The 103,347-nt window shown below is 41.6% G+C and overlaps 2 protein-coding genes and 1 long non-coding RNA gene across 4 annotated transcripts; 2 read left to right on the forward strand and 1 right to left on the reverse strand.

The window, feature by feature from the left end:
* Nucleotides 1-8,550: 8,550 nt before the first annotated feature.
* LOC121557036 (zinc finger protein 883) lies at nucleotides 8,551-12,731 on the forward strand. Of its 2 annotated transcripts, XM_041870924.1 has the most exons (4): nucleotides 8,551-8,642; nucleotides 8,746-8,822; nucleotides 9,999-10,146; nucleotides 10,394-12,731. In XM_041870924.1, the coding sequence occupies exons 2-4, from the start codon at nucleotides 8,814-8,816 to the stop codon at nucleotides 11,902-11,904; spliced, it is 1,668 nt and encodes a 555-aa protein (XP_041726858.1). In that variant the 5' UTR covers nucleotides 8,551-8,642; nucleotides 8,746-8,813; the 3' UTR covers nucleotides 11,905-12,731. The 2 variants fall into 2 exon arrangements, with proteins under 2 accessions (XP_041726858.1, XP_045069031.1); XM_045213096.1 differs by having other exon boundaries at nucleotides 8,593-8,822.
* Nucleotides 12,732-14,956: 2,225 nt separating this feature from the next.
* LOC121557041 (E3 ubiquitin-protein ligase RBBP6) lies at nucleotides 14,957-66,239 on the reverse strand. Its single transcript, XM_045213100.1, has 18 exons — nucleotides 65,118-66,239; nucleotides 60,869-60,968; nucleotides 60,624-60,660; nucleotides 52,803-52,844; nucleotides 52,169-52,257; nucleotides 47,287-47,383; nucleotides 44,785-44,921; nucleotides 43,619-43,728; nucleotides 43,349-43,411; nucleotides 30,080-30,183; nucleotides 29,440-29,906; nucleotides 29,275-29,341; nucleotides 27,854-27,969; nucleotides 25,564-25,692; nucleotides 25,344-25,481; nucleotides 23,603-23,698; nucleotides 20,978-23,437; nucleotides 14,957-16,937 (listed from the first exon to the last, which is right to left on the reverse strand). The coding sequence occupies exons 1-18, from the start codon at nucleotides 65,281-65,283 to the stop codon at nucleotides 15,938-15,940; spliced, it is 5,418 nt and encodes a 1,805-aa protein (XP_045069035.1). The 5' UTR covers nucleotides 65,284-66,239; the 3' UTR covers nucleotides 14,957-15,937.
* LOC121557038 lies at nucleotides 58,745-59,924 on the forward strand. The gene is made up of 2 exons (XR_005998278.2): nucleotides 58,745-58,817; nucleotides 58,969-59,924. It is a non-coding gene; the product is annotated as an uncharacterized LOC121557038 (long non-coding RNA).
* Nucleotides 66,240-103,347: the final 37,108 nt, after the last annotated feature.

Below are 103,347 nucleotides of genomic sequence, written 5' to 3' on the forward strand. Positions count from 1 at the left end.
ATCCTAACCCTAATAACAGTCTTTTTCCCCCTAAAATTGGTGCTGGAACTATTGGTTCCCTTAGAATCAAATGCGATATATTTATGACTTTAATAACTATCAATGTTGAAAGAGTTAAATTGCTTCTCACTGTTGTTTTAATAGACTGAAGTGTTAATGTCCTTAGTTACTTCATCTAGTTTCCCCAAAGCTTTGAACTCTTTGCTTGTACTTCCATCTATCACCACTAGTGTCAAATGACGTAAATGTAACTTACATTCACTCTCTCTTCCTACTCTAAACCCTAACTTTCAAACTTTTGATTATAAAAAATACACCTATAATTACCTTGATCTTTCTACTCTAAAATGTCCTTCACCACTGTTCTCTCTCTTACTACTAACTTTGAAACTTAGCTTACTGTCTTAGAGTTCCTTCAACCTAGTTCTCCTAACTTATTTTAATCTAATCTTTTCTCATAACCTTTAAAAACCTTTTCCACTGATTTATTCACAAAATCCCTTTACCACCACATTTTTAGAATATGTGATTGGGAAAGTCCCCACCTGCTTCTGACTTCTTCACACACAGACTTGGCAAACAACTAAACACCTTTTAGCCTAGCCTGAAATCTCTTGGTGTAAGAATGTAACCCAGAATAACAGTCACCCCTTTTAACTTTATTTTTCAGACAGATTGTCTAATAGGCAGTCTAATAGATTATCATCCTTCCTATGATATTATCTTTTTAAGCAAATATGATTCCCAAAAACCCTATTCTTTTAAAATCTTCTACCAGACAGCCGTCTAGTGTACATCTTATTGTACAGTTCAATTTACACCATGCATCTCTTCCCAACACTGCAATAGGTATATTGTTCTAATATTAGTATGTCTATTTTAATTTGCCTTTGATTTTTATAGAAGAGCTCAATTGGTTCCTTAAGAGTAATTTGCTGTTTTACTACCTCAAATCCCTATCCTAATTAGTTAATTTTACATAGTGATATGTTTAACCTCTTTAAGCTGAACACAGATAAGTTTTTCCACTATTCCCCATTATTTCTCATAGTCCTCTGTTTTTACTTCAATTGTTGGATATTTTTGTTCTTCTCCCTAATCGGTGCTATCAGCTGACACCCCCCTTCGTATCTTCTAGGCACCTCTAGAATCCTTTCTCCGGACCCCTGTAGGGGTTCACCGGAGAACAGGTGATCTTCACTTGCTCCTTTATCTTCCTCAGAAATGTCCTCACCGACAACGATGAGACAGCCTATAGGGAGGAGGTCAGAGATCTGGCCATGTGGTGCCAGGACAACAACCTCTCCCTCAACGTGACCAAGACAAAGGAGATGATTGTGGACTACAGGAAAAAAAAGAGGACTGAGCACGCCCCCATTCTCATCAACAGGGCTGTAGTGGAACAGGTTGAGAGCTTCAAGTTCCTTGGTGTCCACATCACCAACGAACTATCATGGTCCAAACACACCAAGACAGTCGTGAAGAGGGCACGACAAAGCCTATTCCCCCTCAGGAGACTAAAAAGATTTGGCATGGGTCCTCAGATCCTCAAAAAATTCTACAGCTGCACCATCGAGAGCATCCTGACTGGTTGCATCACCGCCTGGTATGGCAACTGCTTGGCCTCTGACCGCAAGGCACTACAGAGGGTAGTGCGTACGGCCCAGTACATCACTGGGGCAAAGCTTCCTGCCATCCAGGACCTCTATACCAGGCGGTGTCAGAGGAAGGCCCTCAAAATTGTCAAAGACTCCAGCCACCCTAGTCATAGACTGTTCTCTCTGCTACCGCACGCCAAGCGGTAGCAGAGAGAAGACTCCAGCCACCCTAGTCATAGACTGTTCTCTCTGCTACCGCACGCCAAGCGGTACCGGAGTGCCAAGTCTAGGTCCAAAAGACTTCTCAACAGCTTCTACCCCCAAGCCATAAGACTCCTGAACAGCTAATCATGGCTACCCGGACTATTTGCACTGCCCCCCCACCCCATCCTTTTTACGCTGCTGCTACTCTGTTAAGTATTTATGCATAGTCACTTTAATCTACCCACATGTACATATTACCTCAACTACCTCAACTAGCCGGTGCCCCCGCACATTGACTCTGCAACGGTACCCCCCCTGTATATATAGCCTCCCTACTGTCACTTTATTTTACTTCTGCTCTTTTTTTTTCTCAACACTTTTTTGTTGTTGTTTTATTTTAATTTTGTATTAAAAATAAATGCACTGTTGGTTAAGGGCTGTAAGTAAGCATTTCACTGTAATGTCTGCACCTGTTGTATTCGGCGCATGTGACCAATAAAATTTGATTTGATTTGATTTGTTGTTTCCTCCTGGCGCATTTCCTTAACAGGTAAAGTGACCAACCTGTCCATAATTATAACACTCTTCTGAAAGTTGCTGGAAGTGTAGCTGGAATCTTCCTCCTCCTTCTAAGCCTTCTCGTCCTCTTCCTCTCCAATTCTGTGTCTGTCCAGGAACTGGCTGTGGATATGAATAACTGGTACCCCCCTTGGTAGCTGGTACAATTGCGTTTGATATTGTTCAGTTGAAGCTGTAGTAGTGATTGTTGATTTGGTTCACTCTGATTCTTCATAACCAAAGCTTCTCTTCTCCTTCTTCTTCTCCAATTCTTGGGATCCTTTTCTCAGCAGTTTCTCCTCTTCTGTATCTTCAGCTGTGTTACTTCTTCTAAACTATTTGCTTTATCCAGGCATGATAAACATCGGTCTATATCTCTATTTCTTCTTTGCTAGTCATTGTAGGATAACCTCCTTTTGAATACACAGCACCTTTAGTCCCCTCTTTATCGCTGATTCGTTCATCTCCATCTCTGATGCAACAATCACCCTGCTGGATGATCACTGGAAGCTAAGGATAAACATCCCTAAGCTCTACTTCCTTTAGCCTTATCTCTATAGCTTTGTTTATCTTATCGCTGGAATCTTTTATCAGTTTTTGTTTGAGAATGAAGGGCAACTTTTGTTTCACTTGCCGGATAACCTCGCAATACTTTAGTTAAAGGATTACCATTTTGCACTATATCAACCGGTGTAATGACTTTCATAGTCCTGATATCTTTTTCCCCATTGTAACAACCCTTTTATATTCCTTTATTGTGAATTATCTTATTTTAGACTATATAGCCTATGGCTTCCCCCCTTTAATTATTAATATAACTAAACAACTCCAAAAAAAAAAATATATATATATATATATATATATTTTGTTTTTGTTTTTCCAAATCAAATCAACTAAAATATGAATATTAAAAAATTCAATTAAATGTTTTATTCAAAAACCATTTCTTATTAAAATAAAAAATCAATTAAAAAATCAATTAAAAATTATGAATAATTAAATATATATTTTTTATTTCTATATGCTATCCTACAATTTATCAATTAGTGGCTATCTTACCACAACCCATCAAATGCAAGTAGTAAACTTCAGACTATAATCCTAAAAACAAAGCCCTCTAATCCTACAACACTACAAGTCCCATAAATTCCATTGTTTAATATGCACCCAAGTATCTTAATTGCACAGAATAATGTCAGTACCTGATTTCCAACCGAACTGTAATCCAGCCCAGTGATGCACAGAGACTCCCAAATGCAAATTTTATTCAAATGATAAGTCCGTTGCCAAGCCTCTGCGAAATTGTCATAACATCACATATCCTGTAGGGGAAGATTTTGTGAACTAGCCTGATATCTGATCCGATCCTCTGCCGCGTCACGTGATGTCACGTCAGCACTTCCTGTATCTCCTCTCTCCTCTCGCTTATCGTTCCTCTCATATGACAGAAGAACAAAGACACAGAATAACATTTTAGTAGTTAATGCAATCACTGAGTATTTTCAACCATTCAATATTCGTTCGTTCTACATTCGCTCTAAGAATTAACTCAGGAATAATTATCGATCGCTCAAAAACATTTTATTTAATTTTAATCGTCTTCTAATTCAATTTATTATAATCCGTCAACATCTCTCTCATTTATAAATTCAATAGGTCACAAAACAAGTTTCATCTTTAACCAACCGCCGCTTTACAACTAGAATACTCGTGCCCAAATCTCTCTTTGTCTGTGGGTTTCTCTGTCTTCCTACAGCGCCCCAACAGAAATATGAGCCATTAGCAAAAACGTGTTGTAGTTTAGTACCGTCACACGCATGCGCATTACATTCAGAAATACAATTTCACCGTGGACGGGCGATTTTCTACTCTCTCCCCAAACCTAAACAGTTAACAGTCCTGCTGTACCTCCAGTTTTCCCCTCATAGTCAAACAACATTTAACAGCGCTCACAAAACATATAACCTGAATTACACACACACAGACAAGTTTAAGAGGCTTATCTCATCGCAATGAGACCTCTAAGGATATCCGTTAGCATGTAGAACGCAACACAATTAGCATTTTAGCATTTAGCATTTAGCCTTAGCCTTTGCGTACAATGTAGCCTGAAACACAACCCAGCATTTAGCATTAGCATTAGCATTAGCATTTAGCCAACCTGTGGCTTGCACCACGCCACAGACATCCTGCATTGTGCCTAATTTATTGTCCATTTATCCCCGTCTAACTTTATGCTGCCGTGAGTAATGAATATCATATTGAGCGGTTACCCCCAACAAATACCCCGTCGACTACAAGAGGAGAATAACATACAATACAATCGTCCATATCATGGTTCCCAGAACCAACCTGACAACCCCTAGCACGTTCCCAGGATTTGTGGCCCACTCCTAAGGAGTCGCCCCCGCTGGGGGTCTTTCCGAGATTCACCATGCCCTATTATGTATACGTATTCCTGCCTTTATCGTACACCTGCCAATATCTGTCTTAATTCCTACCGTTTTGTGCTCTAAAATTCCAATTACCTACCGTTTACCAATCAACCAAATTTAGAATAATTATTTCAGACTCTTAGTCAACAGCAATCACACCACACCAGCCCAAAATTCACACGGTACATACTATCCCATTCCCCTCAATGAGCAATCGAAACAACTAATGCCCAAATTGTGAGAAATCTCACCTTAGCCGGCTTGAGCAATAGTCAACTCGCGACTCAGGAAGGGAACAAAGAACGATGCAGTCAGTACCCGTACTGGCCACCATTTGTCGTGTCGCGTCGGCTGCAGGTGGTTATTGCTGTCAAACAAAGAGTCCGCTTAGGCTGTACCTTGATTAGAAGTCTTTATTCATTATCACAAGCTTACAGCATAAGTTTACAGACTTGCGATGTCTGGAGAGCAGTGTCCTCGAATTCTAATGGCTGCTCTGCCCTTTCTTTGTCTAGCCCCTACTTATAAACAATGCAAAAAGATGGGTGCTCCCTCTTCTGGCCAATCACCAGTCACCCCTGTCTACAACACACTTCCTGTCTGTTGTATGTGGCGTTACACTAAAACATTCCCTCTTGATACTAAAATCAACGTCCTCTCCGGTTCCACTTAAAACATTAACAACGTCATAATCTTCATATACGATACCAACAAAGCTGATTATGCAGTAGTAGTTTTACTTGAATATCAACATCAAAATATGTCCAGCTGGTTACACATCATGAGTCATGACAAATATGCACTTTTCCTGAGATGTATCTATCAGTGGAGTTTATAATGTTTACTTTCTCTTGTGTGATCTTTTGTATGCTTGAAAAAACTTAATTGGGCTGGTTTCCCAGACACAGATTAAGCCTGGACTAAACATCTCTTTCAATCTCTATTGATAATGCTTTTGAGTAGGAGTAATCTGTCTCTTGGAAACCGGCCCATTATGTCATTGTTCAACATTGGGATTGTTCTTCTCCTGTGTCTTTCTTTGCTTTCTGTTTTTATTCTGTTTAGTTTGAATGGATGGTTGTTGAGTAGGACTGTCACCTAACTGAGGATGCATTCCAAAATAGCACCCTATTCCCTATATAGTGCACTACTTATGACTATAGCCCCATGGACCCTGGTCTAAAGTAGTGCACTATATAGGGAATAGGCGGCAGGTATCTTAGTGGGTAAGAGCGTTGTGCCAGTAACCGAAAGGTCGCTGGTTCTAATCTCAGAGCCGACTAGGTGGAAAATCTGTCTGTGCCCTTGAGCAAGGCACTTAACCCTAATTGCTCCTGTAAGTCGCTCTGGATAAGAGTGTCTGCTAAATGACTAAAATGTAAATGTAAATAGTGAATTAAAAGTTACCCAAACTATCTGCACTGACTCTGTCTTGCACTGACCCTACACACACTCACTAGACTATATATATACACTCACTAGACTATATATATATACACTCACTAGACTATATATATATACACGTCATATGCTCACACACACTGCACTGTCACTCCCACACAAATATTAATTATTTAATAGAAGAAAAAAATGCACAGACTATTATGTGACTAAAATGACCGTGGCTAAGCTATTATGTGTTATGATGGAAGTTAAGTTAGAGGTTAGTATGAACTGTTCAATAAGACAAAATGAACTAAAATAGGTATGAAATGACTGTGACTTAAACTAGACTAAAATTGTCTCAGCGTTTTAGTCGACTGATAACAACTAAAACTAAGAAGTATGAAAATGACTAAGACTAAAAGGTATTTTAGTCATAAAGACTCAAACTAAATCTAAAATAGGTGACACAATGAACACTGCCCTTGTCCTATCTCTGTAGACCTACATTGTGTACAGAGATACACTTTGAGACCCCAAAATATAAACGCAACACGCAACAATTTCAAAGATTTTACTGAGTTACAGTTCATATAAGGAAATAAATCAATTGAAATGTATAAATTAGGCCCTAATCTATGGATTTCACATGACTGGGAATATAGATATGCATCTGAACAGTTCATACTAACCTTTAACTTAACTTCCATCATACTCATAATAGCTTCTACTCCCCTCACAGATACCTTAAAAAAAAGGTAGGTAGGGCCGTGGATCAGAAAACCAGTCAGTATCTGGTGTGACCACCATTTGCCTCATGCAGTGTGACATATCTCCTTCGCATAGAGTTGATCAGACTGTTGATTGTGGCCTGTGGAATGTTGTCCCACTCCTCTTCAATGGCTGTGCAAACTTGCTGGATATTGGCGGGAACTGGAACACGCTGTCGTTCCAGAGCATCCCAAACATGCTCAATGGGTGACATATCTGGTGAGTATGCAGGCCATGGAAGAACTGGGCCATTTTCAGCTTCCAGGAATTGTGGACAGATCCTTGCAACATGGGGCCGTGATTTATCTTGCTGAAACATGAGGTGATGGCGGCGGATGAATGGCACGACAATGGGCCTCAGGATCTCGTCACGGTATCTCTGTGCATTAAAATTGCCATCGATAAAATGCAATTGTGTTCATTTTCCGTAGCTTATGCCTGCCCATACCATAACCCCACCACCACCATGGGGCACTCTGTTCACAACATTGACATCAGCAAACTGCTCGCACACACAATGCCATACACTCTGTCTGCCATCTGCCCAGTAGGGTTGAAACCGGGATTCATCCGTGAAGAGCACACTTCTCCAGTGTGCCAGTGGCCATCGAAGGTGAGCATTTGCCCGCTGAAGTCGGGTCAAGACCCTGGTGAGGACGACGAGCACACAGATGAGCTTCCCTGAGATGTTTTTTTTGTACAGAAATTCTTCAGTTGTGCAAACCCACAGTTTCAGTCAATTGATAATAAATTAATTAGGCCCTAATCTATGAATTGCACAAGACTGGGCAGGGGCATAGGCCCACCCACTGGTGAGCTAGGCCCAGCCAATCAGAATGAGCTTTCCCCACAAAATGGCTTTATTACAGACAGAAATACTCCTCAACACCACCCCTCAGACGATCCCACAGGTAAAGAAAACGGATGTGGAGGTCCTGGGCTGGCGTGGTTATAAGTGGTCTGAGGTTGTGAGGCCGGTTGGACATGCTGCCAAATTCTTTAAAAAGACGTTGGAGGCGGCTTATGGTAGAGAAATTAACATTCAATTCTCTGGCAACAGCTCTGGTGGACATTCCTGCAGTCAGCCTGCCAATTGTAAGCTCCCTGAAAACTTGAGCCATCTGTGGCATTGTGTTCTGTGACTAAACTGCACATTTTAGAGTGGTCTTTTATTGGCCCCAGTACAAGGTGCACCTGTGTTGATTAATCAGCTTTTTTTTATATGCCACACCTGGATGGATTATCTTGGCAAAGGAGAAATGCTCACTAACAGGGATGTAAACAAATTTCTGCACAAAATCTGAGAGAAATAAGCTTTTGTGCGTATATTTAAAATCTGCGATTTTTTATTTCAGCTCCTGAAACATGGGACCAACACTACATGTTGCATTAATATTTGTGATCAGTGTAATAAAGTACTTTTTTTTTTATGCATCAAATTATCTATAATTTCCCCCCTATGCGTTTGCAATGCAATGCACAGTTTTACTGCACTAGAGTGCTTCAAAAATCGATCAACTTCGCTTGTCATTGCAGGACGACTCTTATTTTGAAAAAAAAGATCCGCCTTTTGGCAACCATTTTGTGAGCTGCTGCAGACAGATTGGTCATGTGAAGGAAATGTTTTTTCAGTCCAATGGATGTGAAGTCGGAGTCTGTCTTTTCTCTCGTGACTTTAGGCAGAGATATAACGGTCTGCTACCTCCCTAATCTACAATTCAACAGACTAGGGATAAACATCTCATCTGGTTCACTTCGCTTGAATTTATAGGTCATTTTCTATACTGTTTTCACAGGTTCCGGTTTCTGAGAGATATTATTGAACTAATATTTATACCACAAACTCTGCAAACGAGTGTCCACAATGAATCAGGTGAGTTAGATGCATGTAAAATATATATTTAAAAAAAAAAACGCGTCGGCGGGTAACACGTTTCCCGGAGCTTCACCAGGTTGTGACACACTTTATTTAATTTAGAGCACAGTTTAATTTATTGTTTAAATAATTTCGCTTTACTAAGTATTGTTGACATAGTTTCATATCTCGTTGCCCTCCCGAACGGTAATAATGGCCGTGAATTGCTGAATGGGATGATTGCTAAAGTAGGCCGCAGCAAAGCCTCGGATTTTCCTGAACGAGCTACTAACTGGAGAGCCGGGCATATTTGTCTGCTCCTTTGACACAGTTTCGGTTAACTTGGTCGGCAGAATGTCCGAATCAAGGTTCTTCATCTCTTTTTTTTCTTCTCTTCATAACAGTGAAAGAAGCGTTATAATCGCTGTAAACGCGATTTGACCTAAGAGGGCCGCATTCAACTAACGAACTATCGTCAGCAAGCTAGCACAGCCGCTAATTGAGGTAAACGGTCATATTTCTGTTATTTAAGACCTCAGTCTAGTCAACAACCTGACTTCTATTCCAGAATACATAATCTGACTCTTCACTATTCCACAAATCGCTGAAATGGCCGTTAAAAGAGACACTCGCTCTAAAAGTGACCCTCCCAAAGGAGCCCCCAAGTAAAGCCCCAGGCTTGCCTGGGCGAGCAACCCCGCCAAGCAACACGCCAGGTCGGGAGGAGGACAGCGATGGCCAGTACGCCGCCCTTTAGTTTGAGGAAGTTCAGGATCAAAAGAGACGTCATTTATATGATCAACTTACATTTTTACATTTTAGTCATTTAGCAGAAGCTCTTATCTTACAGGAGCAATTAGGGTTAAGTGCCTTGCTCAAGGGCACATCGACAGATTTTTCACCTAGTCGGCTCGGGGATTAGAACCAGCGACCTTTCGGTTACTGGCACAACGCTTTTAACCGCTAAACTACCTGCCGCCCCACTCTCCGAGAGAATGCCAAGAGTGTGCAAAGCTGTCAAGGCAAAGGGTGGCTATTTGAAGAATCTCAAATATAAAATATATTTTGATTTGTTTAACACTTTTTTGAGGGGTTACTACATGATTCCATATGTGTTATTTCATTTTTATTGTGGTGTTTTACTCTCAATGTACCAATATGACAACACCCCCTACTCTCTCTTTGGGTTAACAGGAAACATCTGTCTCATCCTCCCTCCAACCCTCCTCCCCCTTACCCCTCCCAGAGTCCCTGGGTCGTACCTCTCCCGGTAGCCCCTTACTGCTGGGTCTGAAGAGGGTGTCTGTGCGGCTGGTCGACTGCAGGAAATCACTGGAGATAAGTGGGTTTATGCTCTTACAGACATTTATTTTGGGACACTACGGATACATGAGAGAATTAATTACCACTAAATACAATCTGTTTAAATAGAATCGTTACAAGCACTCCTACACCCTTGGATACATTGACATTGAAGATTTAATAGGATTTTACATTGAAGATTGAAATGCTTAAATTCGGTTACAAGAGTGTGAAAATCTGGCTTCGATATGGAGAAGGAACCATAACTGTCTGTCTTTGCTTCACAGGGGACAGTCCTAACCGTCACTCTCTCAGTAGAAGCTTGTCATCTTGGAAGGCTAAACAACATCTTGATGCTGAGGAGGCAGAGAAAAGTCTCCCCAGATCAGAACACCTCAAGAAACAACAGCAGAGACCCACAAGGAAGAAATCTCACTGCTGCTCTGACTGTGGTAAGAGTTACACCTCTTCAGCAGACCTTAGAAGACACCAGAGAATTCATACTGGAGAGAAACCTTATAGCTGTGATCAATGTGGGAAGAGATTCATTCAGAGAGTAAATCTGAAGGCACATCAGATCATACACTCAGTAGAAAAACCTCACTGCTGCTCCCAGTGCGGAGCTAGCCTCTGCTCTGCCAGTGCACTGGAAGGACACATGCGGATCCACACTGGAGAAAAACCGTACCAGTGCTCAGAATGTGGGCAGAGATTTACATACTCCAGTGGGTTACGGATACATGAGAGAATAAAACACACTGGTGAAAAACCCCACTGCTGCTCTGACTGCGGGAAGAGATTTGTTACTTCACAAAGCTTAAAAGCTCACCAGCGGACTCACAGTGAAGAGAGACCGTTCCACTGCTCTGAGTGTGGGAAGAGTTTCAAACAAGCCTCAACACTCTTTGAACACAAACGAATACACACAGGAGAGAAGCCTCACCACTGTGAGCAGTGCGGGGGAAGCTTTTCCTCTGCTAAGTCACTCAGAAGACATCAGAGGATTCACACAGAGGAGAAACCTTACCAATGCACTGACTGTGGGAAAAGCTTCCGACAGTCGTCTACTTTAAGATGTCACCAGCTTAGACATACCGGAGAGAAGCCCCACCAATGTACTGAGTGTGGGAAGAGGTTTTCTGTTAAGAGTGGACTCTGGCAACATAACATAGTGCACACTGGAGAGAAACGCTACCAATGCCCCAAGTGTGGCAAGAAGCTAGGATCATCTCATTCTCTAGAGCAGCATAAGCGAACACACACTGGACAGAAACCCTTCCACTGTTCCCACTGTAAGTTGAGCTTTGGCACTAGTTCAGCCCTGTACAAACACCAGAGAATTCACACAGGAGAGAAACCACACAGCTGCAATGTTTGCCAGAGGAGTTTTGGACGGTCAGATCACCTGACAAATCATATGCAAATTCACACAGGAGAAAAGCCATACCACTGCTCTAAGTGTGAGCGGAGTTTCACTAACAACAGATCTCTGAAAGAACATGAGGTCAGACACACAGAAGATAAACCTCACTGCTGCTCCCAGTGCGGTGCTAGTCTGTCCTCTGCCAGGGCACTGGAAAGTCATATGCGGATTCACACTGGAGAGAAACCGTATGAATGCTCTGAATGTGGGCAGAAGTTTGCACATAGAGCCAGTCTTGGGACACACCGAAGAATACACACAGGAGAGAAACCCTATCACTGCTCTGACTGCAAGAAGAGCTTTTCAAGACTTGACTCTTTAAAGGAACACAAGTTCACACATTCAGAGACGAAGATGTACCTATGCTCTGTGTGAGTTGAGCTGCACAACGCAAGGCGCATTGAAGAAACACCAGCTTATACACACCGGAGAGAAGCCTTACCATTGCTCCCACTGTGACAAGAGCTTCCTTCGGCAATATTCTCTCAATGAACACGAGCGTCTTCACAAGGGAGAGAAACAGTACTCTTGCTCAGACTGTGGGAACAACTTTGCCGCAACGACAACCTTGCGAATTCACCAGCGAAGACACACAGGAGAGAGGCCATACCACTGCCCTTTCCCTGACTGTGGGAAAAGTTTTGCCCAGCCCTTCGCCTTTTAAAGTACACAAGAGAAGGCACACAGGAGAGAAGCCACACCACTGTGATCAGTGTGGGAAGAGTTTGTCACGTCAGGTGACTTGCGAACTCACTCCAAAAACAATCATTACAGCTGCGCGAGTGTGGACTCAGTTTTTTAAGATCAGATTCCTTAAGGAATCACCAGAGAATCCACACATTAAAGAGGCCGTACAGCTGTTCAGTGTGAAAATAGATTTACTCAGGCCTGGGGGTTGACGTACAACAGGAGGATTCACACCGGAGAGAAACTTCACAGCTGTGATGAATGTGGGAAGAGATTCACTAAGTCAGGAACCCTGGCTTCACACAAGAGAAATACACACCTGAGAGAAACCGTACCACTGCGCTGACTGTAGGAACTGCTTTACCACCTCAAGTGAACTGATTATACAGCAGAGAACACACACAGGAGCATTTCAAAAGTGGGAACATTACCGATTCCAGGTTTTTTTTGGTGTTGTGGAAATAATATACAGTGGGGAGAACAAGTATTTGATACACTGCAGGTTTTCCTACTTACAAAGCATGTAGAGGTCTGTAATTTTTATCATAGGTACACTTCAACTGTGAAAGACGGAATCTAAAACAAAAATCCAGAAAATCACATTGTATGATTAAGTAATTAATTTGCATTTTATTTCATGACATAAGTATTTGATCACCTACCAACCAGTAAGAATTCCGGCTCTCACAGACCTGTTAGTTTTTCTTTAAGAAGCCCTCCTGTTCTCCACTCATTACCTGTATTAACTGCACCTGTTTGAACTCGTTACCTGTATAAAAGACACCTGTCCACACACTCAATCAAACAGACTCCAACCTCTCCACAATGGCAATTTTTTTTGGATATGGGGGTAAAATATTGCATTTCAAAAGTGGGAACATTACCGATTCCAGGTTTTTTTTTGGTGTTGTGAAAATATTGTGTGGACAGGTGTCTTTTATACAGGTAACGAGTTCAAACAGGTGCAGCCCATTCTTACATAATCAATGGTTGGAGTTTGTCAGAATTTGTGGGGGGTTTTGTTTGATTTTGAGATCTGTACAAACGATTACTAACATGCCAGTGATTACAGCTAGAGATGTATCAGCCGTTATTAATGCGAGGAGGGAGAGGACTAATTATCCTTCTATATCATCTCATTCCAGTTTAGAGTCCATAAATAATGTTGATTGAGGAATGGGGAATGTTAAGTTGGAACTGTATAACGTGGAATTTAAGGTATATTTAATCATATTGTTTAGTCTTTAATGTCAGGTCATATTGTTTAGTCTTTAATGTCAGGTCATATTGTTTAGTCTTTAATGTCAGGTCATATTGTGGCTACCTTAGCTGTTGTGTTTACTTGCATGTTACTGAACAGTGACGCTACTATATTGACATGCATATGGGTATTAAGACAGGAATGTCATCACCAAAAAATAGAAGTGTTTAAAATATCCAGAAAAGCTAGCTAGCTATCACATTTAATTGTGCAAAAATATGATAGCTAACGTTAACTAGCGCTAACCGCTAGCTAGCCAGCCAGCCAGTCAGTTGCACTGGCAGGTTGAAAAAAGATATAGCTAGCAATGTGTTTCACTCCATCCTATAAAACATTCCAGTTTAGAGTCCATTAATAATGTTGATTGGGGGAATGTTAAGTTGGAACGTGGAATTTAAAGGTTTTACGGGATTGAAGATGTGGGAAACTAGACTACCTCAGTCGATCAGACGGCGCCCCCCCAAGTGACCAGAGAAAAGCTTGGGGTTCCTCTTGAATGAACATGGATGAAGAAGACTGACGTTATTTTTATTGCGATATATTCATCTGACCATATTATAATATCCATGTAACTTAGAAAAGGGGTTGTGTATCATTGTATTTGTGCGGATGATGTCATGAAATGTATTTCTATGTATGTTTTTCTTGGTAGCATGTCTAAGATGATGGGTATATTTGAAAATTGTGTATACAAGGGGGTCTTTTTTATTTTTTTATGGGGAGGGTCTATGTGGGATTTTTCCTTATATATCAGTAAGGTTTTGGACTACATATATTTTTTAGCGTGAATATATAGTAGTTAATCATGTATCTATTTTTTACTCAGACGGAGTCCACAGCCGGTTTGAGAGTGCATGAGATAGATGACTGAGAATTTATACCTTTGTTGATTAAATATATTGAGAATCTGGTTGGATTCAGGTATAGAAGGTAGAGAGGGGGTAATTCTCAGTTATCTAGCATAGTTTAGACTCTAGTCATATATATATGAGGCGAAGCATGTGACTTTTGTTAGAACGAACCATGGTACCGAATATTATACATTTGTATTAACTTTCCACATAGTTGTCTAAGTATATTCTTGCATCCTTAATTACTTGATACCCGAGAAACTCATCATAACAATGTTAAAATGAATAACCAGTGAGCCGATCATTATGGATCGGGTGACTAAACTAAAAATGGACTGATGGTGTTTCACAGAAACCTTTGATTTTGCATTAAATGATGCAGGGGTTGAGAGACGTGTTCAACTTCAATGAATTCCCCGATCAAAAGGTTCTGAACATAAGATAGGAGGGGATTACAAGTGTTACCAGTTTCGAAAATAAACCAGTTACATCTGAAAAAAAATAAACATGCCAAAGTCATTAAAAACACATGGTTCACACTGTCGGACAGGAAGAACGGTGGGATTCTGATAAACATTAGACTTTCGTTTTAATTAAACTATAAATGAAAAGACAACAGTCAAGAGAGTTTAAGGGGGAAAAAACATTTTAATTTAAAACAAAGTTTAACAGTAACTTCCAGTAGTCACTATTCAGTTAGCCTGACCTCAGATCAGTTCATATGAACATGATGAGATTAACCTCCTATTCAACTATTCAGTTAGCCTGACCTCAGATCAGTTCATATGAACATGATGAGATTAACCTCCTTATTCATCAGGGAACTGTCCTAAACGGCACCCTGTTCCCTATATACAGTGCACTACGTTTGACCAGAGTCCTATGAGCCGAGGCCCTATAAGACTAGGGTCCCTTATGACTCAAGGCTCTGGTCAGAAGTTGTGCACTATATAGGGAACAGGGTGCCATTTGGAGAGTTTCAGACACCTTTTATAGCCCATTGATCAAAAGGGGTAATAGAAAATACTGCAGTGTCATCTCTGTACAAAAAAAAAAACACATTCACAGAGAACCTGCATCATAGACACAGGAAAAAAAATTGCATCACATTAAACAGAAAACAGAGGAGAATCTTTATTTTACAGTTCTCACCTTGGGGGTCACAAATACGTCAAATACTTTACAAATATCTGAGATGAGCTCCACTTATTCCAGTGATTCCATTATACATCAACTATATCCAGCTCAGCTTAAGTATTTAAAAAGAATGTGACATAAAGTATCCCCCCCAAGAAGGACAAGTCCAGTTGTAACTTTTAGCTAAATGCTAAAAGAGCTAGCATAAGCTAGCAAACTCAAGGTTGTAAGCAACAGCTAGATGCTAACGGAGCTAGCGTGACTTAGCAGTCTCAGTTGTAGCCGTTAGCTAAATGCTAACGGAGCTAGCGTGACCTAGCAGTCTCAGTTGTAGCCGTTAGCTAGATGCTAACGGAGCTAGCGTGAACTAGCAGTCTCAGTTGTAGCCTTTAGCTAGATGCTAACGGAGCTAGCGTGAACTAGAAAACTCAGGTTGAAAACTAACCATTAGCTATCCTGAGCTAGCAGGGTCTCAGATGGTGGCAGACTCCTGCTCAGTCTTCTCCCCTGCCTCTCCCCCTCCTCCCCCTCCTCCTCCCCCTTCTCCTCCCTCCTTCTCTTTATTCTTCCTGTGTTTCTTCTTCTTGTTCTTGTGTTTGTGCTCCTTCCTTCCTGTGGCGGGAGGCTCAGCGTCGGCAGAATGCTTCTTGTGCTTCTTGTGTTTTTTGTGTTTCTTGTGTTTCTTCTTCTTCTTCTCCGTTGCCGTGGAGCCGCTGTGGTTGCTAGGGGAGCCGCCGGGGCTCTGGGAGGCGGGGCTCTGGGTGTTGTGGGAGGGGCTACGGCTCAGGCCACTGCCCCTCTCTCCGTCTGACCCCTCCCCTTCGCTGTAGTCGGGGACGAAGGCCGCCTCGTCCGTCTCTCTGCCGAGGTCAGAACACAGACGCTGGCGCCTTGGCTCTGGCCCCGCCCCTCGACTCTCGTCCCTCCCTCCCCTTCCTCTTCCCTCCTCCTTCACCCCTCTGGAGTCAGTCTTAGCTGGTTTACTAAAGTTCACCTGCCCCTCTTTGAGCCCTCTGGCTTCCTCCCTCCTCCTCTTCCCCTCCTCCTTCCCTCTCTTCCCCTCCTCCTTCCCTCTCTTCCCCTCCTCCTTCGCTCTCTTCCCCTCTGGATTGGCTGTTTTCGAGCTACTACCCTGCACCTCCCTGCCTTGGCCTCTAGGTGGCACTGGTGAGGCTTCCCTCAGAGCGTCTCTGGGCCCGGAGGAGGAAACCGCCAACGCCCCGTTCTCCCTGGACCCAGAGCGCTGCTGCTCCTCCTCTTCCTCCTCCTCCTCTCTCTCCCACTTGGACCGGGGTGGAGGCTGGATGAGGACGCCTCCGGTCCCACGCTCCCTCTCCCTGCCTGGGCTGGGGAACTGGACGGGACTGGGTCTCCTCTGGGTCTGGAGGTCCCGGGGTACAGACACAGCACCCTGGCTCTGGCCCGGCTCAGACCTCTCCTCTACAGCCCTGCTGCTAATGGAACACACAGATCTAGGATCAGGGGTTAGAGAGAACCTCCACTAAGAACCATAATAACCATGTTATATACACAGATCTAGGATCAGGGGTTAGCGACATCAACAGGGAAACCATTATAACCATGTTATATACACAGATCTAGGATCAGGGGTTAGCGACATCAACAGGGAAACCATTATAACCATGTTATATACACAAATCTAGGATCAGGGGTTAGCGACATCAACTGGGAAACCATTATAACCATGTTATATACACAAATCTAGGATCAGGGGTTAGCGACATCAACAGGGAAACCATTATAACCAATGTTCCCTCTAATTTATTTCCGGCACTGAGCCAATTTCAGGTCTGCTGAGCGCAAACTTGAACGTTGTAAAAAATACTGTGCAACTTCCGGCGCGCGTTTCCTGTGAAGGCTGTTCCCACTTTAAGCTCCAGTTTTAACAGTGGCCAAGTAGGCTACTGTGGCTATTTGATCAGTGAATGGCACAGATCCATATATGGCAATGGCTATTTGCATTTAGGCCTACTGCAGCTCTGATTGGTTATGTCGCACCGGTCTGTGCAGAGTAGTAGGGGTCTGAGTCGTGCCTGTCAATGCGATAGAATCCTTCTCCAACGCGCTCTGCCTACAACAAAATCTCTTGCATTGTTAGTTTTGCACACTAAAAGTCTTGCACAGTTTGTTTTTTGTTTTCGGTATGTTACATTGAAAGTGGCTTGTATTGCGTTGATTCGATCACAATTCCCACAGTAGGAGGGAAACGTTGATATTGTTTAACTAAAAAGAGAAATTTCTAGAAAGTTGAGTGAAGTTCAATATCCTGCTTCTCTGACACGGGCTGATATTTCTTCTGCGCGGCAGTCCGAGAGGCGCACTGAGGGAACATTGATTATAACCATGTTATATACACAGATCTAGGATCAGGGGTTAGCGACATCAACAGGGAAACCATTATAACCATGTTATATACACAGATCTAGGATCAGGGGTTAGCGACATCAACAGGGAAACCATTATAACCATGTTATATACACAGATCTAGGATCAGGGGTTAGCGACATCAACAGGGAAACCATTATAACCATGTTATATACACAGATCTAGGATCAGGGAGTGGAGAGAGAGACATCAACTAGGCATATTTACAGAGACGGGGCTACGTCCCTAATGGCACCCTATTCACTATATAGGGTACTAGTTTAGACCAGGGCACTATATAGGGTACTAGTTTAGACCAGGGTACTATATAGGGTACTAGTTTAGACCAGGGCACTATATAGGGTACTAGTTTAGACCAGGGCACTATATAGGGTACTAGTTTAGACCAGGGCACTATATAGGGTACTAGTTTAGACCAGGGCACTATATAGGGTACTAGTTTAGACCAGGGCACTATATAGGGTACTAGTTTAGACCAGGGCACTATATAGGGTACTAGTTTAGACCAGGGCACTATATAGGGTACTAGGTTAGACCAGGGCACTATATAGGGTACTAGTTTAGACCAGGGCACTATATAGGGTACTAGTTTAGACCAGGGCACTATATAGGGTACTAGTTTAGACCAGGGCACTATATAGGGTACTAGTTTTGACCAGGGCACTATATAGGGTACTAGTTTTGACCAGGGCACTATATAGGATACTAGTTTTGACCAGGGCACTATATAGGGTACTAGTTTAGACCAGGGCACTATATAGGGTACTAGTTTAGACCAGGGCACTATATAGGGTACTAGTTTAGACCAGGGCACTATATAGGGTACTAGTTTAGACCAGGGCACTATATAGGGTACTAGTTTTGACCAGGGCACTATATAGGGTACTAGTTTAGACCAGGGCACTATATAGGGTACTAGTTTAGACCAGGGCACTATATAGGGTACTAGTTTAGACCAGGGCACTATATAGGGTACTAGTTTAGACCAGGGCACTATATAGGGTACTAGTTTAGACCAGGGCACTATATAGGGTACTAGTTTAGACCAGGGCACTATATAGGGTACTAGTTTAGACCAGGGCACTATATAGGGTACTAGTTTAGACCAGGGCACTATATAGGGTACTAGTTTAGACCAGGGCACTATATAGGGTACTAGTTTTGACCAGGGCACTATATAGGGTACTAGTTTAGACCAGGGCACTATATAGGGTACTAGTTTAGTTTTGACCAGGATACTATATAGGGTACTAGTTTTGACCAGGGCACTATATAGGGTACTAGTTTAGACCAGGGCACTATATAGGGTACTAGTTTAGACCAGGGCACTATATAGGGTACTAGTTTAGACCAGGGCACTATATAGGGTACTAGTTTAGACCAGGGCACTATATAGGGTACTAGTTTTGACCAGGGCACTATATAGGGTACTAGTTTTGACCAGGGCACTATATAGGGTACTAGTTTTGACCAGGGCACTATATAGGGTACTAGTTTTGACCAGGGCACTATATAGGGTACTAGTTTTGACCAGGGCACTATATAGGGTACTAGTTTAGACCAGGGCACTATATAGGGTACTAGTTTAGACCAGGGCACTATATAGGGTACTAGTTTTGACCAGGGCACTATATACGGTACTAGTTTTGACCAGGGCACTATATAGGGTACTAGTTTTGACCAGGGCACTATATAGGGTACTAGTTTTGACCAGGGCACTATATAGGGTACTAGTTTTGACCAGGGCACTATATAGGTTACTAGTTTAGACCAGGGCACTATATAGGGTACTAGTTTTGACCAGGGCACTATATAGGGTACTAGTTTAGACCAGGGCACTATATAGGGTACTAGTTTAGACCAGGGCACTAAATAGGGTACTAGTTTTGACCAGGGCACTATATAGGGTACTAGTTTTGACCAGGGCACTATATAGGGTACTAGTTTAGACCAGGGCACTATATAGGGTACTAGTTTTGACCAGGGCACTATATAGGGTACTAGTTTTGACCAGGGCACTATATAGGGTGCTAGTTTAGACCAGGGCACTATATAGGGTGCTAGTTTAGACCAGGGCACTATATAGGGTACTAGTTTTGACCAGGGCACGATATAGGGTACTAGTTTTGACCAGGGCACGATATAAGGTACTAGTTTTGACCAGGGCACTATATAGGGTACTAGTTTTGACCAGGGCACTATATAGGGTACTAGTTTTAACCAGGGCACTATATAGGGTACTAGTTTTGACCAGGGCACTATATAGGGTACTAGTTTAGACCAGGGCACTATATAGGGTACTAGTTTAGACCAGGGCACTATATAGGGTACTAGTTTTGACCAGGGCACTATATAGGGTACTAGTTTTGACCAGGGCACTATATAGGGTACTAGTTTAGACCAGGGCACTATATAGGGTACTAGTTTAGACCAGGGCACTATATAGGGTACTAGTTTAGACCAGGGCACTATATAGGGTACTAGTTTAGACCAGGGCACTATATAGGGTACTAGTTTAGACCAGGGCACTATATAGGGTACTAGTTTAGACCAGGGCACTATATAGGGTACTAGTTTTGACCAGGGCACTATATAGGGTACTAGTTTTGACCAGGGCACTATATAGGGTACTAGTTTTGACCAGGGCACTATATAGGGTACTAGTTTTGACCAGGGCACTATATACGGTACTAGTTTTGACCAGGGCACTATATACGGTACTAGTTTTGACCAGGGCACTATATAGGGTACTAGTTTTGACCAGGGCACTATATAGGGTACTAGTTTTGACCAGGGCACTATATAGGGTACTAGTTTTGACCAGGGCACTATATAGGTTACTAGTTTAGACCAGGGCACTATATAGGGTACTAGTTTTGACCAGGGCACTATATAGGGTACTAGTTTAGACCAGGGCACTATATAGGGTACTAGTTTTGACCAGGGCACTAAATAGGGTACTAGTTTTGACCAGGGCACTATTTAGGGAATAAGGTCAGTCATTTCACGACTAACAGTCTGGTCTGAAACCACAATGATGATTGATCAGTAGTAACACTGGTTAATAAAGAAGCGTTGAAGGTCAGAGGTTGAAAGGGTAACTCACCCAGTTGAAGTGATAGAGTGGTCTGATGAGTGGTGGACCGTGGGCTCAGAACCAGCGTCAGCCAGTATCTTTCTACTGATCTTTCTGATCTTCCCAGAACCAGAACCCTCCTTCACCACCGCCGCTGCTGCCCTGTCTTCAGCTCCGGTCTCTCTCTGGGTCCCTGGCGCTCTCTCTCCTGTAGAGGCAGGTCTGTCTACGGAGGACGAGGACGTGGTCTTCTCTCCTTTCTGTTCCCTGGATGATGAGGACTTCTCTGTCTTGGCTGATGCTGGTCTCTCTCTCTCCTTGGAGCTCTCAGCCGGTCTCTCTCTCTCGGTGGGCGGTGTCCTCTCCCTGGCGACGTCAGGTTTCTTAGCGATGGCCGAGCGCTCCGCGATGGTCATGCGGTCCAGAGAGACTGACCTTCCTCCTCCTCCTCCTCCTCTCTCCGGCAAACGTTCCCCTGACGACGGCCTCTCTGACCTAACAGACCTGACCTCTGACCTCTCGCCAGATGACCTCCGCTCCACTCTCTCCGTCCCTCCTCCTCCTCCTCCTCTCTCAGGACTAGCAGGTCTCTCTCCAGTAGTACCAGTGGTAGTAGTGGTGAGATTAGTAGCAGGTCTCTCCTCCGTCCGGACCGTACTACTGCTCCTCCCCAGGTCTCTGTTCAGTTTGATTCTCCTCTGGGGGAAGGGTTTCACCTGCAGACCCATGAGAGGCCAGATAGACCCCCTGTCGCTCTCTCTTCTGCCTGCCTCAGAGCTCCCCGGTGTGGGCAGCAGCCCGTCGCCTCTCCCCTCTCTCCCTGGGTCCATGGAGGAGCCAGGCCCGGGGATGGAGATGGAGATAGGATGGAAACGGTCCAGCCTCCCTGTCTGTGAGGTACCAGGGATGGGGAGCAGGCCCTCTCCTCTACCCGTCTCTCTGCATGCCAGGTTCAGGAGGAGGGGAGGCTTGGCTGGAAGTCCTCTCTGGGGGTACAGACCCTCGGCACGTCGGAGCTTAGCTGGGGGGCCCCCCATCCCCCTGTCCATCCCCCTCTCCCTCTCCCTCTCCTCCACTCTCCTCCTCTTCTCTGCTGGGGAGGGGGGTGCAGGCTGGAGGGGGCGACCAGGGGGTCGTACCCCGACACTCTGAATGGGATCTCTCCTCCCCCCTCGGGCGTCGCCCAGGTGTTTAGGGAGGTCGTGGGGGTGAGGGGGGAGGGTGCGGGGCGGGGGCAGTTTAGCCACACCTCCTCTAACAGTGGTGGTGCTCCGCCCCTTCTCTCTCTTGATTGGCTCGTCTGGTTTGACCTTAGATGCTTTGGTTGGTTTAGTGGCTGAAGACTCTTTGTTCTTAGAGGCTGTGATCGTCGCCTCTCCTCCTGTCTTTCTCTTAACCTTCCCCTCCGTCTTCACTTTCCCCTTCCCCCCCTTCTCCTTCCTGCTCTTCTCTGGTTGGCCCTTGCTGGACGAGGTGGGAGGGGTTTTACCAGACAGCAGCGCTGCCTTGTTGGTCGAGACCTTAGTGGAGGTGGGTGGGGCTTTGCTAGGGGTCAGGGTGTGGAGGTCATCCATTGGCTCGTCCCTGACGGGTGTGGCGTCGCCCCTGTCCAGTGATTGGTTGGCTGAATCCAGCTCCTCCCCGTTCTTCTTCTTCTTCAGTTTCTTCGCTTTCAGAGTTTTATTTCCGCCCTCTGACGTTTTGGTTCCCCCCCCCAGCGTGCGCTCTTTACTAGCGCCTCCCTTTGTGCGCTCCTTGTTTCCATCCCCCCTGACGGAGGCGGAGGGTAGAGAGGGGGGGGCGTAGTGAGTCCTGTGGGGTCCTGGAGGCCCCCCTCTCTCACCCCTCCTCACCCGCCCCTGGGGGGAGTAGTCTCTGGGTGGAGGGGTGAGGCGGTCCCTCTCTCTGCTGCCCCGGCCACCACGGTGGTGCGCTGAGGCATGCTGGGTACTGTAGTCTTTGTAGTACTTGTTGTACCAGTCTCTGTACTCCCTCTCCCACTGTCTGTAGCTGTCTCTCTCCCAGCGCTCCCTGCCCCCAGGAGACAGGTCAGGATCGCCTTTAGGGTCGTAGGGGGGGGGCTCCCGAGGGGGGGGCTTATGGTGACCTCTGACCCCTCCTGGACTCCTGCTCCTCCTGTAGCCCCCCGGGGAGCGAGACCGGGGCCGATACCCCCCTCCTCCTTCAGCTCCGTCTCCTCCCTCCCAGCCCCCACCACCACCACCTCGGTAAGGCGGAGGGGAGCGTGGAGAGCCGGAGCGGCGGTAGCCGTAGGAACGGGAGCGTGAGCGGGAGCGCGGCGAGCGGCCGTAGGAGCGGCTGCGTCCTCCCCGGCCTCCGTTGCGTCTGGAGAAGGGGGAGCGTCCGTAAGACCTGGAGCGAGAGCGGGAGCGGCTGGTGGTGTAGGAGTAAGACCTGGAGCGAGAGCGGGGAGAACGGGATCGGGAGTAGGGGGAACGACTGAACGGAGAACGGCTGTAGGAACGAGACCTGGGGAGGAGGAGGGGGGTGGGGGGGAAACAGTTGATATGTCTGATTGCCATTCCTACGCAATTCATATCATTCTAAAACCTGTCCTAGATATCAGAGAATATATCTGTACAAATAAGTTGAAGTAGTTTAACCTGCTGTGTCTCGTCATTCTATCCGTGTTACCTGGAGTAGGATCGTCTCAGTCTCTTGGGGGCAGGTCTGTATTCCATCAGCTCTTTGGCAAAGTCTTTAGTGAACTCATCCAGCTTGGACGTTACCCTGGTAACACACAGAGAGACAGGACTGGTCACATGCCATAATAATAAGAAGGTCTGGCCAGGTCGGGCTACTTAGCCTGCGTAACATTCTGTGCCATGCGACGGCGGGCTAGTTTGGCACATTGTCTGCGTTTTTTCCACAGGCAGCAATTCAGATGTAGGGATCTGAAAAAGATCAGATTTGGGCGGTCTGTGTAAACGCAGCCATTGTTTACTATCCCCGTATGAAAGCACCAGCCTCAGGCTAGCAGGCTAGCAGCATGTCAATGAATGAATCAGGCTAGCAGGCTAGCAGCATGTCAATGAATGAATCAGGCTAGCAGCATGTCAATGAATGAATCAGGCTAGCAGGCTAGCAGCATGTCAATGAATGAATCAGGCTAGCAGGCTAGCAGCATGTCAATGAATGAATCAGGCTAGCAGGCTAGCAGCATGTCTATGAATGAATCAGGCTAGCAGCATGTCTATGAATGAATCAGGCTAGCAGGCTAGCAGCATGTCAATGAATGAATGAGGCTAGCAGGCTAGCAGCATGTCAATGAATGAATCAGGCTAGCAGAATAGCAGCATGTCTATGAATGAATCAGGCTAGCAGCATGTCTATGAATGAATCAGGCTAGCAGGCTAGCAGCATGTCAATGAATGAATGAGGCTAGCAGGCTAGCAGCATGTCAATGAATGAATCAGGCTAGCAGGCTAGCAGCATGTCAATGAATGAATCAGGCTAGCAGCATGTCAATGAATGAATCAGGCTAGCAGCATGTCAATGAATGAATCAGGCTAGCAGGCTAGCAGCATGTCAATGAATGAATCAGGCTAGCAGCATGTCTATGAATGAATCAGGCTAGCAGGCTAGCAGCATGTCAATGAATGAATGAGGCTAGCAGGCTAGCAGCATGTCAATGAATGAATCAGGCTAGCAGGCTAGCAGCATGTCAATGAATGAATCAGGCTAGCAGCATGTCAATGAATGAATCAGGCTAGCAGGATGTCTATGAATGAATCAGGCTAGCAGCATGTCTATCAATGAATCAGGCTAGCAGGATGTCTATGAATGAATCAGGCTAGCAGCATTTCAATACATGAATCGGGCTAGCAGCATGTCAATGAATGAATCAAGCTAGCAGCATGTTAATAAATGAATCAGGCTAGCAGGATGTCTATGAATGAATCAAGCTAGCAGCATGTCAATGAATGAATCAAGCTAGCAGCATGTCAATGAACGAATCAGGCTAGCAGGCTAGCAGCATGTCAATGAATGAATCAGGCTAGCAGCATGTCTATGAATGAATCAGGCTAGCAGCATGTCAATAAATGAATCAGGCTAGCAGGCTAGCAGCATGTCAATGGATGAATCAGGCTAGGAGGCTAGCAGCATGTCTATGAATGAATCAGGCTAGCAGCATGTCAATAAATGAATCAGGCTAGCAGCATGTCAATGAATGAATCAAGTTAGCAGCATGTCAATGAATGAATCAGGCTAGCAGGCTAACAGCATGTCAATGAATGAATCAGGCTAGCAGCATGTCAATGAATGAATCAGGTTAACAGCATGTCTATGAATGAATCAGGCTAGCAGGCTACCAGCATGTCTATGAATGAATCAAGTTAGCAGCATGTTAATGAATGAATCAGGTGTAACTCACTGGTCCTGTCTGAGTCTCCTCTGTCTGTAGAAGTCCTCCTTGGAGAGGGGTGGTCCGGGGGGTAGGAGGGGCGGGGGGCCCAGCGAGTGAGGCTGGGTGTTGGGGGGGCACCCAGGGGGCATTAACCCCCGGAGGCATCTGGCCGGGTGGGTAGAGGGGCTGGGAGGGGGGGTAGTTAACAGGGGGAGGGGGGCCGGTGGAGTAGGGAGGGGGGTAGGACTGGGGCGGGACGGAGTGGGGTGGTGGGTGGTAGAGGTTAGGGCCGGGGTAGAGGGGAGGGCCTGGGCCCGGGGCGGAAGGAGGGGGGTGGCGAGGGGGGGGAACGTGGTCAGAAAGAGGTCTGTAGGGTCTGGGCAGAGTGAGAGACAGAGAGGAGGGGTTACAATTTAGACTTTAGTCATTTAGTAGCTCTTTATGCAAAGTGATATAAAAACAACAGCATAGTGCTGTTTTGATCAGTTGACCACTACAGTGGGGGAAAAAAGTATTTAGTCAGCCACCAATTGTGCAAGTTCTCCCACTTAAAAAGATGAGAGAGGCCTGTAATTTTCATCATAGGTACACGTCAACTATGACAGACAAAATGAGGGAAAAAAATCCAGAAAATCACATTGTAGGATTTTTTATGAATTTATTTGCAAATTATGGTGGAAAATAAGTATTTGGTCAATAACAAAAGTTTCTCAATACTTTGTTATATACCCTTTGTTGGCAATGACACAGGTCAAACGTTTTCTGTAAGTCTTCACAAGGTTTTCACACACTGTTGCTGGTATTTTGGCCCATTCCTCCATGCAGATCTCCTCTAGAGCAGTGATGTTTTGGGGCTGTCGCTGGGCAACACAGACTTTCAACTCCCTCCAAAGATTTTCTATGGGGTTGAGATCTGGAGACTGGCTAGGCCACTCCAGGACCTTGAAATGCTTCTTACGAAGCCACTCCTTCGTTGCCCGGGCGGTGTGTTTGGGATCATTGTCATGCTGAAAGACCCAGCCACGTTTCATCTTCAATGCCCTTGCTGATGGAAGGAGGTTTTCACTCAAAATCTCACGATACATGGCCCCATTCATTCTTTCCTTTACACGGATCAGTCGTCCTGGTCCCTTTGCAGAAAAACAGCCCCAAAAGCATGATGTTTCCACCCCCATGCTTCACAGTAGGTATGGTGTTCTTTGGATGAAACTCAGCATTCTTTGTCCTCCAAACACGACGAGTTGAGTCTTTACCAAAAAGTTCTATTTTGGTTTCATCTGACCATATGACATTCTCCCAATCCTCTTCTGGATCATCCAAATGCACTCTAGCAAACTTCAGACGGGCCTGGACATGTACTGGCTTAAGCAGGAGGACACGTCTGGCACTGCAGGATTTGAGTCCCTGGTGGCGTAGTGTGTTACTGATGGTAGGCTTTGTTACTTTGGTCCCAGCTCTCTGCAGGTCATTCACTATGTCCCCCCGTGTGGTTCTGCGGGGTGAGATCTTGCGTGGGATCCCAGATCGAGGGAGATTATCAGTGGTCTTGTATGTTTTCCATTTTCTAATAATTGCTCCCACAGTTGATTTCTTCAAACCAAGCTGCTTACCTATTGCAGATTCAGTCTTCCCAGCCTGGTGCAGGTCTACAATTTTGTTTCTGGTGTCCTTTGACAGCTCTTTGGTCTTGGCCATAGTGGAGTTTGGAGTGTGACTGTTTGAGGTTGTGGACAGGTGTCTTTTATACTGATAACAAGTTCAAACAGGTGCCATTAATACAGGTAACGAGTGGAGGACAGAGGAGCCTCTTAAAGAAGAAGTTACAGGTCTGTGAGAGCCAGAAATCCTGCTTGTTTGTAGGTGACCAAATACTTATTTTCCACCATAATTTGCAAATAAATTCAGTAAAAATCCTACAATGTGATTTTCTGGAGAAAAAAAATCTAAATTTGTCTGTCATAGTTGACGTGTACCTATGATGAAAATTACAGGCCCCTCATCTTTTTAAGTGGGAGAACTTGCACAATTGGTGGCTGACTAAATACTTTTTTCCCCCACTGTATATGTTATAGTCCTGTATTCTACAGTAGTCCTGTTTTGATCAGTTGACCACTACATGTTATAGTCCTGTATTCTACAGTAGTCCTGTTTTGATCAGTTGACCACTACATGTTATAGTCCTGTATTCTACAGTAGTCCTGTTTTGATCAGTTGACCACTACATGTTATAGTCCTGTATTCTACAGTAGTCCTGTTTTGATCAGTTGACCACTACATGTTATAGTCCTGTATTCTACAGTAGTCCTGTTTTGATCAGTTGACCACTACATGTTATAGTCCTGTATTCTACAGTAGTCCTGTTTTGATCAGTTGACCACTACATGTTATAGTCCTGTATTCTACAGTAGTCCTGTTTTGATCAGTTGACCACTACATGTTATAGTCCTGTATTCTACAGTAGTCCTGTTTTGATCAGTTGACCACTACATGTTATAGTCCTGTATTCTACAGTAGTCCTGTTTTGATCAGTGTGCTACCTGTCCCAGGGTGGTCTGGGTCCTCCTCTGTGGGAATGGGAGGGCTGCGGAGGTGGACCTGATGGGTGGGAGGGCCTTAGGGGCGGAGGGTGACCAATCAGAGGCATGTGGTAGCCCTGAGGAACCAAATCAGAGAGAGGGCTCAGGAAAATATACAGGGACATTTTAGGAAATGCAAATGAGATACAGGTTTTAAAAAATGGGAACGAAACATATTATAGTGCGTCTTAGAATCTACAGAGGCTATGACAGGTGATGACAGGTCATAAGAGCCTTATGTAGCCTCTAAGACAACTAAACTCAGCACAAAAAAAAAGAAACGTCCTCTCACTGTCAACTGCATTTATTTTCAGCAAACTTTAACGTGTAAATATTTTGTATGAACATAACAAGATTCAACAACTGAGACATAAACTGAACAAGTTCCACAGACATGTGACTAACAGAAATGGAATAATGTGTCCCTGAACAAAGGGGGTTACAGTCAGTATCTGGTGTGGCCACCAGCTGCATTAAGTACTGCTGTGCATCTCCTCCTCATGGACTGCACCAGATTGGCCAGTTCTTGCTGTGAGATGTTACCCCACTCTTCCACCAAGGCACCTGCAAGGCTCTTCGCTGGCCATGGCAGAACACTGACATTCCTGTCTTGCAGGAAATCACGCACAGAACGAGCAGTATGGCTGGTGGCATTGTCATGCTGGAGGGTCATGTCAGGATGAGCCTGCAGGAAGGGTACCACATGAGGGAGGAGGATGTCTTCCCTGTAACGCACAGCGTTGAGATCGCCTGCAATGACAGCAAGCTCAGTCCGATGATGCTGTGACACACCACTGAGCACTGATGGAGGGATTGTGCGTTCCTGGTGTAACTCGGGCAGTTGTTGTTGCCATCCTGTACCTGTCCCGCAGGTGTGATGTTCGGATGTACCGATCCTGTGCAGGTGTTGTTACACGTGGTCTGCCACTGCGAGGACGATCAGCTGTCCGTCCTGTCTCCCTGTAGCTCTGTCTTAGGCGTCTCACAGTACGGACATTGCAATTTATTGCCCTGGCCACATCTGCAGTCCTCATGCCTCCTTGCAGCATGCCTAAGGCACGTTCACGCAGATGAGCAGGGACACTGGGCATCTTTCTTTTGGTGTTTTTCAGAGTCAGTAGAAAGGCCTCTTTAGTGTCCTAAGTTTTCATAACTGTGACCTTAATTGCCTACCGTCTGTAAGCTGTTAGTGTCTTAACGACCGTTCCACAGGTGCATGTTCATTAATTGTTTATGGTTCATTGAACAAGCATGGGAAACAGTGTTTAAACCCTTTACAATGAAGATCTTTGAAGTTATTTGGATTAATTATCTTTGAAAGACAGGGTCCTGAAAAAAGGGACGTTTCTTTTTTTGCTGAGTTTAGTAGCAGGGTGTCTTACCTGAGGTCCGCTGTCGGCTGATCTGATTGGTGGCTCGGACATCATGTAAGGCCCCGCTTCCATCTCACTACAAAAAAAAAACACCAATGAATCAGTCAGTTAATCAATCAGTCACCAACAGTTGAGATGTGTGTCTGTGTGGCGTCCGTAGTCACGGCAACTCACCCCGGCGGCGGTGGCTCGTTCTGTTTGGCCAAGTGCTGTGGCTCCGCCCGGTGTGGTTCAGGGGCGGGGTCAGGAGTGATTGACACCTCAGGTGGTCCAATCGGTGGGGTCTGAATGGGCGGGGCTTGTGTCAGGGTGACAGAAGGAGGGGTGAGGGAGACTGGGGGTCGAGAGGTGTTAACCAATAGCGGGTCCTGCTGGCGAGCGTTGGCCAATAGCGGGTCCTGCTGGCGAACGTTGGCCAATAGCGGGTCCTGCTGGCGAGCGTTGGCCAATAGCGGGTCCTGCTGGCGAGCGTTGGCCAAAAGCGGGTCCTGCTGGCGAGCGTTGGCCAATAGCGGGTCCTGCTGTCTCGAGCCGAGGGTTCTGAATGGCTGAGGCCGTGCTGGGGGTGGGGCAGACTGGTGCAGGGTTTTGTTTCGTGGCTGTTTGGTGTAACCAGACTCATTCTTAAAGTTATTCACTGCCTGAGAGAGAGAGAGAGAGAGAGAGCGGCAGAGAGAGGGAGGGGGGAGAGAGAGAGAGAGAGAGAGAGACATTTTTAATGAATAAATAAAGCAATAGTGTGTATTATTTAGTGACTGACTGACTGTGTGCGATTGTGTGTGTGTGTGTGTGGTTTGTCTCTGTAAGTGTGTACCTGTCGTAGGAACTTGTTAGCGATGAGAGCGTCAGGTGAGACGTCAGACTGTTTGCAGGTAAAACAGGTGTGTTCCTCTGAGTCCAGCAGATTGGTCCTGATACCTAGAGGTTAAAGGTCATACACAGAGGTTAGAGGTCAGGGGTGAAATAACTTGAGACAAACAGGGCTCCCGTTAGCTTTCATAAATCTGCATCTTCAAAACACAGACAATCAAATAATCTGCATTTTAAACCATTTCACCTGCATTTTATACTGAAAGGCATCAATGTTTTGTTGCTTCAGTAGAGTGGGACTGCTGCTACTGTCTATTATCTATCCTGTTGTCTAGTCACTTTACCCCTACCTACAGTATACTGCTGCTACTGTCTATTATCTATCCTGTTGTCTAGTCACTTTACCCCTACCTACAGTATACTGCTGCTACTGTCTATTATCTATCCTGTTGTCTAGTCCCGTTACCACTACCTACAGTATACTGCTGCTACTGTCTATTATCTATCCTGTTGTCTAGTCACTTTACCCCTACCTACAGTATACTGCTGCTACTGTCTATTATCTATCCTGTTGTCTAGTCACTTTACCCCTACCTACAGTATACTGCTGCTACTGTCTATTATCTATCCTGTTGTCTAGTCACTTTACCCCTACCTACAGTATACTGCTGCTACTGTCTATTATCTATCCTGTTGTCTAGTCACTTTACCCCTACCTACAGTATACTGCTGCTACTGTCTATTATCTATCCTGTTGTCTAGTCACTTTACCCCTACCTACAGTATACTGCTGCTACTGTCTATTATCTATCCTGTTGTCTAGTCACTTTACCCCTACCTACAGTATACTGCTGCTACTGTCTATTATCTATCCTGTTGCCTAGTCACTTTACCCCTACCTACAGTATACTGCTGCTACTGTCTATTATCTATCCTGTTGTCTAGTCACTTTACCCCTACCTACAGTATACTGCTGCTACTGTCTATTATCTATCCTGTTGTCTAGTCCCTTTACCCCTACCTACAGTATACTGCTGCTACTGTCTATTATCTATCCTGTTGCCTAGTCCCTTTACCCCTACCTACAGTATACTGCTGCTACTGTCTATTATCTATCCTGTTGTCTAGTCACTTTACCCCTACCTACAGTATACTGCTGCTACTGTCTATTATCTATCCTGTTGCCTAGTCCCTTTACCCCTACCTACAGTATACTGCTGCTACTGTCTATTATCTATCCTGTTGTCTAGTCACTTTACCCCTACCTACAGTATACTGCTGCTACTGTCTATTATCTATCCTGTTGTCTAGTCACTTTACCCCTACCTACAGTATACTGCTGCTACTGTCTATTATCTATCCTGTTGTCTAGTCACTTTACCCCTACCTACAGTATACTGCTGCTACTGTCTATTATCTATCCTGTTGCCTAGTCACTTTACCCCTACCTACAGTATACTGCTGCTACTGTCTATTAACTGTCTATTATCTATCCTGTTGTCTAGTCACTTTACCCCTACCTACAGTATACTGCTGCTACTGTCTATTATCTATCCTGTTGTCTAGTCACTTTACCCCTACCTACAGTATACTGCTGCTACTGTCTATTATCTATCCTGTTGTCTAGTCACTTTACCCCTACCTACAGTATACTGCTGCTACTGTCTATTATCTATCCTGTTGTCTAGTCCCTTTACCCCTACCTACAGTATACTGCTGCTACTGTCTATTATCTATCCTGTTGTCTAGTCACTTTACCCCTACCTACAGTATACTGCTGCTACTGTCTATTATCTATCCTGTTGTCTAGTCACTTTACCCCTACCTACAGTATACTGCTGCTACTGTCTATTATCTATCCTGTTGTCTAGTCACTTTACCCCTACCTACAGTATACTGCTGCTACTGTCTATTATCTATCCTGTTGTCTAGTCCCTTTACCCCTACCTACAGTATACTGCTGCTACTGTCTATTATCTATCCTGTTGTCTAGTCCCTTTACCCCTACCTACAGTATACTGCTGCTACTGTCTATTATCTATCCTGTTGTCTAGTCACTTTACCCCTACCTACAGTATACTGCTGCTACTGTCTATTATCTATCCTGTTGTCTAGTCCCTTTACCCCTACCTACAGTATACTGCTGCTACTGTCTATTATCTATCCTGTTGTCTAGTCACTTTACCCCTACCTACAGTATACTGCTGCTACTGTCTATTATCTATCCTGTTGTCTAGTCACTTTACCCCTACCTACAGTATACTGCTGCTACTGTCTATTAACTGTCTATTATCTATCCTGTTGCCTAGTCACTTTACCCCTACCTACAGTATACTGCTGCTACTGTCTATTATCTATCCTGTTGTCTAGTCACTTTACCCCTACCTACAGTATACTGCTGCTACTGTCTATTATCTATCCTGTTGCCTAGTCCCTTTACCCCTACCTACAGTATACTGCTGCTACTGTCTATTATCTATCCTGTTGTCTAGTCACTTTACCCCTACCTACAGTATACTGCTGCTACTGTCTATTATCTATCCTGTTGTCTAGTCACTTTACCCCTACCTACAGTATACTGCTGCTACTGTCTATTATCTATCCTGTTGCCTAGTCCCTTTACCCCTACCTACAGTATACTGCTGCTACTGTCTATTATCTATCCTGTTGTCTAGTCACTTTACCCCTACCTACAGTATACTGCTGCTACTGTCTATTAACTGTCTATTATCTATCCTGTTGCCTAGTCACTTTACCCCTACCTACAGTATACTGCTGCTACTGTCTATTATCTATCCTGTTGTCTAGTCCCTTTACCCCTACCTACAGTATACTGCTGCTACTGTCTATTATCTATCCTGTTGTCTAGTCACTTTACCCCTACCTACAGTATACTGCTGCTACTGTCTATTATCTATCCTGTTGTCTAGTCACTTTACCCCTACCTACAGTATACTGCTGCTACTGTCTATTATCTATCCTGTTGCCTAGTCCCTTTACCCCTACCTACAGTATACTGCTGCTACTGTCTATTATCTATCCTGTTGTCTAGTCACTTTACCCCTACCTACAGTATACTGCTGCTACTGTCTATTATCTATCCTGTTGTCTAGTCACTTTACCCCTACCTACAGTATACTGCTGCTACTGTCTATTATCTATCCTGTTGTCTAGTCACTTTACCCCTACCTACAGTATACTGCTGCTACTGTCTATTATCTATCCTGTTGTCTAGTCACTTTACCCCTACCTACAGTATACTGCTGCTACTGTCTATTATCTATCCTGTTGTCTAGTCACTTTACCCCTACCTACAGTATACTGCTGCTACTGTCTATTATCTATCCTGTTGCCTAGTCACTTTACCCCTACCTACAGTATACTGCTGCTACTGTCTATTATCTATCCTGTTGTCTAGTCACTTTACCCCTACCTACAGTATACTGCTGCTACTGTCTATTATCTATCCTGTTGCCTAGTCACTTTACCCCTACCTACAGTATACTGCTGCTACTGTCTATTATCTATCCTGTTGTCTAGTCACTTTACCCCTACCTACAGTATACTGCTGCTACTGTCTATTATCTATCCTGTTGTCTAGTCACTTTACCCCTACCTACAGTATACTGCTGCTACTGTCTATTATCTATCCTGTTGCCTAGTCACTTTACCCCTACCTACAGTATACTGCTGCTACTGTTTAACTGTCTATTATCTATCCTGTTGTCTAGTCACTTTACCCCTACCTACAGTATACTGCTGCTACTGTCTATTATCTATCCTGTTGTCTAGTCACTTTACCCCTACCTACAGTATACTGCTGCTACTGTCTATTATCTATCCTGTTGTCTAGTCACTTTACCCCTACCTACAGTATACTGCTGCTACTGTCTATTATCTATCCTGTTGTCTAGTCACTTTACCCCTACCTACAGTATACTGCTGCTACTGTCTATTATCTATCCTGTTGTCTAGTCACTTTACCCCTACCTACAGTATACTGCTGCTACTGTCTATTATCTATCCTGTTGTCTAGTCACTTTACCCCTACCTACAGTATACTGCTGCTACTGTCTATTATCTATCCTGTTGTCTAGTCACTTTACCCCTACCTACAGTATACTGCTGCTACTGTCTATTATCTATCCTGTTGTCTAGTCCCTTTACCCCTACCTACAGTATACTGCTGCTACTGTCTATTATCTATCCTGTTGTCTAGTCACTTTACCCCTACCTACAGTATACTGCTGCTACTGTCTATTATCTATCCTGTTGTCTAGTCACTTTACCCCTACCTACAGTATACTGCTGCTACTGTCTATTATCTATCCTGTTGTCTAGTCACTTTACCCCCTACCTACAGTATACTGCTGCTACTGTCTATTATCTATCCTGTTGTCTAGTCACTTTACCCCTACCTACAGTATACTGCTGCTACTGTCTATTATCTATCCTGTTGTCTAGTCACTTTACCCCTACCTACAGTATACTGCTGCTACTGTCTATTATCTATCCTGTTGCCTAGTCACTTTACCCCTACCTACAGTATACTGCTGCTACTGTCTATTATCTATCCTGTTGTCTAGTCACTTTACCCCTACCTACAGTATACTGCTGCTACTGTCTATTATCTATCCTGTTGTCTAGTCACTTTACCCCTACCTACAGTATACTGCTGCTACTGTCTATTATCTATCCTGTTGCCTAGTCACTTTACCCCTACCTACAGTATACTGCTGCTACTGTCTATTATCTATCCTGTTGTCTAGTCACTTTACCCCCTACCTACAGTATACTGCTGCTTACTGTCTATTATCTATCCTGTTGTCTAGTCACTTTACCCCTACCTACAGTATACTGCTGCTACTGTCTATTATCTATCCTGTTGTCTAGTCACTTTACCCCTACCTACAGTATACTGCTGCTACTGTCTATTATCTATCCTGTTGCCTAGTCACTTTACCCCTACCTACAGTATACTGCTGCTACTGTCTATTATCTATCCTGTTGTCTAGTCACTTTACCCCTACCTACAGTATACTGCTGCTACTGTCTATTATCTATCCTGTTGTCTAGTCACTTTACCCCTACCTACAGTATACTGCTGCTACTGTCTATTATCTATCCTGTTGTCTAGTCACTTTACCCCTACCTACAGTATACTGCTGCTACTGTCTATTATCTATCCTGTTGTCTAGTCCCTTTACCCCTACCTACAGTATACTGCTGCTACTGTCTATTATCTATCCTGTTGTCTAGTCACTTTACCCCTACCTACAGTATACTGCTGCTACTGTCTATTATCTATCCTGTTGTCTAGTCACTTTACCCCTACCTACAGTATACTGCTGCTACTGTCTATTATCTATCCTGTTGTCTAGTCACTTTACCCCTACCTACAGTATACTGCTGCTACTGTCTATTATCTATCCTGTTGTCTAGTCACTTTACCCCTACCTACAGTATACTGCTGCTACTGTCTATTATCTATCCTGTTGTCTAGTCACTTTACCCCTACCTACAGTATACTGCTGCTGACTGTCTATTATCTATCCTGTTGTCTAGTCACTTTACCCCTACCTACAGTATACTGCTGCTACTGTCTATTATCTATCCTGTTGTCTAGTCACTTTACCCCTACCTACAGTATACTGCTGCTAACTGTCTATTATCTATCCTGTTGCCTAGTCACTTTACCCCTACCTACAGTATACTGCTGCTACTGTCTATTATCTATCCTGTTGTCTAGTCACTTTACCCCTACCTACAGTATACTGCTGCTACTGTCTATTATCTATCCTGTTGTCTAGTCACTTTACCCCTACCTACAGTATACTGCTGCTACTGTCTATTATCTATCCTGTTGTCTAGTCACTTTACCCCTACCTACAGTATACTGCTGCTACTGTCTATTATCTATCCTGTTGCCTAGTCACTTTACCCCCTACCTACAGTATACTGCTGCTACTGTCTATTATCTATCCTGTTGTCTAGTCACTTTACCCCTACCTACAGTATACTGCTGCTACTGTCTATTATCTATCCTGTTGTCTAGTCACTTTACCCCTACCTACAGTATACTGCTGCTACTGTCTATTATCTATCCTGTTGTCTAGTCACTTTACCCCTACCTACAGTATACTGCTGCTACTGTCTATTATCTATCCTGTTGTCTAGTCACTTTACCCCTACCTACAGTATACTGCTGCTACTGTCTATTATCTATCCTGTTGTCTAGTCACTTTACCCCTACCTACAGTATACTGCTGCTACTGTCTATTATCTATCCTGTTGCCTAGTCACTTTACCCCTACCTACAGTATACTGCTGCTACTGTCTATTATCTATCCTGTTGTCTAGTCACTTTACCCCTACCTACAGTATACTGCTGCTACTGTCTATTATCTATCCTGTTGCCTAGTCACTTTACCCCTACCTACAGTATACTGCTGCTACTGTCTATTATCTATCCTGTTGCCTAGTCACTTTACCCCTACCTACAGTATACTGCTGCTACTGTCTATTATCTATCCTGTTGTCTAGTCACTTTACCCCTACCTACAGTATACTGCTGCTACTGTCTATTATCTATCCTGTTGCCTAGTCACTTTACCCCTACCTACAGTATACTGCTGCTACTGTCTATTATCTATCCTGTTGTCTAGTCACTTTACCCCTACCTACAGTATACTGCTGCTACTGTCTATTATCTATCCTGTTGTCTAGTCCCTTTACCCCTACCTACAGTATACTGCTGCTACTGTCTATTATCTATCCTGTTGTCTAGTCACTTTACCCCTACCTACAGTATACTGCTGCTACTGTCTATTATCTATCCTGTTGTCTAGTCACTTTACCCCTACCTACAGTATACTGCTGCTACTGTCTATTATCTATCCTGTTGCCTAGTCACTTTACCCCTACCTACAGTATACTGCTGCTACTGTCTATTATCTATCCTGTTGTCTAGTCACTTTACCCCTACCTACAGTATACTGCTGCTACTGTCTATTATCTATCCTGTTGCCTAGTCACTTTACCCCTACCTACAGTATACTGCTGCTACTGTCTATTATCTATCCTGTTGTCTAGTCACTTTACCCCTACCTACAGTATACTGCTGCTACTGTCTATTATCTATCCTGTTGTCTAGTCACTTTACCCCTACCTACAGTATACTGCTGCTACTGTCTATTATCTATCCTGTTGTCTAGTCACTTTACCCCTACCTACAGTATACTGCTGCTACTGTCTATTATCTATCCTGTTGCCTAGTCACTTTACCCCCTACCTACAGTATACTGCTGCTACTGTCTATTATCTATCCTGTTGTCTAGTCACTTTACCCCTACCTACAGTATACTGCTGCTAACTGTCTATTATCTATCCTGTTGTCTAGTCACTTTACCCCTACCTACAGTATACTGCTGCTACTGTCTATTATCTATCCTGTTGTCTAGTCACTTTACCCCTACCTACAGTATACTGCTGCTTAACTGTCTATTATCTATCCTGTTGTCTAGTCACTTTACCCCTACCTACAGTATACTGCTGCTACTGTCTATTATCTATCCTGTTGTCTAGTCACTTTACCCCCTACCTACAGTATACTGCTGCTACTGTCTATTATCTATCCTGTTGCCTAGTCACTTTACCCCTACCTACAGTATACTGCTGCTACTGTCTATTATCTATCCTGTTGTCTAGTCACTTTACCCCTACCTACAGTATACTGCTGCTACTGTCTATTATCTATCCTGTTGCCTAGTCACTTTACCCCTACCTACAGTATACTGCTGCTACTGTCTATTATCTATCCTGTTGTCTAGTCACTTTACCCCTACCTACAGTATACTGCTGCTACTGTCTATTATCTATCCTGTTGTCTAGTCACTTTACCCCTACCTACAGTATACTGCTGCTACTGTCTATTATCTATCCTGTTGTCTAGTCACTTTACCCCTACCTACAGTATACTGCTGCTACTGTCTATTATCTATCCTGTTGTCTAGTCACTTTACCCCTACCTACAGTATACTGCTGCTACTGTCTATTATCTATCCTGTTGTCTAGTCACTTTACCCCTACCTACAGTATACTGCTGCTACTGTCTATTATCTATCCTGTTGTCTAGTCACTTTACCCCCTACCTACAGTATACTGCTGCTACTGTCTATTATCTATCCTGTTGTCTAGTCACTTTACCCCTACCTACAGTATACTGCTGCTACTGTCTATTATCTATCCTGTTGTCTAGTCACTTTACCCCTACCTACAGTATACTGCTGCTACTGTCTATTATCTATCCTGTTGTCTAGTCACTTTACCCCTACCTACAGTATACTGCTGCTACTGTCTATTATCTATCCTGTTGTCTAGTCACTTTACCCCTACCTACAGTATACTGCTGCTACTGTCTATTATCTATCCTGTTGCCTAGTCACTTTACCCCTACCTACAGTATACTGCTGCTACTGTCTATTATCTATCCTGTTGTCTAGTCACTTTACCCCTACCTACAGTATACTGCTGCTACTGTCTATTATCTATCCTGTTGTCTAGTCACTTTACCCCTACCTACAGTATACTGCTGCTACTGTCTATTATCTATCCTGTTGTCTAGTCACTTTACCCCTACCTACAGTATACTGCTGCTACTGTCTATTATCTATCCTGTTGCCTAGTCACTTTACCCCTACCTACAGTATACTGCTGCTACTGTCTATTATCTATCCTGTTGCCTAGTCACTTTACCCCTACCTACAGTATACTGCTGCTACTGTCTATTATCTATCCTGTTGCCTAGTCACTTTACCCCTACCTACAGTATACTGCTGCTACTGTCTATTATCTATCCTGTTGCCTAGTCACTTTACCCCTACCTACAGTATACTGCTGCTACTGTCTATTATCTATCCTGTTGTCTAGTCACTTTACCCCTACCTACAGTATACTGCTGTTACTGTCTATTATCTATCCTGTTGCCTAGTCACTTTACCCCTACCTACAGTATACTGCTGCTACTGTCTATTATCTATCCTGTTGCCTAGTCACTTTACCCCTACCTACAGTATACTGCTGCTACTGTCTATTATCTATCCTGTTGTCTAGTCCCTTTACCCCTACCTACAGTATACTGCTGCTACTGTCTATTATCTATCCTGTTGTCTAGTCACTTTACCCCTACCTACAGTATACTGCTGTTACTGTCTATTATCTATCCTGTTGCCTAGTCCCTTTACCCCTACCTACAGTATACTGCTGCTACTGTCTATTATATATCCTGTTGTCTAGTCACTTTACCCCTACCTACAGTATACTGCTGCTACTGTCTATTATCTATCCTGTTGTCTAGTCACTTTACCCCTACCTACAGTATACTGCTGCTACTGTCTATTATCTATCCTGTTGTCTAGTCACTTTACCCCTACCTACAGTATACTGCTGCTACTGTCTATTATCTATCCTGTTGCCTAGTCACTTTACCCCTACCTACAGTATACTGCTGCTACTGTCTATTATCTATCCTGTTGTCTAGTCACTTTACCCCTACCTACAGTATACTGCTGCTACTGTCTATTATCTATCCTGTTGCCTAGTCACTTTACCCCTACCTACAGTATACTGCTGCTACTGTCTATTATCTATCCTGTTGTCTAGTCACTTTACCCCTACCTACAGTATACTGCTGCTACTGTCTATTATCTATCCTGTTGTCTAGTCACTTTACCCCTACCTACAGTATACTGCTGCTACTGTCTATTATCTATCCTGTTGTCTAGTCCCTTTACCCCTACCTACAGTATACTGCTGCTACTGTCTATTATCTATCCTGTTGCCTAGTCACTTTACCCTACCTACAGTATACTGCTGCTACTGTCTATTATCTATCCTGTTGTCTAGTCACTTTACCCCTACCTACAGTATACTGCTGCTACTGTCTATTATCTATCCTGTTGTCTAGTCACTTTACCCCTACCTACAGTATACTGCTGCTACTGTCTATTATCTATCCTGTTGTCTAGTCACTTTACCCCTACCTACAGTATACTGCTGCTACTGTCTATTATCTATCCTGTTGTCTAGTCACTTTACCCCTACCTACAGTATACTGCTGCTACTGTCTATTATCTATCCTGTTGTCTAGTCACTTTACCCCTACCTACAGTATACTGCTGCTACTGTCTATTATCTATCCTGTTGCCTAGTCACTTTACCCCTACCTACAGTATACTGCTGCTACTGTCTATTATCTATCCTGTTGTCTAGTCACTTTACCCCTACCTACAGTATACTGCTGCTACTGTCTATTATCTATCCTGTTGTCTAGTCACTTTACCCCTACCTACAGTATACTGCTGCTACTGTCTATTATCTATCCTGTTGTCTAGTCACTTTACCCCTACCTACAGTATACTGCTGCTACTGTCTATTATCTATCCTGTTGTCTAGTCACTTTACCCCTACCTACAGTATACTGCTGCTACTGTCTATTATCTATCCTGTTGCCTAGTCACTTTACCCCTACCTACAGTATACTGCTGCTACTGTCTATTATCTATCCTGTTGTCTAGTCACTTTACCCCTACCTACAGTATACTGCTGCTACTGTCTATTATCTATCCTGTTGTCTAGTCACTTTACCCCTACCTACAGTATACTGCTGCTACTGTCTATTATCTATCCTGTTGTCTAGTCACTTTACCCCTACCTACAGTATACTGCTGCTACTGTCTATTATCTATCCTGTTGTCTAGTCACTTTACCCCTACCTACAGTATACTGCTGCTACTGTCTATTATCTATCCTGTTGTCTAGTCACTTTACCCCTACCTACAGTATACTGCTGCTACTGTCTATTAACTGTCTATTATCTATCCTGTTGCCTAGTCACTTTACCCCTACCTACAGTATACTGCTGCTACTGTCTATTATCTATCCTGTTGCCTAGTCACTTTACCCCTACCTACAGTATACTGCTGCTACTGTCTATTATCTATCCTGTTGTCTAGTCACTTTACCCCTACCTACAGTATACTGCTGCTACTGTCTATTATCTATCCTGTTGCCTAGTCACTTTACCCCTACCTACAGTATACTGCTGCTACTGTCTATTATCTATCCTGTTGCCTTGTGACTTTACCCCTACCTACAGTATACTGCTGCTACTGTCTATTATCTATCCTGTTGTCTAGTCACTTTACCCCTACCTACAGTATACTGCTGCTACTGTCTATTATCTATCCTGTTGCCTAGTCACTTTACCCCTACCTATAGTATACTGCTGCTACTGTCTATTATCTATCCTGTTGCCTAGTCACTTTACCCCTACCTACAGTATACTGCTGCTACTGTCTATTATCTATCCTGTTGCCTAGTCACTTTACCCCTACCTACAGTATACTGCTGCTACTGTCTATTATCTATCCTGTTGCCTAGTCACTTTACCCCTCCTATATGTACATAGCTACCTCAATTACCTGGTAGCCCTGCACATCGACTCGGTACTGGTACTTCCTGTATATAACCATGTTATTACCTGGTACTTCCTGTATATAGCCATGTTATTACCTGGTACTTCCTGTATATAGCCATGTTATTACCTGGTACTTCCTGTATATAGCCATGTTATTACCTGGTACTTCCTGTATATAGCCATGTTATTACCTGGTACCCCTACACATCGACTCGGTACTGGTACTTCCTGTATATAGCCATGTTATTACCTGCTACTTCCTGTATATAGCCATGTTATTACCTGGTACTTCCTGTATATAGCCATGTTATTACCTGGTACTTCCTGTATATAGCCATGTTATTACCTGGTACCCCTACACATCGACTCGGTACTGGTACTTCCTGTATATAGCCATGTTATTACCTGGTACTTCCTGTATATAGCCATGTTATTACCTGGTACTTCCTGTATATAGACATGTTATTACCTGGTACCCCTGCACATTGACTCAGTACTGGTACTTCCTGTATATAGCCATGTTATTACCTGGAACCCCTACACATTGACTCAGTACTGGTACTTCCTGTATATAGCCATGTTATTACCTGGTACCCCTACACATTGACTCAGTACTGGTACTTCCTGTATATAGCCATGTTATTACCTGGTACCCCTACACATTGACTCAGTACTGGTACTTCCTGTATATAGCCATGTTATTACCTGGTACCCCTACACATTGACTCAGTACTGGTACTTCCTGTATATAGCCATGTTATTACCTGGTACCCCTACACATTGACTCAGTACTGGTACTTCCTGTATATAGCCATGTTATTTTTACTCTGCGTTGTTGGAAAAGGACCCATCAGGAAGCATTTCACTGTTAGTCTACACCTGTTATCTACGAAGCATGTGACAAATTAAATTACATTTGCAGAAAATATATTGATCTATATACATTGTTTATAAAACCATCTTTGAGAACTAACAATCCAATAAAAGTTAGACAGTCAGGGAAAACAGAACCTTCGAAAACCTGGGTGTTCAGAGCACATGCCCATTGATTTTGTTCCAATGTTTGAGCAGAGGAACACAGCATTAGCCATTGGAAAATGCAAAGAATTGCAGGGAATTAGCTTTAAAACCGCAAAATGATCTCTCAGGTCCATGCCAAACTGTGTAGAATTGCAGGAAATTAGCTTCAAAACTGCAAAAATGTTGTATTTCAATGCATTTTTTTCCATTTTGAATTGCAGAATCTTTTGACGCCAAGATACCTACGGGCCGGATTCAATACGTCTCCGCAGAAAAACGTTAAGGTCATTTCTGATTGTGACGACAAATGCAGCGTTTACCGTGAACGCAGTCTCCGCGACCGTGGGAACGTTGCCTTTGATTGTCAATCGCGCTATGAAGCGGATCTTCAGCGCTAGGGACTGAATAGAACCCCTAAGTTAGAGTTTACACTAACGGCAGGTAGCTTAGTGGGTAAGAGCGTTGTGCCAGTAACCGAAAAGGTCGCTGGTTCTAATCCCCGAGCCGACTAGGTGAAAAATCTGTCGATGTGCCCTTAAGCAAGGCACTTAATCCAGAGCGATTTACAGGAGCAATTAGGGTTAAGAGCGTCTGCTAAATGACAAAAATTTTAAAAAATCTTCCAATGAACTGTGGGAAGGTCAAAAATAATGAATCTATTCATTTCAAAAATGTTGATTTACCTTTCAGCTGATGATATTTATGCTAACATACGATCGGGGTCCCCTGGGTCGCCAGTTTGCCAAGAAAAGTTAGAAAGCTCCTGTATTAACTCACAGTCGTCGCAGTAGGAGTTCCCACAGCAAGGTATGACCACAGCATCATTCATCAGGTCATTACCTGGAAGACATTTTAGAAGACAGAACATTCAAATGATTCAAGGAAGTGGTTTTTAAAAAGACGTCTCAACAACAAATCGCTGCTCAGATGTCATTTCTGGTCTTTTGACAACAACAAAAAATCTCCTAGTTAAATGAAACCAAACCAATAAACAAAGTGTATAATTAAATGTAATAATAATAATAATAATAATAATGAGTTAATTACAGATGGGGCAGAGCAGCTCATCAGGGATTGGATCAGCCTCATCTTCAGACGATGACGCTTCACGTGGAACAAAGGGGGGGCGCTCTTTCTTCCCCAGAGCATAGGCCTCCCTGGAATACACACATTATATTATCTACACTCTCCTTCTTCCCCCGGAGCATAGGCCTCCCTGGAATACACACATTATATTATCTACACCTCTCCTTCTTCCCCCGGAGCATAGGCCTCCCTGGAATACACACATTATATTATCTACACTCTCCTTCTTCCCCCAGAACATAGGCCTCCCTGGAATACACACATTATATTATCTACACCTCTCCTTCTTCCCCCGGAGCATAGGCCTCCCTGGAATAACACACATTATATTATCTACACTCTCCTTCTTCCCCCGGAGCATAGGCCTCCCTGGAATACACACATTATATTATCTACACTCTCCTTCTTCCCCCCAGAACATAGGCCTCCCTGGAATACACACATTATATTATCTACACTCTCCTTCTTCCCCCGGAGCATAGGCCTCCCTGGAATACACACATTATATTATCTACACTCTCCTTCTTCCCCAGAGCATAGACCTCCCTGGAATACACACATTATATTATCTACACTCTCCTTCTTCCCCCAGAACATAGGCCTCCCTGGAATACACACATTATATTATCTACACTCTCCTTCTTCCCCCAGAACATAGGCCTCCCTGGAATACACACATTATATTATCTACACTCTCCTTCTTCCCCCAGAGCATAGGCCTCCCTGGAATACACACATTATATTATCTACACTCTCCTTCTTCCCCCCAGAGCATAGGCCTCCCTGGAATACACACATTATATTATCTACACTCTCCTTCTTCCCCCCAGAGCATAGGCCTCCCTGGAATACACACATTATATTATCTACACTCTCCTTCTTCCCCCTAGAACATAGACCTCCCTGGAATACACACATTATATTATCTACACTCTCCTTCTTCCCCCCAGAACATAGACCTCCCTGGAATACACACATTATATTATCTACACTCTCCTTCTTCCCCCCAGAACATAGACCTCCCTGGAATACACACATTATATTAAGTGCGGTACATACCTGTCTATAGCAGGGATAGTGTATTCTCCAGGGCTGGTCAACATGGTGTGTGTGTGGGTGGTACCTACGCGTCTATAGCAGGGATAGCGTATTCTCCAGTGCTGGTCAACATGGCTCCTTTAGTTCCTGGTTCAGCCTTCACCATAAAGCTCTGAGGGATCCCCTTACTGGTCCTGACTGGCTTAGGAGCCTCCACACTCTTATCCTACAACACAGAGCATGTAATGTTACGTAGTGTATATGTAGGGTTATGTCATGTATGTAGTGTATATGTAGGGCTATGTAGTGTATATGTAGGGTTATGTAATGTTATGTAGTGTATATGTAGGGTTATGTAGTGTATATGTAAGGTTATGTCATGTTATGTAGTGTATATGTAAGGTTATGTCATGTTATGTAGTGTAATGTAATGTTATGTAGTGTATATGTAGGGTTATGTCATGTTATGTAGTGTATATGTAGGGCTATGTAGTGTATATGTAGTGTATATGTAGGGTTATGTAGTGTATATGTAAGGTTATGTCATGTTATGTAGTGTATATGTAGGGTTATGTAATGTTATGTAGTGTATATGTAGGGTTATGTAGTGTATATGTAAGGTTATGTCATGTTATGTAGTGTATATGTAAGGTTATGTCATGTTATGTAGTGTAATGTAATGTTATGTAGTGTATATGTAGGGTTATGTCATGTTATGTAGTGTATATGTAGGGCTATGTAGTGTATATGTAGTATATATGTAGGGTTATGTAGTGTATATGTAAGGTTATGTCATGTTATGTAGTGTATATGTAGGGTTATGTAATGTTATGTAGTGTATATGTAGGGTTATGTAGTGTATATGTAGGGTTATGTCATGTTATGTAGTGTATATGTAGGGCTATGTCATGTTATGTAGTGTATATGTAGGGTTATGTAATGTTATGTAGTGTATATGTAGGGTTATGTCATGTTATGTAGTGTATATGTAGGGTTATGTAATGTTATGTAGGGTTATGTCATGTTATGTAGTGTATATGTAGGGTTATGTAATGTATATGTAGTGTTATGTAGTGTATATGTAGTGTCGTACCATCTGCATGGGGCAGTGTTTGATGTAGTGACCGTTCTTGCCACAGGGGTAGCAGGGGTAACGTATATGTAGTGTATATGTACTGTTATGTAGTGTATATGTAGTTTTCTATCACAGATCATTAAACTGTTTTAATGTCACCATTGGCCTCATGGTGAAATCCCTGAGCGGTTTCCTTCCTCTCTCGCAACTGAGTTTGGAAGGACGCCTGTATCTTTGTAGTGACTGGGTGTATTGATACACCATCCAAAGTGTAATTAATCACTTCCATTTGCTAAAAGGGATATTAAACTTCTGCTTTATTTTGATTTGTTTACCCATCTACCAAAAGGTGCCCTTCTTTGCGAGGCATTAGAAAACCTCTGGTATTTGTGGTTTAATCTTTGTTTGAAATTCACTGAGGGACCTCACAGATAATTGTATGTTTGGGGTACAGAGATGTGGTAATCATTCAAAAATCATGTTAAACATGTTAAAATCCATGCAACTTATGTGACTTGGTAAGTACATTTTTACTTCTGAACATATTTAGGCTTGCCATAACAAAAAGGAGTTGAATCCTTACTGGTCTCAAGACATTTCAGCTTTACATTTTTAATTAATTTGTTAAAATTTCAAAAAACATAATTCCACTTCCATTATGGGGTATTGTGTGTAGGCCAGTGACAAGAAAATCTCAATGGAATCCATTTTAAATTCAGGCTGTAACACAACAACAAGTGGAACAAGTGGAGGGGTGTGAAGACTTCCTGAAGGGACTGTATGTAGTCTTATGTAGCGAATATATAACATTGAACCATCTGCATGGGGATAGTGTTTGATGTAGTGTCCGTTCTTGCCACAGCGATAGCAGGTGTAGTGTTATGTAGTGTATATGTAGTGTTATGTAGCGTATATGTAGTGTATATGTAGTGTTATGTAGCTTCGTACCATCTGCATGGGGCAGTGTTTGATGTAGTGTCCGTTCTTGCCACAGCGATAGCAGGTGTAGTGTTATGTAGTGTATATGTAGTGTATATGTAGCTTCGTACCAGCTACATGGGGCAGTGTTTGATGTAGTGTCCGTTCTTGCCACAGCGATAGCAGGTGTAGTGTATATGTAGTGTTATGTAGTGTATATGTAGTGTTATGTAGCTTCGTACCAGCTGCATGGGGCAGTGTTTGATGTAGTGTCCGTTCTTGCCACAGCGATAGCAGGTGTAGTGTTATGTAGTGTATATGTAGCTTCGTACCAGCTACATGGGGCAGTGTTTGATGTAGTGTCCGTTCTTGCCACAGCGATAGCAGGTGTAGTGTATATGTAGTGTATATGTAGTGTTATGTAGTGTATATGTAGTGTATATGTAGTGTTATGTAGCTTCGTACCAGCTGCAAGGGGCAGTGTTTGATGTAGTGTCCGTTCTTGCCACAGCGATAGCAGGTGTAGTGTATATGTAGTGTATATGTAGTGTTATGTAGTGTATATGTAGTGTATATGTAGTGTTATGTAGCTTCGTACCAGCTGCAAGGGGCAGTGTTTGATGTAGTGTCCGTTCTTGCCACAGCGATAGCAGGTGTAATGTGCAGGAGGGGGTCCGATGGCCTTCTTAGAGTAACTGAGGAGGAACACAGAAAACACACTGAAGGCAGAGTCAACCATCACCCAGTAGACTGTAATACTGGGCCGACTCAAAAACACACTGAAGGCAGAGTCAACCATCACCCAGTAGACTGTAATACTGGGCCGACTCAAAAACACACTGAAGGCAGAGTCAACCATCACCAAGTAGACTGTTATACTGGGCCGATTCAAAAACACACTGAAGGCAGAGTCAACCATCACCAAGTAGACTGTTATACTGGGCCGATTCAAAAACACACTGAAGGCAGAGTCAACCATCACCAAGTAGACTGTAATACTGGGCCGACTCAAAAACACACTGAAGGCAGAGTCAACCATCACCAAGTAGACTGTTATACTGGGCCGATTCAAAAACACACTGAAGGCAGAGTCAACCATCACCAAGTAGACTGTTATACTGGGCCGATTCAAAAACACACTGAAGGCAGAGTCAACCATCACCAAGTAGACTGTAATACTGGGCCGATTCAAAAACAACTAAAGAGCGTTGAAGCGTGCGGCTAAACGCGTCGGCTTGTTTTGGTCCCGTAGCGACCCACGTTGAAACAGCATGAGCCCAACCCGTCTTCATCACCCTCATCTGTTAGATCTGACCTCAATCCTGCCGCCGCTGAGTCCCAGTTTAAACATTATACTAAACTTTACTAAATGCGGACTCCAGTCACACGACTTGGACTCGAGTCTGACTCGAGTCACAAATTTGATGACTTGAGACTCGACAGAAAATAAAACATACTTGGAGCCTCAAGAACTCCCGGACTCTACTTTGATCTGAGATCGATGACTTGGAAATTATCTGGCCAGGGTTTTTTTTTGCAACGTTTTGTCACTCATTTTGTGGCACGGAGTCTCCGTGGGAAATATGCTACTCTTTACGCAGCCAGAGACAGTATAGCACACACAGATTGGCTAGTGAAACGCACACTCAGCCCTCTGATTGGACCAGCAAACTGTCAATCAACACAGGTGGGTGAGCTACAGTACCGCAGTGAGAAGGTTTTGGGATCGTGAGTGTATATACAGGCTAGCTATAGCTCACCATTCATATTTTATATTTAAATCTTTGCATATTCGATCTGGTCACTAACATAGGCCTACGGCATTGCGCCAACTTCTTGTTTAAAAAAAAACATCTCCTCTGTGCTTCAGAAGCAAAAAAGTTGCACGTCTTGACTGTTGACCAATGACCAGTCAGTCATCAGCAATGGCGGGCGCACATATCCAGATTAGTGACCAGAAACCACTTGTTTTTACATTTTCTCCCGCCAAAAAAACAGAGTAGCTTAACCTACAGTGGGGAAAAAAAGTATTTAGTCAGCTACCAATTGTGCAAGTTCTCCCACTTAAAAATATGAGAGAGGCCTGTAATTTTCATCATAGGTACACGTCAACTATGACAGACAAAATGAGAAAAAAAATCCAGAAAATCACATTGTAGGATTTTTAATGAATTTATTTGCAAATTATGGTGGAAAATAAGTATTTGGTCAATAACAAAAGTTTCTCAATACTTTGTTATATACCCTTTGTTGGCAATGACACAGGTCAAACGTTTTCTGTAAGTCTTCACAAGGTTTTCACACACTGTTGCTGGTATTTTGGCCCATTCCTCCATGCAGATCTCCTCTAGAGCAGTGATGTTTTGGGGCTGTCGCTGGGCAACACGGACTTTCAACTCCCTCCAAAGATTTTCTATGGGGTTGAGATCTGGAGACTGGCTAGGCCACTCCAGGACTTTGAAATGCTTCTTACGAAGCCACTCCTTCGTTGCCCGGGCGGTGTGTTTGGGATCATTGTCATGCTGAAAGACCCAGCCACGTTTCATCTTCAATGCCCTTGCTGATGGAAGGAGGTTTTCACTCAAAATCTCACGATACATGGCCCCATTCATTCTTTCCTTTACACGGATCAGTCGTCCTGGTCCCTTTGCAGAAAAAACAGCCCCAAAGCATGATGTTTCCACCCCCATGCTTCACAGTAGGTATGGTGTTCTTTGGATGCAACTCAGCATTCTTTGTCCTCCAAACACGACGAGTTGAGTTTACCAAAAAGTTATATTTTGGTTTCATCTGACCATATGACATTCTCCCAATCCTCTTCTGGATCATCCAAATGCACTCTAGCAAACTTCAGACGGGCCTGGACATGTACTGGCTTAAGCAGGGGGACACGTCTGGCACTGCAGGATTTGAGTCCCTGGCGGCGTAGTGTGTTACTGATGGTAGGCTTTGTTACTTTGGTCCCAGCTCTCTGCAGGTCATTCACTAGGTCCCCCCCGTGTGGTTCTGGGATTTTTGCTCACCGTTCTTGTGATCATTTTGACCCCACGGGGTGAGATCTTGCGTGGAGCCCCAGATCGAGGGAGATTATCAGTGGTCTTGTATGTCTTCCATTTCCTAATAATTGCTCCCACAGTTGATTTCTTCAAACCAAGCTGCTTACCTATTGCAGATTCAGTCTTCCTAGCCTGGTGCAGGTCTACAATTTTGTTTCTGGTGTCCTTTGACAGCTCTTTGGTCTTGGCCATAGTGGAGTTTGGAGTGTGACTGTTTGAGGTTGTGGACAGGTGTCTTTTATACTGATAACAAGTTCAAACAGGTGCCATTAATACAGGTAACGAGTGGAGGACAGAGGAGCCTCTTAAAGAAGAAGTTACAGATCTGTGAGAGCCAGAAATCTTGCTTGTTTGTAGGTGACCAAATACTTATTTTCCACCATAATTTGCAAATAAATTCATTATCCTTTATGGAGGTCGCGTGTCAAAATATTTCCGAACCACTGAGCTAGTGAACAGATTGCTGATTTCCTGTAAAGCTACAGGGAACGGTGCAGCGCAAACGTCCCATTATAGGGAGAGAGGACTGACAAATAAATACGCAGCTCCGGGAAATTGGTTTGGTGATCAGGAATATGAACCGTTGTACTTTGCAAGGCTCACCGGCAGTGGAGCATCAAGCAACAACAACTACTACTAGCATAAGCATACTGCTCTATTGGGAAGTCACAAATGCTTGAAATCGATAAATCGAGTTATGAAGCTTGCATTTGGAATTGAATTAATTATGACATCATCAAAATGCGCTGCAGACTAAACAATGAAAAGGGCTAGCCTGTTAGCCTCAACGAATTAGACAACGGTTCAGTGACCCGTGGGACTACGAGGTTCTAGCTGAACAAAGCATATAGTTCTGAGATATTATTGAGCATCCGTTTTCACATCCCAGATCTCAGAATGGTTTTGTAGTGAATTATTTTTTCATTACCCATTAAAAAAAGGTCCTCACCTAAAAGTACAAAGTATCAAAATCCTGAGACATGTTGTTTTTTTGTTTTTAGCAGATGGAACCTAACGGCTCTGAAACGTCAATCTGACGTGTTCAGTTTAACAAGACTTGATAGAATAACACCATTTTTTACCAAAATAGACTCCGAACATAAATCATCAAATACATTAGGAAATGTATTATGATCAGACAAATTCCTGTCATCACTGAACAACGATGTGACACGTACTTTAAGATGTCTGACAGTGTTGTTGTTGTTGTTGTTTTTGCTTGCGTGCCGTTACTGCTGGCTAGACTAGACCATACTTAGAGGGAGATGGCAAAGACGTGTTCTGATTGGTCGGTCTGTATTTGTTCAGGCTCGTGATTGGATTGCAGATTGACCCTTTATAGCGCCAAGTTCTAATGGGTTGATGCAGACGGACCCTTTTTTCCCCCACTTAAAATGTACTTTTTCAAAATGATAACTTCAGACATAATATGTCTTTAGATGGTTCTTCATATGTGACTCACTCATAATGTCTTTAGATGGTTCTTCATGTGACTCACTCATATAATATATCTTTAGATGGTTCTTCATATGTGACTCACTAATACAGTACCAGTCAAAAGTTTTAGAACACCTACTCATTCAAGGGTTTTTCTTTATTTTTACTATTTTCTACATTGTAGAATAATAGTGAAGACATCACATATCTGGTGTGACCACCATTTTCCCCATGCAGAGCGACACATCTCCTTCGCGTAGAGTTAATCGGGCAGTTGATTGTAGCGACTCCAGACTCCAAAACAGACACAGCTTGTCCACATGCTGCTCCAGAGCCAGTGCTGTTCTTCCTTCAGACAAGCAGGCCTGTTGCCCTAGCGACTCCAGACTCCACACAGACACAGCTTGTCCACATGCTACTCCAGAGCCAGTGCTGTTCTTCCTTCAGACAAGCAGGCCTGTTGCCCTAGCGACTCCAGACTCCACACAGACACAGCTTGTCCACATGCTGCTCCAGAGCCAGTGCTGTTCTTCCTTCAGACAAGATGCATCAAAACTTTGTTCATTTGCACAATGTCTCTCGTTCACATTCGATTGTAAAATGTCCAAACTTACCAAAAATGCCATTCGGTAGCTCCTACCTACACTATATATAAACAAAAGTATGTGGACACCCCTTCAAATTAGTGGATTCGGCTATTTCAGCCACACCTGTTGCTGACAGGTGTATAAAACCGAGCACACAGCCATGCAATCTCCATAGACAAAACATTGACAGTAGAGAATGGCCCGTACTGAAGAGCTCAGTGTCTTTCAACGTGGCACCGTCATAGGATGCCACCTTTCCAACAAAGTCAGTTCGTCAAATTTCTGCCCTGCTCAACTGGAAGTGCTGTTAATAGCATCAATCCCGGGATGAGAAGGACGGTGTGACGGTATGACCATCTGGATACCGCCCAACCCCAGTGTGTGTGTGTGTTCAACTCACTGTATGGGGTCGTATTCGCTGTTGGACTGTGACATCATGGCTCTGATCTTGTCATCCTCTGATGCGTTGGCCTCCGCTAGGTTGGCAGTCTGGGAGAGGAGAGGGGGATGAGGAGGAGGAGGAGAGAGAAGAAAGGGATGGAGGAGTGGAGTTAGGGAGGGAGGAGGGGAAGAGGAGGGAGGGAGGAGAAGAAGAGGAGGGAGGAGGGGAAAAGAAGGGAGGAGGAGGGAGGAGGGGAAGAGGAGGGAGGAGGAGGGAGGAGGGGAAGAGGAGGGAGGGAGGAGAAGAAGAGGAGGGAGGAGGGGAAAAGAAGGGGGAGGAGGAGGGAAAGAGGAGGGAGGAGGAGGAGAAGAAGAGGAGTGGGGAGGAGAAGAGGAGGGGGGAGGGGAAGAGGAGGGGGGAAAGAGAAGAGGAGGGAGGAGAAGAGGAGGAAGGAGGAGAAGAGAGGAGGGGAATAGTTCAAAGGTGATATAATCAATTCATACATTTTAATTCATGCCCCGAATTAATGAGTTGAAATGAAATTCACCCCAACGTGATTCCCAAAGACCCCCCCCAGACAGACAGACAGAGAGAGAGATATAGAGAGAGATATAGATATATATAGAGAGAGAGAGCGAGAGAGGGAGAGTACCTTAGAGAGCTGGGCCAGAGACACGGACGGTGAAGAGTCGGTCTGAAGGAGAAGAGCAACATAAAGACAGAACAGTCAAGGTGGAAATCACCACCCGTCTGCCTGGGAGCAGACACCGGCTCAAATCTACATTATATTGGCATCGCTTCCTCTCCCCTTAAGAGACACATCGGGACCAGAAGATACCATCCACCTGTCTTTTGAGGAGGCAGGAGAGAGGTGAGGAATCAAGGACATACAGTAGATCGATCGCCCATTCCACAGCCAGAGGAGCAGATCATATACATCCAAGTCAATTCATATAACCACTACAGTGTGGACAAGATACATCAGTGTTTGGGTTCAGACCAGAAGACCATCAGGGCGCAGGAAGACCATGGTGTAGGGTGAAGTTTCCCCTAGACGCTGATCTGGGGGTCAGGTCTGCATTTCCACTCTAATGGTTATGGTAAGGATTGGTGGCAGGGAAGCTGATCCTAGATATGTACCCAGGGGAAACTTCACCCCCCGGAACGCCTTGTAACAAACGCAGCAGAGCCAGAGCAATTCCTCACCGTCCTTCTCCTCCAATACGATGTGAGGAGGATGACCAACACAGAGATTCACACGGGAACTGATGCTTAGGGATGGGGGCGGGGTAACTAGCTAAACTAGTACTACAGCAGTAGTAGATGGGACTACAGCCTGGCTAGCTACACCTGTAGTAGTAGTTGGTATTACAGCCTGGCTAGCTACACCTGTAGTAGTAGTTGGTATTACAGCCTGGCTAGCTACACCTGTAGTAGTAGTAGGTATTACAGCCTGGCTAGCTACACCTGTAGTAGTAGCTGGTATTACAGCCTGGCTAGCTACACCTGTAGTAGTAGTTGGTATTACAGCCTGGCTAGCTACACCTGTAGTAGTAGTTGGTATTACAGCCTGGCTAGCTACACCTGTAGTAGTAGTAGGTATTACAGCCTGGCTAGCTACACCTGTAGTAGTAGCTGGTATTACAGCCTGGCTAGCTACACCTGTAGTAGTAGTTGGTATTACAGCCTGGCTAGCTACACCTGTAGTAGTAGTTGGTATTACAGCCTGGCTAGCTACACCTGTAGTAGTAGTTGGTATTACAGCCTGGCTAGCTACACCTGTAGTAGCAGTTGGTATTACAGCCTGGCTAGCTACACCTGTAGTAGTAGTTGGTATTACAGCCTGGCTAGCTACACCTGTAGTAGTAGTTGGTATTACAGCCTAGCTAGCTACACCTGTAGTAGTAGTTGGTATTACAGCCTGGCTAGCTACACCTGTAGTAGTAGTTGGTATTACAGCCTGGCTAGCTACACCTGTAGTAGTAGTTGGTATTACAGCCTGGCTAGCTACACCTGTAGTAGTAGTAGGTATTACAGCCTGGCTAGCTACACCTGTAGTAGTAGTTGGTCCTACAGCCTGGCTAGCTACACCTGTAGTAGTAGTTGGTCCTACAGCCTGGCTAGCTACACCTGTAGTAGTAGTTGGTATTACAGCCTGGCTAGCTACACCTGTAGTAGTAGTTGGTCCTACAGCCTGGCTAGCTACACCTGTAGTAGTAGTTGGTCCTACAGCCTGGCTAGCTACACCAGTAGTCGTAGTTGGTATTACAGCCTGGCTAGCTACACAGGCAGTAGTCGTAGTTGGTATTACAGCCTGGCTAGTTACACAGGCAGTAGTCGTAGTTGGTATTACAGCCTGGCTAGCTACACCTGTAGTAGTCGTAGTTGGTATTACAGCCTGGCTAGCTACACCTGTAGTAGTCGTAGTTGGTATTACAGCCTGGCTAGCTACACCTGTAGTAGTAGTTGGTATTACAGCCTGGCTAGCTACACCTGTAGTAGTAGTTGGTATTACAGCCTGGCTAGCTACACCTGTAGTAGTAGTTGGTATTACAGCCTGGCTAGCTACACCTGTAGTAGTAGTTGGTATTACAGCCTGGCTAGCTACACCTGTAGTAGTAGTTGGTATTACAGCCTGGCTAGCTACACCTGTAGTAGTAGTTGGTATTACAGCCTGGCTAGCTACACCTGTAGTAGTAGTTGGTATTACAGCCTGGCTAGCTACACCTGTAGTAGTAGTTGGTATTACAGCCTGGCTAGCTACACCTGTAGTAGTAGTTGGTATTACAGCCTGGCTAGCTACACCTGTAGTAGCAGTTGGTATTACAGCCTAGCTAGCTACACCTGTAGTAGTAGTTGGTATTACAGCCTGGCTAGCTACACCTGTAGTAGTAGTTGGTATTACAGCCTGGCTAGCTACACCTGTAGTAGTAGTTGGTATTACAGCCTGGCTAGCTACACCTGTAGTAGTAGTTGGTATTACAGCCTGGCTAGCTACACCTGTAGTAGTAGTAGGGTCTACAGCCTGGCTAGCTACACCTGTAGTAGTAGTTGGTATTACAGCCTAGCTAGCTACAACTGTAGTAGTAGTTGTTGGTATTACAGCCTGGCTAGCTACACCTGTAGTAGTAGTTGGTATTACAGCCTGGCTAGCTACACCTGTAGTAGTAGTTGGTATTACAGCCTGGCTAGCTACACCAGCAGTAGTAGTAGTAGTAGGTATTACAGCCTGCTAGCTACACCTGTAGTAGTAGTTGTTGGTATTACAGCCTGGCTAGCTACACCAGCAGTAGTTGGTATTACAGCCTGGCTAGCTACACCTGTAGTAGTAGTTGGTATTACAGCATGGCTAGCTACACCAGCAGTAGTAATTGGTATTACAGCCTGGCTAGCTACACAAGTAGTAGTCGCAGTTGGTATTACAGCCTGCTAGCTACACCTGTAGTAGTAGTTGGTATTACAGCCTGCTAGCTACACCTGTAATAGTAGTTGGTATTACAGCCTGGCTAGCTACACCTGTAGTAGTAGTTGGTATTACAGCCTGGCTAGCTACACCTGTAGTAGTAGTTGGTATTACAGCCTGGCTAGCTACACCTGTAGTAGTAGTTGGTCCTACAGCCTGGCTAGCTACACCTGTAGTAGTAGTTGGTATTACAGCCTGGCTAGCTACACCTGTAGTAGTAGTTGGTGTTACAGCCTGGCTAGCTACACCTGTAGTAGTAGTTGGTATTACAGCCTGGCTAGCTACACCTGTAGTAGTAGTTGGTATTACAGCCTGGCTAGCTACACCTGTAGTAGTAGTTGGTATTACAGCCTGGCTAGCTACACCTGTAGTAGTAGTTGGTATTACAGCCTGGCTAGCTACACCTGTAGTAGTAGTTGGTATTACAGCCTGGCTAGCTACACCTGGCTAGCTAACAGGATTAAATCCAGAGCTAGGCTGGTCTAGGTAACAGACTATGGGCTAACAAGAATAAATCCAGAGCTAGGCTGGTCTAGGTAACAGACTATGGGCTAACAGGATTAAATCCAGAGCTAGGCTGGTCTAGGTAACAGACTATGGGCTAACAGGATTAAATCCAGAGCTAGGCTGGTCTAGGTAACAGACTATGGGCTAACAGGATTAAATCCAGAGCTAGGCTGGTCTAGGTAACAGACTATGGGCTAACAGGATTAAATCCAGAGCTAGGCTGGTCTAGGTAACAGACAACGGGCTAACGGGATTAAAATCCAGAGCTAGGCTGGTCTAGGTAACAGACTACGGGCTAACGGGATTAAATCCAGAGCTAGGCTGGTCTCGGTAACAGACTACGGGCTAACGGGATTAAATCCAGAGCTAGGCTGGTCTAGGTAACAGACTACGGGCTAACGGGATTAAATCCAGAGCTAGGCTGGTCTAGGTAACAGACTACGGGGCTAACAGGATTAAATCCAGAGCTAGGCTGGTCTAGGTAACAGACTACGGGGCTAACAGGATTAAATCCAGAGCTAGGCTGGTCTAGGTAACAGACTATGGGCTAACAGGATTAAATCCAGAGCTAGGCTGGTCTAGGTAACAGACTACGGGCTAACGGGATTAAATCCAGAGCTAGGCTGGTCTAGGTAACAGACTACGGGCTAACGGGATTAAATCCAGAGCTAGGCTGGTCTAGGTAACAGACTACGGGCTAACGGGATTAAATCCAGAGCTAGGCTGGTCTAGGTAACAGACTACGGGCTAACGGGATTAAATCCAGAGCTAGGCTGGTCTAGGTAACAGACTACGGGCTAACGGGATTAAATCCAGAGCTAGGCTGGTCTAGGTAACAGACTACGGGCTAACAGGATTAAATCCAGAGCTAGGCTGGTCTAGGTAACAGACTACGGGGATAACAGGATTAAATCCAGAGCTAGGCTGGTCTAGGTAACAGACTACGGGGCTAACAGGATTAAATCCAGAGCTAGGCTGGTCTAGGTAACAGACTACGGGCTAACAGGATTAAATCCAGAGCTAGGCTGGTCTAGGTAACAGACTACGGGGCTAACATGATTAAATCCAGAGCTAGGCTGGTCTAGGTAACAGACTACGGGCTAACAGGATTAAATCCAGAGCTAGGCTGGTCTAGGTAAAAGACTACGGGGCTAACGGGATTAAATCCAGAGCTAGGCTGGTCTAGGTAACAGACTACGGGCTAACGGGATTAAATCCAGAGCTAGGCTGGTCTAGGTAACAGACTACGGGCTAACGGGATTAAATCCAGAGCTAGGCTGGTCTAGGTAACAGACTACGGGGCTAACAGGATTAAATCCAGAGCTAGGCTGGTCTAGGTAACAGACTACGGGGCTAACAGGATTAAATCCAGAGCTAGGCTGGTCTAGGTAACAGACTACGGGGCTAACAGGATTAAATCCAGAGCTAGGCTGGTCTAGGTAACAGACTACGGGCTAACAGGATTAAATCCAGAGCTAGGCTGGTCTAGGTAACAGACTACGGGCTAACGGGATTAAATCCAGAGCTAGGCTGGTCTAGGTAACAGACTACGGGCTAACGGGATTAAATCCAGAGCTAGGCTGGTCTAGGTAACAGACTACGGGCTAACGGGATTAAATCCAGAGCTAGGCTGGTCTAGGTAACAGACTACGGGGCTAACGGGATTAAATCCAGAGCTAGGCTGGTCTAGGTAACAGACTACGGGGCTAACAGGATTAAATCCAGAGCTAGGCTGGTCTAGGTAACAGACTATGGGCTAACGGGATTAAATCCAGAGCTAGGCTGGTCTAGGTAACAGACTACGGGCTAACGGGATTAAATCCAGAGCTAGGCTGGTCTAGGTAACAGACTACGGGCTAACGGGATTAAATCCAGAGCTAGGCTGGTCTAGGTAACAGACTACGGGCTAACGGGATTAAATCCAGAGCTAGGCTGGTCTAGGTAACAGACTACGGGCTAACGGGATTAAATCCAGAGCTAGGCTGGTCTAGGTAACAGACTACGGGCTAACGGGATTAAATCCAGAGCTAGGCTGGTCTAGGTAACAGACTACGGGCTAACGGGATTAAATCCAGAGCTAGGCTGGTCTAGGTAACAGACTACGGGATAACGGGATTAAATCCAGAGCTAGGCTGGTCTAGGTAACAGACTACGGGCTAACAGGATTAAATCCAGAGCTAGGCTGGTCTAGGTAACAGACTATGGGCTAACGGGATTAAATCCAGAGCTAGGCTGGTCTAGGTAACAGACTACGGGGCTAACAGGATTAAATCCAGAGCTAGGCTGGTCTAGGTAACAGACTACGGGGCTAACAGGATTAAATCCAGAGCTAGGCTGGTCTAGGTAACAGACTACGGGCTAACAGGATTAAATCCAGAGCTAGGCTGGTCTAGGTAACAGACTACGGGCTAACGGGATTAAATCCAGAGCTAGGCTGGTCTAGGTAACAGACTACGGGCTAACGGGATTAAATCCAGAGCTAGGCTGGTCTAGGTAACAGACTACGGGCTAACGGGATTAAAATCCAGAGCTAGGCTGGTCTAGGTAACAGACTACGGGGCTAACGGGATTAAATCCAGAGCTAGGCTGGTCTAGGTAACAGACTACGGGCTAACGGGATTAAAATCCAGAGCTAGGCTGGTCTAGGTAACAGACTACGGGGCTAACAGGATTAAATCCAGAGCTAGGCTGGTCTAGGTAACAGACTACGGGCTAACGGGATTAAATCCAGAGCTAGGCTGGTCTAGGTAACAGACTACGGGCTAACATGATTAAATCCAGAGCTAGGCTGGTCTAGGTAACAGACTACGGGGCTAACAGGATTAAATCCAGAGCTAGGCTGGTCTAGGTAACAGATTAGCTCACATTCCACCAGTTATCCCAAGCTCCTACTACCTAGCCACTGCATGTAGCCGTATGGTAACAGTTACATTCACTGGGCAGAAGTTTCACCATGTTGCCTTCACTAGTCCTCATCATCTACAGGAGTGCATGGAGTGAGGAGCTGGGGGTCCACTTTGGAGCATCTATCTAGCGTATTATGTAAAACACTTCAAAAACAGTATAATAAAATGTATTTCTTTTAACAATACTTTTCACTACAATAACCATTCCACAATAGTAGTAAACACTAGTCAAGGGACGAAGGGGGGGAGAGGGAGTGCAGAGGGGTCTGGTTTAGTAAGCGATAAAGTCTTCATCGTCGTAGCAGGAGGCTGGTAGGTTGGGAGGCTCAGAGGTCACTGTGAAGGGAAGACACAGGGTCTGGTGTGGTGGTGCAACGTGCTCACAACAGAACACATGACCTCTTTATTGACAGATCTGCAGCGTACAGCAGCAACCAAACACAACCCTGTCGCCACGGGTTACCTACCATGCCATACAGTCAGCCCGGTTAGAACCCTGTGATGTCATAATAGATCATTTCAATGATGTCGTAATAGTCTCTGATGTCGTTATGCTATTATCATCATTGCAATGTTTGTATTTTTATTTTTATTATTTTTTTACTCTGTACCAAACATGGTCGTGGATTCATCATAGTATATACACATTACACCTAGTTTACCTTTAAGTTAAAAATTAAGAATTAAAAATTCTGGCAAAGTAGACAAAATGCATTGCATTTCTAAGTAGTTTGTAGTAAAAAAAAAACGTTGTTGAGAGAACAAAGGATCAACTATGTCCAGTCCATATTAATGTCAGAATAAGATGAGAACAACATTAGGACAGGGAAATATCAGCAATTAACCTTCGGTTCAGAACACTGTTGAGCACCAAAATATTGACTGATTTACCCCCCCCCCACACACACACACACACACACACACACAGTCACACACACACACAGTCACACACACACACAGTCAAACACACACACAGTCACACACACACACAGTCACACACACACACAGTCACACACACACACACACCACACACAGGTATCCATAAAATCAATGCATTAGTCTTACAGTCAATACGTCACAAACTCATTGCTATAACACCATGTGAAAGAAAAAAGCAGAATTTCCATTCATTTGAAATAAATAACCAATAAAATCAGTAATAATCCCATCATCAATGCCTGTAGGGACCATGAAGCATTTTCCCAACACACAGAGAGAGGGGAGGCTGTACAGTGGCAGGCTACAACACCACACTAACCGTCGGTTTCAATATGAAATACAGTCAGATATAAAACAGACACAGTCAAACAGCTCAGATCCATCAACACATTGAAGACATTTAAAAACACTGCTGGATTAAAAACACAGTGAGATACACACAGGGAACAGCAGTAGCAGTTTAAAAACACCAAAACATGGAATATTATCACCGTAACAACTCAAAGAGTTAAAAAGATTTCACTTCCTGGTGACCCGGGTTAACTCTTAACCAATCAGAACAGCGTTTTTTTTACAGTATGTTTAACCAATCAGAGCAGAGTTTATAGAGAGAGAGGACAGAGGTAGTAAGGAAATGGAAGAGTGGCTTGTTACATACGGGTCTGGAGGATCCGGCAGCCATGTCAGAACGGTCACTACAAACACAAACAGGAAAAAAAAACATGTCAATAACAACCATAAACGTGGCGTAGACAACTTTAAAATATAAATCTTTTAGCTGATTTGACTGGATACTAGTGTGTTGATGTGTGGAGTTTACAGGCGTCAACAGGAGATCGGGGCTACCACCAAACTCATATCACGTATATAATAATACAGGGTCATGAAGTCATAGCTACGTACACAATGAACGTTCTGCCCGCGGGTTTGACCCCTCCGATGGGGGTGCGTCTGACGATCACTGATGAGTGTTTGGGGATGTGGACCTCCTCATCAGTGTACTCTAGAGAACCACAAGGTATACAGTATATATAATCAGTACTGTACTCTATAGAACCACAAGGTACACAGTATATATAATCAGTACTGTACTCTATAGAACCACAAGGTACCCAGTATATATAATCAGTACTGTACTCTATAGAACCACAAGGTACCCAGTATATATAATCAGTACTGTACTCTATAGAACCACAAGGTACCCAGCATATCATCATTAATGTACTCTATAGAACCACAAGGTACAGTATATATAAGCAGTACTGTACTCTATAGAACCACAAGGTACCCAGAATATATAATCAGTACTGTACTCTAGAGAACCACAAGGTACCCAGTATATATAATCAGTACTGTACTCTATAGAACCACAAGGTACCCAGAATATATAATCAGTACTGTACTCTAGAGAACCACAAGGTACCCAGTATATATCATCAGTACTGTACTCTATAGAACCACAAGGTACCCAGTATATATAATCAGTACTGTACTCTATAGAACCACAAGGTACCCAGTATATATAATCAGTACTGTACTCTAGAGAACCACAAGGTACACAGCATATATAATCAGTACTGTACTCTATAGAACCACAAGGTACCCAGTATATATAATCAGTACTGTACTCTATAGAACCACAAGGTAAACAGCATATCATCATTAATGTACTCTATAGAACCACAAGGTACAGTATATATAAGCAGTACTGTACTCTATAGAACCACAAGGTACCCAGTACATATAAGCAGTACTGTACTCTATAGAACCACAAGGTACCCAGAATATATAATCAGTACTGTACTCTAGAGAACCACAAGGTACCCAGTATATATAATCAGTACTGTACTCTATAGAACCACAAGGTACCCAGTATATATAATCAGTACTGTACTCTATAGAACCACAAGGTACACAGCATATCATCATTAATGTACTATATAGAACCACAAGGTACCCAGTATATATAATCAGTACTGTACTCTATAGAACCACAAGGTACCCAGTATATATAATCAGTACTGTACTCTATAGAACCACAAGGTACCCAGTATATATAAGCAGTACTGTACTCTATAGAACCACAAGGTACCCAGAATATATAATCAGTACTGTACTCTAGAGAACCACAAGGTACCCAGTATATATAATCAGTACTGTACTCTATATAACCACAAGGTACCCAGAATATATAATCAGTACTGTACTCTATAGAACCACAAGGTACCCAGTATATATCATCAGTACTGTACTCTATAGAACCACAAGGTACCCAGTATATATAATCAGTACTGTACTCTATATAACCACAAGGTACCCAGTATATATAATCAGTACTGTACTCTAGAGAACCACAAGGTACCCAGTATATATCATCAGTACTGTACTCTATAGAACCACAAGGTACCCAGTATATATAATCAGTACTGTACTCTATAGAACCACAAGGTACCCAGTATATATAATCAGTACTGTACTCTAGAGAACCACAAGGTACACAGCATATCATCATTCATGTACTCTAGAGAACCACAAGGTACCCAGTATATATAATCAGTACTGTACTCTATAGAACCACAAGGTACCCAGAATATATAATCAGTACTGTACTCTATAGAACCACAAGGTTCTATTTTGAGGAAGGCCCTCAAAATTGTCAAAGACTCCAGCCACCCTAGTCATAGACTGTTCTCTCTGCTACCGCACGGCAAGCGGTACCGGAGTGCCAAGTCTAGGTCCAAAAGACTTCTCAACAGCTTCTACCCACAAGCCATAAGACTCCTGAACAGCTAATCATGGCTACCCGGACTATTTGCACTGCCCCCCCACCCCATCCTTTTTACGCTGCTGCTACTCTGTTAAGTATTTATGCATAGTCACTTTAACTCTACCCACATGTACATATTACCTCAACTACCTCAACTAGCCGGTGCCCCCGCACATTGACTCTGCACCGTTACCCCCCTGTATATATAGCCTCCCTACTGTCACTTTATTTTACTTCTGCTCTTTGTTTTTCTCAACACTTTTTTTTTTTGTTGTTGTTTTATTCTTACTTTTTTTGTTTAAAATAAACGCACTGTTGGTTAAGGGCTGTAAGTAAGCATTTCACTGTAATGTCTGCACTTGTTGTATTCGGCGCATGTGACCAATAAAATTTGATTTGATTTGATATATAATCAGTACTGTACTCTATAGAACCACAAGGTACCCAGTATATATAATCAGTACTGTACTCTATAGAACCACAAGGTACCCAATATATATCATCAGTACTGTACTCTATAGAACCACAAGGTACCCAGTATATATAATCAGTACTGTACTCTATAGAACCACATGGTACCCAGTATATATAATCAGTACTGTACTCTATAGAACCACAAGGTACCCAGTATATATAATCAGTACTGTACTCTATAGAACCACAAGGTACCCAGTATATATAATCAGTACTGTACTCTATAGAACCACAAGGTACGCAGTATATATCATCAGTACTGTACTCTATAGAACCACAAGGTACCCAGTATATATAATCAGTACTGTACTCTATAGAACCACAAGGTACGCAGTATATATAATCAGTACTGTACTCTATAGAACCACAAGGTACCCAGTATATATAATCAGTACTGTACTCTATAGAACCACAAGGAATACCATATATATAATCAGTACTGTACTCTATAGAACCACAAGGTACGCAGTATATATCATCAGTACTGTACTCTATAGAACCACAAGGTACCCAGTATATATAATCAGTACTGTACTCTATAGAACCACAAGGTACCCAGTATATATAATCAGTACTGTACTCTATAGAACCACAAGGTACCCAGTATATATAATCAGTACTGTACTCTATAGAACCATAAGGAATATAATATATAATTAGTAATACATAGTGTTTGGGGATGTGGACCTCATCAAAACAAAAAACACTTACATTCAGATCTTTCTTCACAATGTAAAGTCACCCAGGCTAAACTCTTAAAAAAGAATGGACTCAAAGTCTCTTTCCTCCCTATGAGTTCATAGAGATTATACATATATATATATATTTTTTCCCCTGTTCCTCGACCACGAGACACTTGCGTTCAGTCAGCATGATCAATGCAGCACGTGCAACAATGTTGATGACAACGAATGCCGTTTCCACTTTGCTACTTTAATATAAATCCACTGGCGTTCTATAATTACACTATTAGTTAAGTGTTTCTTACATCTGAAAACAGCTAGCTTCTCTTAGCAAGTACGGGCCCAAATGTTGTTAGCCGCTAATGCTAATCGCGTGTTAGCTGGCTAATAAATGCACTGAGTCATAGCAAACGTAATTAGTTATACAGCCTCATAATACCAGTGAGGGTGTAGACCTAAAATCAGCATGTTGTTTGTACAACAGTGTCTTCTAAATCAAAAGAGGAATACGCAAAGCAAGAATATGTTAGCTACATTAAGTATCTAAGAGAAAAACATTAAAAATTTAGCCAAAGATTATAGGGTCCCCTAGAAACACTTATCAACACTTTGGTTCCTACCCTGTCACAACCCCTCCCTGGCATTTTCATTTCGTTGTCATGTCAAACACTGTATTCAAAGTGCCCACTATTATCTATAGAATTTGAATAAACATTATATTTCTTTGATTCCAACAGTTCATCCAAGTGTTTTTGCTCTAAATCGCAAGTCAAATTGCAATTGCAACATTTGGTTAAAAAGAATGCCTAGGTTGTTTGGCCATATCGTGCAGGCCTACATGGCAGGGTGGAAATGATCTCAAATTAGTGCAGGAAATGCAGACATTTATGAAAATGCTGAAAATTATTTTTGGTTGAAGTTGAATTGAACAGTATAAAAACAAATCAGAAGGGAGAAAGACCACCCTAGGGTCACAAACTCAGAAAGCAAATTTAGAATTTATATTATTAAAAAAACATAAAATACAGTAATACAATCCAAGAAAAATGTAATACCGTGTTATGATATTTTGTCCATATCGCCAAGTACACACCATAGAACTGCATAGAATCATTGAGAATCGTGACAAAGGCATCACTGACTTAAACACGGGCATCAGCTCATTGTAGAACACAACCTGTCCTACTTCAGACTGCCGGAGGAGGGCGCGCTTGGCCCTAGTTCTTACCTTCACGGGTCTGTGCGTTGGTGATCTGTAGGTCACAGTCGGTGGCTTTGAGGCGCTCTCTGCCCATGATCTGCCGTTTGAGCTCGGCCAGGGTGATGTGCAGCCCGTCGAAGGTCACGGTGTTGTAGTCCAGTTTGGACGAGAACTTATAATGAACACACGACATTCTCACAACTATCACTTAAATCAAACTCAAGACAGGGGGGGGAAACAAACAAGTTAGTTAAGAATAACAATAACCAGTACTAGATATACTCTTGAGACTGAAGGGAAAGCTATCAGTTTTAGTCTAAGATCTGACGGTCAGAGTCAACCATCTATTTCACAAGTTGATAATATCGAAGGGAAAACAGTCAATGAACTACGAGGAAGTATTCACAGATAGTCCTTGTAGCTGTATACGTCACAAAGACACCCAAGCTACTAGTAGTGAAAGGCTGGGACAAAAGCGTCTATAACCCGGTCAGTTCGTTAAGAGTCCGGTAAAACCACAAGAAAAGTACAGTTCCAGAAGGTGTCCATTACGGTTTTCACGGTTAATACAGTCGGTGGAGTCTCTCGCGAAAACCGGGCCTTGTAGCTGCTGAAAGCAGCGAGGCACAGAGAGCCTGCGAGGCACCCGAGTTCGCGGTTAGGAGTCCATGCGAGGCCGCAAGCTTCGCTCTTCCGCCCGTAAACGGCGCAGTCCAAAATCTTCTATCGGGTCCGGAAACTGAAATCAAAACGTCCAAAAATAAGTCCTCAAACGATCCTTTTCGGAGTTGCAGTCCACACAGCAAGGATGTTCATCCTTGTATGACCTACGATGAAATTATGAAACAAGGAAATCTGCGGCCTTGGGTCTGTGTACCTACCACTCAAAACAAAAACAATAGCCGCAGCTAACGTTAGCTTACAGTACTTGGGTAGCGAGCTAACTGGTTAGCAAATGGCCACTGGAATTAACCACTTTAATAACCAGTTAGCTTAAGCTCTTTTCCAAAACGACGGTAATTATCTCCTTCCAAACTATAATTGTCGGTGTTTAAATCCATAAAATCCATTTCGACGGTCTTTCCGTTGCTCCTCGTTGTCTTCTGAACATCATGGCGGGCCCGGAAACTGGCCTGACAAGAAAACGGAAACTATGTTGTTGTTTTTTTTCGAAGGTGACGTTCTTCTTCTTTAAGGTTTATTGGCAGACTGCAATCTATAAGGTGTATTTTCGCAACCTACTGTGCAAGGTAGTAAAATATCACAAAACAACGTTGGGATGAACATATTCATACTAACTAGCAAAAAAAAAAAAAAAGATGCATACAAATAAATAAAATTCACGCTACTTCTGTTAAAATCATAAAGTCAAAACTGATCCCCAAAGGCTCAGCAGCCTGGGAAGGCGGTAGTTCTTCCATCGCAAGTATCCCTTGTAGGTCTTCCGTTGTGAATTATTTCAGGCACAGAAACTTTTCTGCTGTAGCCACAATGATGTCAAATTCATTTTTTATTTGACACTTGAGCAGTACAGTTAATAACAGTTGCAATAAACACCACAAAATCTACCTTTTTCAAACAATGCGTATTCGGTTTTAGACATTTGGTTACGTTTGCAGCTTTGGCTGCAGCTAGCGCCCTCTAGTGAGCTGTAGAATTAAGCAAGGCCAGAGGGGGTGTGGTATACGGCCATATAGCACGGCCAGTGCTGTTCTTCCGCAGGACGCAACGCTGTGTCTGGATACAGCCCTTAGCCGTGTTATATTGGCCATATACCACAAACCCCCCGAGGTGCCTTATTGCTATTATAATCTGGTTACCAACGTAATTAGAGCGGTAAAAATAAATGTTCTGTCATACCCGTGGCGTACGGTCTGATATACCACGGCTGTCAGCCAATCAGCATTCAGGGCTCGAACCACCCAGTTTATAATACCCAACAAACCACTGATGAAAGATTGACTTGTTTTGCCCTCTTGTAGCGATTTTAAAAAGACAGCTTGCATGCAATGTGTCCTTTGTTATAGTTTACTTTATCGCTTTGGTATTATTTTCATAAATATATGGTAAAACTCTTAGTACAAATCACCAAAAAGGCAGTTTTTTTCAAAACTTTAAGCACATTTTCCATTAGCTAAGTACAACACACAAAATCACACAACTTTTTCACCAAACCTAATCAGTGTTTCAACTTTTATTTATTTATTTTATTTATTTCACCTTTATTTAACCAGGTAAACCAGTTGAGAACAAGTTCTCATTTACAACTGCGACCTGGCCAAGATAAAGCAAAGCAGTGCGATAAAAAACAACAATACAGAGTTACATATGGGGTAAAACAAAACAAAGTCAAAAATACAACAGAAATACATATAATATACAGTGTGTGCAAATTTAGCAAGTTATGGAGGTAAGGCAATAAAATAGGCTATAGTGCAAAATAATTACAATTAGTATTAACACTGGACTGATAGATGTGCAAGAGATGATGTGCAAATAGAGATACTGGGGTACAAATGAGCAAAATAAATAACAATATAGGGATGAGGTAGTTGGGCGGGCTAATTTCAGATGGGCTGTGTACAGGTGCAGTGATCGGTAAGGATTTAACTTTGGATTGGAGATTCTTAATGTGAGTCTGGAAGGAGAGTTTACAGTCTAACCAGACACCTAGATATTTGTAGTTGTCCACATACTCTAGGTCAGACCCGTCGAGAGTAGTGATTCTAGTCGGGTGGGCGGGTGCAAGCAGCGTTCGGTTGAAGAGCATGCATTTAGTTTTACTAGTGTTTAAGAGCAGTTGGAGGCTACTGAAGGAGTGTTGTATGGAGTTGAAGCTCGTTTGGAGGTTTGTTAACACAGTGTCCAATGAAGGGCCAGATGTATCCAAAATGGTGTCGTCTGCGTAGAGGTGGATCTGAGAGTCACCAGCAGCAAGAGCGACGTCATTGATATACACAGAGAAAAGAGTCGGCCCAAGAAATTGAACCCTGTGGCACCCCCATAGAGACTGCCATAGGTCCAGACAACAGGCCCTCCGATTTGACACATTGAACTCTATCTAAGAAGTAGTTGGTGAACCAGGCGAGGCAGTCATTTGAGAAACCAAGGCTATTTAGTCTGCCAATAAGAATGCGGTGGTTGACAGAGTCGAAAGCCTTGGCCAGGTCAATGAAAACGGCTGCGCAGTACTGTCTATTATCGATCGCGGTTATAATATCGTTTAGGACCTTGAGCGTGGCTGAAGTGCACCCATGACCAGCTCGGAAACCGGATTGCATAGCGGAGAAGGTACGGTGGGATTCGAAATGGTCGGTGATCTGTTTGTTGACTTGGCTTTCAAAAACTTTTGAAAGGCAGGGCAGGATGGATATGGGTCTGTAACAGTTTGGATCTAGAGTGTCACCCCCTTTGAAGAGGGGGATGACCGCGGCAGCTTTCCAATCTCTGGAAAGTAATAGGGGTTGCGACAATTTCGGCGGCTAGTTTTAGAAAGAAAGGGTCCAGATTGTCTAGCAACTAGAAAAACCTATCACATAAAGTAATTGCCTTTCACAATGCAATGCTCACAATACTTTACATATGATTCTCTTCTCATTTGTTTAAATACATTTGACCATCACTTAAATCCAACTGCGCTTAATGTTTATTCAACTTAACCGTTTGGATTTTGAGAACTACAGAAAATAAAATGTGTGTTTGTCAAGTATAAACATCTAAGTTAAACGTAAGATACATGATAACCATACATAATAACTACTCATTATTGCTAATTGATTTCACAAAGTGGTAACCACAATTGGTCACCATATAAAAGGGTGTGTGTGAACACTCGCAATTTCTTTCAACATGGAGCAGGAGAGGAAGAAATCAAAGAGCTCGTGGGTCAAAGGGCCCCGTCAAAAGGTCAAAGGGCCCCGTCAAAAGGTCAAAGGGCCCCGTCAAAAGGTCAAAGGGCCCCATCAAAGGGCCCCGTCAAAAGGTCAAAGAGGTGGACATCAGAGAGAGGGAGGTAGATGGCAGGAAACTTGCGTCTAATGAAGTTTGGGCCATCGTCGTTGACCATGTGGTAAACCGAGGCCTTACCATGGCATAGGCTGCCAGATTAGTTAACCCCAATCTGAAAAGATCAACATTTCACCAAGAAAACCGGTAAGTCTGCAGGATATGCACTATGCTTTACCGTTACATTTACAGTAAATTACATTGTAATGCATGTCAATCCACAAAACATGTTACAGTATTCTTACAGTATGATCTATTGACCGCATACCCTGTTTTACCCCTCAGAATTGACAGGAGACCCCATGGTGGTGGCCGTGTGCTGACCGACCAGCAGGAGCGGGCCGTGGTGGAAATGGTGAGGGTCAGGAATGACGTACGGGCTGTCCGAAAGAAAGCAGGCCATTGAGGAGAACGATGACGCCTTTTGAAGTGGCAGCAGGTATCTATGAAACACATTGACCTGGTGCCTTTTTAGAGAAACGACGACTGGGTGAAACAACTGCGGGCCGATTATGTTCCGGTACAGCACTATATACTGTATTACTGTCGCTATTAATGCACATGCTACTTCACAATATCATAATGGAACTATACTGTAGAAATAACTAACCAAAATGTATTTTTTAGAGGGTGATGGAGCTTGATGCTGCTGTGAACAACCACAAGTTTATCTTTGTTGATGAAGCGGGCTTCAAGCTGGCCAAAACTCTGTGCCGTGGGTGGAAACACATCGGCAAACGGGCGACCGTCCAAGTGCCTGGACAACGTGGGGGGGGGGGAAACGTCTCCATGTGTGCAGCTATCTCTGAAGACGGTGTGGTAGGACGCGGGCCATTACTTGGATCCTACAACGCTGCACACCTCATTGTGTTTCTCATTGAAATTGAGCAGGCCTGTCAAGGTGAAGGGGGGTCAATATCAGGTTTCACCATGCAGAGGTGGTTCAGGCATGGTTTCAGGACCATCCCTGATTCGTGACATTATACCTGCCCCCCATACTCTCCTTTCCTCAACCCTATTGAGGATTCGTGACACTATACCTGCCCCCATACTCTCCTTTCAACCCTATTGAGGATATTTTTTTTTCAGCATGGAAGGTGTAGGATCGCCATCCCCATGAGCGTACCACCTTCCTTCTGGCCATGGATGAGGCATGCGACGACATCAATGCAGACCAATGTCAAGCTTGGATTCGCCATTCTAAAAGGCTTTTCCCACAGTGCATGAACAATGAGGACATTCACTGTGATGTGGATGAGAATTTATGGTCAAACGCTCAAGACCGGCTTGATGCAAATTAATGCGTGCTAAACATTGTTTAATTTTCATTTAATTAAACAATACACCTGTTTTTTTCTTGCATAAATGATTGCAGAGGATGTCTTCATTGATCACACCTTTGATTACACATTGGATAGATATTATGGAAATTATAGATTCTCTCAATTTTGTTGGGTAATGTAAGTATTGCCTAATATGAAAACTGTAATCTACAGTACTGTAGCATATTACTTTCAGTACTTCTAAGGGCTATTTGAAACACCTATGTTGCGTTGTGTCGTGTATCGCGTCGATGCTGGTGCTCATTGCTGTCAAACAAAGGAGTCCGCTCATACTGAACCTTTGATCATAAGTTTATTCATATCACAAGATTCCAGCATAAGTTTTACAGGTGGCATGCCCACCCGGAGAGCGACGTCCCAGATTGCAATGGTCGCTCTAACTTCTTCTGCCTCCAGCATATACTTATAAACAATGCAAAAATATGGGTTGCTCCCTCTGCTGTCCAATCACCTGTCTCCCCTGGGGCGTCACCCTACAAATGGCTACTTTTGAACTAGAATAAACATTCTTTCAGTTCCACTTAAAAACCATTAACAAAGACATAATCCTAATACACTACAGTTGTTTGCTATTTGATTAACTGGTAGTTAAAATGACTAAATTCGAAAGATATCATGTGATTGGTTTAATCATTACATTTCACAATAAACATATTTTTAATCAATAGTCGTGTGGTGAGACGTTTACAATCCAAATTAACGACAAGTTTTGAATGAAAGACTGGCTGCGTTACAAGCGTGACCAGTTTGGAGTTTTGTACTAAGAGTTGCGAAAACGTACCACATAATCATGTTCTACAAATAGTACCAAATTGATTTAAAAAAACAACTAACAAACATAATTGAATACATGCGGTTGTAATTGTGCGCCACAGAAGTGTAACTGTAACGTAGACGCAGGGGTGGGGTCAGGAAACCGGTGCAGTTAGTGAGTTTAATAACAACGACCGTGGAACGATACCAGAGAAGCGTCTGACATGGAAACAAACAACACTACCTGACGACTGATACCAAATGAGCTACGGGTAAGTCATCAAGGGAGTAACGAAGTCCAGGTGTGACTGATGAGACGCAGGTGTGCGTAAAGATGGGTTGCCAGGACCGGCGGTTAGTAGACCGGTGACGTCGAGCGCCGGAGCGGGAGGAGAGGGAGTGGACGTGACAAGGAGAGGAAGAAATGACTGGCACTTCAGAAAGAGGGCTTTATACATGACCAGTGCTGAGCTCTAGCCGGATAATCACTATACTGTTTTATCAGTAGTCTGTCTGTGTGAAAAATGACTGGCACCGCACTTCAGAAAGAGGCCTTTATACATGACCAATGCTGAGCTCTAGCACTATACTGTTTTATCAGTCGTCTGTCTGTGTGAAAAATGACTGGCACCGCACTTCAAAAAGAGGCCTTTATACATGACCAGTGCTGAGCTCTAGAGGGATAATCACTATACTGTTTTTGTTTGTTGACTGTATTCTGTATGTTGTGTTTTGGCGGGTGGTTCAAAGCACTCTACACCCGAGATGCCACAGATTGCACAGAAGTGTGTTCTCACTCCACAGAGTCCCAGGAGACACAAACACACACATCCCAGCCAAAAATCAACAGCTGAGATGTTATTATTGCTGTAGTCTAATTTACGAAACACAGAATTAAAGAAACAAAGAAACAGTAGAAAACATTTTAATACTTTCACAGAAACTTAAGTTCTGTCCCATTTTTAAAAAACTCTTATTGTAAACAGTGTGAGGGTCTACTAAGAGTTACTAAAGGTTAGTCAGTGTATTTATTGTAAACAGTGTGAGGGCTACTAAGAGTTACTAAAGGTTAGTCAGTGTATTTATTGTAAACAGTGTGAGGGCCTACTAAGAGTTACTAAAGGTTAGTCAGTGTATTTATTGTAAACAGTGTGAGGGCCTACTAAGAGTTACTAAAGGTTAGTCAGTGTATTTATTGTAAACAGTGTGAGGGCCCACTAAGAGTTACTAAAGGTTAGTCAGTGTATTTATTGTAAACAGTGTGAGGGTCTACTAAGAGTTACTAAAGGTTAGTCAGTGTATTTATTGTAAACAGTGTGAGGGTCTACTAAGAGTTACTAAAGGTTAGTCAGTGTATTTATTGTAAACAGTGTGAGGGTCTACTAAGAGTTACTAAAGGTTAGTCAGTGTATTTATTGTAAACAGTGTGAGGGCTACTAAGAGTTACTAAAGGTTAGTCAGTGTATTTATTGTAAACAGTGTGAGGTCTACTAAGAGTTACTAAAGGTTAGTCAGTGTATTTATTGTAAACAGTGTGAGGTCTACTAAGAGTTACTAAAGGTTAGTCAGTGTATTTATTGTAAACAGTGTGAGGCCTACTAAGAGTTACTAAAGGTTAGTCAGTGTATTTATTGTAAACAGTGTGAGGGCTACTAAGAGTTACTAAAGGTTAGTCAGTGTATTTATTGTAAACAGTGTGAGGGTCTACTAAGAGTTACTAAAGGGTTAGTCAGTGTATTTATTGTAAACAGTGTGAGGGCTACTAAGAGTTACTAAAGGTTAGTCAGTGTATTTATTGTAAACAGTGTGAGGGTCTACTAAGAGTTACTAAGGGTTAGTCAGTGTATTTATTGTAAACAGTGTGAGGGCTACTAAGAGTTACTAAGGGTTAGTCAGTGTATTTATTGTAAACAGTGTGAGGGCTACTAAGAGTTACTAAAGGTTAGTCAGTGTATTTATTGTAAACAGTGTGAGGGTCTACTAAGAGTTACTAAAGGTTAGTCAGTGTATTTATTGTAAACAGTGTGAGGGCTACTAAGAGTTACTAAGGGTTAGTCAGTGTATTTATTGTAAACAGTGTGAGGGTCTACTAAGAGTTACTAAGGGTTAGTCAGTGTATTTATTGTAAACAGTGTGAGGGCTACTAAGAGTTACTAAAGGGTTAGTCAGTGTATTTATTGTAAACAGTGTGAGGGCTACTAAGAGTTACTAAAGGGTTAGTCAGTGTATTTATTGTAAACAGTGTGAGGGCTACTAAGAGTTACTAAAGGGTTAGTCAGTGTATTTATTGTAAACAGTGTGAGGGGCTACTAAGAGTTACTAAAGGGTTAGTCAGTGTATTTATTGTAAACAGTGTGAGGGCTACTAAGAGTTACTAAGGGTTAGTCAGTGTATTTATTGTAAACAGTGTGAGGGCTACTAAGAGTTACTAAGGGTTAGTCAGTGTATTTATTGTAAACAGTGTGAGGGGCTACTAAGAGTTACTAAGGGTTAGTCAGTGTATTTATTGTAAACAGTGTGAGGGCTACTAAGAGTTACTAAAGGTTAGTCAGTGTATTTATTGTAAACAGTGTGAGGGCTACTAAGAGTTACTAAAGGTTAGTCAGTGTATTTATTGTAAACAGTGTGAGGGCTACTAAGAGTTACTAAAGGTTAGTCAGTGTATTTATTGTAAACAGTGTGAGGGTCTACTAAGAGTTACTAAGGGTTAGTCAGTGTATTTATTGTAAACAGTGTGAGGGCTACTAAGAGTTACTAAGGGTTAGTCAGTGTATTTATTGTAAACAGTGTGAGGGGCTACTAAGAGTTACTAAGGGTTAGTCAGTGTATTTATTGTAAACAGTGTGAGGGCTACTAAGAGTTACTAAGGGTTAGTCAGTGTATTTATTGTAAACAGTGTGAGGGTCTACTAAGAGTTACTAAAGGGTTAGTCAGTGTATTTATTGTAAACAGTGTGAGGGCTACTAAGAGTTACTAAGGGTTAGTCAGTGTATTTATTGTAAACAGTGTGAGGGCTACTAAGAGTTACTAAAGGTTAGTCAGTGTATTTATTGTAAACAGTGTGAGGGTCTACTAAGAGTTACTAAAGGTTAGTCAGTGTATTTATTGTAAACAGTGTGAGGGCCTACTAAGAGTTACTAAGGGTTAGTCAGTGTATTTATTGTAAACAGTGTGAGGGCTACTAAGAGTTACTAAGGGTTAGTCAGTGTATTTATTGTAAACAGTGTGAGGGGCTACTAAGAGTTACTAAGGGTTAGTCAGTGTATTTATTGTAAACAGTGTGAGGGCTACTAAGAGTTACTAAAGGGTTAGTCAGTGTATTTATTGTAAACAGTGTGAGGGCTACTAAGAGTTACTAAGGGTTAGTCAGTGTATTTATTGTAAACAGTGTGAGGGGCTACTAAGAGTTACTAAGGGTTAGTCAGTGTATTTATTGTAAACAGTGTGAGGGCTACTAAGAGTTACTAAGGGTTAGTCAGTGTATTTATTGTAAACAGTGTGAGGGCTACTAAGAGTTACTAAAGGGTTAGTCAGTGTATTTATTGTAAACAGTGTGAGGGCTACTAAGAGTTACTAAAGGTTAGTCAGTGTATTTATTGTAAACAGTGTGAGGGCTACTAAGAGTTACTAAAGGTTAGTCAGTGTATTTATTGTAAACAGTGTGAGGGCTACTAAGAGTTACTAAGGGTTAGTCAGTGTATTTATTGTAAACAGTGTGAGGGCTACTAAGAGTTACTAAGGGTTAGTCAGTGTATTTATTGTAAACAGTGTGAGGGGCTACTAAGAGTTACTAAGGGTTAGTCAGTGTATTTATTGTAAACAGTGTGAGGGCTACTAAGAGTTACTAAGGGTTAGTCAGTGTATTTATTGTAAACAGTGTGAGGGCTACTAAGAGTTACTAAGGGTTAGTCAGTGTATTTATTGTAAACAGTGTGAGGGCTACTAAGAGTTACTAAAGGTTAGTCAGTGTATTTATTGTAAACAGTGTGAGGGGCTACTAAGAGTTACTAAGGGTTAGTCAGTGTATTTATTGTAAACAGTGTGAGGGCTACTAAGAGTTACTAAGGGTTAGTCAGTGTATTTATTGTAAACAGTGTGAGGGCTACTAAGAGTTACTAAAGGTTAGTCAGTGTATTTATTGTAAACAGTGTGAGGGCTACTAAGAGTTACTAAGGGTTAGTCAGTGTATTTATTGTAAACAGTGTGAGGGGCTACTAAGAGTTACTAAGGGTTAGTCAGTGTATTTATTGTAAACAGTGTGAGGGGCTACTAAGAGTTACTAAGGGTTAGTCAGTGTATTTATTGTAAACAGTGTGAGGGGCTACTAAGAGTTACTAAGGGTTAGTCAGTGTATTTATTGTAAACAGTGTGAGGGCTACTAAGAGTTACTAAGGGTTAGTCAGTGTATTTATTGTAAACAGTGTGAGGGTCTACTAAGAGTTACTAAAGGTTAGTCAGTGTATTTATTGTAAACAGTGTGAGGGCCTACTAAGAGTTACTAAGGGTTAGTCAGTGTATTTATTGTAAACAGTGTGAGGGCTACTAAGAGTTACTAAGGGTTAGTCAGTGTATTTATTGTAAACAGTGTGAGGGCTACTAAGAGTTACTAAAGGTTAGTCAGTGTATTTATTGTAAACAGTGTGAGGTCTACTAAGAGTTACTAAAGGGTTAGTCAGTGTATTTATTGTAAACAGTGTGAGGGCTACTAAGAGTTACTAAGGGTTAGTCAGTGTATTTATTGTAAACAGTGTGAGGGCTACTAAGAGTTACTAAAGGGTTAGTCAGTGTATTTATTGTAAACAGTGTGAGGGTCTACTAAGAGTTACTAAGGGTTAGTCAGTGTATTTATTGTAAACAGTGTGAGGGCTACTAAGAGTTACTAAGGGTTAGTCAGTGTATTTATTGTAAACAGTGTGAGGGCTACTAAGAGTTACTAAAGGGTTAGTCAGTGTATTTATTGTAAACAGTGTGAGGGCTACTAAGAGTTACTAAGGGTTAGTCAGTGTATTTATTGTAAACAGTGTGAGGGCTACTAAGAGTTACTAAGGGTTAGTCAGTGTATTTATTGTAAACAGTGTGAGGGCTACTAAGAGTTACTAAAGGTTAGTCAGTGTATTTATTGTAAACAGTGTGAGGGTCTACTAAGAGTTACTAAAGGTTAGTCAGTGTATTTATTGTAAACAGTGTGAGGGCTACTAAGAGTTACTAAAGGTTAGTCAGTGTATTTATTGTAAACAGTGTGAGGGCTACTAAGAGTTACTAAGGGTTAGTCAGTGTATTTATTGTAAACAGTGTGAGGGCTACTAAGAGTTACTAAGGGTTAGTCAGTGTATTTATTGTAAACAGTGTGAGGGCTACTAAGAGTTACTAAGGGTTAGTCAGTGTATTTATTGTAAACAGTGTGAGGGCTACTAAGAGTTACTAAGGGTTAGTCAGTGTATTTATTGTAAACAGTGTGAGGGCTACTAAGAGTTACTAAGGGTTAGTCAGTGTTTTTATTGTAAACAGTGTGAGGGCTACTAAGAGTTACTAAGGGTTAGTCAGTGTATTTATTGTAAACAGTGTGAGGGTCTACTAAGAGTTACTAAGGGTTAGTCAGTGTATTTATTGTAAACAGTGTGAGGGTCTACTAAGAGTTACTAAGGGTTAGTCAGTGTATTTATTGTAAACAGTGTGAGGGCTACTAAGAGTTACTAAGGGTTAGTCAGTGTATTTATTGTAAACAGTGTGAGGGCTACTAAGAGTTACTAAGGGTTAGTCAGTGTATTTATTGTAAACAGTGTGAGGGGCTACTAAGAGTTACTAAGGGTTAGTCAGTGTATTTATTGTAAACAGTGTGAGGGCTACTAAGAGTTACTAAGGGTTAGTCAGTGTATTTATTGTAAACAGTGTGAGGGCTACTAAGAGTTACTAAGGGTTAGTCAGTGTATTTATTGTAAACAGTGTGAGGGCTACTAAGAGTTACTAAAGGTTAGTCAGTGTATTTATTGTAAACAGTGTGAGGGGCTACTAAGAGTTACTAAAGGTTAGTCAGTGTATTTATTGTAAACAGTGTGAGGGGCTACTAAGAGTTACTAAGGGTTAGTCAGTGTATTTATTGTAAACAGTGTGAGGGCTACTAAGAGTTACTAAAGGTTAGTCAGTGTATTTATTGTAAACAGTGTGAGGGCTACTAAGAGTTACTAAAGGGTTAGTCAGTGTATTTATTGTAAACAGTGTGAGGGTCTACTAAGAGTTACTAAGGGTTAGTCAGTGTATTTATTGTAAACAGTGTGAGGGCTACTAAGAGTTACTAAGGGTTAGTCAGTGTATTTATTGTAAACAGTGTGAGGGCTACTAAGAGTTACTAAGGGTTAGTCAGTGTATTTATTGTAAACAGTGTGAGGGTCTACTAAGAGTTACTAAAGGTTAGTCAGTGTATTTATTGTAAACAGTGTGAGGGTCTACTAAGAGTTACTAAGGGTTAGTCAGTGTATTTATTGTAAACAGTGTGAGGGCTACTAAGAGTTACTAAGGGTTAGTCAGTGTATTTATTGTAAACAGTGTGAGGGCTACTAAGAGTTACTAAAGGTTAGTCAGTGTATTTATTGTAAACAGTGTGAGGGTCTACTAAGAGTTACTAAGGGTTAGTCAGTGTATTTATTGTAAACAGTGTGAGGGCTACTAAGAGTTACTAAGGGTTAGTCAGTGTATTTATTGTAAACAGTGTGAGGGCTACTAAGAGTTACTAAGGGTTAGTCAGTGTATTTATTGTAAACAGTGTGAGGGCTACTAAGAGTTACTAAAGGGTTAGTCAGTGTATTTATTGTAAACAGTGTGAGGGCTACTAAGAGTTACTAAGGGTTAGTCAGTGTATTTATTGTAAACAGTGTGAGGGCTACTAAGAGTTACTAAGGGTTAGTCAGTGTATTTATTGTAAACAGTGTGAGGGCTACTAAGAGTTACTAAAGGTTAGTCAGTGTATTTATTGTAAACAGTGTGAGGGCTACTAAGAGTTACTAAAGGGTTAGTCAGTGTATTTATTGTAAACAGTGTGAGGGCTACTAAGAGTTACTAAAGGGTTAGTCAGTGTATTTATTGTAAACAGTGTGAGGGTCTACTAAGAGTTACTAAGGGTTAGTCAGTGTATTTATTGTAAACAGTGTGAGGGCTACTAAGAGTTACTAAGGGTTAGTCAGTGTATTTATTGTAAACAGTGTGAGGGCTACTAAGAGTTACTAAGGGTTAGTCAGTGTATTTATTGTAAACAGTGTGAGGGCTACTAAGAGTTACTAAGGGTTAGTCAGTGTATTTATTGTAAACAGTGTGAGGGGCTACTAAGAGTTACTAAGGGTTAGTCAGTGTATTTATTGTAAACAGTGTGAGGGCTACTAAGAGTTACTAAGGGTTAGTCAGTGTATTTATTGTAAACAGTGTGAGGGGCTACTAAGAGTTACTAAGGGTTAGTCAGTGTATTTATTGTAAACAGTGTGAGGGCTACTAAGAGTTACTAAGGGTTAGTCAGTGTATTTATTGTAAACAGTGTGAGGGCTACTAAGAGTTACTAAGGGTTAGTCAGTGTATTTATTGTAAACAGTGTGAGGGCTACTAAGAGTTACTAAAGGGTTAGTCAGTGTATTTATTGTAAACAGTGTGAGGGCTACTAAGAGTTACTAAGGGTTAGTCAGTGTATTTATTGTAAACAGTGTGAGGGCTACTAAGAGTTACTAAAGGGTTAGTCAGTGTATTTATTGTAAACAGTGTGAGGGCTACTAAGAGTTACTAAGGGTTAGTCAGTGTATTTATTGTAAACAGTGTGAGGGCTACTAAGAGTTACTAAGGGTTAGTCAGTGTATTTATTGTAAACAGTGTGAGGGCTACTAAGAGTTACTAAAGGTTAGTCAGTGTATTTATTGTAAACAGTGTGAGGGCTACTAAGAGTTACTAAGGGTTAGTCAGTGTATTTATTGTAAACAGTGTGAGGGCTACTAAGAGTTACTAAAGGGTTAGTCAGTGTATTTATTGTAAACAGTGTGAGGGTCTACTAAGAGTTACTAAGGTTAGTCAGTGTATTTATTGTAAACAGTGTGAGGGTCTACTAAGAGTTACTAAGGGTTAGTCAGTGTATTTATTGTAAACAGTGTGAGGGCTACTAAGAGTTACTAAGGGTTAGTCAGTGTATTTATTGTAAACAGTGTGAGGGCTACTAAGAGTTACTAAAGGGTTAGTCAGTGTATTTATTGTAAACAGTGTGAGGGTCTACTAAGAGTTACTAAGGGTTAGTCAGTGTATTTATTGTAAACAGTGTGAGGGCTACTAAGAGTTACTAAAGGGTTAGTCAGTGTATTTATTGTAAACAGTGTGAGGGCTACTAAGAGTTACTAAAGGGTTAGTCAGTGTATTTATTGTAAACAGTGTGAGGGCTACTAAGAGTTACTAAAGGGTTAGTCAGTGTATTTATTGTAAACAGTGTGAGGGCTACTAAGAGTTACTAAGGGTTAGTCAGTGTATTTATTGTAAACAGTGTGAGGGCTACTAAGAGTTACTAAGGGTTAGTCAGTGTATTTATTGTAAACAGTGTGAGGGCTACTAAGAGTTACTAAAGGGTTAGTCAGTGTATTTATTGTAAACAGTGTGAGGGCTACTAAGAGTTACTAAAGGGTTAGTCAGTGTATTTATTGTAAACAGTGTGAGGGTCTACTAAGAGTTACTAAAGGGTTAGTCAGTGTATTTATTGTAAACAGTGTGAGGGTCTACTAAGAGTTACTAAGGGTTAGTCAGTGTATTTATTGTAAACAGTGTGAGGGCTACTAAGAGTTACTAAGGGTTAGTCAGTGTATTTATTGTAAACAGTGTGAGGGCTACTAAGAGTTACTAAAGGGTTAGTCAGTGTATTTATTGTAAACAGTGTGAGGGCTACTAAGAGTTACTAAGGGTTAGTCAGTGTATTTATTGTAAACAGTGTGAGGGCTACTAAGAGTTACTAAGGGTTAGTCAGTGTATTTATTGTAAACAGTGTGAGGGCTACTAAGAGTTACTAAGGGTTAGTCAGTGTATTTATTGTAAACAGTGTGAGGGCTACTAAGAGTTACTAAGGGTTAGTCAGTGTATTTATTGTAAACAGTGTGAGGGCTACTAAGAGTTACTAAAGGGTTAGTCAGTGTATTTATTGTAAACAGTGTGAGGGCTACTAAGAGTTACTAAGGGTTAGTCAGTGTATTTATTGTAAACAGTGTGAGGGTCTACTAAGAGTTACTAAGGGTTAGTCAGTGTATTTATTGTAAACAGTGTGAGGGCTACTAAGAGTTACTAAGGGTTAGTCAGTGTATTTATTGTAAACAGTGTGAGGGCTACTAAGAGTTACTAAAGGGTTAGTCAGTGTATTTATTGTAAACAGTGTGAGGGGCTACTAAGAGTTACTAAAGGTTAGTCAGTGTATTTATTGTAAACAGTGTGACGGCTACTAAGAGTTACTAAAGGGTTAGTCAGTGTATTTATTGTAAACAGTGTGAGGGCTACTAAGAGTTACTAAAGGTTAGTCAGTGTATTTATTGTAAACAGTGTGAGGGCTACTAAGAGTTACTAAGGGTTAGTCAGTGTATTTATTGTAAACAGTGTGAGGGCTACTAAGAGTTACTAAGGGTTAGTCAGTGTATTTATTGTAAACAGTGTGAGGGCTACTAAGAGTTACTAAGGGTTAGTCAGTGTATTTATTGTAAACAGTGTGAGGGCTACTAAGAGTTACTAAGGGTTAGTCAGTGTATTTATTGTAAACAGTGTGAGGGCTACTAAGAGTTACTAAGGGTTAGTCAGTGTATTTATTGTAAACAGTGTGAGGGCTACTAAGAGTTACTAAGGGTTAGTCAGTGTATTTATTGTAAACAGTGTGAGGGCTACTAAGAGTTACTAAGGGTTAGTCAGTGTATTTATTGTAAACAGTGTGAGGGGCTACTAAGAGTTACTAAAGGGTTAGTCAGTGTATTTATTGTAAACAGTGTGAGGGCTACTAAGAGTTACTAAGGGTTAGTCAGTGTATTTATTGTAAACAGTGTGAGGGCTACTAAGAGTTACTAAAGGGTTAGTCAGTGTATTTATTGTAAACAGTGTGAGGGCTACTAAGAGTTACTAAGGGTTAGTCAGTGTATTTATTGTAAACAGTGTGAGGGCTACTAAGAGTTACTAAAGGGTTAGTCAGTGTATTTATTGTAAACAGTGTGAGGGCTACTAAGAGTTACTAAAGGGTTAGTCAGTGTATTTATTGTAAACAGTGTGAGGGCTACTAAGAGTTACTAAGGGTTAGTCAGTGTATTTATTGTAAACAGTGTGAGGGCTACTAAGAGTTACTAAAGGTTAGTCAGTGTATTTATTGTAAACAGTGTGAGGGCTACTAAGAGTTACTAAGGGTTAGTCAGTGTATTTATTGTAAACAGTGTGAGGGGCTACTAAGAGTTACTAAGGGTTAGTCAGTGTATTTATTGTAAACAGTGTGAGGGCTACTAAGAGTTACTAAAGGGTTAGTCAGTGTATTTATTGTAAACAGTGTGAGGGCTACTAAGAGTTACTAAGGGTTAGTCAGTGTATTTATTGTAAACAGTGTGAGGGCTACTAAGAGTTACTAAGGGTTAGTCAGTGTATTTATTGTAAACAGTGTGAGGGGCTACTAAGAGTTACAAAGGGTTAGTCAGTGTATTTATTGTAAACAGTGTGAGGGCTACTAAGAGTTACTAAGGGTTAGTCAGTGTATTTATTGTAAACAGTGTGAGGGCTACTAAGAGTTACTAAGGGTTAGTCAGTGTATTTATTGTAAACAGTGTGAGGGGCTACTAAGAGTTACAAAGGGTTAGTCAGTGTATTTATTGTAAACAGTGTGAGGGCTACTAAGAGTTACTAAGGGTTAGTCAGTGTATTTATTGTAAACAGTGTGAGGGCTACTAAGAGTTACTAAGGGTTAGTCAGTGTATTTATTGTAAACAGTGTGAGGGCTACTAAGAGTTACTAAGGGTTAGTCAGTGTATTTATTGTAAACAGTGTGAGGGGCTACTAAGAGTTACTAAAGGGTTAGTCAGTGTATTTATTGTAAACAGTGTGAGGGGCTACTAAGAGTTACTAAGGGTTAGTCAGTGTATTTATTGTAAACAGTGTGAGGGCTACTAAGAGTTACTAAGGGTTAGTCAGTGTATTTATTGTAAACAGTGTGAGGGGCTACTAAGAGTTACTAAAGGGTTAGTCAGTGTATTTATTGTAAACAGTGTGAGGGCTACTAAGAGTTACTAAAGGGTTAGTCAGTGTATTTATTGTAAACAGTGTGAGGGCTACTAAGAGTTACTAAAGGTTAGTCAGTGTATTTATTGTAAACAGTGTGAGGGGCTACTAAGAGTTACTAAAGGTTAGTCAGTGTATTTATTGTAAACAGTGTGAGGGTCTACTAAGAGTTACTAAGGGTTAGTCAGTGTATTTATTGTAAACAGTGTGAGGGCTACTAAGAGTTACTAAGGGTTAGTCAGTGTATTTATTGTAAACAGTGTGAGGGCTACTAAGAGTTACTAAAGGGTTAGTCAGTGTATTTATTGTAAACAGTGTGAGGGCTACTAAGAGTTACTAAAGGTTAGTCAGTGTATTTATTGTAAACAGTGTGAGGGTCTACTAAGAGTTATTAAGGGTTAGTCAGTGTATTTATTGTAAACAGTGTGAGGGCTACTAAGAGTTACTAAGGGTTAGTCAGTGTATTTGTTGTAAACAGTGTGAGGGGCTACTAAGAGTTACTAAGGGTTAGTCAGTGTATTTATTGTAAACAGTGTGAGGGCTACTAAGAGTTACTAAAGGTTAGTCAGTGTATTTATTGTAAACAGTGTGAGGGCTACTAAGAGTTACTAAGGGTTAGTCAGTGTATTTATTGTAAACAGTGTGAGGGCTACTAAGAGTTACTAAAGGGTTAGTCAGTGTATTTATTGTAAACAGTGTGAGGGCTACTAAGAGTTACTAAGGGTTAGTCAGTGTATTTATTGTAAACAGTGTGAGGGCTACTAAGAGTTACTAAAGGGTTAGTCAGTGTATTTATTGTAAACAGTGTGAGGGCTACTAAGAGTTACTAAGGGTTAGTCAGTGTATTTATTGTAAACAGTGTGAGGGTCTACTAAGAGTTACTAAAGGGTTAGTCAGTGTATTTATTGTAAACAGTGTGAGGGCTACTAAGAGTTACTAAGGGTTAGTCAGTGTATTTATTGTAAACAGTGTGAGGGGCTACTAAGAGTTACTAAAGGGTTAGTCAGTGTATTTATTGTAAACAGTGTGAGGGCTACTAAGAGTTACTAAGGGTTAGTCAGTGTATTTATTGTAAACAGTGTGAGGGCTACTAAGAGTTACTAAGGGTTAGTCAGTGTATTTATTGTAAACAGTGTGAGGGCTACTAAGAGTTACTAAGGGTTAGTCAGTGTATTTATTGTAAACAGTGTGAGGGCTACTAAGAGTTACTAAGGGTTAGTCAGTGTATTTATTGTAAACAGTGTGAGGGGCTACTAAGAGTTACTAAGGGTTAGTCAGTGTATTTATTGTAAACAGTGTGAGGGCTACTAAGAGTTACTAAAGGTTAGTCAGTGTATTTATTGTAAACAGTGTGAGGGGCTACTAAGAGTTACTAAAGGGTTAGTCAGTGTATTTATTGTAAACAGTGTGAGGGCTACTAAGAGTTACTAAGGGTTAGTCAGTGTATTTATTGTAAACAGTGTGAGGGGCTACTAAGAGTTACTAAGGGTTAGTCAGTGTATTTATTGTAAACAGTGTGAGGGCTACTAAGAGTTACTAAGGGTTAGTCAGTGTATTTATTGTAAACAGTGTGAGGGCTACTAAGAGTTACTAAGGGTTAGTCAGTGTATTTATTGTAAACAGTGTGAGGGCTACTAAGAGTTACTAAGGGTTAGTCAGTGTATTTATTGTAAACAGTGTGAGGGCTACTAAGAGTTACTAAGGGTTAGTCAGTGTATTTATTGTAAACAGTGTGAGGGCTACTAAGAGTTACTAAGGGTTAGTCAGTGTATTTATTGTAAACAGTGTGAGGGCTACTAAGAGTTACTAAGGGTTAGTCAGTGTATTTATTGTAAACAGTGTGAGGGCTACTAAGAGTTACTAAGGGTTAGTCAGTGTATTTATTGTAAACAGTGTGAGGGCTACTAAGAGTTACTAAGGGTTAGTCAGTGTATTTATTGTAAACAGTGTGAGGGGCTACTAAGAGTTACTAAGGGTTAGTCAGTGTATTTATTGTAAACAGTGTGAGGGCTACTAAGAGTTACTAAAGGGTTAGTCAGTGTATTTATTGTAAACAGTGTGAGGGCTACTAAGAGTTACTAAGGGTTAGTCAGTGTATTTATTGTAAACAGTGTGAGGGCTACTAAGAGTTACTAAAGGGTTAGTCAGTGTATTTATTGTAAACAGTGTGAGGGCTACTAAGAGTTACTAAAGGGTTAGTCAGTGTATTTATTGTAAACAGTGTGAGGGCTACTAAGAGTTACTAAAGGGTTAGTCAGTGTATTTATTGTAAACAGTGTGAGGGCTACTAAGAGTTACTAAGGGTTAGTCAGTGTATTTATTGTAAACAGTGTGAGGGTCTACTAAGAGTTACTAAGGGTTAGTCAGTGTATTTATTGTAAACAGTGTGAGGGCTACTAAGAGTTACTAAAGGGTTAGTCAGTGTATTTATTGTAAACAGTGTGAGGGCTACTAAGAGTTACTAAGGGTTAGTCAGTGTATTTATTGTAAACAGTGTGAGGGCTACTAAGAGTTACTAAGGGTTAGTCAGTGTATTTATTGTAAACAGTGTGAGGGGCTACTAAGAGTTACTAAAGGTTAGTCAGTGTATTTATTGTAAACAGTGTGAGGGGCTACTAAGAGTTACTAAAGGGTTGTAGTGTATTTATTGTAAACAGTGTGAGGGCTACTAAGAGTTACTAAAGGTTAGTCAGTGTATTTATTGTAAACAGTGTGAGGGCTACTAAGAGTTACTAAGGGTTAGTCAGTGTATTTATTGTAAACAGTGTGAGGGCTACTAAGAGTTACTAAGGGTTAGTCAGTGTATTTATTGTAAACAGTGTGAGGGCTACTAAGAGTTACTAAGGGTTAGTCAGTGTATTTATTGTAAACAGTGTGAGGGCTACTAAGAGTTACTAAGGGTTAGTCAGTGTATTTATTGTAAACAGTGTGAGGGCTACTAAGAGTTACTAAGGGTTAGTCAGTGTATTTATTGTAAACAGTGTGAGGGCTACTAAGAGTTACTAAGGGTTAGTCAGTGTATTTATTGTAAACAGTGTGAGGGCTACTAAGAGTTACTAAGGGTTAGTCAGTGTATTTATTGTAAACAGTGTGAGGGCTACTAAGAGTTACTAAAGGGTTAGTCAGTGTATTTATTGTAAACAGTGTGAGGGCTACTAAGAGTTACTAAGGGTTAGTCAGTGTATTTATTGTAAACAGTGTGAGGGCTACTAAGAGTTACTAAGGGTTAGTCAGTGTATTTATTGTAAACAGTGTGAGGGCTACTAAGAGTTACTAAGGGTTAGTCAGTGTATTTATTGTAAACAGTGTGAGGGCTACTAAGAGTTACTAAGGGTTAGTCAGTGTATTTATTGTAAACAGTGTGAGGGCTACTAAGAGTTACTAAAGGTTAGTCAGTGTATTTATTGTAAACAGTGTGAGGGGCTACTAAGAGTTACTAAGGGTTAGTCAGTGTATTTATTGTAAACAGTGTGAGGGCTACTAAGAGTTACTAAAGGGTTAGTCAGTGTATTTATTGTAAACAGTGTGAGGGTCTACTAAGAGTTACTAAGGGTTAGTCAGTGTATTTATTGTAAACAGTGTGAGGGCTACTAAGAGTTACTAAAGGGTTAGTCAGTGTATTTATTGTAAACAGTGTGAGGGCTACTAAGAGTTACTAAAGGGTTAGTCAGTGTATTTATTGTAAACAGTGTGAGGGCTACTAAGAGTTACTAAGGGTTAGTCAGTGTATTTATTGTAAACAGTGTGAGGTCTACTAAGAGTTACTAAGGGTTAGTCAGTGTATTTATTGTAAACAGTGTGAGGGCTACTAAGAGTTACTAAGGGTTAGTCAGTGTATTTATTGTAAACAGTGTGAGGGGCTACTAAGAGTTACTAAGGGTTAGTCAGTGTATTTATTGTAAACAGTGTGAGGGCTACTAAGAGTTACTAAGGGTTAGTCAGTGTATTTATTGTAAACAGTGTGAGGGCTACTAAGAGTTACTAAGGGTTAGTCAGTGTATTTATTGTAAACAGTGTGAGGGCTACTAAGAGTTACTAAGGTTAGTCAGTGTATTTATTGTAAACAGTGTGAGGGTCTACTAAGAGTTACTAAGGGTTAGTCAGTGTATTTATTGTAAACAGTGTGAGGGCTACTAAGAGTTACTAAGGGTTAGTCAGTGTATTTATTGTAAACAGTGTGAGGGCTACTAAGAGTTACTAAGGGTTAGTCAGTGTATTTATTGTAAACAGTGTGAGGGCTACTAAGAGTTACTAAAGGGTTAGTCAGTGTATTTATTGTAAACAGTGTGAGGGCTACTAAGAGTTACTAAAGGGTTAGTCAGTGTATTTATTGTAAACAGTGTGAGGGCTACTAAGAGTTACTAAGGGTTAGTCAGTGTATTTATTGTAAACAGTGTGAGGGCTACTAAGAGTTACTAAAGGGTTAGTCAGTGTATTTATTGTAAACAGTGTGAGGGTCTACTAAGAGTTACTAAAGGGTTAGTCAGTGTATTTATTGTAAACAGTGTGAGGGTCTACTAAGAGTTACTAAGGGTTAGTCAGTGTATTTATTGTAAACAGTGTGAGGGCTACTAAGAGTTACTAAGGGTTAGTCAGTGTATTTATTGTAAACAGTGTGAGGGGCTACTAAGAGTTACTAAGGGTTAGTCAGTGTATTTATTGTAAACAGTGTGAGGGCTACTAAGAGTTACTAAGGGTTAGTCAGTGTATTTATTGTAAACAGTGTGAGGGTCTACTAAGAGTTACTAAGGGTTAGTCAGTGTATTTATTGTAAACAGTGTGAGGGCTACTAAGAGTTACTAAGGGTTAGTCAGTGTATTTATTGTAAACAGTGTGAGGGCTACTAAGAGTTACTAAGGGTTAGTCAGTGTATTTATTGTAAACAGTGTGAGGGCTACTAAGAGTTACTAAGGGTTAGTCAGTGTATTTATTGTAAACAGTGTGAGGGCTACTAAGAGTTACTAAAGGGTTAGTCAGTGTATTTATTGTAAACAGTGTGAGGGCTACTAAGAGTTACTAAGGGTTAGTCAGTGTATTTATTGTAAACAGTGTGAGGGCTACTAAGAGTTACTAAGGGTTAGTCAGTGTATTTATTGTAAACAGTGTGAGGGCTACTAAGAGTTACTAAAGGGTTAGTCAGTGTATTTATTGTAAACAGTGTGAGGGCTACTAAGAGTTACTAAGGGTTAGTCAGTGTATTTATTGTAAACAGTGTGAGGGCTACTAAGAGTTACTAAGGGTTAGTCAGTGTATTTATTGTAAACAGTGTGAGGGCTACTAAGAGTTACTAAGGGTTAGTCAGTGTATTTATTGTAAACAGTGTGAGGGCTACTAAGAGTTACTAAGGGTTAGTCAGTGTATTTATTGTAAACAGTGTGAGGGCTACTAAGAGTTACTAAAGGTTAGTCAGTGTATTTATTGTAAACAGTGTGAGGGCTACTAAGAGTTACTAAAGGTTAGTCAGTGTATTTATTGTAAACAGTGTGAGGGCTACTAAGAGTTACTAAGGGTTAGTCAGTGTATTTATTGTAAACAGTGTGAGGGCTACTAAGAGTTACTAAAGGGTTAGTCAGTGTATTTATTGTAAACAGTGTGAGGGCTACTAAGAGTTACTAAGGGTTAGTCAGTGTATTTATTGTAAACAGTGTGAGGGTCTACTAAGAGTTACTAAGGGTTAGTCAGTGTATTTATTGTAAACAGTGTGAGGGCTACTAAGAGTTACTAAGGGTTAGTCAGTGTATTTATTGTAAACAGTGTGAGGGGCTACTAAGAGTTACTAAGGGTTAGTCAGTGTATTTATTGTAAACAGTGTGAGGGCTACTAAGAGTTACTAAAGGTTAGTCAGTGTATTTATTGTAAACAGTGTGAGGGCTACTAAGAGTTACTAAGGGTTAGTCAGTGTATTTATTGTAAACAGTGTGAGGGCTACTAAGAGTTACTAAAGGTTAGTCAGTGTATTTATTGTAAACAGTGTGAGGGCTACTAAGAGTTACTAAAGGGTTAGTCAGTGTATTTATTGTAAACAGTGTGAGGGGCTACTAAGAGTTACTAAAGGGTTAGTCAGTGTATTTATTGTAAACAGTGTGAGGGCTACTAAGAGTTACTAAAGGTTAGTCAGTGTATTTATTGTAAACAGTGTGAGGCTACTAAGAGTTACTAAGGGTTAGTCAGTGTATTTATTGTAAACAGTGTGAGGGCTACTAAGAGTTACTAAGGGTTAGTCAGTGTATTTATTGTAAACAGTGTGAGGGGCTACTAAGAGTTACTAAGGGTTAGTCAGTGTATTTATTGTAAACAGTGTGAGGGCTACTAAGAGTTACTAAGGGTTAGTCAGTGTATTTATTGTAAACAGTGTGAGGGTCTACTAAGAGTTACTAAAGGGTTAGTCAGTGTATTTATTGTAAACAGTGTGAGGGCTACTAAGAGTTACTAAGGGTTAGTCAGTGTATTTATTGTAAACAGTGTGAGGGCTACTAAGAGTTACTAAAGGTTAGTCAGTGTATTTATTGTAAACAGTGTGAGGGCTACTAAGAGTTACTAAGGGTTAGTCAGTGTATTTATTGTAAACAGTGTGAGGGCTACTAAGAGTTACTAAGGGTTAGTCAGTGTATTTATTGTAAACAGTGTGAGGGCTACTAAGAGTTACTAAAGGGTTAGTCAGTGTATTTATTGTAAACAGTGTGAGGGCTACTAAGAGTTACTAAGGGTTAGTCAGTGTATTTATTGTAAACAGTGTGAGGGCTACTAAGAGTTACTAAGGGTTAGTCAGTGTATTTATTGTAAACAGTGTGAGGGGCTACTAAGAGTTACTAAGGGTTAGTCAGTGTATTTATTGTAAACAGTGTGAGGGCTACTAAGAGTTACTAAGGGTTAGTCAGTGTATTTATTGTAAACAGTGTGAGGGCTACTAAGAGTTACTAAAGGGTTAGTCAGTGTATTTATTGTAAACAGTGTGAGGGTCTACTAAGAGTTACTAAAGGGTTAGTCAGTGTATTTATTGTAAACAGTGTGAGGGCTACTAAGAGTTACTAAGGGTTAGTCAGTGTATTTATTGTAAACAGTGTGAGGGCTACTAAGAGTTACTAAAGGGTTAGTCAGTGTATTTATTGTAAACAGTGTGAGGGCTACTAAGAGTTACTAAAGGGTTAGTCAGTGTATTTATTGTAAACAGTGTGAGGGCTACTAAGAGTTACTAAGGGTTAGTCAGTGTATTTATTGTAAACAGTGTGAGGCTACTAAGAGTTACTAAGGGTTAGTCAGTGTATTTATTGTAAACAGTGTGAGGGCTACTAAGAGTTACTAAGGGTTAGTCAGTGTATTTATTGTAAACAGTGTGAGGGGCTACTAAGAGTTACTAAGGGTTAGTCAGTGTATTTATTGTAAACAGTGTGAGGGCTACTAAGAGTTACTAAAGGGTTAGTCAGTGTATTTATTGTAAACAGTGTGAGGGCTACTAAGAGTTACTAAAGGGTTAGTCAGTGTATTTATTGTAAACAGTGTGAGGGCTACTAAGAGTTACTAAGGGTTAGTCAGTGTATTTATTGTAAACAGTGTGAGGGCTACTAAGAGTTACTAAAGGGTTAGTCAGTGTATTTATTGTAAACAGTGTGAGGGCTACTAAGAGTTACTAAGGGTTAGTCAGTGTATTTATTGTAAACAGTGTGAGGGCTACTAAGAGTTACTAAAGGGTTAGTCAGTGTATTTATTGTAAACAGTGTGAGGGCTACTAAGAGTTACTAAGGGTTAGTCAGTGTATTTATTGTAAACAGTGTGAGGGCTACTAAGAGTTACTAAGGGTTAGTCAGTGTATTTATTGTAAACAGTGTGAGGGGCTACTAAGAGTTACTAAGGGTTAGTCAGTGTATTTATTGTAAACAGTGTGAGGGCTACTAAGAGTTACTAAAGGGTTAGTCAGTGTATTTATTGTAAACAGTGTGAGGGCTACTAAGAGTTACTAAAGGTTAGTCAGTGTATTTATTGTAAACAGTGTGAGGGCTACTAAGAGTTACTAAAGGGTTAGTCAGTGTATTTATTGTAAACAGTGTGAGGGCTACTAAGAGTTACTAAGGGTTAGTCAGTGTATTTATTGTAAACAGTGTGAGGGCTACTAAGAGTTACTAAGGGTTAGTCAGTGTATTTATTGTAAACAGTGTGAGGGCTACTAAGAGTTACTAAGGGTTAGTCAGTGTATTTATTGTAAACAGTGTGAGGGGCTACTAAGAGTTACTAAGGGTTAGTCAGTGTATTTATTGTAAACAGTGTGAGGGCTACTAAGAGTTACTAAAGGGTTAGTCAGTGTATTTATTGTAAACAGTGTGAGGGGCTACTAAGAGTTACTAAGGGTTAGTCAGTGTATTTATTGTAAACAGTGTGAGGGTCTACTAAGAGTTACTAAGGGTTAGTCAGTGTATTTATTGTAAACAGTGTGAGGGCTACTAAGAGTTACTAAGGGTTAGTCAGTGTATTTATTGTAAACAGTGTGAGGGCTACTAAGAGTTACTAAAGGGTTAGTCAGTGTATTTATTGTAAACAGTGTGAGGGGCTACTAAGAGTTACTAAGGGTTAGTCAGTGTATTTATTGTAAACAGTGTGAGGGCTACTAAGAGTTACTAAGGGTTAGTCAGTGTATTTATTGTAAACAGTGTGAGGGCTACTAAGAGTTACTAAGGGTTAGTCAGTGTATTTATTGTAAACAGTGTGAGGGCTACTAAGAGTTACTAAGGGTTAGTCAGTGTATTTATTGTAAACAGTGTGAGGGCTACTAAGAGTTACTAAGGGTTAGTCAGTGTATTTATTGTAAACAGTGTGAGGGGCTACTAAGAGTTACTAAGGGTTAGTCAGTGTATTTATTGTAAACAGTGTGAGGGTCTACTAAGAGTTACTAAAGGTTAGTCAGTGTATTTATTGTAAACAGTGTGAGGGCCTACTAAGAGTTACTAAGGGTTAGTCAGTGTATTTATTGTAAACAGTGTGAGGGCTACTAAGAGTTACTAAGGTTAGTCAGTGTATTTATTGTAAACAGTGTGAGGGGCTACTAAGAGTTACTAAGGGTTAGTCAGTGTATTTATTGTAAACAGTGTGAGGGCTACTAAGAGTTACTAAGGGTTAGTCAGTGTATTTATTGTAAACAGTGTGAGGGCTACTAAGAGTTACTAAGGGTTAGTCAGTGTATTTATTGTAAACAGTGTGAGGGTCTACTAAGAGTTACTAAGGGTTAGTCAGTGTATTTATTGTAAACAGTGTGAGGGCTACTAAGAGTTACTAAGGGTTAGTCAGTGTATTTATTGTAAACAGTGTGAGGGTCTACTAAGAGTTACTAAAGGGTTAGTCAGTGTATTTATTGTAAACAGTGTGAGGGGCTACTAAGAGTTACTAAAGGGTTAGTCAGTGTATTTATTGTAAACAGTGTGAGGGCTACTAAGAGTTACTAAAGGGTTAGTCAGTGTATTTATTGTAAACAGTGTGAGGGCTACTAAGAGTTACTAAAGGGTTAGTCAGTGTATTTATTGTAAACAGTGTGAGGGCTACTAAGAGTTACTAAGGGTTAGTCAGTGTATTTATTGTAAACAGTGTGAGGGCTACTAAGAGTTACTAAGGGTTAGTCAGTGTATTTATTGTAAACAGTGTGAGGGCTACTAAGAGTTACTAAGGGTTAGTCAGTGTATTTATTGTAAACAGTGTGAGGGCTACTAAGAGTTACTAAGGGTTAGTCAGTGTATTTATTGTAAACAGTGTGAGGGCTACTAAGAGTTACTAAGGGTTAGTCAGTGTATTTATTGTAAACAGTGTGAGGGCTACTAAGAGTTACTAAGGGTTAGTCAGTGTATTTATTGTAAACAGTGTGAGGGCTACTAAGAGTTACTAAGGGTTAGTCAGTGTATTTATTGTAAACAGTGTGAGGGTCTACTAAGAGTTACTAAGGGTTAGTCAGTGTATTTATTGTAAACAGTGTGAGGGTCTACTAAGAGTTACTAAGGGTTAGTCAGTGTATTTATTGTAAACAGTGTGAGGGCTACTAAGAGTTACTAAAGGTTAGTCAGTGTATTTATTGTAAACAGTGTGAGGGCTACTAAGAGTTACTAAGGGTTAGTCAGTGTATTTATTGTAAACAGTGTGAGGGCTACTAAGAGTTACTAAGGGTTAGTCAGTGTATTTATTGTAAACAGTGTGAGGGCTACTAAGAGTTACTAAAGGGTTAGTCAGTGTATTTATTGTAAACAGTGTGAGGGCTACTAAGAGTTACTAAAGGGTTAGTCAGTGTATTTATTGTAAACAGTGTGAGGGCTACTAAGAGTTACTAAGGGTTAGTCAGTGTATTTATTGTAAACAGTGTGAGGGCTACTAAGAGTTACTAAGGGTTAGTCAGTGTATTTATTGTAAACAGTGTGAGGGCTACTAAGAGTTACTAAAGGTTAGTCAGTGTATTTATTGTAAACAGTGTGAGGGGCTACTAAGAGTTACTAAAGGGTTAGTCAGTGTATTTATTGTAAACAGTGTGAGGGGCTACTAAGAGTTACTAAGGGTTAGTCAGTGTATTTATTGTAAACAGTGTGAGGGCTACTAAGAGTTACTAAGGGTTAGTCAGTGTATTTATTGTAAACAGTGTGAGGGCTACTAAGAGTTACTAAGGGTTAGTCAGTGTATTTATTGTAAACAGTGTGAGGGCTACTAAGAGTTACTAAGGGTTAGTCAGTGTATTTATTGTAAACAGTGTGAGGGCTACTAAGAGTTACTAAAGGGTTAGTCAGTGTATTTATTGTAAACAGTGTGAGGGGCTACTAAGAGTTACTAAGGGTTAGTCAGTGTATTTATTGTAAACAGTGTGAGGGCTACTAAGAGTTACTAAGGGTTAGTCAGTGTATTTATTGTAAACAGTGTGAGGGCTACTAAGAGTTACTAAGGGTTAGTCAGTGTATTTATTGTAAACAGTGTGAGGGCTACTAAGAGTTACTAAAGGTTAGTCAGTGTATTTATTGTAAACAGTGTGAGGGCTACTAAGAGTTACTAAGGGTTAGTCAGTGTATTTATTGTAAACAGTGTGAGGGCTACTAAGAGTTACTAAGGGTTAGTCAGTGTATTTATTGTAAACAGTGTGAGGGCTACTAAGAGTTACTAAGGGTTAGTCAGTGTATTTATTGTAAACAGTGTGAGGGCTACTAAGAGTTACTAAAGGGTTAGTCAGTCTATTTATTGTAAACAGTGTGAGGGCTACTAAGAGTTACTAAGGGTTAGTCAGTGTATTTATTGTAAACAGTGTGAGGGCTACTAAGAGTTACTAAGGGTTAGTCAGTGTATTTATTGTAAACAGTGTGAGGGCTACTAAGAGTTACTAAGGGTTAGTCAGTGTATTTATTGTAAACAGTGTGAGGGCTACTAAGAGTTACTAAGGGTTAGTCAGTGTATTTATTGTAAACAGTGTGAGGGCTACTAAGAGTTACTAAAGGGTTAGTCAGTGTATTTATTGTAAACAGTGTGAGGGCTACTAAGAGTTACTAAAGGGTTAGTCAGTGTATTTATTGTAAACAGTGTGAGGGCTACTAAGAGTTACTAAGGGTTAGTCAGTGTATTTATTGTAAACAGTGTGAGGGCTACTAAGAGTTACTAAGGGTTAGTCAGTGTATTTATTGTAAACAGTGTGAGGGGCTACTAAGAGTTACTAAGGGTTAGTCAGTGTATTTATTGTAAACAGTGTGAGGGCTACTAAGAGTTACTAAGGGTTAGTCAGTGTATTTATTGTAAACAGTGTGAGGGCTACTAAGAGTTACTAAGGGTTAGTCAGTGTATTTATTGTAAACAGTGTGAGGGCTACTAAGAGTTACTAAAGGTTAGTCAGTGTATTTATTGTAAACAGTGTGAGGGGCTACTAAGAGTTACTAAGGGTTAGTCAGTGTATTTATTGTAAACAGTGTGAGGGCTACTAAGAGTTACTAAGGGTTAGTCAGTGTATTTATTGTAAACAGTGTGAGGTCTACTAAGAGTTACTAAGGGTTAGTCAGTGTATTTATTGTAAACAGTGTGAGGGCTACTAAGAGTTACTAAGGGTTAGTCAGTGTATTTATTGTAAACAGTGTGAGGGCTACTAAGAGTTACTAAGGGTTAGTCAGTGTATTTATTGTAAACAGTGTGAGGGCTACTAAGAGTTACTAAGGGTTAGTCAGTGTATTTATTGTAAACAGTGTGAGGGCTACTAAGAGTTACTAAGGGTTAGTCAGTGTATTTATTGTAAACAGTGTGAGGGCTACTAAGAGTTACTAAGGGTTAGTCAGTGTATTTATTGTAAACAGTGTGAGGGCTACTAAGAGTTACTAAGGGTTAGTCAGTGTATTTATTGTAAACAGTGTGAGGGCTACTAAGAGTTACTAAAGGTTAGTCAGTGTATTTATTGTAAACAGTGTGAGGGCTACTAAGAGTTACTAAGGGTTAGTCAGTGTATTTATTGTAAACAGTGTGAGGGCTACTAAGAGTTACTAAGGGTTAGTCAGTGTATTTATTGTAAACAGTGTGAGGGCTACTAAGAGTTACTAAGGGTTAGTCAGTGTATTTATTGTAAACAGTGTGAGGGCTACTAAGAGTTACTAAGGGTTAGTCAGTGTATTTATTGTAAACAGTGTGAGGGCTACTAAGAGTTACTAAGGGTTAGTCAGTGTATTTATTGTAAACAGTGTGAGGGCTACTAAGAGTTACTAAGGGTTAGTCAGTGTATTTATTGTAAACAGTGTGAGGGCTACTAAGAGTTACTAAGGGTTAGTCAGTGTATTTATTGTAAACAGTGTGAGGGCTACTAAGAGTTACTAAGGGTTAGTCAGTGTATTTATTGTAAACAGTGTGAGGGCTACTAAGAGTTACTAAGGGTTAGTCAGTGTATTTATTGTAAACAGTGTGAGGGCTACTAAGAGTTACTAAGGGTTAGTCAGTGTATTTATTGTAAACAGTGTGAGGGCTACTAAGAGTTACTAAGGTTAGTCAGTGTATTTATTGTAAACAGTGTGAGGGGCTACTAAGAGTTACTAAGGGTTAGTCAGTGTATTTATTGTAAACAGTGTGAGGGCTACTAAGAGTTACTAAGGGTTAGTCAGTGTATTTATTGTAAACAGTGTGAGGGCTACTAAGAGTTACTAAAGGTTAGTCAGTGTATTTATTGTAAACAGTGTGAGGGTCTACTAAGAGTTACTAAAGGGTTAGTCAGTGTATTTATTGTAAACAGTGTGAGGGCTACTAAGAGTTACTAAAGGGTTAGTCAGTGTATTTATTGTAAACAGTGTGAGGGCTACTAAGAGTTACTAAGGGTTAGTCAGTGTATTTATTGTAAACAGTGTGAGGGCTACTAAGAGTTACTAAAGGGTTAGTCAGTGTATTTATTGTAAACAGTGTGAGGGCTACTAAGAGTTACTAAGGGTTAGTCAGTGTATTTATTGTAAACAGTGTGAGGGCTACTAAGAGTTACTAAGGGTTAGTCAGTGTATTTATTGTAAACAGTGTGAGGGGCTACTAAGAGTTACTAAGGGTTAGTCAGTGTATTTATTGTAAACAGTGTGAGGGCTACTAAGAGTTACTAAGGGTTAGTCAGTGTATTTATTGTAAACAGTGTGAGGGCTACTAAGAGTTACTAAAGGGTTAGTCAGTGTATTTATTGTAAACAGTGTGAGGGCTACTAAGAGTTACTAAGGGTTAGTCAGTGTATTTATTGTAAACAGTGTGAGGGCTACTAAGAGTTACTAAAGGGTTAGTCAGTGTATTTATTGTAAACAGTGTGAGGGCTACTAAGAGTTACTAAGGGTTAGTCAGTGTATTTATTGTAAACAGTGTGAGGGCTACTAAGAGTTACTAAAGGGTTAGTCAGTGTATTTATTGTAAACAGTGTGAGGGCTACTAAGAGTTACTAAGGGTTAGTCAGTGTATTTATTGTAAACAGTGTGAGGGCTACTAAGAGTTACTAAGGGTTAGTCAGTGTATTTATTGTAAACAGTGTGAGGGCTACTAAGAGTTACTAAAGGGTTAGTCAGTGTATTTATTGTAAACAGTGTGAGGGCTACTAAGAGTTACTAAGGGTTAGTCAGTGTATTTATTGTAAACAGTGTGAGGGGCTACTAAGAGTTACTAAGGGTTAGTCAGTGTATTTATTGTAAACAGTGTGAGGGCTACTAAGAGTTACTAAGGGTTAGTCAGTGTATTTATTGTAAACAGTGTGAGGGCTACTAAGAGTTACTAAGGGTTAGTCAGTGTATTTATTGTAAACAGTGTGAGGGCTACTAAGAGTTACTAAGGGTTAGTCAGTGTATTTATTGTAAACAGTGTGAGGGCTACTAAGAGTTACTAAGGGTTAGTCAGTGTATTTATTGTAAACAGTGTGAGGGCTACTAAGAGTTACTAAGGGTTAGTCAGTGTATTTATTGTAAACAGTGTGAGGGCTACTAAGAGTTACTAAGGGTTAGTCAGTGTATTTATTGTAAACAGTGTGAGGGCTACTAAGAGTTACTAAGGGTTAGTCAGTGTATTTATTGTAAACAGTGTGAGGGTCTACTAAGAGTTACTAAGGGTTAGTCAGTGTATTTATTGTAAACAGTGTGAGGGCTACTAAGAGTTACTAAGGGTTAGTCAGTGTATTTATTGTAAACAGTGTGAGGGCTACTAAGAGTTACTAAAGGGTTAGTCAGTGTATTTATTGTAAACAGTGTGAGGGCTACTAAGAGTTACTAAGGGTTAGTCAGTGTATTTATTGTAAACAGTGTGAGGGCTACTAAGAGTTACTAAGGGTTAGTCAGTGTATTTATTGTAAACAGTGTGAGGGCTACTAAGAGTTACTAAGGGTTAGTCAGTGTATTTATTGTAAACAGTGTGAGGGCTACTAAGAGTTACTAAGGGTTAGTCAGTGTATTTATTGTAAACAGTGTGAGGGCTACTAAGAGTTACTAAGGGTTAGTCAGTGTATTTATTGTAAACAGTGTGAGGGCTACTAAGAGTTACTAAGGGTTAGTCAGTGTATTTATTGTAAACAGTGTGAGGGCTACTAAGAGTTACTAAAGGGTTAGTCAGTGTATTTATTGTAAACAGTGTGAGGGCTACTAAGAGTTACTAAGGGTTAGTCAGTGTATTTATTGTAAACAGTGTGAGGGGCTACTAAGAGTTACTAAGGGTTAGTCAGTGTATTTATTGTAAACAGTGTGAGGGCTACTAAGAGTTACTAAAGGGTTAGTCAGTGTATTTATTGTAAACAGTGTGAGGGCTACTAAGAGTTACTAAGGGTTAGTCAGTGTATTTATTGTAAACAGTGTGAGGGCTACTAAGAGTTACTAAAGGGTTAGTCAGTGTATTTATTGTAAACAGTGTGAGGGCTACTAAGAGTTACTAAGGGTTAGTCAGTGTATTTATTGTAAACAGTGTGAGGGGCTACTAAGAGTTACTAAAGGGTTAGTCAGTGTATTTATTGTAAACAGTGTGAGGGCTACTAAGAGTTACTAAAGGGTTAGTCAGTGTATTTATTGTAAACAGTGTGAGGGCTACTAAGAGTTACTAAGGGTTAGTCAGTGTATTTATTGTAAACAGTGTGAGGGTCTACTAAGAGTTACTAAAGGGTTAGTCAGTGTATTTATTGTAAACAGTGTGAGGGCTACTAAGAGTTACTAAGGGTTAGTCAGTGTATTTATTGTAAACAGTGTGAGGGCTACTAAGAGTTACTAAAGGGTTAGTCAGTGTATTTATTGTAAACAGTGTGAGGGCTACTAAGAGTTACTAAGGGTTAGTCAGTGTATTTATTGTAAACAGTGTGAGGGCTACTAAGAGTTACTAAAGGGTTAGTCAGTGTATTTATTGTAAACAGTGTGAGGGCTACTAAGAGTTACTAAGGGTTAGTCAGTGTATTTATTGTAAACAGTGTGAGGGCTACTAAGAGTTACTAAAGGGTTAGTCAGTGTATTTATTGTAAACAGTGTGAGGGCTACTAAGAGTTACTAAGGGTTAGTCAGTGTATTTATTGTAAACAGTGTGAGGGCTACTAAGAGTTACTAAGGGTTAGTCAGTGTATTTATTGTAAACAGTGTGAGGGCTACTAAGAGTTACTAAAGGGTTAGTCAGTGTATTTATTGTAAACAGTGTGAGGGCTACTAAGAGTTACTAAGGGTTAGTCAGTGTATTTATTGTAAACAGTGTGAGGGCTACTAAGAGTTACTAAGGGTTAGTCAGTGTATTTATTGTAAACAGTGTGAGGGCTACTAAGAGTTACTAAGGGTTAGTCAGTGTATTTATTGTAAACAGTGTGAGGGGCTACTAAGAGTTACTAAGGGTTAGTCAGTGTATTTATTGTAAACAGTGTGAGGGCTACTAAGAGTTACTAAAGGGTTAGTCAGTGTATTTATTGTAAACAGTGTGAGGGGCTACTAAGAGTTACTAAAGGGTTAGTCAGTGTATTTATTGTAAACAGTGTGAGGGCTACTAAGAGTTACTAAGGGTTAGTCAGTGTATTTATTGTAAACAGTGTGAGGGCTACTAAGAGTTACTAAGGGTTAGTCAGTGTATTTATTGTAAACAGTGTGAGGGCTACTAAGAGTTACTAAGGGTTAGTCAGTGTATTTATTGTAAACAGTGTGAGGGCTACTAAGAGTTACTAAGGGTTAGTCAGTGTATTTATTGTAAACAGTGTGAGGGCTACTAAGAGTTACTAAGGGTTAGTCAGTGTATTTATTGTAAACAGTGTGAGGGGCTACTAAGAGTTACTAAGGGTTAGTCAGTGTATTTATTGTAAACAGTGTGAGGGCTACTAAGAGTTACTAAGGGTTAGTCAGTGTATTTATTGTAAACAGTGTGAGGGCTACTAAGAGTTACTAAGGGTTAGTCAGTGTATTTATTGTAAACAGTGTGAGGGCTACTAAGAGTTACTAAAGGTTAGTCAGTGTATTTATTGTAAACAGTGTGAGGGCTACTAAGAGTTACTAAAGGGTTAGTCAGTGTATTTATTGTAAACAGTGTGAGGGCTACTAAGAGTTACTAAGGGTTAGTCAGTGTATTTATTGTAAACAGTGTGAGGGGCTACTAAGAGTTACAAAGGGTTAGTCAGTGTATTTATTGTAAACAGTGTGAGGGCTACTAAGAGTTACTAAGGGTTAGTCAGTGTATATATTGTAAACAGTGTGAGGGTCTACTAAGAGTTACTAAAGGTTAGTCAGTGTATTTATTGTAAACAGTGTGAGGGCCTACTAAGAGTTACTAAGGGTTAGTCAGTGTATTTATTGTAAACAGTGTGAGGGCTACTAAGAGTTACTAAGGGTTAGTCAGTGTATTTATTGTAAACAGTGTGAGGGCTACTAAGAGTTACTAAGGGTTAGTCAGTGTATTTATTGTAAACAGTGTGAGGGCCTACTAAGAGTTACTAAGGGTTAGTCAGTGTATTTATTGTAAACAGTGTGAGGGCTACTAAGAGTTACTAAAGGTTAGTCAGTGTATTTATTGTAAACAGTGTGAGGGCTACTAAGAGTTACTAAGGGTTAGTCAGTGTATTTATTGTAAACAGTGTGAGGGCTACTAAGAGTTACTAAGGGTTAGTCAGTGTATTTATTGTAAACAGTGTGAGGGCTACTAAGAGTTACTAAGGGTTAGTCAGTGTATTTATTGTAAACAGTGTGAGGGGCTACTAAGAGTTACTAAGGGTTAGTCAGTGTATTTATTGTAAACAGTGTGAGGGTCTACTAAGAGTTACTAAAGGTTAGTCAGTGTATTTATTGTAAACAGTGTGAGGGCCTACTAAGAGTTACTAAGGGTTAGTCAGTGTATTTATTGTAAACAGTGTGAGGGCTACTAAGAGTTACTAAAGGTTAGTCAGTGTATTTATTGTAAACAGTGTGAGGGTCTACTAAGAGTTACTAAAGGTTAGTCAGTGTATTTATTGTAAACAGTGTGAGGGCCTACTAAGAGTTACTAAGGGTTAGTCAGTGTATTTATTGTAAACAGTGTGAGGGCTACTAAGAGTTACTAAAGGTTAGTCAGTGTATTTATTGTAAACAGTGTGAGGGCTACTAAGAGTTACTAAGGGTTAGTCAGTGTATTTATTGTAAACAGTGTGAGGGTCTACTAAGAGTTACTAAGGGTTAGTCAGTGTATTTATTGTAAACAGTGTGAGGGCTACTAAGAGTTACTAAGGGTTAGTCAGTGTATTTATTGTAAACAGTGTGAGGGCTACTAAGAGTTACTAAAGGGTTAGTCAGTGTATTTATTGTAAACAGTGTGAGGGCTACTAAGAGTTACTAAGGGTTAGTCAGTGTATTTATTGTAAACAGTGTGAGGGCTACTAAGAGTTACTAAGGGTTAGTCAGTGTATTTATTGTAAACAGTGTGAGGGCTACTAAGAGTTACTAAGGGTTAGTCAGTGTATTTATTGTAAACAGTGTGAGGGCTACTAAGAGTTACTAAGGGTTAGTCAGTGTATTTATTGTAAACAGTGTGAGGGCTACTAAGAGTTACTAAAGGGTTAGTCAGTGTATTTATTGTAAACAGTGTGAGGGCTACTAAGAGTTACTAAAGGTTAGTCAGTGTATTTATTGTAAACAGTGTGAGGGCTACTAAGAGTTACTAAGGGTTAGTCAGTGTATTTATTGTAAACAGTGTGAGGGCTACTAAGAGTTACTAAGGGTTAGTCAGTGTATTTATTGTAAACAGTGTGAGGGCTACTAAGAGTTACTAAGGGTTAGTCAGTGTATTTATTGTAAACAGTGTGAGGGCTACTAAGAGTTACTAAAGGGTTAGTCAGTGTATTTATTGTAAACAGTGTGAGGGCTACTAAGAGTTACTAAGGGTTAGTCAGTGTATTTATTGTAAACAGTGTGAGGGCTACTAAGAGTTACTAAGGGTTAGTCAGTGTATTTATTGTAAACAGTGTGAGGGCTACTAAGAGTTACTAAGGGTTAGTCAGTGTATTTATTGTAAACAGTGTGAGGGCTACTAAGAGTTACTAAAGGGTTAGTCAGTGTATTTATTGTAAACAGTGTGAGGGCTACTAAGAGTTACTAAGGGTTAGTCAGTGTATTTATTGTAAACAGTGTGAGGGCTACTAAGAGTTACTAAGGGTTAGTCATTGTATTTATTGTAAACAGTGTGAGGGCTACTAAGAGTTACTAAAGGTTAGTCAGTGTATTTATTGTAAACAGTGTGAGGGCTACTAAGAGTTACTAAAGATTAGTCAGTGTATTTATTGTAAACAGTGTGAGGGCTACTAAGAGTTACTAAAGGTTAGTCAGTGTATTTATTGTAAACAGTGTGAGGGCTACTAAGAGTTACTAAGGGTTAGTCAGTGTATTTATTGTAAACAGTGTGAGGGCTACTAAGAGTTACTAAGGGTTAGTCAGTGTATTTATTGTAAACAGTGTGAGGGCTACTAAGAGTTACTAAGGGTTAGTCAGTGTATTTATTGTAAACAGTGTGAGGGCTACTAAGAGTTACTAAAGGTTAGTCAGTGTATTTATTGTAAACAGTGTGAGGGCCTACTAAGAGTTACTAAGGGTTAGTCAGTGTATTTATTGTAAACAGTGTGAGGGCTACTAAGAGTTACTAAGGGTTAGTCAGTGTATTTATTGTAAACAGTGTGAGGTCTACTAAGAGTTACTAAAGGGTTAGTCAGTGTATTTATTGTAAACAGTGTGAGGGCCTACTAAGAGTTACTAAGGGTTAGTCAGTGTATTTATTGTAAACAGTGTGAGGGCTACTAAGAGTTACTAAGGGTTAGTCAGTGTATTTATTGTAAACAGTGTGAGGGCTACTAATAGTTACTAAGGGTTAGTCAGTGTATTTATTGTAAACAGTGTGAGGGCTACTAAGAGTTACTAAAGGTTAGTCAGCAGAATACACAACATCTTTACAGAGAGGGATTTTGTAACAGAAAACAAAAGGGAGCATTCTTATTGGATGTCAGGTCGGACTGCTACATTGGATCTGGGTCTGTCATTGGCTCTGGACAAAGGTCAAGGGTCATTAAGCTTCCAGTAAACAAACTGAACAGACAGAGAAAGACTGATTCAATCTATAGTGTTCTGCACAGCAATATGAGGGTTGTAAATGTTCATCAGACAGACAGAGTGTTCCATCATGTCTGTTCTATGTTCATCAGACAGAAAGAGTGTTCCATCATCTATGTTCTATGTTCATCAGACAGAGAGAATGTTCCATCATGTATGTTCTATGTTCATCAGACAGAGAGAGTGTTCCATCATGTATGTTCTATGTTCATCAGACAGAGAGAGTGTTCCATCATGTATGTTCTATGTTCATCAGACAGAGAGAGTGTTCCATCATGTCTGTTCTATGTTCATCAGACAGAGAGAGTGTTCCATCATGTCTGTTCTATGTTCATCAGACAGAGAGAGTGTTCCATCATGTCTGTTCTATGTTCATCAGGCAGAGAGAGTGTTTCATCATGTTTGTTCTATGTTCATCAGACAGAGAGCATGTTCCATCATGTTTGTTCTATGTTCATCAGACAGAGAGAGTGTTCCATCATGTTTAATGTTCTATGTTCATTAGACAGAGAGTGTTCCATCATGTCTGTTCTATGTTCATCAGACAGAGAGAGTGTTCCATCATGTATGTTCTATGTTCATCAGACAGAGAGAGTGTTCCATCATGTCTGTTCTATGTTCATCAGACAGAGAGAGTGTTCCAACATGTCTGTTCTATGTTCATTAGACAGAGAGAGTGTTCCATCATGTCTGTTCTATGTTCATTAGACAGAGAGAGTGTTCCATCATGTATGTTCTATGTTCATCAGACAGAGAGAGTGTTCCATCATGTCGGTTCTATGTTCATCACACAGAGAGAGTGTTCCATCATGTCTGTTCTATGTTCATCAGACAGAGAGAGTGTTCCATCATGTATGTTCTATGTTCATCAGACAGAGAGAGTGTTCCATCATGTATGTTCTATGTTGATCAGACAGA

The sequence above is a fragment of the Coregonus clupeaformis genome, unplaced genomic scaffold (assembly GCF_020615455.1).
Source record: "Coregonus clupeaformis isolate EN_2021a unplaced genomic scaffold, ASM2061545v1 scaf0078, whole genome shotgun sequence".
Classification (NCBI taxonomy): Eukaryota; Metazoa; Chordata; class Actinopteri; order Salmoniformes; family Salmonidae; genus Coregonus; species Coregonus clupeaformis.

Excerpts from the sequence above, each read along its gene's own strand:
- LOC121557036 (XM_041870924.1), top strand. Across the intron at positions 10,147-10,393 it reads CAGGAAATCACTGGAGATAA|GGGACAGTCCTAACCGTCAC; the intron begins GTGGGTTTATGC and ends TTTGCTTCACAG.
- LOC121557041 (XM_045213100.1), bottom strand. The coding sequence starts at position 65,283 with ATGTCGTGTGTTCATTATAAGTTCTCGTCCAAACTGGACTACAACACC. Across the intron at positions 47,384-52,168 it reads AGCGAATACGACCCCATACA|TTACTCTAAGAAGGCCATCG; the intron begins GTGAGTTGAACA and ends GTTCCTCCTCAG. Across the intron at positions 23,438-23,602 it reads CTGAGACGATCCTACTCCAG|GTCTCGTTCCTACAGCCGTT; the intron begins GTAACACGGATA and ends CCTCCTCCCCAG.